Genomic DNA, 137,996 nt, shown 5'->3' with positions numbered 1-137,996 from the left:
TACCATAAATCTGATTTCTTGTTTCTGTCCTTCTGTCCCTCAGTGTGAATGACATTCCTCTCTTCTATGCGGCTAAAAACAACAGTGCTGGTTGCATCAAGAAACTGCTAGGTTGTGCATCCACGAATATCTTTGAGAGAGGTACGACTGAACAAGGAGTTTAAACCTTACATTGCTGCCTTTTTGGTGTGTTTTCCGTGATTTTAGAAGGTGTATCTTCTTGTTCAGGCTCCCTGGGAGAGACGGCCCTTCACGTTGCTGTTATGAACGATAACCTGGATGCTGCTGTGGCTCTGATGGATGGAGCTCCTGACCTCATTAACGAGCCCATGACCTCTGAACTTTTCCAAGGTTGACATGCAGAAATTCATAACTGCAAAACACCAATGCACATCATGCAGACTGAGTGCTGTGTGTAACTATATAGATGTCAAGTTGGCAGCTTTTTGGTCTGCAATTCAAATAATTCAGCTTATTAGCAAAATCTGTGAGATTTTTGATACAGTGGATACAAGGGCATGTAAAAGCCTAACACAACAATTTAAGCAGGTTTTTAAAAAATCTAAGGACCTTAGAAAGTAAGCGAACTGAAGAAACTTAAAGAAACTTAAAGAAGTCTTAGTCACTTTCTTTCTAAGCTCCCTAATATTTTAAAAAATATTTTAATTAGTCAAATCATATCGCTGAGGTTTTGTTTTTTTTTACTTCATTATTTTATTCATCTAACAATAAATCAATAAAGGGCAACAAATTCCAATTATGAGGCCTCATCTGCTGCTTTTGGAGAGCAAACCCTGTCAGGGTTACAGTGGTGGATAAAGCAAAAGCATTAAGTGTAGGTTTTACCAAAGCTGGTGAAACGAAAACCAGTGTGTTGGCAGTGAACTGATGTACACTTTCTCTCTGTGCTCCGCCTCAGGGATTACTCCTCTCCACATTGCTGTGGTGAATCAGAACATCGACCTGGTTCGTCATCTGATTAGTCGCGGTGGTGACGTGTCCACACCTAGAGTCACTGGTCTGTATTTCAGGAAGAGGATAGGAGGACTTATGTACTGTGGTAAGCCAGCATGAGTGAACTTACGTAAAGAAATGTTTCAACCATTAATTACAAGGCCGGTGGCAGGACAATAAAACCCCAAACTGGTCCCAACATATGTGATAAAAACAAGGCAGAGAGAGATTTTGTGCAAAATAACAAAACGCGTGGCTTTTCATCAGGCGAGCACATCCTGTCTTTTGCTGCTTGTGCTGGGAATATGGATATCATCTCCATGGTAATCGATGCAGGCGCCAGCACCAGGATCCAGGATTACAAAGGTATGAGCCCTTGAGTGAGAGAAGATCAAGTATTATTTTACACTGCTAGGAAATTTGACTGTGTGACTGCTTAAGCCACAAAATATTCTGCATCCCATGTGTTATTAGGGTCTTATTTTTAATTTGATTTATCACAGCATTGTCTAAAATTCTCACCACTAAAGGACAAAATCAACCCTGATGGGTTTGCCACTAATTGCAGCTTTCTGGCACTGGTCTTGTAATTTAAACTCAAAGAACCTCAAGAATTACTGTCAGGCTCAAACTAGCAATTTTCTTATCTAACCAACAGCTGAAAATGCAAAAAGAAAAATTGACATCAGCCTGAAAAGGTAAAAGTTTCAGGCTTCTTTTTTGTCAAAGCTAAATTATATTGAGGAGACTGTTCATATCAAAGACACTACTGAGGCATTATACAATACAATACAATACAATAAAACGTTATTTGTATAGCACATTTAAAACCAGAGGTTGCCAAAGTGCTTCACTTAATCCAATAAAACAGTAGTAAAGTACAAAGGCGGATAAGCTAGCAGGTGGGCGGCATTGTTTAAACAAGCATACAAGTACACAAGTACGCAGATAAGGAAGCAAGACTTAACGATAAAAACAATAAAACAATGTAAGTAAAAGAGTAAAAGAGAGGAAAGGGCAGGGCAAGAAAGTACAATTAAAAGGCATGCTCTAGGAGGCCGGGAAGGCTAAGCTAAAAAGGTTTGTTTTCAATCGAGACTTGAAGGTCTGGATCGAGTGAGACGCGTGAATAGTATGAGGGAGGTTATTCCAGAGGTTAGGTGCGGTCACCTCTGGTTTGCAGCCGTGACCTAGGTTGCACCAAAAGTAAGACGATCTCAGTGTTCTACTGGGAGTATTCACGCTAAGGAGATCAATAAGGTAGCTAGGTGCAATATTATTTATGATTTTACAAGTAAGCAGTAGGACTTTGAAATCAATGTGATGTTTAATTGGAAGCCAGTGGAGGCCAGTGAGAATTGGGGTGATAGACTCAAGCCTACGAGTACCAGTTAGAAGGCGAGCCGCGGCGTTATGGACGACTTGCAATCTATGAAGAAGGGCAGAATGAATCCCAGTGTATAGGGAGTCTAACCTGGATGTGACAAAGGCATGGATAAGCTTTTCTAGATCCTCACATGGTAAATATGGCTTGGCCTTAGAAATTAAACGAAGTTGATAGAAACAAGATTTAATAACAGAGGACACATGCTTGTCAAGTTTAAAGGAGCCGTCCTGGTAAACACCCAAATTACTTGCAGAATCGGAAAGATAATCAGCGAAGGGCCCGAGGACACCAGTTAGATGGGCTCTAGGGGTGTGACTGTCAAAGATTACAATTTCTGTTTTCTTGTCATTAAGGGAATTGCTCAGCAGCCAGTCTTTACCCACATAGCAAAATTGGTATGACCCGGATCTGGCCCACACAATGTGCTTACACATGGCCCACATACCGCAAAGAACGACGGCCCTTTGGTGGCCCAGATCAGGTTTGCCAGATGTGGCCCACACATGGGCCAGCACAAGGCCAGTTGCAGACACACTGGTGGTCCTGTGCTGGTCCATGTGTGGACTGCGTCTAGCAAACCTGATCTGGGCCACCGAAGAGCCGTCATTCTTTGCGGTATGTGAGCCATGTGTAAGTTGTGTGCAACCACGGGCCAGTTGTAGACACAGTGCTGGCCCTGTGCTGCCCCAGAACAGTTTTAGCTCTGGCCCCAGATGTCAGCCTAATGTGTACCTTTATCAAGGCATGTAATAACAACATGTGCCGGAACATAATAGTAAATAACATGGGCCCGGTGGCGCCTGTGTCCGGCAGCCTCGCCTCTGTCAGTGCGCCCCAGGGCAGCTGTGGCTACAATGTAGCTTGCTATCGCCAGTGTGTGAATGTGTGTGTGAATGGGTGGATGACTGAATGTAGTGTAAAGCGCTTTGGGGTCCTATGGACTAGAAAAGCGCTATACAAATGCAGGCCATTTACCATTTACCATAACATGAGAAAACTCTGTTCAGACAGTGAATGGACTGATTCTTATATGGCGCTTTTCTAGTCTCCCGGATTACTCAAAGTGCTCTATACAACATGCCACATTCACCCAATCACACATACTTTCTCTTAACTGAGTGCTACCTAACTGCATTCATACACATTCACATTCTTAACATGCAGACTAGATAAGCCAGGGCTGGAACCACTAACCTTCCGATCAGTAGGTAAATTGCTCTACCGCCTGAGCTACAGCCACCCACTGGTGAAGATGAGTAAACCGTCACTAGGTTTTGGATAAAGTGTACACTCACAAACCTGTCAAACCTGCATTTGAAATCTTGGCTACCATAGCAGTATCGTATTGCAACATGGCATTTGGGTCTTCTAACTAAAATAGGAAAATAGGAACATAAATAGTGCCACCATTGCCAGACCTGGCCCACATCTGGTTGACATACACCCTGCCATGACACCGGTCAGTCAGATGTGCCACCTTGATGCCAGATCTGGGCCAGACCTGTTTTCTATGGGCCCGTGCCACATAAACCAAACCACAATTGAGCCAGATATGGCATGCCATCGCATAGACAGTGCCATCTATGCCAGGCCTGGCCCATATCTGGATGACATATGTTTTTACATGCCAGAAGTCAGCCAGCAGTGCCGGCTTGATACCAGATCCGGGCCAGAACTGCTTGCTATGTGGGTAACTTCACTTATACAATCGAAGAAGCGAAGCATTGATGAAGTATCACCCTCAGTCAATTCAAAATAAATTTGAGTGTCATCCGTGTAGCAATGATAAGAGAGTTTGTACTTTTCAATAATATGACCAAGGGGTGACATATATAGAGAAAACAGCATAGGACCCAGCACAGACCCCTGAGGGACACCACAGGTAACAGGGGCAATGGAAGAGGAGTAGGTACCCATGGTGACAGAGAAGGACCTCTCCGATAAGTAGGAATTAAACCAACCAAGGACCATACCTGTAATGCAACCAGATGTTCAAGCCTTATTAAGAGAATGTTATGGTCCAACAGCTCAAAAGCAGAGGACAGGTCCAACAAAACTAAGGCCGCGGGGCACCCAGAGTCAGTAATTAAAAGAAGATCATTGAAGTACCTCGAGAGTATAGGTTAAAAATTAAAAAAACATTTTTAAATGCTAAACTAATTGTTGCCAGTTTTTGCTCACATAGCTAAATGTTTCAGAGTAATGACTGATTTCTGGTTTATGGGGACCTTCAGGAGGTTAACCCAGCTGTGCATATCTGAATATGAGCGTCTTATTAACAATTAATAGCTTTCTCCTGTCTTCTTGTGCCTCCTGCGTACACACTCTCCATACAGGCAACACAGTGCTTCACATTTTGGTCTTGCAGCCCAACAAGAACATTGCCTGCCAGGTCATTGACTTGATTATGGCACGCGATGCAGAGCTGGACCAGCAAGTGCCCCTTGATATGGTTCCCAACTCCCGAGGCCTTACACCTTTTAAGCTGGCTGCAAAAGAGGGAAACACAGTGGTGAGTAGTACCATGGAAGATTCACATGGTGACCCAAACATGAAAGGTGGAACAGATTGTTCCTAATCTCATCCTAACCCCCTGTCTCTTAAAGATATTCCAGCACCTAGTTAACAAAAGGCGTGTAGTCCAGTGGAGTCTGGGCCCTTTGACCTCTCACCTGTATGACCTGTCCGAGATCGACTCGTGGGCCGATAGCATGTCAGTGCTGGAGGTCATTGTGGCCAGCCAGCAGAAAGAGGTACAGAAGAATATGTAGGTAGCATTCAGGAGAAAATGCTAATTGTTATCAGGACGTTAGTTCTGACTCTGAGATTTTTTATATCTCTTCTATTTTTGCTCTCCAGGCAAGGAAGATCCTGGAGGTCACTCCTGTGAGGCAGCTGGTTAGTCTGAAGTGGAACCTGTATGGGAAACATTACTTCAGGTAAGATTTTGTTAGTTTTGTTAAATCTGAACTAAAATACTTGAATTGTACACATGTCTATTGCTGTTTAACACACTGGGTTTCTTCCTCCCTTTTTGTTGTTAGGTTTCTGCTGTTTCTGTATCTCTTGTACATCGGGACTTTCACAATGTGCTGTATGTTTCGCCCCCTAAAGAACGCTCCAGAGAACTACACAACGTCAGATGCAGACAAAACTGTCTGGGTTCAGAAGACGCTCAAGGTGGGCCAGAACTATGAATTATCATAGACATTAGAAAACCTTAAACAGATCTCAACATTTTACTCACTATACTGTTTGAATGAGACACCTAAAGTGAAATTTTTATGTTCAATGTGCTGACTGTTTTTGAACTATCCCAAAAATATAATTAGATTTTTATTACAGCACATTTATTTTAAAGAGTCATATTTCAGATTAACCTTTTGGAAATAAAATATGAACATTTATAAAACTGACTGCCTAGAAGTAACATTAAACCAGCTCTCACGTGTTAGTACTAATTATTATGATCCAAATAGTCGACCGAATCTGCATAATGAGTACTTTGATTTAGTTTTCTACCCTCTTATCTTTGTTTAATTTTTTCAGTTTGTACTTCTATTACATGAGTTTTATGGAGTTGACGTTTTGGGTGTAGATGTTTAGGTCAGTCCCCACTAAAAATTCAGATTCCTCTAATTGAATCCATTATTACCCCCTATTTTCCCAGTCCCCACCTGCACTGGGGCCTGCTACACATTTTAGGAAGGCAACACTTTCATAGCGTGTCACTTCTACTTTGGCAGTTAGTACTTCCTGAACTACAGCACCACCAGAGGTTTTTTTGCCCCAAATTACTTCAGCCATAACTTACGTAAAAATTCAAATACATAAGATCCACTAAATGCATGTGTAAATGCCAAACTTTACACCTACATAAGTTACACTGTCAGACAATAATGAGATTTTAATATTTATAACAGCATCATTTCCTCTTTGTCCACCTCAGGAGAGTTATACAACACATGGGGATAATGTGCGGCTCGCAGGAGAGATTATCAGCGTCATTGGAGCTTTTGTCATCCTTGTGCTGGAGGTGGACATTTAAAATATGCTTTTTGTTTAAAAATATTCAACAGTACATTACTGTGAACTGTTCTGACCTCATGCATCCCCTGTGCTCCTAACAGATCCCAGATATTCTGAGAGTTGGAGCAAAGCGCTACTTTGGCCAGACGGCACTGGGAGGCCCTTTCCATGTTATCCTGTAAGCAAGCACACACACCCTCTGAGAACCCAAGCAAAGCATAATGTTTGGGAACACTGCCTAACCTTGCTGCCGCTCTTGTTTTTGACCAGTATCAGCTATGCCTGCTTGGTGGTGCTGCTGTGCGTGTTCAGAGCCTGTGAGGTGCAGAGGGAGGCCGAGGTGATGGCAGTGTGTTTGGTCCTCGGCTGGTGTAATGTCATGTTCTTCGCCCGTGGCTTCGAAATGCTTGGCCCTTACGTCATCACGATACAGAAGGTGCGGATGGGTTTCTACACGAGCTCCATGAGTAACAAAAACATGAGTTTGCTCTGCTCACACACCTGCTCACACATGTTTTCATTTGTTGTTTTGGTTTTTGAGGTTTTACATTTTCAGACTGAGCTCGCTTGTGTCTCGTTTCCCCCTAGATTATATTTGGAGACCTGACAAAGTTTATGTGGCTGATTTCCATTGTGCTCTTTGCCTTTTCCACCTGTGAGTATATTGTTAGCAATAAAAATAAACACAAATTTTACAAAACATTCTTTAAAGGAGACCTTCCTGCTCTCTTACAAACATTTTTTTCTTCTCAGCCCTCTGGATAGTCTACATGACTCAGGAGGTAGATTCCCTTCCTGCGTATCGCTCATATCCCATCAGCCTCTTCTCCCAATTTGAGCTCAGCGTTGGCCTCATCGATCTGCCTGTGGACCACACCATCCCTATACCTGCGATTGTCCATGTGTTGCACTGCACCTCCTCTCTGGTTTCCCACATCCTTCTGCTAAATCTGCTCACCGCCATGATGAGTGACACACAATGGAGGGTGGGCCAGGAGAGAGATGAGCTCTGGAGGACTCAGGTAACAGGGTTATTACACACACATGTGTAATCACCTCTTCAGCGTGCGTTAAGCATTGCTGTGTCATGTTTACAGCTGTAATGTTGTTATTCAGGTGGTGGCCACGACGCTCATGCTGGAGAGGAGGCTTCCTCGCTGTCTCTGGCCTCGACTTGGGGTCTGTGGGCTGAACTATGGCCTGAAAGAGTGCTGGTATCTCAGGTAAGATGCAACCTTGTGTCAGGAACAGACGAAAACCCACAGAAATCACCTAACACAGCAGAAAGGGATGTTATCTTTAAAAATAAAGTCAAACAGGAAGTTTGTACAGAAACGACAGCCACAGCTCATGTCACGCTATAAAATGCTCAATTCTTTTTTTTTATTGTAGTTTTTATATTACTTTCACACCTCCTAAGGCTACACTGCATGTTTTTCTTAGTCGATTCTTTTCATTTTTGCGTCCGTCTCATCAAGGTTAAAGAGGAAAAACATTCAGCCTGGCTAACAAAAGCTGCCTTTCAGTACAAATCAATTCAGTCTATTTCTCAACACATCAAATATTCCTTTGGTTGTGTTTTTTCTTATTTTATCTCAACTGGTGAATGCTCATATGAAAGAAAACATGAAACAAAAGCCAAAAGCTTGAAATTCGAAGTGCTGTAACTCAGTTTTATAAGTTCTTTCTACTCTTGACATACAACTTTGAATGCAAGCCCTTGTTTGAGCACAAGCTCCTGTTTGTGAGGGCCAACCAATCAGAAGACAGGTAGTTTAAAGTGAATTGGACAAATATGAGTTGCTCCAAGCCAGTATAAGACTAATAAGGATCATTTTGAACTGCAAGTTATGGAAAGCTAGTGTAGACAGGGAAAATGTGCATAATACACCCTTTTAAGTGTAATAGTAGGTTATATATGTATAAGTAGGGGGAAAAATATAGTATTAGTAATACGATAAGAATGGTGCTTCTCACTGCAGGCACAGCATTACTCATGGGTGAAGTCCATCAAAGGCTTTCATTTAGTGTCAGTGGGCAAAACTGTTTTCCTTCTGTAAGTGAATAAGCTTTTTGTTTTGTAGGTGGGGCCCCCAAAAAAAAACGGAAACTAAAAAGAAGAGTGTAACATAATTAATTTTGAAACATGCGTGACTTTTTCTTTATTCGTCTTCTTTGCAGGGTTGAGGAAAGAAATGACTCCATGATGCAAAAGATGCGGCGTTACGTAAACGTCTTCTCCAAAGAGGATGAAAAGGAAACGGAGGGAGATGAAAATTCTGACTTCAAGGGAACCTTGAAGCTGAGACTTAAAAACAAAGGAGGATGGTGGGAGCTGGTTCGACACAGCGCTTTAGGTTTGGAGATGGAACAGGATGAGCCAGAGGAGGAACAGAGCATTAAATATGTTTAGAGAGAGATGCCATCTAACCCAGAAGTTCCTTCCTATCATCAACTTTGAGTCATATACATATTAAGTAGATGTAAAGAATTGCTGAATTTCAGTGACCTTGGGGTGAAAGAACCACACTATCTTGATTTTTCAACATAGTAAACAGTGCAATTATTTCCGCAGTATTATGCCATAGAACAGACTGTGATTTTTATAGAAATATGAAAGATGTCTAGCAGGAATATATGCTAAAAAAAAACAACATAGAGATTCATCTTATCATGTAGGTAATGAGTAATTTTATATGAGAATAAAACTTTCTTAAAACAGTTTCACTGTCACTTCATTTGTAAAGCAGACAGCAGATAATAAAATCATACAAAACAAAGGAGCAAGGCACTTACAAAGCTTTACAATCAAATATTAGAGCAGAAATTATTCCACACTAAGCTGCAAGAAAATCTACTGTAAATAAACTGCTAAGTGTCAGACTTAGCAACTGTTATCTAAAAAGCTTGTTTATATTTCTTTGCTGGATACTGGAAAGAGATGTCTTGGCATGTTATTGTTGAATTTGATGCTTGCTGGCGGAACAGATTTGCTCGCGGTTCTTTTACAAGAGCTGCAGCTGACAGATGAAGTAAGTGGCGACGTTGCAGGGAGCTCTAATCCAGTTTCTGGCAGATGGGCCTGTGCTCTCTAGGATCCCACAATTCCCAGTTCTTGGATCTTCTGCCCAATAGCTGCAAAACAAAAGAAAGAGTCATTAACTATTATTCTGCAATCTATATCTGGATTTTTTCTTTGTTTGAACAAAGTGTCCACTTTATTAGGTACACTTGTAATTCAATTTGCCAGCTGTGCAATAAATGTTTTATTTTATAAGCTTATTAACACATGTACAAACACCAATATGCACAGTGCAATAGTGGCAACCCTGATCTAAACCACAAACAACTATGTCTAAACTAGTCAATTGTCTGTTTTAATAACTATTTATAGAATCATTTATAGAATAAAGACCTCTCTTGCAGCTTTGTGCTGTCAACCCAGGTCCATTCAGTGCCTTTTTTAATGGTGCCGATCCAGTATTGGAGATTCCCTTTCTGTGTCAGAAAGTCCTAAAAGAAAAAACACCATTGATGCGTAACTATTAGCAATTATTACCACTTCATAAACTGCTTGCTTGTAATATATAAGCATATAGTTAATAACTCAAGGAAGGAAGAGAGCGGCATAAAAGTTATCAGATTCACCTGAACTTCTTTGCTTGTAATAACAGCCAGAGATCCCCCTCTGGAGGTGCAGTTCTGCTCGCTCTGGTGCCACTTCAGTCTAAAAGTCGACAGGAAAAAGCACGATCGGCCAAAGGTCATCCACCCATCACCACACAGCCGGCAGCCATGATCTGGAAGCAGAGAGAACAGGAAAAGCTTATTTAAAAAACAGGTTAATGAAAAAGTAAAAAGCTGTTAATCAGACCTGAAGCTTCCCACACTCTTTTTTTCCTTTGCATATTCAAGGGTTTTGCTTGTGATTTAATTTTCATCATATTTTCATCTTTATGCATGTATTTTTTCAGTTGCACAGAAATCTAAAAGAGTCTCAATTTTTCCTGTTCTATAAACAAAAAAAGAAGCCAAAGAAGAACACGAATTTGAGTCGAGACTTGTTTAAAAACTAATTTGAATCATTATGAAAGCAGAACTATAGCTAAAAACAAGGTGATTGAGAAAGAATCCCCCCCCACTTTTTGTGCCTGCTCACGTTTAATGTGAATAGCTGGGAACTGGGCCTGGCAGTTCTCGAAGGAGCATCCTGGAGCAAACGCAGGTACTGCTTCTTTAGCTGTTGCACTTTCCTCTACCACCGGGCAGACTGTGGGTCCAGTTTGCACTAGAAATCAGAGCACAATGGGAGGAGATTTGAGAGAAGGAATAATGCCCTGAGGCTGCAGCAAAGCAATAAGCAATAGTTTTACTCCTTTGTTATGCACTGCTATGAGAAATAGAATTTTAAAAATCCATAGCTGAAAACAACTGTGCACCATTTTGATCCTGCTCTGCCAGGACCTTCAGTCTTACGTAATCTGCTTTGGTGTTATAAACATGGTGGTGCCAGGAAGGGTTTGTTATCACAGCGCTGACATGAATTCAGATCCATGGCTGCAGCTACTCACGTTTCAGGCTGAGGATAATGACAACCACCAGAAGGACGATGCACATTAAGGTGAGGAATAAGCACACTCCACGGTACAGACGCACATTTCCTCCAGTCGGTTCTTTGCCTGAGGAAGACGACATCAGATAAATGTTAATGAGCACAACAAAGACCGCCATGAAGCCTGCAAAAGCTGCAGCTTCCTACCTTTCTTCCCCTCCAGTTCAACCGATAATTTGGGTTGCAAGTTTTCATCAGCCTCATCTTTCTTATCCTCACCGTAACTGCGGCAGAATTTAATATACATGGAGAAAAACGTCCTGGTATTTGAGAGAAAGCTTGTTTGCTCTGTTGTGCTCCGTCTTCTCTGCTGACTCAAGACTGGCTGCAACAGTGCAGTTATAGGACGCCCCCTTTGTCTCATCACCATAGCAACTTGACCTTCATAGATTCCTAAGTTATTCATGGAGCACAGTGCCTGGCTTGTCCTTGAATGACCCAAACTTTAAACTCTCTTCCTGTCTCTCTCATTTTAAACATTAGTCTGTGTGTGTGACAAAGTTCTGAGAAAAACACAGACACAGCAGACTTTCTCCTTCAAAACAGCAGATAACTAATTTCAGATCAGTATTTATGTCTAATGCTTTGGAGATACGGAGGATGCACACGTCACTGATGCAGATTTAAAACATTAGTCTGTAAATATCATGTTATAGTACAAGGTTTTGCAAAGAAAGAGGACGTGGGTGACGACTTAATGAAGCACAAGAGAGCAAGACTTGTTTGTTTGTACCTCAGCAATGTAATAAAAATATCTTCCATTAATCTAATTAACAACATATTCTTGTAAACAAAACCATTATTTGATTTCACCAAATTGCAAAAAAGAACATGACTCGTGCTGTGATAGCTTTAATTGGCTTTGTTGCCTTTTTGCGGGTTAGTGATCATAAAAAAGTTAGACACATTGCTGTGCCATGTTGTCATGCCGTCTTATGTACTTATTTATTTATTTATTTATGCAGCTGTTGTTGTTGTCTTAACGACTAAACTGACTCACTACAACAATAAAGAACGATGGAAGTTCAACACAAAGGCCAAACTACAACAGGTTGTGAGTAATGTGGTTAGAGGGAAGTTTAGTTAAAATTGTTCTTTGTAAAGACACACAACAGACAGACTTCCTGTCAGACCGTTTTGCCTTCAGGCTGTGGGCGAATTTTTATTCGCACTGGATTACATTAACAGCACAGCAACCTCAAACTACATGTGGTCTTATCATAATGGTTGCACGCAAATTGGATTAAAATGATGTAACAGATGAAGGAAAAACTCATGAACTAAGCTTAATTAACCAACATAAATTATAGCAGTAGCATTTCATAACAAAGCCCAGATCTTACAGAGTAATTTTACACAATTATGTAAGTAATTCTTCTGGACTTAGGATGTAATTTGATTAACTAAACATACTTACTTTTAGTGATACTTAGCATTTACAGTTGACATACGTGAAATTTAATTACTATAGGTATTCTGGACAGTTTCCAGTATATACCTACAAAGAGAAGAGTAAAGAGAAACTATTATTTTATTTTATTTAATATAATATAGTAATATAATATATATTTATAATGTAGTAAGGGAGGTTCAGACCCTTGACGATACAGCCAGTACCTTTGATACTAACGTGTAGATAGAAGGTAATTATTAGTAAAATATTCTATATCACATTTTACTCTATAAGAGACATGAAAATTAATGCTAAACAAATGATTAATAAAGAAAATATTTTTGTAATTAATTGATTATATGATAACATAAATGATTATACAATTAAAAAACTAAACAAGAAGAGGGCACAATAAGTTTTTCTCTAAAGTATCCCAAAGTACACACTAAATGAAAAACATTTTTTTCACCCTTCTTCTCTTCTCTCCATTAAAACAGAAAATCCTGAATCCCATGTTCTGCTGAGCCTGCTTAAAAGCATTTTTAGATACTAAAAATTGCACAATTTCCATGTGATTTAGACGAATTAAACCGAAAGCGCATGACAATAACACCATAAGTTGCGAAATCATGAAACGCCACCAATATATCTAGTTCTATTTTCCTGTATATTACTCTTTAATGGTAAGATTATTGATTATGTTAAGTAACAGTTTTATTAGCAGTGGCAGCTGTATTAATACTGCTTCTAATTATAAGACAGCAATATTTCAGAGTACCTTATATTTCAGGTAAACTTACATTGTTACTCCGCAGTGATTTTCATTTTTCTACTTTTTAACACAAATTATTTTTTATATATATTGCAATATCTCCAGACATTAGTAAAAACACATTTTCTTGATGCATATCATTAGCATTATAAATGCATGGGAAAAACTGAGGGAGCTTTTTATGCCGAAACAATTTACTTAGGACAAAATGGTCAATAAATTCATTTGTTTTGAAAAGCAACAAATAATGTATCACGTCAAAGATCATTGTCTTAATAAAGACAAGAAATCTGCCTCTACATTGTAAGTTTTAGTGTAAAACAAGAAAACATCAACAATAAATCACTAAAAATAAAAAGACGGTCACAGCCCTAAATACTACAAACTGAAACATTTAATACCATATATCAAATATTCAGTACTATATTTATTTGATAATCCTACAAAAACATTAAAAAATAGTATTATACAGACTCTACAGTAAATTCTACAAAGATTTAAACATGCGCAATTTCACTGCAATGGTTACTATTATACACATTTTACTGTAACTGGTGATGCGGTTTGAAGATTACCAAAAAAAACCCACTTCTGCTTTTTTTTTTCTTTTCTCTTTGGCTGAATCGTTTTTTGTGAGAAACCAAAATATTTACTGCTTTAATTTATCTCCCAGATGGTAGATTATAAAGACAAAAAACACATTTATTATTATTCTGTATAATAATGATACTAAATCCTGTGTTTTACCTAAAGCACGTACTGAAAAAAGAAAGAACGAGCCGAAACTGGGCAACCAACCAGCTGAAGACACAAATATTTTGTGTAAAACTGTACCCAGTATTTGTTTTCGTGAACCAGCCGCAGAGAAAGCTTCTGAATAGACATCCTCAGATGAAATTTGCAGTTTGGCGTAGTGGTCTTGTTCTGCTTCCTCTAAAGATAAAAATACAGATGGACACATTTTAGCAAGAGAAATGAACCAACTGTGGTCGGCTTTCAAATAATCTGGATTTTCTAAAGTAAACTTTTTTAAAAATCTCAAAACTTTAAGGATTTTCTTTTTATTAAACAAGTTTTGAATCTTTTGCACAGTTTACTTACTTTACATAACATTTGCATGACTTGTATACATAATTTTAATTTAGACTTTGGTACAATGTAAACAGCTTCTTTTTTTTTACCTTCTTTTTTCACCTCCAGCATCGGTTCGCTCGGTCCTTCATCCCCTTCTTTGGCTTTTTCCGTCTCTTTGGGGATCTCTTGCATCTCCATGGCTCCCCTCTTCTTGTTTTCTCACAGTTTCGATTTTGCTGGAGCTTTTCAGACCTGCCTAGTCAACTGACAATGAGCTTATGTAACTTGTCATGCAGTTGCACAGACACTAAGTGACTTAGACTTGAACTTGGACTTAGACCTTTTATTGTCATTGTACAGTTGCTTGCACAATGGAATTACGTAACAAGACCACAAGGTTTAAAAGTAAAAGACAATATAGAAGAAGAAAAAAATATATAGGAACACTATGTACACTAGAATATAACAAATAATAAAAAAGGGTGGATGGAAACTGCACATCTGCCAAAATATTGCACAAAAAAGACATTTTACATTAAATGGAGAGACATCTAGAGCTGGTAATGGAGTCCAGAATGGAGAGTGGACACCTTCTCTGCAGTTTTGATGACCAATAAGGAGAGAGGGTCTGGATGACCCTCTCTCCTTATTGGCTGTTGTGCAACCAACGTACCACACAGGGATGGCGTGCACCAGCACACTCTCGATTGTGGCACGATAGAAGGACACTAGGAGGTCAGTCTGCAGCCTGTTGCATCTCAGAACCCTCAATAAATGGAGGAGCTGCTGAGCTTTCTTCATTCAGGCTGATGTATTTGTAGTCCAGGACAGGTCCTCAGAAATGTGGGTACCGAGGAACTTGAAGGAGGACAACCTCTCCATGTAGTCACCTTTTATGGAGAGGGGACAGGTGGTTTCCCTGTGTTTAGGGTTATTGTGGTCACACCATTCTGTCAGACCCTGGACCTCTGTCTGTGTTGTCAACGTTGGTGATGATTCTCATCAGGGTGGTGTCATCTGCAAATTTGATGATGATGTTGCGGGGTTGCGGGGGGTGCAGTCACTGGTGTAGATGGTGTATGGGAGAGGACTCAGCACACATCTCTATGGTGAGCCAGTGCTGAGTGACAGGGAGGACGATCTGATGACAGATTGTGATAAAGTTTTTGATCCATGCACATGTAGCGGGGGGAGGAGTCTAAGTTTACCAGCTTGGCTATAAGGATGTCTGGGATGATGGTATTGAAAACCGAGCTGAAATCAATGAAGAGACTTCCTTACTGAAGTCCCAAGATTCTAAGCAGAGTTTAGGGCAGTGGAAACAGCATCCTCTGTGGACCTGCGAGGGCCAAAGCTGAGTGGGCGGCAGTCCTTTATGTGCTTTAGGACCAGCTTCTCAAAACACTTTGCAACCACTGGTGTCAGTGTGATGGGTCTGTAGTCATTGAGGCCACTGATGATGGTGGACTTGGGGACTGGTACTATTGTCGCTGATTTCAGGCAGTGAGGGACAGTGGCATGTAACAGGGAGAGGCTGAATAGTCTGGTGAACACAGGAGCCAGCTGGTCAGCTCAGACTTTGAAGACACTCCCAGGTATTCCGTCAGGGCCAGCGGCTTTTCTCTGATCAACTGCTTTGAACACATTGTAAACCTGGTGTTCTTGGGGAGTAAATGTGTGTGGGCTGTGCTCAAAGGCGGCTATGGGCAGGGTGGTGTGAATGGTAGGGGTGTTTACAGTTCTCTCAAAGCAGGCTAAGAAGTGGTTAAGTTCCTCTGCTAATGAGATGTCTATTTTATCTGTATTTGCCCTATTGCCTTTGTAGTTTGTGGTGTGTTTCAGGCACTCCCATACCTTCTTAGAGTTGTTATCTGAGAAGCGATCCGATAGTTTATTTAAATAGTCAAGTTTTGCTGCTCTGATGCTTTTTTTAAGGTCTGCTCTTTCTCTGCTCTACATATCCTGGTCCCCAGATTGGTATGCAGAGTTGCGTGCCTTTAATAATGCCTGAACCTTACTTGTCATCCAGGGTTTATGGCTGTGGTCTACCCGTACCCGCTTTTACATGGTGACAGTGTCCATGCAGTGCTTGATGTAACCTAGCACTGCAGCAGTGCGAGTCTCTAGGTCGACATGTTCGAAGACACTCCACTCTGTGAAGGCAAAACAGTCCTGCAGCTGAGCCAGAGCTTCCTAAAAAAGGTGTTGATAGTTTGGTTGGTGCCCTTTGTCCTTTTCCTGAGTGGTGTGTATGCCAGGACAATGAGCAGAGAGAGGTGGTCAGACATGCTCAGGTGGGGGAGGGGAACAGATCTGTAGGCTTGGTTAATAATTGAGTAAACATGGTCCAAAGTTTTGTTCCCTCTCGTAGGGCATTTCACATGTTGAACAAATTTAGGCAGCACAGTTCTTAAGCATGCTTTGTTGATGTCCCCGCAACAATGTGTACTCCTCTGGACACGCCCGTTGCTGTTCGGAGATTGACTCATGCAGGATGCAGGTAGACAAGCGCTGATCTAACATTAGCGTCTGGTGGTATGTAGACTGCTGTTTTTTTTATATATATATATATATATATATATATATATATATATATATACATACACACACACACACACATATTATTATTATTATAAATACTAATAATATTCACTTTATTGATCCCCGTGGGGATTACTCTCTCTGCATTTAACCCATTCACTTAGTGAAGCAGTGGGCAGCCACCAATCAGGCGCCTGGGGAGCAATGTGTAGGGACGGTACCTTGCTCAGGGGTACTTCACGTTAGCCGTTCAGTGGCAAACAAATAAGGAAAGAACGCACACAATGGATGGCTTTTTTTTTTTCCACAAAAGTTTATGATAATTTACAAAAACAAAAGTACTATTTGCATTAAATACAGGTAAGTGAGGAAAAAAAGAGCTCTCTCAACATAATTGCAATAAGTTCCACTTCTTACAAAGAATTCGTGCTTTCAAACCTTCCTGTGTTTTTGTTTACTGAGTAAGGAAATCAACATGACTTACCCATCCTTCTCCCCTTAAAATACTGTCGAAAGTTAAAACCATGCCAGCACCACATTGTTTTATACAAAGCTTTTCTTCCACCATGCACAGTAGTTACTTATCAAAGCTACTATTATAGAGAATAAAAGGTGGATGTGAAGCATTTCGAAACAGCCCCAATTCTTTCTTCAGCCCATATCACTCTTCTCATTTGCTCTCTTGCTTGCTTGAGTCTTTCGTTCGTCCTCATGCACCGTACACGCTCTCATTACTGTAGGTCATGTAGAGAAACAGGTCCTCTTCATGGTGCTCCTGAACACATTAAAATAGCAGGGAATAATCCACAAATGAGCATGAAAAGTTTGTGAACTTGGAGACACACAACAACAATGAAAAACAGAAGTTTATTTTGGATGTGAAATAAAACAAGTCAGCAATTTATCTAACTTCCTTCTCTGACGAAGTGTAAAAAGAATGGGAAAAAAATGTGTCTTCATTTACACGTTACCTTTAGAGCTAATCAAACCCTCAACTGTATCAAGATGTTCACTTCTCTTTTCTATATATTCTGATTTTGGCATCACTTTTCGGATGATAAAATATCACTTAGCTCATCCTTACTTCTGTTTACTTTCTGTTAGGCGCGTATTAATAGGATTAGAAAAAGCGAAGTAACACTGCTGCCTAAGCAGATCTGCCAAAAGAGTTTCAGAATGTGAAGACAAATTCAGTATGTTATGCCCAGAGCAGCAACTTTTTAAAGCTTTTTCCTACTTTTTAAGCCACTTAACATGGACCTTCAAATTATTCAAGCATTAAAAAGGCACCGAACTCAAGGGATGAACCAGTGTTGTGTCTATACATACCAGACAAATTAGCAGAGAACCAATTTTAATTTCTTTAGTTGGATCTATTAAAAACATTCCCGGTTTGTGCCTGTTTCAATACATTTCTGCACCTATTTTCCATTTTCCTAGAAAAATATAAAGAAATGAGGGGCTACTCAAGACTATTCCACAGTGTAGTGTTTTTTGCATTTTTTGTTTTGGAAAAGGAAAGCAATCTCTAAATGTGGATAACTGTTGTTGTGAGTCTGTGCGTGCGTGCACTGAAATGTTTACCTCATATACTGCAGAAAGAGGGGAGCTGGATGGGGGAAGAGAGTTGTTGACAAAGAAGAAGAGCGCCTCCTCTGGTCTCAAAGACACACGCTGACGGATTAGGAAGCACAACTGGCCGACTAAAAAAAGGGGAAGGAGATAAAGGAGTGGATGGTCAGTGTATAGCAGACACAGGAGTTTCACTTCATGTAAGATGAGAAAGGAGGAAAAAACTGATCATGACAAGTCACAGATCAGTCTGTGACTCAACCAGTTACCGTAAAACAAAACTTCTGTAAAGTTAAGAGAACTACCAATAGATTAAAGAGACCAATAAAGGAGAACTGGAGAGCTCTCTGTAATTTTACCGAGTTATTATCAAACAAACCTATGATTCCCAAAGTGTGGCTGGTGCCCCCTGGTTGACAGGGAAGGTACTGCGAGAGGGTTGCAGTAATAGCAGAATTTCGTTTGAAATTATGAGTATGTACAGTTACATATATATGTAAATAGTACTTTTTATTCACTTTTGATTTACATAAAAATGCATTAAAACTGGTAATGGGAGGTGGTTAGTTTTGTTTTAATCAAAGTGAATGGCCTCCTGCTGTGCTGCTCCTCCACTGACACTTGAAAATCTCTAAATATGTTTAAAAAGATGCCCGCAAAAGCTTTTAACTTATTAGGGACATCCTGTCTGGTCCAAAAGCTTTGGAAAGTACATCATAGGAGATACGGTTGGCTTGTGTGGATAGAGCAGATATTTGCTGTTTAGTCCTGTGTTGGCTGATCACCAAAACCAGAAGAGCAAAGTTGACACTGGCTTAAAGTAATTTGAAAACAGCTTTGACATTGCATAGTTTGTCAGGCCCTGTTAAAATATAACACGTCCTGCTTACAAATACTCTTCAATCATTCACTTTTTAATTTTTCCTTTGGTTTCAAAATATCTGTAATGTCGTTTCACCTGTTAAATCGGAGGGTACTAAGTATTTCTTCTTGTCCAGTTCAGGAGCTCGTGACCTCGGGGACCTCTCAACAATGATCTGCAAAAACACACCCCGAAACAAAAAGCAATCATTAACAAACAAAGGCACAGAGAACAAGTACCTGAATATAAACAAGAAAAAAATCATTTATCATTTATATATATATATATATAAAACAGCAGTCTACATACCACCAATTAAAATGAGTCTTAAAGAATAATAATGTTGTTGTCATTTTTTTTTTATTACAAACCTATGAAGTAGATCTATTACACTTTTATTTGCTTTCTGTCACATATATACTGTTACAATGGTGGGTGCTCACATTAAACATGGCCAAAGTTCCAAATATTGAGGTCAGCAGATGTCCAAATAATCCCTGAGAGGCAAAAGTGCCACTTTAAAGTGCCAGCCAATCAGATGAAAGTTGTCTTAAAGGGAGAGTGGCTACAACAGTTGCTTTAGAGAGATGATGAACTGAGGTCCAGTAGAAGACAAACAAAGATCTTTTTTTAACCGAAGATACTCTAATAGAGCCCAAGAATTTAAAAAAAAAAAAATGCTTAAAATGACCATAGAAAGTCCACCTTAAATTAGCTGTGCATAATTTTCAAGAGTAAATTGCTAAACTTGTTAAGGCACTTTGTTGTCCGTGTATAAATTTATAAAAATTAATCAAGTCTACTGGGAAAAAGTCACTGTTGTTGTACTCACCGGTATCTTGTCGGGATGCTTGGCCCGAACTCTCTCTCCCTCTGCTCTCCTCACTTCTAGTGGTACTGAGCGCTGGTACTGACTGCCCATCTGAAACCATACACAGGGAAACATGAAGTTTCTCACAATAGCTATATTTATGCAGTAGACAAAGGAGAAAGCACACTGGTGGACTGACTTCAGTGCCCAGTGCATTCAGTTAACAAGTGATGATGACAGCTGGAAGAGTGCATCATTGTTTAATATCAATCCATCTTTAGGTCAAGAGTTTTGCAAAGGTCGTATTAGGAATTGTGGACATTATGGACATTGTGTACATTGCATATTTTTGTAAGCAGGGTTAGAGTTTTCCATTAAAATAAAAACAACACAAAATTGTACCTTAAATCTATCTGTCAACAGCACAATACCCATTGCCGTTTTTGGAACGGGAAATGTATTTTTATTTTTGTCAAACTTTGCAGACCTCACAGTCAGCTCTGCAAAGTTATGATGGGCTAATTTTTTATTTTATTTTGATTAGATTTATTTTTAGGAAACAAAACAATATTTACATGTTCATTAACTCTACTAAAACAGGGCACGACCATGACAATTAGACTTAAAACGCATTTTAGGTTCAGTCAGGTTGCTCCTGATGGACAAAAATAATGTATGACATTTCCTTGACTGATTTTTATCAGTGTAGAGATTGTGCAGATTGTACAGATGTACCGTTGTGATCATGGTTACACCCGTTTGTGGGTTCACGTAGGTTGGGGTCATTATGAAGTTAGGCCACGTCATTTCTCACAACAGCACCGGACTAAGCTCGCTTCCCGTATGTTAAGCAACCATAAAACAACCAAACCCTTAAAATCATTCAAGTCCAAGTGCCTCCAAGTCTAGCATGTAAAGGCCGATCGTAATTACAGTGAGAGAAATCCGATACGATGCTATGTAATGCTAGTAACGGCAGCTAACGTATCAAGACTGACTGCTCACATACCTTTAAAACAAGTTTTAGTCAAAACAGGTCAGAAAAAAAGATATACTCCAGTGATGCTCTGGGCTTTCAAATTTCCCCCCCAAAAATAACCAGAATTCTTTTTAAATGCTAATAAAAAAACGCACGATCACGCACGAGACGGCTATCGCTGTCAAAGATGTCGACCGCTCTACTTATTCTGTTCAACGAAAACAACAACAAACACTTTAAACCCCGCCCACTGTAAACTTAGCCAATCGGGGACGAGCAAGTAGATTGACAGCGGAAAGCACGGAATCTATTGGGTGGATTTCTCGATCCGTGACCAGTTGTCACCGCCTCATATTCCTTGAGTGACGGCAGACATAACCAATATGTGGCTGTATGTGAGATTGCACTTGAGCCATGCCCCACACCCATGATCGCACACAGTCTGGCTACGTGCACAGCGTGATTTTTTTTCTTTATCTGAACTGTTCATTTTGTTCTAGAAACAGCTCCTGCAGACGCATGCCAGCAGTTTAATGCAAGTGAACTCTTACTGTGTACGTGCAAAATTACGTTTTTGTTTACAAAAAACAACATTGATTGAAAGAACTCCAAGCGTGTTGTACAATGTTCAAATACGTGTTGTACATTGTTTTGTTATGTTTTATGCTGCTGTATGTACATCTTGGATATGTCCTGTAGATTTTGCATTATATGAGTCCACTCTCCTGCATGCAGGGCCCAATTTCAAAAACATACAATGCACAAAAAATACACCACATAAAGATTAAGATTGCAAGATCGATTACTTAATGCAGTGTATCAGGTATGGAAACTTTGTTTGCTGGATTGTGGATTTTTTTATAATAGCTCTAGACAGTTGCATTTCCCAATACGAATCCACAGAAGTTTAGTTTAGGCATGTTTATAAACCATGCAATTATTCTCATAATTATAACTAGGGAGGTGAGGTTAACATTTTCTGCTGCTCGCCTTCTCTATTTATGTTTTCCGTGTGGCACATTCTGCCTTTTTAAGTGTATTAAAGTTGAAACGTTAACATTTTTGTTTTGTTAAAACTCACGCAACTCAATGTCTGGCTTTAGCTAGTTGTGTAAATTGCTATCATAAGTTATACATTGTTACTGATAATGCAAACTAAAGAAGTTTTAAATGTTTATTGACTGCTGTGAAGGGAATGAATGGCTGTACTCACGTTTAACCATAAAGTAAACACAATTCAACATTAACCCAGCATGAAAACTTTACCTTGGGCGACATATATATTTTAAGAAGCTTATCACTCCTGGGAAAATAAAAGAAAGCTGCATTTTATGCAAGCTTTTATAATAAGGTGACAGACACAACTGCTCTTGTCTAAGTCTCTTATGGTGAATCAGCCCATAAAAGCAAGGAGTTTTGTGTCATTCAACTGGAACATCATCATCTGTAGGCAGCTCTCATACCAGACACGTAACCAGTTGCTGTAAATCTCCACTGTCTGCAAAAAGCAAAAATACAAGATAAATGAGATAACGGAAGGAAAACTGTGATAAGACTGAAAAGATGACGACACAAAACTGTCTAACAGGATGAAACAACTGGTAATGAGAGATTTCCTTGTGATGCAGATCCAGTGCTTCTGATATTCTGTGGGAGGCATTCTGCAGAGATTTGGGCCACCCTTGCATCTAATCTGCATTCAAAGTCCACCCTTAAACGAGACCAGAGACTCAATACTTTAGCAGATGATTTCATTACTCGAGTAATTCAGAAGAGAAGAAAATGAAAGAAAAAGAGATTTATCAACAAGACGTCGAAGATATTCAGACTACTTTCTATTTAACTTTTATCTTGGTATTTTTTGTGAAAAGAGAGCATTGCTGTACCCAGGGGTGCCTCCAAGTGGGGGACCGCGGGGAGGGGGGGGCCCAATTTGCTTTTCTTTCTCTCTTTTTTGTCGTATTTTTCAAGTAACCTATATTTGACAACAGCATAATAAAACTTGTAATTCCGCTTTTAGCGTGCCACCCGAATCCTTTTAGTGGCCCCCATATGGCCACACCTTTGGAAAAATCTGAAGGAGCCCCTTTCTTTACCTTCTCAAGAAGTTTTAGTTTTAATTGTTGCCTCTGCAATACTGCGTGTTGTTTTCTTGACAATATTCTGGTCCGAAACAGCATGCACATGTTCAGGTCAGATAACAGAAAACAGGAAAGATGAAATATGCAAAGGTTAATCGTGATAACAGTGTATGAAATAAGAATCAGCACAATTTTAAAATATACATTCCTCTACCAATTTTTTTTCTTAATTTTCTTCTTTTAGCAGCAAACAATTTTACATCAATTTTCTATATTGTTCTATAAGCATTAATATACAATCCTAAAATATGAGACCTACTACCTACCACCAAGACATTTTCCTGTGAAGTCATATGACCCGTGACATGTCCCTCTTAGATTGACCAGATGCTGCCAAAACCACTCCTTGTCCATGAATGGACCGGGGAAACCCTGGGATGACTTAGCATGCTGATGTGTGGCTGTTTATCCCAATTTAGGTGAAGTGAATCAGAGAATGGAAAGATATCTTAGATAGTTTGAACTTGTTTCGTAGTATAGGGCCCAGTTTAACTGGGGATCCTCTTTTGTGTTTACATACTTCCTGAGTTCCAGTTATTTCTGTACACAGATTCATCATTTCCCACTAACAGCAACAAATTACGTCATAAAATTTATGAGATTAAAGACATTGCAGGAAAAAACAAATTCCATGAAAAGTTTGTGCCAAATCCATGTCAACATCACCTTCAGACAATAATGTGAGACAGGATGACAGGGGCGTACCACTGTGCCTCTGTGCCAACAATCACAGGTGGATGTTAACCCTGTGACACCATTGATTCCTTGATTGATAATTGAGTTTGCCTGCTGTTCACTCTGTGAGCTGTATAACACTTATGACCTATTTTAATAAGTGAGCATCACAGCTTGACACATACAGTCATTATTCTGTTCACAATAAGCAACTTTCCTTCATTTTTTATCAGCTCAGACAATTGTTAGATTTGTCGAGTTTTGTTGAGCTTTGTAATTCAGGAAATAACAAAGATCTAATCAGTAGCCGATTTCCTTACTCTGTGGGTGCGTCACCATAAAATGTGCAGTGGAAAGTTTAGCCCTGCACTAAAGGACACTACCTGAAGGTTAAAAATCCAGAATTCATTGGATGTGTTCTGATCTACACTTGTAGCACACCCATTTGGCACGTGACTGCACGGATAAAAAGCGCTCATTAATAAGGAAGCTTTTTTGTTTTTTGCTTTTTTAACTATCCAAAAGCCATAAAACTTTATTTACTAGAGAGATATGTCGAAATTTTGAGATACTGCCTCGAAAAATGTCTACTTAGTGCTAGCTGGTTATTTATTTGTTTAGTAAGGGGGGAGCAAGCTTCGTTGGTGCTCCTGATACTCCTGTGAATGCATATCTTGGGCATGATTTTGTTTTTTTAACACTAACCCTCCTGTTGTTTGTGAGATATTTCAGATATTTCTGTAATGATTTACAGTAAGGAGAATGTAAGTCTGATCAGGTTCCCTGAGTTTCAAGCTAATATTAAATGTCTAATAGCAAACATGCATCTACAGTATTATTAAGTTATAGTGCATTTATTTTCCCCAATGAATTCGACGTATGAGATAAAATATATCTTACCTGTGTTTCCCGCCCTCCTTGTATATGTGGATTTTAATTTAATGTCGCACCCTGCCCTTTATTTTTATCTGTACAGATACAGTACATGTACATGTATCGCTACATTTATATTAAATACTGTAATTAGTATTCCCTTTGGCAACTTTGAAAATTTAAATTTAAATAAAAAAGAAAATGAAAAGCAGTGGATCTCAGAGCCAGCTTACATAGATAGTCCACAGAGAGCATGCGCGATCTTCCCACCGACTGACTACTTGCTCACATCGCAGACACCCAGGGATGCTGTAGTCTGTACCCTGAGACCCTGAGTGGAAGCTGAAGGTGTGGGACTCTGTAAGCTGAGCTGTGAGCGTACTGGAAGAGGTGAAAATGGACTTTGGAGAAAACAGGAGATGATGAGGAAGTGAAATACAGTGTGAGAAAACAAGAGACATAGGATCTGTGTTTTTGTTGTTGTTGTTTTGTGTGTGTGCCTGTGTGCTTTGTATCGTTGGGTTTAGACATAGATTAGATTTTTTTAAAATTTAATTTATTGTTGTTTTTTTTCCATAGGTCAGTTGGCTTAATGAATTTCATTTGTCACAGTGATTTAAATTATAAGCTGAGATCAGTTTGTTTAAATGCCAAAATAAAAGTTGGCTTAAAACAATCAACAAATTAATGACACATCGTTTAACTGGGATCGGAGACAAATAATAAATAAGCGATCTTCTCTAAGCACAATTTCTTTACCAAAGTTTTAAATCTACCAACAAATAAGTGTTGTGGAGTTTACACCATGTCGTAACAAAAAGACAACTGTCTGCAATATCAAGGACAATGGACAACATGCTGCTGACATGAGGACTCAGAGGAGACCAGCTGCATGTCTCTGCTCACTGTACTTTCTCATTGCAAATTCATAGTTTTATAATTAAACTGCAGGTGAACTCAACATCATCTAGACGATTTAATTTCCTCTATTACTGCGTCACTTGTAATAACACAAACATATTTCTATATTTTTAAAAAGGCTGTTTTTATGGAAATGTGGGACTCTAGGAGTCTATTCCTGGGAGCACAGCACACACAATTGCGTAATATTTGTTGTCAGAGGACAAATATTCAGATTCCTAGTATTCCTATTGGAGTCCTAATTTTAGTTTACAATTTCCTGTCGTGGAGAGAAAGAGAGGTGCAGCCACTTGCTATGTCTCCAAAACATCATCAACAGTTAACATGTTAAAACTGGTCAGCAATTTAAGCACATAAAGTGAAGTAATTCAAGGCTCCACCATTATGCCTGCACTGGTGCAGGGCAAACGTTTACAGGCAAGTCTAGATAGAGTAGATTTTTGTTGAAACTTGTCTGCAGTTTAAAAAAAATATGTGGTTCAACTGGAAATTGGGCTATACTCTTGTTTATGCTTGAGCTGTTGGCTTTAACCTCTCTATAGAGAAGACTGAATCTTTAGTGGACATAACGGTGTCTCAATAGCTTCCCTGTCGGCCACATTCCCAAAATTGTCTTTGTTTAGGTGCAGCACCATAAACTAGTCTTAACCCACAAATAACAGCAGCATTATCTTGAGTTTTCTCCCATTATTGGGAACCAACAAGAACACTGCAGCACCATCCTCCAAAACACGACATGAGACAAGCTTTAAATGACCAAGTCAGAGAATGTGAACTCTGACTGTTCAGTGTTGTTGTAAATGTAATAGTGACCTATATGTCATGAGAAGGTTTACTGAATTTAGATTTTTATGACTATGTAGTTGAATTGTGAGACAGTGCCACTTCATCAAAGTTGACTTGTTTCAAAATCAAACATATTTAAGCAGCAACTGTTGCATTAAAGTTTGTTTGAAGACATTAACATGTTCGTAGTCTTTGCTGGTAGTGCTTTGACCCTCACTCCAAATTTGTGGACCTCTACGTGTCACACAAACACACTTGGGTTTGTGTCTTTCCTCAAAAAAGCTATTTTTTTCCCCTGATGTTTTGTGTTCGAGAGGAATAATAAATTGGAATCAGCTGACAAAGGCTTACATTGAGTCTAAACACTACATTATACTTTACACGAACATGGTGAAAAATGTTAGAATATTAAGTTTTTAACTATGAAAAAAAGAGAACCACTTCCTTTGTGTTTTATTCAATGTCAGCTGTGCTTTTGATCACAGATCACCTCTGACTAACTGATATGTTTTTTTCTTGCATTTTTATTCAGGCCTTCACATTTTTTGCAGTAGGAAAATTCTTTCAGTTTGTGGCTGCAACGAATGGTAACTGGTAAAGCACATAAGCATAATTCAGGTGTTAACTGGATTTGTGTTAGAGTAAGGATGAAGTCACTCAATGTAGCAACTACATTTTCTATTAAAAGTAGGACAACATTTAGAACGTGCAGTTTCTATTGACATTCATTTATGAATCTGTGGTATGTTGAGCTCTCTCTCCACTGTGATATTGCTCAATGTAGCTCACCCAGTCTATCAGCTATAATCATTTGAATGTGACAGAATTATTGCAATACGGATCTCAGAGTTTAAGTCAACAGGAAAATTATTGGTCTACAACAAAGACATGAGTGATAGATTGAGTATTGTTTCCTTAATTTGTAAACCCGGGTGTGCCTGCTTGTAATAATTTATGAATGTAGTATTAAAACCATTTACTTATGTAATTACAAGGCCCAACCTGAAGTACTGTGGCCCACCTAAAAATCAGAATCCTGGCATTGTGTCCGTCTGCTGATGTAGTTCAGCTTAAAATTTAAAAGTTCAGCTTGAAATCAGCCTCAATTCATTGTCAAGTCACACACAATGTTCAAATATGTTTTTATTTTTTTTTTTTTATTTATTTAAAAAAAAAAAAAAAAAAAAAAAGTCGAATTTCCCAGAGGAACCCACCCGAGGGATTAATAAAGTTCTATCTTATCTTATTTCATAAGTCTGCGTTTACTGAAATGTGTCCCATGTAACCTATGAACCTCGTTGTACGTCTTGGAATTGTCTGGCAGATCTCTTATGATACATCTCATGATTTCTCTCCTGCACGCAGGGGCCCATTTTTCAAAAACCGTATATTACAACAAAAAAAATAATACAGATTCCAAGAATAATATTTCTTGGGAAAAAGTCATTTCCATAAGAAAATATTTTTTTAAAACAAATCTACTGATGTACACACAATATTTGTAATGTACTGTGCATAGCAGATAAAAACCATAATACCCACACCCCCTTTCTGGCAGTCTTCAGCAGTTCACTTTGCTGCTTCATGCAGTAAAGTGAATACATTGTTTCAACACATGAAACAAATGAGAGCCACTGCTACACTGAGATGCAATCTTATAGCATTTTGAGCTGCTGCATTGTCCTCTAGAAATGTCACTGAATGTCCATCATCTTTAATCCAGCAGTTCCTGAATCAGATAACTGAGTGTGATCCTTTATAGTGTCCACTCTCGGGTCAGGCTGTGGCTGTGGCCGCTGTCAGTTTGAGAGCATCTGACAGGTTATGACTCTTGACTCTGGAGCTGGCTATGGTTTCCAGATGGGATTTGGGCACCCATCCACGTTGCCGATCAGAGAGCTTCGTCCCTTCTACCCAGTCTGGAAAAAAGGATAGAATCCAACATAAGTGATTTCTTCAAATACTTGTAGGCATTTCTAGTTGGGAATGACAATGAAAGTAATGAGATGATCTTACTATCACTGCTTTCCTGGTGCACCAGAATGACATCAGCTTTTTCTAAGGACAACTCATCTGGCTGTTGAGCAAAAAAAGCTCGGATACATTGCATCTGTTCGAAATCTGCAAGAGGAAAAATGGAAAGGATAAAAGTTAAAGGAAGTTAACACACTATTGTCTTAAAGTTTCCCACTGTTTACATATTTAGGTTATTTGCAGGAGACTGTGGGATGCTGTCTCCAGTACTGAATGGACTGATGTGTGTTTAGACAAATCATCATGCTACAGTTGTATGAATCAAAATCTTGGGCCAAATTTAATGTTTTCCTTTGCAGTAGTCCATCCAACTATGCATCGGCTGACATTGGGCAATAGGTAGTTACATTAGTTACATTAGCATTAGTTAGTCACCAATTAACCCAACAATCGTGCTTTTGGATTATGGGAGGAAAGCAGAGCACCCAGAAAAAATGCATTAGGTGCAGGAACGTCACATTACAGACAACAGACAAGAGTCTTTTCTCCCTTTAAGACTGAGGTCACTTGCCCATACAAGATTGTCTACAATGTTGCATCTAAAGGCCTCTGTTTTGAATGCTAGACTCTCCAAATCTCAGCACTGCTGTGAAAGAAAAATCTGATTTAAAAAAAAATTTCTGTTCCTATTTTTGGTAAACATCAAATGCTTTGCTTTAGCCGGATGTTTAATTTACTGTCATGTACAAATTCATATTGTTATTGATGATATAAACCGGAGAAGAATCTTTAACACACTGTTGGGTTTATTGACTGCTATAAAGGGAATTCAAGGGTTTCACTCACATTTAACCATGAACTAAACAAATTGCAACATCTAACCCAAGGTGAAAACTTTACCTTGTGCACTAGAAAAATCTACTTCAGTATGGGGCCTGGAGAGGGCGGATATCCAACGAAGCTTATCACTCCTGGAAAAATACAAATAAGATGCATCTTATACAAATTTTTATTATGCGGTAAACACTGCAGACACTACTGCTACTATCCAATCTCTTACGGTGCATCAGTCCTGAGGAGCAGGGATTTTTGTGCCATATACAACAGGAACAGATTCTTCTGTAGGGAGTGAAGTTTGACACGACAGTTCTCAACACGCAGCTCTGATACTGGACAGTGATCAATTACCGTAAATCTTCCCCCTCTGCAAACAGCAAGAGAAAAAAAAAAATCACAGAAGAAATGAGACAGCGGAAGGAAATACTGATTACTGAAGAGGTGACGACATAAGACAGTAGATATGAGGGTAACAGGATGAACCAAATGATAATGAGAGAGATGCTTAATGCCTTGTGATGGATTACTGTGCATTCACAAAACAGCGTGATTGTTCTTACTCCTTTGGTAGTGAAAGCAGCAAGTAGTCATTGAAGAGGTGCAAATAAGCATTTTTCTCTGTCTCCTTAAGAGAGAAATCCATCAGCTGAGTGACAGGACCTTCTCGAACCATCCTCCGAGACTGGCTAATCAAAGGAAGAGTCTGCAATAGAAAAAATGCACAAAGAAAAAAAGGAAGATAAAGCAGATATTAACTGTTAATGCCAAACTATTTAAATGGGGAAAAATTAACTCCAGAGATTTGGTAGTTTTGATTGTTGAGAAGCATACTGGACACATTTGGAAGGTCGTTAATTACCCACCTTGCACTCAAAGTCCACCTTAGCACTGAGAGAAACCAGAGACTCGATGCTTTTCATTTGAGAGATGCTGTCATTACCTTGTTGAATAATCTAGAAGAGCGACAAATAAAACACTGATTTCACAACAAGTAGTCTTGAGATATTCCGCTTATTTTTAGTAACTGTAATTTTGCTATTATTTGTAAATATTCAGTGAATTTAAAAAAAAAAAAAAAAAAAAAAAAAGTGTGTCGCTGTACCTTCTCCAGTTGTTTTAGAGCTTTGATGGCCTGCGTTGCCTCCGCCGTGCCGCGTGTTGTTCTCTTGACAATATTCTGGACAGAAACAGCATGAATGTGTTCAAGTGACAAAATAGCAAAAAGGACCAAACGTCAACTAAAACTGCTGCAGAGAGCTTTCATACACACCTGGACCAGCAACTTAAGTCTTGTAATCCTTTGGAAGGGAAGCACAAGGAAGGAGCGAAGAGGAAGTCTCTGACAAACAGCATTCTTCTCTATTTTCTCCACGATCATTTTAAACCTTGGATTCTCATTCCTGGAAGGAAAAGAGAAATTTTAACCATAACTAGACAGCGAAAATTTCAGAAGAAATTTTAAGTGTGCCTATGCCGGACTTTATGTCCGACTTTAACCCGGAGAGGCGCGATTGCAGATGCTGCTCAGGTGGGTCCACCTCCCCTGCAGCGACACTGCAGACCACACCCCGCCACACACATCAAACACGTAAAATAAATATTTATCCAGATATTTTGCAAATATTTATTTTTCATTTTTTGCAGCATAGTGCTTTTTCCCCAAATATTTTTAAAATTCAGGTCAAGGCGCAAATCAAAGTAAACTGTATTTTGATATCTCCTATATGCAGCGCAGCATACAGAGAGACAAGAGGACGAGGCTGCAAGTACATCACAATTTTGCATTCACTATTCTGTTTTTTGTTATTTTTACACAGCGTTCTGATTGATTGACAATGGTCTACAGCCAATCTTTTGCATTATTATACAAACTTTGGTTGTGAGATTCAGATAATTATTTAATAAAAGCTAGATATTAAATGAGAATAAGAAAGAAAAGTATTTCTTTGTGCCCCCCTTTCCTTTTTAATGCCCTATCTGGCCCCCCTAGCAAAAACTTTGCCAGATCCGCTCCTGCACAGTTACCTGCTGTCAGCTGTAGAAAAGGATCCTGGTGTTATTTGTCTTTCAGAAACCGTTCATAACTTCCCTTCAACTCATTCATGTCACCTAAAAGGTAAACCTGTTTCTCCATCACCTGTTCAGCTCTGATGATTCAGTAAGGACATCTCCTGGTTTCATCTTCATGTTTCCCCTCTCACTAGGATATCCAAACCGACATAATGACCAGCAGCTTTTACAGCTGTGGCTCCAGCAAACATCAGCTGATACTAGAAATTAATATCAAATAAATTCTAACAAAAGCTGATAAAGCTTAAACGCGCTGCTGTTGTTTAGCATGATATCCGTTGGTTTCCTCTTTCTGGCGCAAAGTGGGCGATAAACAAACACGAGAGAAAAGCCGAGTTAGCGGTCAGGCGGCACCAACGACATCTGAACACTGTTGCTAATATGGGATGTATTGATAAAACGAGCAGATATTTGAAGTTTACACAGCAACATTCTTGCCTGAAAATGTCTTAAAAGTTTATTTTGTGACCTAGAAACAGTAATAAGAGCAATATAAAAACAAAGTAGTGGCCGCCATTGTTTGACTCGGCAGAGGCGTGCTATGAATTGTGGGATATGGAGTTTGCCACCAAGCATCCACCCTTTCCATTACCTTAACTAATGAATAGTTCACGCAATCTAAAGAATTCCAATGGTTCCTGAAAGCAGCGGCGGCATACCGTCAGTACGGTAATCCAAATAAGGGTAGACAGGCGTACCACTCTAGGCATACCACTAGAGAGAGCCAACACACCACAAATGAATAAATAAAAATAAAATAAAATAAATAGATACAAGATTTTAGAACCAAACAGAGGCAACACAGCATGATTCAGTGGCTTACATGAGTCTCTGATAAGTTGCATCCTGATAGGACTGGTTGGTGAGGTAAGGCACATAGGCTTTTCTGAAGAGCGGACACTGCCGATAAATGATGTCGCAGACGGTGAAGTGCATTACATCTGATTCCACCCGCTCCTCCAGTTTTGACAGAAAACTAAAAATCACAAAGCAGCATTTTTTTTTAAAAACCAACGACTTCAAACTTTGTGCCTGCAAAGCACAATGGGCACAAGAATATCGATGCATGCCAAAACTATTACTATATATTAGTACACCTTTATTATGATGAGTAACTACAATCATGTAACTGATAAGAAGAGGTTTTTGAGCAAATGCATATTTTAATAATGAATTTGATCCAGACAGCTTTAATCTTAAATTTAACAAAAAGCAGTAAATGACAGGCTTTAGTCTCATAGCTGTATCTAAATGTAAAGACAACTATTTCAAGTAAATGCAAATGTATAGCAGAGTTATAGTTCTGACCTGTGGCTAATGGCACGAACATCAACCAGCCTTGAAAAGAGCCAGTTCTTGTCCTGAGTGGTCAGCTGCGCCCCCAGCTGTTTAGACTTGACAAAGTGGTCAACGACAATTTCCAAACTCCGGCAGTAGGAAGCTTCTGAGGTAATAACTTCAAACCTCACCTTGAAACCAAAATCAAAAGTGCGAACGTTAAGCATGTGTCAACTGCCCAAAAACTGCAGCTAATAACCACACTGCTGTCAGTCTGCTAGAGGCTGGGAAATTTCCAAGGAGCACAATTTCACAACAAGTCTTTGGGAGTTTACAAGGAAAAATGCACATGTTTATGCAACTGAATATTCTCGCAAGAGATGCACATCTGCCAGTAAAACGTAGAAAACCCGGAGGGTTAGTGTGGAATAATACAAGGAATAATTTAGACAATTTGAGTGGGCATAAGTGTGATGCAATGATAATGAAAAGCTGATTCACGTAAGTCACGTGACTTCCTATAAACAGTTTTTAAAAAGCTGACAACGTAAAATGCAATCTGAGCACTTGTATGAAACATTGAGCAAAAGGAGCCGAATCACTACAATCTTAAGAAAAACTCAAAAGAAACAATGAGTAAGTCTAGAAATGTTAAAAACGGCATTTAAGTATCTGGAGGAGTCTGAATTTCCACTACGCAAAAATGTTTTGCCAGTTTTTTCCCCAGAAATGCAAATACAGACTGTTACACTGATCCTTAACATTTACACATAAATATCAAATTTACAATTAAATCAAGCTCAGAAGCTTAAGAGGAAGTCTGTAAGGAAAGTCACAGATAACTGTGATGCAAACAGCTGCTATTAAGACAGCCCATCTATGAAAAAATGACTAATAATATTACTGCTATTGATCATCTGATGGAAAGTTACTTGCATAATATTCCTGCTCCAGTGAAGTCTAAAGGAAAATGCATGATTTGTGATGATTTTTATGCAATCAAATGCCGACCCTTTCATATGTGGATTAAGTCAAAGTTACCTCTTGTAGCCGCCTCTGGTCCTCTGTGAGCTCATCTAGCTCAGCACTGTTCCTGACCCCCGGCAGATCTCGCCACAGCGAGGACGACTGTGAGATTGACAGACGTGGGGAAGAAGCTCTACGTTCACCCCTGGGGCATTCAGGGAGATGCAAGCTTTGGATAGGGAAAGAGCCTGTGTGGGAGAAGGACTTGGGATGTGGTTGTGGGGGAATGGGAGGAAGAGCTCTGCGGGCAGGAGGAGGTGAGGGAAGAGGAGACGAAGTTTGGTCCTCACTCACAGAGAGGAATTCAGAACGAGCCTGACGCAGGATCTCAGAGTTCTGGGCTGCCTCACTGTATTGCTGATAGAGTTGTGCAGCATCTGGGTGAGAGGCAGGAAGAGAGACGAATAAATAAAGAGTGCACGAGAGAAAAATAAGGTAGACATTTTTTTTTTTAAATTAAAAGGAGCAAAGGAAAACAGGCCAGACAGGAACAGCACTACCCATAAGGAGCTGTTTGCATTTGTCTTTGCATTCCAACAAGTAGGTGTGTGGAGGCAAAGTTGTAGAAGCAGCTGTGTTTCCTCTCAACATGTTAGAAAATATGAACGCTTGCAGAAACACGCCTGTGACTTTCAAATACACCGGTATATACAGTGCAGCCAAAGACACATTACTGCCCCATTTCTCCCAATATCCATTTCATAATATCATTAGGCAAAAGGACCACTGCCATTTTAGATCTTTTAAGTCATCATTTATAAACGTGACAAGGCACTAGTATACAGCACTCGAAGTTTATGGCCTTTATAGTTATAAGCCAATGAATCACACACATTCGAGGGAAATACTCAAGTTGCATCACACTTTTCCCGACTGTAATTAGAGCAGAGTACAACCTGTCACTTTGTTACCGACATATTGTTGCCTTCTTCCAATGAATCATCGTAAGAACTGAGTTGATGTGCTCGGCTTGTATGTAAAGTATATATAATGGGCTACTTTAAAAAGGTAAAGAAGCAAAAAAGACAGGTAGAGCAGAGATACTCACTGTAGAACCTTGAATTACTTTTCTGTCTTTCGATTGTGCCCAAAAGATTCCTACAGCGACAGGAAGGAAATTAAATATAAGAAATGTGACATGACCTATTTGCATTAATGAGTAAATTATAGGCATTTCTCTTTTATTAATTTACATTACGAGTGACCTTTCACTGAAATATGTACAGTACTTAACAAATTTATTAGACCACCACAGCCGCCCTAACAGCATTTGCCCAAATCCTTTTTTAATGCTTCTGTAATATCCAAACCTTTTAATCAAAATTATATTTTTAATACTAAAACGAATTATTGTGGCTTTCCACCAATGTTCAAATTTACTGTTTTACACAAAAGCAGAAAAAAAACAGCACAGTAAAGCATATTATTATTCTTTGAGATGCCAAATTAGTAATTTAATTACATTCATTAACAGAAAAATGATTATATATGCTTGATTACTTAATTGATATGAATTAATTGATAGCTATTCTGAATTTTCAGAGAACTGCAGAGTGCCAGTTCAAATTTGTTATTTGCCCTAATAAATAACAATATACCCTTTTTAGTTTTAAACACAAGCTGTCTAATAAATTTGTTAAGCACTCCCAAACTCAAACAACACAGTTAAGACAAGTTAAGACAAGACTGTTCTTAATATCAGGTACATCAAATGTTTAAAAAAAAAGAAAAAAAAAAAAAAAAGAGCATATATATGTGCATCTGTACACACACACACACACACACACACACACACACACACACACACACACACACACACAGTATATGTGACAGTTATTCTCACCTCAGCCCCATTTCGCTCAAGCTTTTGCTCCGATCATCCTCATCATCTGCAATATAAAAGTATCCATTTGTTGACACATTGTACAGCAACATAGTTGCATTTAAATAGGCAATAATTTAAATAAATGAGCTGGTTAATTTAGTAAGCTTGATAAATAACTGAAGAGATTAGTGTGTCCAAAGCTTATTTCTTGTGTCTTTCTTGTGGCTCAACTGTGACTTTTTAACTCCTGCTCTGGGTTTTCCCGGGGCAGGAGTTTGTCCATCTCCACCTACTCTTATCTCCTCCCACTACCTGTATACTCAACATTGACGTAGTTTCCAATGAAGGTAGCGTTTTGTGCTCAGATCGGGGTAATGATAATGAAGTCTGCCTATGATCTGAGGTCCCCGTGACTGATTCAAAATAAATTTAATTAAATTTAAAAAAAATTATTTAAAAAAAAAAAAAAAAAGGAGCAAAAATAAAAGTAAAGGCTTCAAGTAAGTGGAAATGACAAGATGACTATTAAGTAAAATTCATTTTAAAAAAATAAATAAACCAACACAGTCGTGAAGCATCATTTGGTGCATGAGTAAATCCTGAGACGTTTAAATCTAGTTTCCTCTGAGGTCAGTCTATCTTGAAATGTCATTGATTAAATGATTAAAATTTCATGCGTTGCCATTTGATTTGAAAGAGGAAAGACGTTTTTTTTGTTTTAAAAAAAATGAGTAAAAAGGAGGGAGGTGAGGTAACTATGCAGCTTTCCTGGAAACATTAGGACTGAACTGAGAAGACAGCCACAATGTTTCCATCCTCAACCTTCTTTCTTTACCTGTTGCATAAAATACTCTGGTTCTGCGATCCCTTCCAACACCTTCATCTTCTTCCACGTCTACATTTCTTCTTTGAGTTGTTTTATGGACTCCCTTTCTTCGAGACGGCTCTTTGGAACCCAGTTTCTGAGAACTGTAGGAGCTCTCCAGATTCCCTACTTGCCCTTCTGCCTCTACGCAATTCACCTCAGTCAGTTCTGGTACTATCACGTCCACTGCATTAACCCTATCTTCAGGCTCCCTTCCTTGTCTTTCTTCTTCACTTTCATCCCTTCCATAGTCCACCCCCTGGCTCTCACCCTCACTAGAGGGGCACAGGAGCTCAGACTCGCAGTCATGATAAAGAATAGGGCAGCTGTTAGGCTTGTAAAGGGTGTTGTTCGCACTTAAATACATCTCCGCTTCCTTCTCTCTGAGTTTTTCTTTTTCGCTTTCTTTCAAATTAACCTCATCGTCTTCAGTTTCACTGACTGTCACCTTTATGTCTGACTTTCCTAACTGAACTTCACCAGAAGGCTCTAAAGTTGTTTTGTCCATGCTGCAATCTTCCTTCCTTTCTGATTCTAGCGCCGTGTCAGCATGAGTGTGTGTATGCGTTACAACATGCATAGCCGTGAACTGGTCAGCATGCATGTGGGCTTGGCTCTGCCCCATACCTCTCGCATCGAACAGCTCTTCCAGCTCTGGCTCTAAGTCATCTTCTTCCATACTCAGCTTAATCGCAGGTACCTCCCTTGTTTCTTCTGCAACTTCCTCTTGTGGCTTGGCGTTGCTGGTCTCAGTCTGGTTGGCAGCTGGTTGATCTTCCTGGGCCTCTGTGCTTGGTTCTTCCTCTGAATGTCCCAGGATCTCACGGACCACATTTTTAGCCCATTTAAGGTGGGGGGCTTGGGAATGCCGCTTGGGCTCCTCAGACACGCTCCATGTCCCACTCAGTCTGATCCGAATAGCTTCCACCTCCTCTGGACTCATTCCTGTAGTGTTTATCTGATCCAAGATGGGCTGCAGTTGATCTATCGCTGATTGAGAAATTGGAGTTTGCATCTCTTTTTTGTCTGTTGGCTCTTTAGTTTTCTCTCTCCATTCCTGGAGAAGTCTCTCAGTTTTTGAGTCCTTTCTTCCCATTTCAGAATATGACTGTTTCACTTTACGTCTCATTTCCTTTCTATATTTTAAATTATGAACCGCTGAAGGCGCTCTGGAGTGGATTTCGCTTTCAGTTGCTTCTTCTGTGGAGAGCCTCTCCTCCCTCTGAACTTTATGCTCACTTCCTGTGTCCCAGTTGTTTATCATTGGGTGCTCATCATTTCTACATGATCTCTGAAGCAAGTCTTTCTGAGGCTGCTGAGTGATGTCATCAACCAACTCATGGTGAGTTTCTAAATTCGTGTCGCTTCTTTCCACTCCTCCAATCTGATCAACCTGCAATGGTAAAATATTGCTGGGTTTTGATCGGGGAAGAGTTTGCCCAACCACACAGAAGACGTACTTTGGCTGCTTCTCCTCCCCCTGATCCTCCCCGTCAGCTGTTTCCACCTCCCCCACTGTCCGTCCTTCCTCCCTCTTCTGATCTCCCACAAACCCCTGGAAGCCAGCAGGTGTCTGGGTTCCACCTTCCTGGAATTCCTGACAGTCCCTAAACCCTTCTTCACTGTCCTCTCCTCCACTTGACACGGTCACGAAGCCATCCTCTGTGGATGGCATTTCATTTCTCTCTTTCTTCCACCCTGCCTCACTTCCTCCTTCACTCTCAGAGGGTGGCCAGTTATTGCTCCCATTCTCATCCTCTCTGTCGTCTACGACGTTGTCTCCTTGTTCATCCTTTTGCCAGCTTTCCTCAACCCCTGCATCGTTGTCAGACCTATGTTCCTTCCCTCTCCTGATTTCCCCCACACTCTCCTGATCTGCACCGACTCCCTCCTGTTCCCTCTGTGCGTCTTCCCTGTACTCACTTCTCCCCCCCTGCCTTCTTTCACAATCTGGTTCCTCTTTTACTGGTCGCCCATCTCTTCCTCTCTCCGTCTGGGAGTACATACTCATCTCTCCTTCTCCCCGTAGCTCTTTCCGCTCTGTGTGCCTGTTGCTGTCTACAAATTTGTCTGTGCTATTCTTGCCCCTCTGTGGCTCTAACCACATCCTTCTCTGCTCTGGCATATTGCCAGTCTTTTCTCCTTTATCGCTCTCTTGTCTCTCATTTCTTATTTGCCTTTGACTTTTATCAGCAGTTCTGTCTTGATCCCTCCATGTTTCTCTCTCTCTTTTCTTTTCAAAACTGCTGTCTCTCCTTGATTCCCGTTCTTCATACCTGTCCCTGTATATTCTGTGTCTCTTCTCATTGTCAGGATCACTGCTCCACTCTCCACTGCTGTGAGCTCGTGCTGGCGGACCGGGAGCCCACTCCTTCGGTGATCGACTGCTCCTGCCTGTTGCATCAACTATTCTAGTACCAGCTTCTTTTCCCCTCTTTTTCCTGTCTCTCTCAGGCTCGTACTCTCTTCTGTCTCTTCTATCTTCCTTTAAGTCTCTCCCACCTTCCTTGTCCTGCCTGTCAGTTTCTTTCCTTCTTTCTTTGTCTCTGTTTCTGTCTCTATATCGCTGCATTTCTCGATCTCTGTCATTTGCCATTTTGCCCATGTAGTCCCCCTCACTTCTGCTGTATTGAAGTATCAGCTCCTCCCTCTCTCTGTCCCTCCCTCTTTCCCTCCTCGGCCTTCTCTCATCATCATCACCTTCACTCCTGATGTCTCTCCTTTTCTCTCTTCTTCTTGCATTCTCATTCTCCTTTCTGTCTGCATAGTTCTCTCTCTCCTTTCTTCTGTGCGGGGAACCCATTCTTACCATTCTTCTATCCCAAGATTCATCCACCTCTCTTCTGCCGTCTTGAAACCTAATATCAGACAACTCCTGATATCGTCCCCTCTGGCGTAACTTCTCATCTTCTATGTATCCTCTTCCAGTGGGTTTCCCCTCATCCTTTTCTCTGCGTCTACCCTCATATCTTTCCTTCTCAACCTGGAATGTCCTCTCTCTTTCTTGGCCCCAGACATCAGTCTCTGCTTTTTTGGGGGGCCTGTCATTCCACCTCCTTTCCCCTCTTTCTTCATCCATCTCAGTGCACAATCTTCTATCAGGACTTGTAAGACCTTTTTTCATTCTGGGAAATGTGTCACCTTTCTTTGTCGTGCGTTCTAGCTCTCGCTTAAACCAACCAGTCATTGCTGGTCTGGGACTTGAATCCAGGGGGATTTTTCCACCTGGCTGAAGCTTGTGGTCAGACCTGCTTGTTTTTGTTAAAGTGTCAAAGAGGGTCCAACTGGGCCTTTTGGTCCCCATAGTACCATTGTTATTGGAGAACCTAGAAAAGAGCAGTCAGTGTCAGTCTCGAAATTGCATTGCATTAAGATTCAAACCAATATGTCAGATAAATGACTACGATATTGACCAAATTAAGTAAAGTATAAAGCTTAATAAAAATTTGAATGAATATTAGTGACATATCAATCATCTGGAGAGCCACAGCCTCTAAAATGTTATAACTTGGACAATAATCTGTGCGTTTTCTGTCTGCATTTTTAACAAGTTTTGCACTTTAAACAAAAATCAATGACAAGATCTTTTTTTAACAACAGGAAATCAAGAAGCAAGTCAGTGGAAGAAAGGGACACCCTTTTACAGTATTTAAGAATGCATTAGAGACCTGCAAAGAACAGCATACCAAAAGCAGCCTTCGAGAAAGCAAGGCCCAGTGACACATAGGCACGGCATGTAGCATGCAAACCACATCTCGCAGCTTAACCAGATCTAAATCTGTCTTCAAAGCAGAAGCAATTTACAGCGTGGTGTTTTTAATCCATCTAAAATAATAATAATAATAATAATAATAAACAACTCACCTGAATGTTGTATCCGGTGAAGATCTGGTCTCCTCCTCCTCCTCCTCCCCAGCTCAGCTCAAAAACATGGGATTGCACAACACAGAAAATTCCCTCCTTGCGTTCACATTATCAGATTGACCCAAGAAAAAGTTCTCCTTTTTTAAAGAATACATACATTCAGCTTTAAATCTCCTCTGGCTTTTCCTCTGGTGAGAAGTTAATGTTTACGCCTAAAATGTCTTTGCTGCCTCTCCCCCACCTCCCGTCTTCGCTCAAATTCCCAAACAAGTCTCAACAGATTGACACTTATCTTTGCCCTCCTTTTTCTCCCAGTCTTGTCCTCGCAGTCGCTGAACAGGGAGACCTCTCATAAATCAAGCAAAACTCGAACCGAGTGCGTCCACGGCTTCACTCCTTCACTCCCGTGTTCCGCCGATGAGATCGCCTCTGTGGACCCCCCGAAAAAAAAAAAAAAAAAAAACCCAAAACAAATCACACAATACACAACTCTCTACGCACTCCTGCACCATTCCTGTCTCACACGAAGTACAGGAAGCACACCTCCTTGGAGCGCCTCTCTTGGATCAGTGATTGGTTGATATGCGGTAGTCGGGTGTGTCTGCGCTACACACACACACGGACACACACAGCCAGGTAAGGGCGCTGAAGGAGAGTGGGGGAGGGGAGGAAGAAAGTAGGTTTGAAAATACTAACTTCTTTGGAGCAAAGCAAACAGAGGCCTAGTAAAACTTGCCTGCGTTCCCTGGAGAGGTTGTACAGAGGGAGGCAGCAGGGAGGGAGAAACACCAACTGTTCCTTATGATTTAAAAAGAGAGAGAGATGAAGCAATCACAGAGGGGGAAACTAAGGGAGGGGTAATATGTGAGTGATTTGTATAACAATGACAACTTTACTATGGTTATTAACTACTGAGAAAGCCTGACATGAAAGCTCTGAAATGCTGTGACTCACTCTCATTAGCATTGTTAAATAGAAACCCACATGATTACTGTCACACTGCCCTGTTTCACAACTTTGTTGCACTTTCAGCTGCGCTCAGATTTTATGCACTTGCTAACCGAATTTGCACAACACCACGTTTTTTAAAAACAAAAATACTGTCTGCTACACACACACACACACACACACACACCTGGCTAACTGCAATAGATCCAACTTCCAAGAAGTAACTACACCCCATGAGTCAACTTTACTGCATTTTACTTAAAGCTGAAAGGTGTTTCTTACACTTTGCCTTTCCCATTTACTTTATAACAAGGAAATCCGTTTACTTTAAAATCTGTCAGATGATTTTATATACATGGCCACACCTTGTTTAAATGACTTGTTCAGCACTCTGTCGTTTGAGAAGATTTTATCACTGTCAGATTTATGTCCAAAAGTAGATTCTGTTCATCTGGACGTAGCATTTTCAGTGGGAGAAACGTTTTGTCACTTATCCAAGTGACTTCTTCAGTCTCAGCTGATTGCAGCTTTCCCCAATCTTATAAACAGATTTGTGCACTACCTATTATATTAGGCATGCCTACTCAGCGTCTCACCAGTGAACTACAGGATTTCATTGCATTTAGGCATGTAGAAATGCTGACAACCTGAAGTTCAAACTGAGCATCAGAATGAGGAAGATGGGTGATTTAAATGACTTTGAATGTTGGATGGTTGTTAGGACCAGACAAGCTGGTCTGAATATTTCAGAAGCTGCTGGTCTACTGGGATTTTCGCACACCAACATCTTTAGAGTTTACAGAGAATGGTCTCAGAAAGAGAAAAAATCCACAGAGCGACACTTCTCTGGGTGAAAATATTGGTGTCAGAGGAGAATGGTCAGACAGCTAGGGACGACAGTAACTCAAATAACCACTTATAATGATAAAGAGATGGACTAAAATAGCTGAAGACCACACCGAGTGCCACTCCTGTCAGCTAAGAACGGGTAAATTCCCGTTGGGACAACATAAGCTTGGAGAAATGTTTCCTAGTCTGACGACTCTCAATTTCTACTGTGACATTCAACATGCTGTAAACAACATGAAGGCATGGATTCATCCTGCCTTCTATCAGTAGTTCAGGGTGGCTGATACAACAGAGAATGAACAAACCAAATAGTAAGACAGAGTTCTTTAAAGCAAAAAACCTGAATGGAAAGACTAGTCCATCCAGCTCATGGTCCATCACTATTCAAAGGTTGCTATAATGTGAGAAGTACAGAAAGCAAATTATAGGATTCCTTGTCGGGGATTGGCTGCATTGCACAAGCTAATGAGGATTAAAATCCACTGAAAACTCAAAGACCCTCAAAAACAGTCATATCCGAGATGCATTAATCTCATGTCACTAAAATCTGACCAATAATCTAAGAGAAGTAGTGATTTTTATGAAAGTGGAAACGTATTCATAAAACAATTGATACGCTCTTGACCTTAATTTAGATGCAAGTCCATTAGGTGATATATTGTGTGAAAGGTTAACTAAAATCTTACCAATACTGCAGGAAGAGTAGCAACTGTGAAGGGCCGCCTCGCGAACATCTCAACAAGTGTTTCAACCAGATGAGCTAAAAATGACATTTTAAAAAAGGATCTCGATAAATGCTCAATCATTCAGGCAAGGAAATCCCAGAAAGTTGATTCTGTTGATCTGAAAATGCTACATCCAGATGAACAGAGTCAACTTTCTGATATTTCTGAAAATGGTATAAAAAAGACGGTACGTACAATGTAAATGAAGTCAAAGAGCCTGATGTAGCTGAGCTAATCAGAGCATGCAGGAATGAAAGAGCTCTTATAGCACACTTACTGGTCTCAAGCATAGCGAGTGCAGCTTATTACCTTTTAGTGAAATCCAGCAGAATGCAACAGACACTGAGGGCCATAGATTCTCAAACACACAGTCAGAGATCAATCTAAAAATACTGAGGGAAGTGAAACAGTGATCAAGGTGTGTGTGTGTGTGTGTGTGTGTGTGTGTGTGTGTGTGTGTGTGTGTGTGTGTGTGTGTGTGTGTGTGTGTGTGTGTGTGTGTGTGTGTGTGTATATATATATACATTGTACGAAAGCTGAGCAAGTCCATACTTGACCACTGTTACTAAATGAATTTCAAGTTCATGGTAATTTTAGAGGCTATTGTTTAGTTTACGCTAGAGTAGTGTGGGGGTTAATCTGCCTTTCAAAACACTGAGTAATGATTATATTTCAGTAACCTCAGTTATGCCATCTTGAAATGGAAATCTGTGTTGTTGGTCTACCAGTCATCCACAAGTAAACATTCTGACATGTGAAAGTGAAAGTACACTCTCTTTCAGCTCTAAGGTTTTACTTATCACAACATATTAAAAATTACCTGTTCGTTAGCATGTTCTCAAATTCTCTAAATACAACCTGACATTAACAGCAACATATGACATATTCCCCCATCCTTATTTAACAAAATGCAAAAGCAGCTTGTGAGAAACTACACCCCATGATTCAGTCGCTTGTAGAAGCACCTTTGGTGTCAATAACTTAAAATAATTCTTTTCTGTATGACTTTATGAGTCTATCATTTAGTTGCACAGAAATTTTGCCACAACTTTACAATGGTGCTTCGGTTCATTGAGGTTTGCAGGCATTTCTTGCACAGCTCTATTAAGGTCAGACAGATCTATTGACTGGACCATTGCAACACCTTGATTCATTTCCTTTTCAGAACTGGGATCATTGCCCTGTTGTATGACGCAGTTCTGGCCAAGATTAAGCTTTTGAACAGCTGCCCTTGTACTTGGCTCAAGAATGCTTTGGTATACAAAGGAGTTCCTCGTCGACTCAGTGACTGCAAGGTGCTCAGGTTCTATGGCTGCAAAATAAACCCAAATCATCATCGCTCAACCACTGAGGTTGACAGGTGGTGTGAGGTTTTATGATTGTTTTTTTTACCAGAGTGGCCTCAAACTTCTAGTACACTGTTGCATAGGTTTTTGGGTTTGTTCAGTGTTACAATGCAGCCATGTTCATTACTGGGAAATCGACAGGAGGAACGTGCCGAACAGGCCAATGACAACATCTGTAGACTGTGCTAATCTGACATGTAGTTACTTTTCTTGGGAGGTGCACCTATAGTCACAATCCCTGGGTAATTAAAACAATGAGATACCAGATACAAGTTTTCTGATGAATTTTCTTGATGTTCAATCCTTTTATTGATCTCTTTTTCAAACAGAGCTGAAAGAATGTCTAAAACATCAGAATCAAGGCATCTGGGATAAATGTCTTGAGCTAGGTCCTTAAAAACTTTTGGGGTAAATATCTGACATATTCATGTCTCTGAATATGAATTCTCAGGAATGTAGCTCAGGCTAACACAGAATGATGGCTTGCTTGAACTATAAATATTTGGATGTCTGATTTCCAGCAGCAGATGTCTATAGTAACCAAAATTTTGCAGGCGAGGAACTGATATTTTCATCCAACTTCATTGCAATATTCATCAGGTATGATACCATGTGCCAAGCCCATAACACCCTTTTTAGATAGACAAAGTTGTTTTAATTCCATTTATGCATGCTCACTCCCCAGAAAGTAGTTTTGTTTTCCAATCAAGAAGGTGAATTATTTTTATTGTTCGGAAATGTTTTCTTAATTTTGATTCATTTCAGTGTTTTAGTCTTTTTAATGATCATGATAGGGAAGTAATACCATACAAATTAAAATACTTATTGTCGGCAGCTGACTGGCAATCATGTAGAGTCTGAGTCACAGTGAAAACCTTCACCACCTGACTAAATACTGAAACTGAAATTATTTTTTATACTTAGTCAAAAAATTTTTTTAGCTCATTTTAAATTAAAGCAATGTTGATTTTAATGTAATTTTTACTACATTTAGCAAATTTGAAAAACATGTATTTACATAAATTCATCTTATTAGATTGTCAGGTAAATGAAGCACAAGACAGTATTGTGTATTATGACATATTATTATTAAAATTAAGTAATTTTCTTTAATTATGATTTCTTTACCAAAATATGTTTTTTGGATCTAAATCATAGAAATAACTCCAAACAATGTCACATGTGACATTGTTTGAACAAACAAGAATTTCCACTATGTAGTTATAAAGATAATATTTGCTATTTATATCAGTGATCAATTAAATTTACAGGTTTTAGTTAGATACATTTGTTTGAATAATAGTTGTTTAATTCTGTTTAGCAGCGCACACAAAACTCCACATTATACCATCAAGCGCATTTATTCATTTGCTTACTTTATTTTATTTATTTTAGTTTTATTTTATGTATTAGTTATGCATTTATTTTATTGTATTTATATGTATTATGTATTTATTATTCATTTTTTTGTTTATCTTGTTTATTTACTTACGTATTTATTTTATTTATTATTGTATGTATTAATTTTTTTTGCCTGACATAGAAATACCATGAATGGTGACGCTGTGACTTAGTAAACCTTTCTGTGACGCTTGCTCCCCTGTCAGCTGACGCGGGTGTGCGTGGCCTCAGCCGCCTTTCATTGGCTGAGTTTCATTTGGACTGTCACATGCGCGTGTTGCTCTGTTTGGTTTCACTTCCGCACTCCTTCACCGCTATCTCTAGCCTGTTAGCCTCTTGGGCACAGTTGAATGGAAAGCGTGTTATCTCTTCAGGGCAGAATTAAAAGGGCGGAAAACGTTGATTAAAAATAATAATATAAAACAGACTCCGCGCAGATGAAGTTTGTTTTATGCGCATATCTAAAGAGTCGACTAGTTGCTAATTGAGTCAACCAGGAAGCGACGTTAGCGTGAGGAAGCTCAGAGCAACTGTTTAAACTGTCAGCTTGTATGATAAACTGTTAGATTTCTCACAAAGAAGATTTCCCCGCTGATTCGCCGTGACGGAAATCATGAAGGTAGGTGTGCAATCCAGGCCAAAGCAGCATCTTTGTCAGAGAAATTATAAACGGACTGTTTTCTCATCAGTAAAACTTATTGCCTCGTGCAAATAGAAGCAGACATTTTGGATGCATACTTTCTTTTCAGGAAAGACTTGCAAACATCGCCTTTCACAACTGAATTTCCTATATCGTTATTGTCTTTTAGTTTAGTGCTATGTTTTATGTCTTTAAATTTTTAAATGAATAGGAAAGTGGGCGTCTCTTTACTCCCCTCTCTTTGTTCAGGAAGCATGTGAAAGGTGCTTCATATTCAAAGTTTAACCACTGAAGCTTTGAGTATTCCCTTGTTTTACCTATTTTTATGAACTGTGGTGTTAAAAAACGCAAACGGTTTGTGGAATAATGCATTAAATGTAAGTACCTGATAACTGAGGTACTTTGTGTTAATGCAAAAACCTGCAACCTGTAACAAGGTGTCAAAAGCATGAGAACTGCCACAGATTCATTTTAATGTACACATTAAACTAACATAACAGGTTCATTGTGTTTTGAAGTGTCAGACGATTATCAAAAAAAGTGCTGCTAAATATTTAGATTTTTTTCTAGATAGCAGTCTTAAAACCCAAAAGAATTCAGCTGAATATAACAGATGATGAATATTCAAATTAAATGAGTAAATATTTGTTTTTAAATTTTTTAAATATATTTCTTTTTCTAGTTTTCTGTCATATGACTATGACTTTACCCAATAACTGTTTCAGCTCTTAAAGGGATAGCTACCACACTGCAGTTGTTTCTGCTTCTTATTTGGTTGCTCCCTTTAGAGGTCGCCACAGCACATCTGCTTTCAGCTTAAGCTACCTTTATCTTCTGTCACATGCATGTCCTCCTTCACGACATGCATGAATCTACCCTGTGATTTTCCTCTTTTCTCCTGGCTGGCAGCTCCATATGAATCTAAAATCCCTCCTCTGCACATCACAACCTTGTCTCTCAAACTATCTTTCTAGACCGCTCTACGTCCGCCGTCCCTCGGATGTACTCATTTCTAATCCTGTCCCTTCTGATCACTCTGACTGAAGATCTTAGCATCTTCAGCTCTGCTACCTCCTGTGTGCCTGCTATTTTAGACCCACTGTCTCCTTTACCATCTCACTATAATCATGTAAGCCTTCCCGTTCAATCTTGCTGCTATCCTTCAGTTACAAATTACCCCTGATGCTCATCTCCACTGCCTTTGTATGGTTGACCGCAAGTATTTCAATAATGCCACCGTTTATATTACTGTAATGTAAATGGTATGAAACAGTCTTGCATTAGACAGTTTGTATGGTCTCACAATAAACGTAATCCTACTAACATGAAACAAATAGCAAGCAATCACAATTGAGAATTGCCCATTTTGATTGTTTTTTCTTTATCATCTAACATCTGTTCCAGGTGTTCAGTAGCTGCAGAGGAATCTCGTTCCTCATGTGGATCATGGCATTTCATCTGGTCCTCTCTGTGAGTGGGGTGTATAGTGTGAAGAGCACCAAAGACTGCAAACTGTTATCTCACAGTCCATTACAGCAGAAAGTTCTGGAGCGACTAGAGCCGCTTGTAGGAAAGAAGTAAGGAATGAGTCACTTGTGTACCAGCGTATTCAGTGCTTGTTAGGAGATGAGATGTTTTTGGAATCCCTGTTGTGTTTAATAATATAATTTTATGTTAAAGGAAGAATCTATATGGGCCATGTTTATTTAAATTTTCTCTGGGATTTGTTCTTTTTTGACAGCTTTACAGCTGAGGACAAGGCTTCGAACGAGAGCTACACATATGTGTTCCAGTTATGTGGGGATGCAGGGGGTGCTCCCAATGCTGGGGTTATTCAAGTGGACAAGAAATTACAGAAGACAACAGTGATTGGCAAATACACGCATACACAGGCCATTGGAGGAAGTAAGACTATGCAAAATCCGAAAAACATTCTCTTATTAGTTCAGACATGACCGTAAGGGCATGTGCGTGAATCTTAACTGTATTGGAAACTGATAAATAATTCATAATCGCATCATAGCCTGAGGCCAACTCTGAGGAGTAGAAATCTAAATCTTATCAAACGTGTCCTTTCAGGTGACTGGGTGATGCTGATCTACACAAATGGTGAAAAATACGATGCACACTGCAATAAGGAAGAAAGGAAAGCCATCATTATGATCTCTTGCGACAGGAATGTAAAAGTGGTAAATGAAATGTGCAAAGCTTCTAGCCGAGCAGATTTGAGTTTGAGGAAAAAAACAGAAACAAAAAGCAGTCAGCTGCAGCCGTGGCGGCATGTTGCATCAGGTCTGTGAAAATGAAATTTGATCCATGAGGACGCTCTGAATAATGTTTCCGTGAAGCTCAAGGCTTTCCAGACACCTGAAACCAAGCAAGGATATTTACAGTAGAGTGACGAAGACGTTTAATACAGTGGAACACAGAATGAGCCTATTTGTATTAAACAGTAGAGTTATTGAAATAAAAACATGTTATACACATGTTGCATGTTTAGAAAGTTGCACAAAGACACTTTGTATACACCTGTGTTTCACTCTCTCTCCCAGAGTAAGCTGGAGGTGGGTCTGGAGGAGAGGGAAAAGGAGGAAAACTGTTTCTATCTGTTTGAGTTGGACACCAGTTCAGTGTGTCCTGTAATTGAGTCCAAGCTCAGCACTGGCTCCATTATCAGCACTGGCTCCATTATTCTCATCATGTATGTAAAGTCATCTGTTAATTTAATGAATGTGAGAGCTTGTGATATTACAGATGATCAATAATCATAACCTCTCACATTTCAGTGGTTTCTCTCTTCTGGCTGTTTACCTTGTTGGAGGTTTCCTCTACCAGCGGGTGATCGTTGGAGCTAAAGGGGTGGAGCAATTCCCCAATTATGCTTTTTGGGTGGAGTTTGGAAACCTGGCAGCGGTAAGCTAAATCTAATTGATGAACACCGTCAGTGAAAGGTCAGAGTCTGATGAAATAAAAATAAATAAATAAATAAATAAGGACAATTGTTTTTGTTTTTTTCTTCGCTGTGCTTACAGGATGGATGTGACTTTGTGTGCCGGTCGCGCAAGCGAGAGGAATCGCCAGCTTACAGGGGAGAGGCTACAGACAATTTACAGGAAGAGCCAGAGGAGAGAGATGACCAGTTGCTGCCTATGTGACCTTAGTATGTTGGGACTAAAATCTTCACCGTGTGATGCAGTTTAATCGGTTACAGCTTATCAGGCTGCTTGTAGACACAAGTCTGTTTTCTTGTGGGGGGGTTGTGAGTGAATTACGTCAGTACTTGCTAATTCTGTGTTTATTCCAGACTTGTGCCTAGGGCAAAAAAATCTTTCATCTCCCTGTCACACAGGAGGGCATGTTACTCATAGGGCTGATGATCATGTCCACACTTTTTACACCGTACGTTTCAAACAGTTGTTTGATGTCAGGCAAATGAGTGATTCCTTCAAGAAAGCTATTTCACAATAAAGACTCTTCTGTGAAAATCTGGCAGAAAAGGGAGAATTTGAAGAATCATATTTCTATCTTGTGTCAGCTAAATGCCACATTGTGTACAGTTCTTTTCTGCTAAACGAATGCTTTATTTTTTTTCTCAGATGTTGTTGGTTTGTCACGAGCAGAGGGGTGTACTGAAAAGCAAATTCAATATAATTGGTGGGGTTGTGTTAGCTGGCTTGATAAAAGCCTAGAAGCCCCGATAAGAGATAAGGGTTACAATGGTGGTTATCAGTTTTCTTCATTAACTCAGGCTTTCTGCTTCATGCTCTGTGCAGTTTTAGATGCGTCATTTAACTCTTTGACTTTACAAAATCGATCATTTGAGCTCCGTCTAATCAGGTGATACAGATCTATAAATAACATGCAACACTGCAGCTGCAAAGGAAACGAGAGTAATGCTGCCGAAAATCTTTAATCTTGTGAAGTCACGATCATTACACGCACACTTATCAGTAAATGAAATAGTTTACCTCATAATATATTTATTTCACCTCTGCTGTTGATTTCTAATGTGACAAATTACAGCTCTTAAACTTTAACACACTCCCACAGCCTAAAGAAAGCATCACTTCAGTTTGTCGTCACTTGTAAGATAAATTACTTTTATTCATTCAGAATTCTTGGTGTAACAGTTCTAAACTTTGTTCCAGTAGGTGGAATTCTAGCAGATTAGGACCAAAAATAAAGACATTTATAAAAGAAAAATTGAATATTCCAGTTAGAATCTGCAGTGCTGTTTTAGAAGTGTCTCAACAGGTTTTATATTCTGGATAAATGACATTCCTACAGCAGAGAATCTGTATTGCAGCTAAAGCTTACTGTAAATAAGAGAATCAGTGAAAATGTGGCTCTTCAGTTCAATTACAAACCGAAAGGCTGCGCAGGACCAGGCTACGTGTATGACAGTAGTTAAGATGCTAAAAAGAGAGTGAATGAAAGCCCAACATACCTCGCTAACCCATTAATCTGGCTTCATAGTACACCCCTCTGTGTTTATTTGGGTTGAGCTTGCTTAATGTTCACAGGCATACAAATAAATGTGTGTGCAGTTTAAACAGTTATTGTTTAGGTTAAAAAGTCAGGTTTGTAACATGTGAATGTAAATGTTTAAGTACAGGGACTGTACTTACAGCCTTACCACACATTTAGAAATCAGTGCAAACAAACCAAAGTTGAACTGAATTTGATTTTTAGCTGGGCGTCGTCCTTTCTCACATGTTGCAGAGAAGCTTAGCGCTAAGATCCCAGTCAGAAGGTCGGCTGCTTGACTGAAATCTGAGCTCCACGGTTTAATTTTTGTCAGAGGTCAGTGGTGCTGACGCAATACCAACGAAATTTGTGGTGAGGAGCAAAGCATCCAACTAAAATTCAAAATTAAATTCACTTAATGTATCTTTTGTCATTTAAATGTGATGAGAATTTGAAGGCAATTATATCTGAATTCTGCTATTTATACTTATTCAGAAATTGTCTTCTGTGCTTTTTCATGAAATAATCAAATATAAAGGAATATTTACATTTTAATAATCACAAAACAGTTTAATAATGAACATTATAGTGCTTAAACGCTGACCTGCTTCTTGATGTGGTGAAATTGACCCAAAGCGCAGAAACAGTGCTACATGTACCCACCTTACTACTATAGACTCATGTTCAGGCTGCAGTAGGAGATACATACGGCAGCAATGAGGGTACTTCATTTTCAGTACTCTAGTTGTAAAAATGTTACACTTTTAAACTTGGGATTTATAATATTTTTACATAAACCTAAACATCAGTGCTGCTAAGGACTGAACCAGGCTTTTTTTTTTTGAACAGGACATGAGTGTTATTTTTCTATTAATTATCATTGAGTTACTACTTGTATTCACTGTGAGCACTGATATTTGGTCTTTTTCGCTTTTGTGTTAACACTGAATTTTCTTTGCTTAGTTCACTGGTCTGAGGTTTCATATGATTAATGTTATGTTTGGCTAAAAGTTGACACAAGTCACAAATCTTTGTTTTTTTTTTTCTGATTCTATTAAAAAGAAATGATAAAACTAGTTTATGCTGTGATAACTCCATAAACCTATGTGCACTCATCTTTTAGGATTTGATGGAATAAATTAGGTTATATTAGAAATAATGGATTATATAAACAAATGCATTCATAAACTAGAATAGTCATAAACCTTGTATTAAATTAGGTGCAATTAAGCGCTTATAGTGATAAACTGTTGTTAACTAACATGGAGAAAGAGGCTCAGACATGACCAATGTTTATTCTTGAGCACACATCTTTTAGCAGCTTTCTTGTAATTTTTAAGTAGCCTTCAGGAATAGTCCTCCAGGCTTCTTGAAGACATTCAAAACTCTTCTTTAGGTGTTGGGTAATTTTTGCTCCGTTGTCAAAATAATCCCGCACTCCTTCAGTAAAATTGAGGTCCAGGCTATGGGGAGGTATGTTTTCACTGTACTGACAGTGTTTCTGGGAACACTGTGAAGATTTAGGCTAGGCGTCTTTTTATGCTTGAATCACTAAAAGGTTAGTGTATGACTCCTAGAAAATATAAAGAAATGAAGAGTGTCTTTTGCAGAATACTGTAGTTATCAAAAGTACTTCTATTCATTACAAAGGTTAGCTCGCTGTAAGTTTTTAAAAAACATATAAAAACTAATTGCATAAATCCCAGTTTGTTTGCCAAAGTACACAAATAGATTTCGATGCAGTTTACACACTGAAACAGTAGGTGGCTCCGTCCGTCTGTTAACAATGGTTTACAGTCTTCCAGAATATCCAAAAAAGAAGAAGAAGGAGGGGAAAAGAACTGCTTTGTGAGGGGCGGGGTTTTGTTGGAGGCAAAAAACCTAGAAATCCCTGTCGTTGTTGGCAGCTACAACCAATATCCGAAAAAGAACTCAATTTAACTGTGAAAAGGACGGAAAGCCAAGAAGAGGTAGACACAAACGGACACCGAAAGGCATTAAGCTCTGACATGTAGCAGCAGTAATAGTCAGCTAGCTGCTTGGTTTCTCTCTGCAGAAAACAGATAGCATTGCTAATTAGTTAGCCTCTGTTTATGTTTTTTAGTTAGGTGTTTGCGTCAAACAAACGACTCATCTACTTTCATTTTTCTATATATGCATTCGGAGTTTTGCTGCACACGGGAATGCATTTTTTAAACTATGGTATACTGTACTAGTGTCGAGAGATCGTTAAACCTGTGTAATCCTTTGTAGTTAGCCATCGCTGGATAGCTAGCTTCCTTTGCTATTTTCAACTTTTCCTCCATGTTGGTCTTTCTTTTCTACCCATCTATCATCTTGACAACAGGCCTGCTGTAGAAAATACCACAATGCTCCTGCTTGCCACGATAGTAAAAACTCGTGATATGCCCACAAGAGCGAATAATCTGCTGCACTTTAAAAACATAAACAATCAATTGGAAACTTTGAGGGTGCAGTCCAACAAAGGACGTTTAATAATCCGCCTTTGTTTATATTTAGTGACTAATCATTTCATTTGTCGTCTATTAATTATTTTTTTCTTTATTTTTCTCTGTACCCACAGTGAGAAATAGCAAATACACCATATAGATCGTTTATAGTTAAAACTGTTGACACAGCTACTTCTGATGATTGGCCTTTTCGTTTTGAGCAGTAAACATGGATGCAGGTGAAGACCAAAATACAGGCACCAACAATGGAAATTCTCAGACAAGTGGCAATTCTCATGCACCACAGATAGCCCGCATGTCTCTGTATGAGAGACAGGCTGTACAGGTGAGTGATTGTGTCCAAATGTTAACAAAACGAATGCTTTACATGTTACAATAACAGTACCATTTAAATTAAAAAATGAAAAACAAACTTTTGAATTGGTATTAGCCAAATAAGTATGTATGTGTTTTTTTTAGGCTCTGCAAGCTCTGCAAAGACAGCCTAATGCTGCTCAGTACTTCCAGCAGCTCATGCTGCAGCAGCAGATCGCAAATAGTGCTCAGTTCCACAACTTAGCTGCTGTGCAACAGGTATGACAAGAATATACATGCACAACAACAAGAAAAAGACTAAAATAAAAACAAACAGACATGTCCCAATCAAACCTTTTCATGTCTCTTTAAAACAGGCCACACTTGCTGCTAGTCGCCAGTCCAATACTCCAAGTAACAGCATCTCCCAAGTGCCCACCACTGTAAGTTTTTGTAAATTATTATTTAATTATATCTTACAGATAATTAGAAAGATTTGAATCTTCTTTCAGCTGCACCCTTTAGGGGTTGCCACAACGGATCATTTATGTTCATCACAGTTTATCCCTTGCTTCCTCTTTTGTAACACCAACAATCTGCATGTCCTCCTTCACTACATCCACGAACCTTCTCTCTGATTTTCCTCTATTCGTCTTACTTACCAGCTCTATATTCAGTATTCTTTGTCCAATATATCCACTATCAATCCTCTGTACATGTTCAAAACACCTCAGCCTTGGCTCTCTTAAAGTTTGAGTTAAAATATAAATATGTGTGTGCCTTCCAGGTCAATCTAAGCACCACCTCTGCGGGAGGGACTATGTCCAGTCCTCGTCCTCATGGTCCAGCCACCTCTGCAACCAAAACTGCTATCAACCAGTCAGTGCTGCTGGGTGGAAACTCAGCAGGACCGGGACAGATGTATCTTAGAGTGGGTTAAAACTGATTATCCACAAAATCTATTAAATGCATATACTTTGAATTAATTTATGTAACATATTGTTATGATATAGTAAGAACGGTTGGAAACCTTTGTGTAAAATTCACACTGACAATCCAGAGAAAATGCAGGGAAATCATTAAATCTTTCTTGCAGTCATTAAGAGAAATAAAGGTTGACCATCTCTGCTGTTTCCCACATAGGTCAACCGTTCTCAGCTCATCTTCATGCCTGGTGGCCCAGCAACTGCTACTGTTGCAGCAGTTGCTCAAACTCAGCCCCAGCAGCAGCAGCAACAGCACGAAGTTGCTTCTACCGGTGCTAGCACCCAGTCTGACAATGATCAGGTTTGTGTGCTTTTACCAAATGCTCTAGCCATGTAATCTTGAAGAAATGGTTGTGAAGGAAGAACTATTTAAATTTGATCACACGCTGCTCCTTTCTTCATCTCTCAGGTGCAGAACCTTGCCTTACACTGTGCTTCCACAACCAAAGCAGTTGCTGTTAAATCTGAGCTTCCAGAAAGGAAAGATGCTTCTGGCTTTCCTCTTGGTCAGCAGCAGCAACAGCAACAGAGTTTCCCACAGACAGTTCAGCAGCAACAAGTGCAACCACAACAGCAACAACAAATTGCCAAGAGCAGCTTTACACAACAGTCTGCCACAAATCCACTGACTGTAAAGACTGGAAATCAGGCTGCCATGACTGTAACTCCTACTTCTTCTGTAGCTTCTTCATCCACTTCCTCTCCAGGACTCCCTCTCTCCCAACTCCTCCTGACCCCCTCTGCTGCACCGGTGATCCTAGTACCCACGTCAAATGTTCCTACCTCCACCCAGGGCTACCCTATTGGCTCAGTAGCACCAAAGGCAAATGTTAACACTCAAACTCTGGTGGTGCAACCCCTGCAACAGTCCAGCACTAATGTAGACAAAGGTCCTGTTCCAATACAGCCCAAGACAGTTCAGGGACACCGTTTACCGTTGCAGCTGCCCCCTCGACACCCACCGCCCATTCTCCCAGCTCCACCTAGCAATAATCAGTCCACTGCTGCAGGTCACATCCCTGTCCAGCTTGTGGGAGCCAGGCAGGGCGTAGCAGGAAATATGCAAGCTGTGGCCCTGGCACAGGCACGAAATAGCACAGCCCAGGAAAGTCCATCTGGTGGGAATGTTGGCACGGTCTCCAGCAACAGTACTATGGTAAGATCAAAGGATTTACTGCTTGGGTTAGGTGTAGGGAGAGACGTCTTTGTACAAGGGATTGTAACAAGGCTTTTTCCCCCCCCACATGCTGTTAGACAAAAGCTCCTCTTGGCTCTCTCAAGAGGAAATATGACTGTGATGGCCTGAATGAGATGACAGAATCTTCAGACTCAGCACCCATGAAAGACTTGGCTCCTCCTTTATCTCCTGCACCTACAAAGGACTCAGGTACGTCAGCTTGTCTTCTCCAATTCATGCATAAAACGTTTGCAGAACGTCTTCAAAATTCTCACTGTAAGCTCATTATTTTTTCTTTTTCATGATTCACCAGCTCCTCCTTCAGAAGCTGCCTTCTCATCTCCTCCCACGCTTTCTTTGCCTCTCCCATTGTCAAGAGTAGGGCACGGGGACAAAGACAGAGCACCTGTTCCCCAGGCTGTCGTCAAACCACAAGTTCTCACTCATGTTATCGAGGGCTTTGTGATTCAGGAGGGAGCTGAGCCCTTCCCTGTAAGTGTGATAATACATGCACAGTCAGATAATGAATGTTAAGGTTACCATGAGAAAAAAAAAAGTGTCTTACTACCTTTATGTGACAGGTTGCTCGGCTTCCCAAAGACGGAGATTTTGCCCTGGTTGGCTGCACAGAAAATGGACCTCCATGTAAGTGGTGGTTTATTATTCATTAAGTATGGTAGCTTTAAGCTGTGTTTATGGTCAGTAGTGTAAAGTCTTTCTTTCCCTACTCAGTGTTGAAGTGTGAATACTGTGGGAACCTTGCTCCAGCCAGCCAGTTCAGAGGATCAAAGAGGTTCTGTACTAATACTTGCGCCAAAAGGTACAGTTTTGTTTCTGTTTCAGCTTACATACACATTATGTGTTGTTTTGTTCCTTCTTAATTAGCCATAAAAGCTCAGAGGTTCAAAGGAAATTCATATCTTATTAGGAAAACAGCTAAAGCCTTTGCAGTTTAAGCCACTGACTGCAGTATTTGGTTAGAACAGAGGTTCCCAAAGTGTGGGCCGTGCCCCCCCCGGGGGGGGGGGGGCGCACAGAGCCATTGCAGGGGGCGGCACGATATGAGAAAAAAAAGACTGCTTGCACACTGGTAGCATAATGGAGAGGTTTTTGACGGGGCTCCCACACAAACGCAAAGCAGGAGATGAAGCTTCGCCAAATTTGGCTTCACCTGCACAAGTTCCAAGGTAGGTCTCCCCTGCAGAATTGGTTTTCCCTGCGTCGGGAGCACGCGCTGGGCTCTCCAAATCACGGACAAACAGTATCCCACATTCTTGATTTTAAGTTCACAAACACTTCTTATAATAACTAACTACTCCTGACATTTTGGAGATGTTAGCTCTTCATACAGTAAAGTTACAGTGGGATACAAATAATATCAGGCTGATCCTGCCATAATTTGTTCCCCCCGTCCAAATCATGGACAAACAGTATCCCACAGTTGTTTATGTTTTTAAACTCATTTTGCACAGACGGGCATTTTTTGAAAAATGTATCGAAGATGTTTCTTGTAAAACAAAGGGGGGTCTAGCACTGGGTTAGAACATGCAAGCTCTGAAGAGTGAAATTCAAAGCAAAGAAACAATGTGCTTACAGTGAGTTTGAATTATTTGGAGGGTATTTTTGCATTTATTTGCTTTAAAAATGCTTTAAAAAGAGAGCAAGTTTCTTACTATGTTCTGGCCTATCTAGTTGAAGCTGCCATCTGCAGGTCTTGTCTAAGGGCTAAAATAAGCAAATTTACCCACTTACACTGAAGTTTGAAGCTAGCACACTAGCTAACAGGGTGGCACGACCGATTAAAGCAAATGATGAAAGTAGACAGATTCAAAGGAGGTGGAAGTACTTCTTTATCTAGGGCTCACGTAGCCCTTTGTCAGAGACAGTCTCTGCCATTTTAAAAATCCTGTAATTAGCATTGTAATTTTGAATATACACAGCTGCAGAGCCACAGAGCCAGAGAACAAAAGCTTGAGAAAGTTAGTGTAGTAGAAAGTGATGTACATCTTTGAAATATTTTTTCAGCTAAATCTCAAATTGATGGGGCTTTGAATGCAGTTTCCAATTTGCCACTATGGCACAGATAAAGCTGTTTCATGTTCGGGCTTGTGAGAAATGCTGTGCAAGAACAAAAATATTCTGCTTTAACATCAGGAAGCTTTTTTCTTTTTTAATTCAGGCAGTAGCTTTTATACTCAGGCTGTTGTGAGTTGGCGCCATGGTGGCCTACTCTTATCTGAAAACATTTTTCTTGACAGAAAGATGGCTAAAAAATATGTTCATCGATTTGCTGTTAATTGGCTTTATTTGAGAAGATTAAGCAAGATATGTGTGCTGAAGACATCTGATCCTTAATGTGATTTTTATTTTACCCGTTTCGTTAAATGTGAAACTAAGTTTGACCCCCTTTTTAGACAATAGTAACACTGGAAATTTACTCAGGGGAGGCAAACAAACAAGAATGTCTCTCTCAGTGCTGACTTTGCTTTTCATTTGCAGGTATAATGTAAGCTGCAGCCAGCACTACAAATCCAGCAGAGGGAGAACAGCTGCAGGGCTGGCACCAAATCCAGCACCCACAGAGAGCACTGCTAGGCGTAGGGGCTCCACTCGCAGGAGCAGTTCTAATATCACCTCTAATAAAATATCAACCAAGCATCTACCTGTCAAGGTAACACCTGTAGGTTTTAAAGGATGTCTCGTGTGTTTTCTGTTGTTAACAGTCTTAAAAACAAAACAAAAATCAAGGCCATTATGTTTGGAAACTAACATTCACAGCTGTTTTTGGAAATCCTTTTTTCTTTTTTGTCCTGCAACATAATAATAGTATAAAAATGCTGCTGATTGTAGTTCAATGTCTGCTGTTTTGGGTGCAGTTTAACTCAGAGTCCAGTCGTTCAGATGAAGTATCCAGCGATGGCGAAGAAGACGATTCTCCTTCACTGTCTCCGAGTTCTTCCCGCTCCTGCTCAAGAGCCGAGCACAGCGCTCTTCAGTCTGACAGCTCAGCTCCTGGAAGTCTTCCACTAGAGGGGGCTAGCTTCCTGTCTTCGACTCCTTCCCAGTGGAGCGTGGACGAAGTCTACAGGTTTATCTCCTCACTTCAAGGTTGGTGGTCCATCTGATTACAGTTCACTCGTCACATGTTGTTTCTCTTTATTGTCTCCTGCATTAACTGAGTCTCTTGGTCGATCAGGTTGTGAGGAGCTGGCTGCCCAGTTTCAGTCTCAGGAAATAGATGGGCAGGCGCTGCTGCTTTTGCGTGAGGACCATCTCATCTCCACCATGAACATCAAGCTGGGTCCCGCTCTCAAGATCTGTGCCTCCATCAACAGCCTGCGTGAGTAATGCTGCCAGAAGGACTCCAGGATTGTGTTCTCATAGCCAACTTCTCACTGAAATCAACACTTGGACTCTTAAAAAAAAAAAAAAAAAAAAAGACTGAGAACTTTGGGATTAATGAAGATGCTCCATCGGTCTTGTAGAGACAAGAAGATGGCGAGTTTACTTTCAGGACACTGAATGTGCAGAAGACATGAATGCATATGTGTGAGTGGTTTGTGAGAAGTCCAGTATACATGTCAGTAGTGTTTTTCTTTTGGTTTTTTTCTGTCACTGTGAGTAGAGGCGTTTTTACGCGTGGAAGGAGAAACTGCAAATCAGACAGCATAGCGACATCGGTGCTAGGACAGTTCACCACTTGGGTGCAAAAAAAAAAAAAAAGAACCTTGCCTTCTTGTTGTATTTCAATCGGTGCTTTAACTTTAGCGACGTGATTAGCAACAGTCCATTACGTTGATATTTCCGTTCTTTTTGTAGTTAAGCTTATAGTTTGCCATAGATGTTCCATCCAGGCTCCAATCATATCACGGAAAAGACACAGAAAGCCTGGGCTTTTTAAATTAGGTTATTAAAACAGTTATTGAAAGTTTAGTTTTGTATCTTTTCCATTTTATACTACAAACAAAATTATTTTTTCATGGATACTGTAGTTTTAGTGGCTTTAATCAACCTAACTACCTGAAAATAGGTTTTCCTCATGGTTTGCTCTTTCAACAACTGGAAGCGCTCTCTGTGCGTGTATGCAGTACTACCAATAAAAAGTACCTGTTACTGGAGCTTTGTGTGTTTTTGTTTTTATCTCCTCCACTTAATGAAAGCCGCATGGAAAAATAAGGTCATCTTTATTTTATTCACATTTGAGTTCATGTAAACAGATTTTCATGTTCACATAAACTGAACTTGATCAGTAAACATAATTTACAATGGAAATAATAGCAAAATTACATTGATGGGTCCTTCATTTCCACACTTATGTCTGATACGAAATCATGAAAAAATGTGGCAAATATATATATTGGAACATACATTGGCATCTTCAAACAAAATTAGCAAACCATCATGTATGGACAGTATTTAGCACAGGTTCAGGTTGAAGCTGTACGTCGGTCAGGTTTACGGGTCCAAATGTCGAGTCGGAGGTTTTATTTCTCCAACTGAACATTAGAGACATTGGGAAAGGCAAGACACATGAATGAAATTTGGGGAAAAAAAAAAAAAAAAACAACCTAATGTTTCCCAAAGTTAACTGTTGAAAGAAGGAAAAAGGAGCAATTTCAATTCCCAGAGTGATCATACCCAGAGTTTTGAGCTATTGTATTGCATCTGAACGTCATTTTTTTGTTTCGTAAAAGTGCTTTTGCTGAGGATAACTGCAATCAGAAAACAGTGTAGCTGTTGGCTTCGCCGTATCCAGCTTCTTGAAGGTATTGCTCAATGTTAACTGTCCCAGATGCCTTGATGACCTTGTCAGAGGCCGCCTTCTCTCCTGAAGCCAGCTTCTTGCGCACTTCTGCCAGAGTGGGTCTTTCTTGATCCTTCCACTGGCAGCAACCTTTAATGATCGTGTACCTGTGCGAAGAAGAGATGAAGAAATTTATCTGACTTTTGCGGTGATTAACGAGAGGAAGTGTAGCGCTTCATGTTTGGCGTTTCTGGAGTATTGCAGTGGACACTCACAGTGTGTTGGAGCAGTTTGATGGTTTTTTAAGATTTTTTCCTCGCTGATGAAACTGCAGAAGCTCATTAGCCGGGATCTCTGCAAACGGAGCTTCACCTGGACAAACGCAAGAGAAATTAGTAGATACATTATAGCGTAAATGTGAAAACTCTTTGATGCAATCCTGTGAAAAAAACCAAGTCCACCCTTACTCTTTCCATAGGAATTAAGATGGTAAGTAGCAGTCTGGGAAAAGATACCAGTAATGATCTAAAAGAAGAAACTGGTGCTGTCCATCAATCTTGGAGGAATTGAAAGGCTATTTTCAAACAATTTGAAGTCCGTGATTCACATGGAAAACATTCAAGACAGCTGCCAGGAGTCAGTGAGGCCGGACTGTGCAAAGCTCAGAGAAGCTTGTGAAGTTAATGACAGTACAATTAGAAAAAGACTGCACAAGTACGACTTGTTTGGAAGGCTTGCCAGGAGAGAACCTCTTCTCTCTGAAAAGAACACGGCAGCATGACTTGGATTTGCAAAGCTGCATTTGAAGAAACCACAAGACTTCTGGAGCAAAGAGACTAAAGTGGAGATGTTTGGTCAAATCAAACACTGAGTTAACTGTGAAGTCCTCTGTATACCAAAGTATTCTAGAGTCAAATATGAGGCCATCAATCTGATAGCTAAAACAACAGAATTGCTCAAATGACCTCAATCTGACTGAAATGCTGTGGTAAGACTTTAGAAGAGCAGTGGATAAATTAATCTGAACTGAGCAAAGTTTCATGTGACTGCATAGAAATAAGTACACAAGTGTTACTTTGCAATGTTAAAATACAGTAAATTCTAACGGTTTGCATGACTTTCTTAGGTAACTCTATCGAATTAAATAATTTACAGATTAAGGATCAACACCGGCACAAAAATCCTTTTAAAATCCAAAATTACTGTCACACAAATGTATTGTTTTTAAAACACTGAGTCCATCTGCACACAGGAACCCAGAGTAAAAAGTACAGAGACATGTCTAACAGCTAATTCAAATTGTTCTATTATTCAACTCTTGAAAGATGTATTCATTAATAATTTTTAAAGTTACGAGTATATTCTAAAAAGTAAGAATTGAACTTACCCAAAGTTGTCATTTCATACAATAAGATACCAAAGGACCAGCTAAAAAGGGACAGACAAAAGCAACTGATGTTACAGTCTTTCTTCCAGGAGTTTAATAACAAGCTTGTAGACTACACATTTCATGTAGCAACATCTCTATCAGAGGATATTAAGGTAAACAGCACCAAGACATCTTTTATAGACGTGACACATAAAATTAGGCTCAAATGAGATCTAACAAGAACTCACACGTCGCTTTTCTCACTGGCAGGCCTCTTGGCTAGCACCTCTGGTGCCTGCCATTTCTTCATGCTCGGATCCTCCCTCTGCGTGGCTCCTTGGTTCTTTCGTGTATAGACTCCATGCAGGCCCCAAAGCTTGGCTGTGAACATCTTACTGATCAGTACACTACGGGCACGGATGTTTCCATGGAGAAGATCTTTGCTGTGAAGGAACGCCTGATCGGGCAACATGACAGCGAAGTCAAGATTAACCAGATGAGCATGTGCAGTTCCTATAAATATTAAAAGACTGCCCTCAAGCATTAAAAAAGAGCCAATGAAAATACAGTATATTTGTATACTAACCAGTGCACTGGCCACCTGGTTTGCCATGGTAAATATTCGTCTCTCTGTCATTTCACATGGCGGATCCCCATTGTCCTGGAAAGGCAGTCACAAAAATGTCTAAATAATTCTTCTTTTACATCTCGATTTGGAGATTTACATTTAGATTTTATCATACTTGAAGGAGAATCAATGTAGCACACGCTGCATCTTTGAAGCTCATTAAAAATGTATCTCCCTACCTCTCTGCATCTCCACAAGAAGCTGAGCAGGTCTCTGTTTTCCAGTTCTTCCACAACTGTAACCAGGGGAGCTCGCAGTGACACCACACCTAGGAGCTCAGGCAGGAAGGGATGTGGTCCGAGCTGGGCCAGGAAGGAAGCAAAGCCCAGGAAGTTGTGCCTTTCTGTGGCATTAGCCGAGTCTGCCAACGAGAGAAAAAGAAAATGCTGAATCTTGCACTGAAAACCAAATGAGATCTGCAAAACTCACAGACAAACCTCGGTGAAAATCTCACCATTTAGCACTCGCAGTACCACATTCCTGTTTTCCATACGGGCCCTGTAGATGGACACGGAGGAGTCTGTGCGCAGGGAGAAGGTGCCAGAGAGAGGCGTGACCAGGTTGAAGGACTCGGGGAGCCTCTGGCGGGGCAGCTCTCTGGGCTGCGGCGGGAGAGTGAAAGTGGGCTTGAAAATCTCCTGTGGCGGTGGGCTGGGATGTTGAGGGAGTGTCTCCACAGAATTGGAAAATGCTTTATTGAGGTAGGTGTGCGGGGACTGGAAGGTAGAGTAGGAATTGGGCATGTCCAAAGCAATGCTTTCATGCTCCAGAACATTGATACCTGATGGAGCTGCAGAGAGAATAGAGGCTCGTATGAAAACACAGGGAGTAAATGAGACCATAACCTAGACACTATTTCAAGTCATGTTATTTAACATTTATAAAAAGTTGAGAAGCAGAAACATGCATGTGGTTTTGAACACATAAAATTGTAGTAGTTGCTTATATAAGGATTTTTTCAGTACTTATTAATGCACAGTATTTGTAAACTCCTTCACCTGAAGTTACATCTGCCTAACACAACATTACAGTGTGTTACAAACCATTTATTAAATGTTCGTGTTTGCTTATATGAGTTAAATAAATTAAACAGTTCCAGAAAAACAATTAAAATTTGCACGTCTCACAGAAGTGAACAAAATTAAAAGGACACAAAAGCTTAAAATATTATTATTGTATTATTTTTGTTCATTTAGATTAAATTTTATATAATGTTGTTTCATGAACAAGCAAATACAGGCCACAAATTTGACTTAAACTACCAATATCACAAAAAACATTCAATCAATTCAATTTTATTTATGCAGCCCCAAATCACAACAAGAGTCAACTTCATTCTTTTTTGTGTTCTTACCATCAATGCCATGCAGTATCCTCCTGGTAGTGACCTTTGACTTTGGACGGATACGATCGACCTTCTCTGGACAGAAGCGCAGCAGTAAAATGAAGACCAGAGTTATCAGAAAGCTGGCCAACAGGAAGACGGGCACGACGATCACCTCCTGTTCGTACACTCGGATCTCTGCAAACAGGGAATGTACACAAGGAAACGTCCGTCTTTAGATTCAAAGTACTTAAAGAGGCAGATGTGGTTATGCAGTCTATGCTAATATTTTTGCTCAGCTGACGTGCAGAGTTTATCTTCTATCTTCAGGCGAAGACAGAAGACGTCTCTCTAACAAGGGTTAGGCTCGTCAAGCCCCATAAATGGTCAGACCTGTTTAGTGAGCAGAAGTAGCCACAAAACTTACCACAGATAGCGTCTCCAGTTTTGCACTGAGAGTCTGCAGCTGATACTGAAGACATCCTGTCACATATTTAAAAGAAAATAAAAAGCGATGAAGAGATGCAAGAAGCTCACACAACCAGACTTCATACTGAGGAGGTTTTTAGTGCTTTCATACACTTAAAAGTTGTCCAGATATTTTCTCAGTAGGAAAACCATTGATTTCTTTGTTATGGATGAAGTAGTCAAATTAGAATGTATTGCCTGACAGGCCTGTTGTTCCTGCAACAGAATCTGTTAATAGTAATGTGACTCTTACAGGTAATCAGTACGAGGAGGCATCTGAGCAAACAGGTAACTGAGACCAGAAACGTCAAATGTCGTATTGCTATCTGTGAGGTATACGGAGCATTTCCCTCCTGCTACAAACTAGTCATAAACATAAACAGCCCGTCAGAGTTAAAGTCTAGCACCTTTATTTTTGTCACGGAGGCTTTTGGACTACTTTAATCAAAGATGTATATCAAAGAAAGCCTAACAAAGCAGTCCTAATGATTTATGTCTAAATTCATAGAAGCTCATCTTCATGAGCACGCTTTTACGTCACAGCCAAGAGCTCCAAACCTGTTTACCTGCATTTTTTCATCACATTAGTTCCAGTGATGCACTACACGCCCAAAGGCCAAACATGATTGGCAAAACAGCACCGGCTCATTCACCCAGACTAAAAATAATACATTATGTCATAAAAATCACTAAAAGGCTCCAACCACACTACAGCCGCTTTCATAAAGTTAACATAGCGTGCATTAATCAGCTCACTCTTCCTACATGCTGCCACAAGGACAGGTCATGTGTTACAAACAGACAGAAGAAAAATAGGGGTCAAAGCCTTACCTCACCACCTGCAGTTTACTCTTAACAGCCAAACGAGAAATAATCAAAAGTGAAATCCTGTTATTGCGGTCAGGCACTTTTCATACATCTTCCCTGCTGAAGAGTCCGGGCTCAGCTGGGCTGTTCAGAGCTTCATTGTCTTGTTGTTCTCAGGTGATTTGTCAGGCTCAGGGGATCAATGCGCTCTCTGCTACTCTTCGTTCAGCCTTCTGTGTTTTCTTAACTCCACCCTCACCTGCTTCACCATATCCTTCTCCTATTTACTCCTTCCTTCTTCCTCCTTTCCACCTCCCTCCTCCTCAGAGTGTGCTGATGTGCTCTACCACATTCTGTAATGTGCTTTTCCCTGAAGTACAGCAGTGACTCGTGACCCTTGCCTTCCTCGTCTTTGTGTAAGGAAACTGGTACTGCTGCTCCTTGTAATTTTGTTTCAGTCGCTGGCCCTTTGTTAAACGTGTTTGGTAGTCTTTTGCTCAGAACTGGTATAACAAGCTCTGCCATCTCTAGTGAAAAGATTATCTTGGTCCAAAGAATTCACAGCAACCACATAACAGATTCTTTTTTTTGTGTTTAGTGCAAAATATTTACACCTAAAATTTTAATGTAGGGGGTAGAAGGAGAGTCTGTAACCTTCACTGTACAAAGACACGGTTACTTACAGTATATTTACAAGTAATTATTCATATGACAGCAATACTTGATGTTTGCAATATTACAGTTATTGTCAAGAAAACACGTAGTTCAAGCTAAACATTAGAAATGCTGAACACACACAGACTTGTGTTACTTTACGATACACTATGTGCTCACACACCACACATTAATCGCTGGCTCTCCACTCAGTGTGTCTTTTGTCCCGTCTTCAGCACTTAAACTCCCAACTGATCACAGCAGATGGCTGCCTGCTTCTGCTGGAGGTTTCTTCCTGTTAAAGGGGAGTTTTTCCTTCCAACTGTTGCCAAGTGCTCATCTGTAGGGGAGTCGCTTGATTGTTGGGGGTTTTCTCTGCGTTATTATAGGGTCTCTACCTTACGATATAAAGCACTTTGAAGCGACTGTTGTTGTGATTTGGTGTTATATAATTAAAAATGAATTGAACTGAACTTTATGCATGAATCATTTGATTTTATTCAGGAGTTTAACAGCCGAGCTGCCCTGCCGTTTGAGGCGAGGCATACAATCAAAGGGGCACGGCACTGTAGACACTGCGCCAGTGCTGTCGAAGTGATTTCAGCTATTTGCACAACAGCAAGTGCAGTATTTCAGTATACTGTAGCGTCTTTCTTTCCACTTTATGTTGTGGCATCATACATTTGTGACATAACAAACATTTAATGCATTTATCCATTTCCACATCCCGTTCTTACCCAGACCAGGAAAAGAGAGGATATTTACGCCCACAACAGGTCAGTAATCTCACACAAATCTAAAACAAACAAAAAGCCACATCCTCTCCAACATTAATACCTGAATGCAGTTCAACTGAGGGAGGATATGAAGGCCTCTGCTTGCCTACCTGTGAAAGGGTTGAAATTCAAAACCTGCTTGCTGTGAATGATGGGTTACAAAGGGATCGATGGATTAATTAATAATGATGTAGTAGTTCTCAGCGAGGTGACAAAAATCTCATCTCGTCTTTCTAAGAACGTCTGAACTTTCCGTCAGGACAGGTGTTTCAAACCTGTGGCACAAGGGCCAGAAACGGTCCATCAGATATTCCAGTTCAAATTACTGTAAAGTCATTAGCTGTTAATAATTTAAATGAAAAGCCTTTTTATGGTGTTGTAATTTGATGCCAGGACTACTAAACAGGAAAGAAAATATATGAGAAGTATTTTTATATTTAGACGAGATCATAAAGGCAGAAAACACTTTTGCTCTGTTACAAAAACTTTACATATGAAGGTTTTGGTGCCTTGAATGATTCACTCTTAAATGTAAATTGTAATGTACATTTAATGAATAATGACTCATTATTATTGTTTTTTTTTAAATATGTTAACTATGAACATTTTAGAGGGATGTTTTTTAGGTTATCATTACCATAGTTTTACTGCTTCAGCCCACTTGAGATTAAACTAAGATGTACAGCCTCATAAACTATGACTCCTCCTGGTTTAACCAAATTAGCACTTAACAATATATTAACACTCAGGATGATATATATGTTAGATATCATCCTGAGGATGATATATTGGTCCAGGGTGTACCGGCCCCACTGCAACTCTGAATTGGTAAAGTGGAAGAAAACGGGTCAATATTTCAGTCATGAATGGAAATAATGGGCCAACTGACCAGCTGGCAGTTAGAAGACATTTAAAAAAAAAAAAAAAAAAAAAAAAAAAAAAATCACAAATGTCAGCACTGGCAGAGAAAAAAAAAGTATCAGCTGGGACCATGAATATTACTGTAACAATAACAATAATAATAATAATGATAATAATAATAATAAGAATAATACTAAGGTTTAGTACAAGCTGCCAAAAATACTTTTCTTGTATTTCAAAGGCTTTTATTAGGCACATAATTAGCAGCACAATTGTATGATGCATTAATCACAATACTAGCAGTAGATTACATGATATGTCAAAATATGAGCACTGAGGTCTGTGAACACTGGTTGATCCTGGTAGACACACATCATGTGACCAAATCTACACCCACATTCGTCGTTGTTGTTGTTATTAGGGTTTTTTATGACTAACATTAAAAAAAAAGTCATATGTATACGCATATCTCAACAGTACCAGTTTGGAAACTTGTTACTGCCACTGACAGAGCCTTTCACAACTTGGAAAACTGGGATTTTAATTCCAGAAAAATGAAAGATGGAACTTAATGACAAATCAAAACTGTGAGCAAATCGTCTTTAGATGAAAACAGGTTTCATTTTACAGCTTGGCAGCTGATTTGCTGGGTTGAGGTCCCAGCCATTTCTCTCCTGAAACAGAGAACAAAATGTGACTGAATAAGAAACTGCCAACAATAAGAAGGAAAAGTAGTGCCACTGCCAGAGTGCCAAACACCTTTTTGTTTGTTTTTGTAATTTTGAAATCATAGGTGATTTACAATAAAAACAAAACTAGAATAACTTTAATTGTTAGAGAGCAACAAGTTCAAAAAATAAGTGACAATTGATTCCTTAATATCGATTCAATATTCAGCTATAAAGAATTACTAAAAGAGCCAAAAGTATGCAAAGTCTTTCACTGACTACAAGTTAAGGTGTCATTTTATTCCATTTACTTGAGCCAGTTTGATAGTAAATTTGTAGAGATGGTAGAATCGTATTCTCACCGATGCAGTGGGCCATGAGCTCAAATCTGTCAGATCCAAAGAACATCTCTGGCTTTCCATCAACATGACACACAATCATGGGGAAACCAAAAGCCTGACAAGGATTTAGGAGGAGAGATTTGGGTTATAGCTGATGGTTTGTTTGTTTTTCACTTTGCTAGATCTACAAGAGGAGCTGAAGGACAACTGACCCCATAATCAAGAGCTGCCTGTGTTGTGCTTTTAAGCTTCTCTTTGACCTGCGTTGAGGTGGACATGGCCAACAGTTCTTTTATCTCACTTTCAGACAATCCAGCTTTCACTGCTGCCTGCAAAAACACAAAAAGTCTCAAAATTAAATTGTGCTTCTTAATTTTGTTTTAAATGCAGCCAGGATGTTAAAGAGTCTGCACCTCAGACAGCGACGCAGGTTCAGTGATGTCTTTGTCTTCACTCCAGATTCTTCTCCACAGCTCACGGGACACATTCACCACCTTCTCTCCATCCTTTTCTTTTTCTTGCACTGCTGCCACAAATCGCATTGCAGCCAAGCTGCCTAGAAGAAGAAAAAAAAAAAAAAAAGGGCACTAACATGCATCTGTTACCTGAACCACTATTGACAAAATCATGAGATGTCACATCTCAAGCCTAATATTTCAGTAAATCTCTTAATCTGCAGTTCTTTATTCGATCTTTGGTGAAAATCATTAAAAATTTTGAAGGAGGGTTTCTTATGAACCATACAACAGTATTTGGAATTGTTGGCTCTCTATAAAAAGGGAAGTAAACTTTCTTAGGTACACACATTCATTGCAAATATTGATTCAGCCAATCACATGGCAGAAATTCAATGCATTTAGACACGTGGACATGATTAAGACAACTTGCTGAAGTTCACACTGAGCATTTGAATAGGGAAATAAGGTGATTTAAGTGACTTAAAATGTGGCATGGTTTTTGGTCCCAGACTGGTCTGAGTATTTCACAAACTGCTGATCTTCTGGGATTTACAGAGAATGGTCTAAAAAAAAAGAAAATATGACAGCGGTAGTTCTCTGGGGGAAAATATCTTCTTGTTACCAGAGCTGGTTTTGTCTGGTTTCTTGAAATGTCATCAGACGTCATCCAATAGAGCACCTTTAAGATGTTGCGTAACTGGAGACTCACGTCATGGATGTGCAGCAGCTGTGTGATCAACATGGACCAAAATCTTTGAGGAATTCTTATGAATTAAGGCAGTTCTCAAAGCACACGCGGGTCCTATCTGGTACTGGTGAGATGTACCTAATAAAGTGTCAAGTGTATATTGTGTTGTGCTTACAGCTTGTTTTGCCACAGCCAAGTGTTTTAAAGTATTAAATTAAATTTGCTTTGTGTTGCTTTAACACCATGTCACAAGTCATGACTACGACATTATCACTTACCCAAACTTTTGGGAGTTAAGAATAGTAGAGTTCAGTTTCCCATATCTGAAGATAATCTGTTTTAGTTGCATGTTTCCCCCCCTTAAAAAAACAACAAAAAGTAGTAGACACTTATGTTTTTCTTTAAATGTGGAACTTCTGTCAAAATCAAGCGTCATTGCTTCAGTTAAAATGTCTTTAGGGGTCAAATAAGGTCTAATAGGGTCAAATAGCTTGGGTCTAATAGTCCAATCAATAGACATTATAGAGCTGATTCTGCTTGTACCTTTCTGGACCATGACCTCAAAGGGGTCAGCAGGCAACTGCAAGGGGACACTGAAGTATTCTGCCAAGCGGTTGAGATCTTTTGTCATGTACCCGAACTTGTTAGGAACCAAACCAGGAGGCTTGTTGCCTGTCAAGAAAGAGAAATGTGAGAGCAAACAGAGTCAGTGCGCACCCGGATTTGACCGTGCAGCGTGTCCTGCAGCAGGTTTACAGGTGCCTGTCTTGATCTTTACTGACCCGCTCCGTGCATGATGCCACCCAGAAACGCAGGGCGCAGTTTGAGGTCGATGTTCCAAACGTTTCTGTAGCGGCACATGACCTGCAAACACATGAGATATTTGCGCATCTCCTAAACAAACCGATCTGATGCTGTGGTGCACATCAAGACGGCACAAACCTCGAAACCAAGCCATGAATACGGAGAAACTACATCGTAGAACAACTCCACAACTTTTCTGGAGGTCATCCTGGGGTCAGCAGCCGCTCTTTGAGTTGTTAGCAAGAGCTTTAAATGAAGAGCAACAAAAACCTTAACTGCAGCGTGCGAATAAATCTCAAGGAGTGTTTAGTTTTTGGAGGGGGCGTTTCCGCGAAGCGCGTATCGAGGCTTGCTTCATTTATGGGAGGAGCTGAAAATGATGACGTCCGAAGCCTCGCTGCCCGGCTGTACCACGTGACTGGTTCATGAAGTGGTTCGGACGATCTGATTTCCTCGTGTCAGCATTGTTCCCACATCATCATAATTAATGTTGTTCCAGGTTCAATATTGCAAGTGACCAATCACCTTCTTGTGACGTCATTCCTTTGCGACTTCGAAATACCCGCCTTCGAGTATTTCGAAATACAAGTGAAGAAGCGAAAAACCGCCGCCTGTCCGCCGAATTTGAAGTCAATTTAGGATACTTTCCTTTAATAAACGGTAAGCATTATACATATGTTCCTCACTTGGCTTGCTGTTTGTTTGCTAGCGATAGGCTACTTGACAACAGCATTAGCTAACCAGTGTTCTCTAGACCAGCGTTCCCCAACTTTTTGGGTGTTTCGTGGCCCGGGGGTTGGGTCAGGCAAAATTGCAGTAGCTTCCCTGATCATTTTACAAACATAAGTGAAGAGAATCTGGACTAAAAGGCCTAGACTTATGGTTGTGTGCTGAATCTATGAATCAAACTATCACCTGGAAACATTAACTGGTCCATAGCTGTGAAACTGGACATGAGTTCTTGATTCTATGGAGATTAACAGTAATCCAGAAATTTACAAATTTGTCCTGGGACATCGCGTAAATGTTGTCCCTGGGACATCGCGTAAATGTTGTCCCTGGGACATCATGTAGAAGTTGCCCTGGGACATCGTGTAGATGTTGTCCCTGGGACATCATGTTAAAGTTGCCAGAGACATACCATATGAAAGTTTAGCTTCTTTTAGCCCCTGTTTGTTTTATATTATTATATATATATATATATATATATATATATATATATATATATATATATATATATATATATTATATTTAATATTTACATTGTATTGCAAAAAACCCCAAAACAAGTTAAAATGAATTAATGAATATTGACTAATTAAACCTTCGTTATTTTTCCACCAGAAATGGACGACATAATTAGAAGAAGTGTTCTGAATGACGAAAAAAAAAAGAACTGGAAAAGACACACAACTTTGTGTGCATGTGTCACAATGCCAGGAGGACCCATTCAGTGTTGTGTTAGAAAAATTGAACTCATTAACCCTTCATGGACATTATAAATGTTTAAATGTTGCCTCAGGTAAAGACAGGAAAAGAGACTATTACAAATTCAACTGCATCAGAGCTGGGGAAAAAAGTCGAAACAGCTACAGAGCAGTGGGCTGTAAGGCCTATGTTTCATTTAAAGTACTCAAATGTTGGAAAGACCACACAGTCATCGTGCAGCGTACATATGATAAGCATGATGGGCATGATCCTTCGGACCCAAAAGACGCACATTTCAACAATATTTCCAGTGATTTGAGGAGGAAGATTGAGGAACTGCTTTCCCTTGGAACTAAGCCAGCCATCGTACTAACCAAATGTCATAAATGGGCCAAAGAACATGGACACAGAGATCTTCACAACAGAGAGCATTTTGTCACACCACGTGACATTGACAGTGTTAGAACCTGCATGATGAGGAAGAAGCACTTTAACTGTGGAGACAGTCAATGTGTACATACCTTACTTAATGGAAAACATCAAGAACATGTTCTCTTCTATCAACCATACACATCTGACCAAGAACTAATGATTGTTTTGCAGACACCTGTAATGAAATCAAACATGGAGAACTATGCAAAACAGTTAGTATTTGTTGACACCACGCACTGCGTTAACCAGTATTCATTTCCCTTATTCACACTTGTTGTAAGAGATGATCATGGGCATGGAGTCCCTGTGGCCTATGCTATTGTCAGCAACGAAAGTCAGAAAACCCTGGAAACTGTTCTTGGAATAGTTTGTGAGCATTTCCCAACTTCCCCGAGGTAAATAATACATTGACAGCTATTAATTTTGAAATAATTCCTTTTCAAAAAAGTTATAACATGCCAGAATCTAATGCTATAGCTGCAGCATGGGCTGCAAAAAACTTTCCTTTCCAGTTGTTAAAGTTATTCCTATAGGCTGTATGCAGTATTTTATATATCTACTTGTGAGTTGAAATGTTTAATTTGGCATTGAAGTGGTGCTTTGAGATAGCAAAAACATTTTCATACTGTTTAATCTCATTTAGTGTTTTCTTTTTTTCTGTAGAGCATTTATGGTTGACAAAGACTTTGCGGAAATAAATGCTTTGCAGAAGGTTTTTCCAGAGTCAGCTATCCTTCTATGCTGGTACCATGTCTTGCAGGTAAACCACATTGTTTTCTTTTCACGTTGTCTAAGATGCACCTGAAACACATTTTTACAACAGGGTCCTGTTGTTATGATTTGCCTCATTGTGATATTCACCTACTCAGGTTAATGAATATAAAGGGATAAAATGTTGAGTGACTATGTCCATCCATTTAAGACCACAGTGCACTCATCTTCTGGTGGCTGCTTCCCAAAGCTCTTTTTGACATTTAAAAATATGTTTGCCTGGTTGATTTCTGTAATGCACAGGTCCTCTTGTCCAGTGAGTGACAAAGTTATTTTTGGACGTCAGCTTTCTTTTATGCTTTTTGTACAGCTGCTCCTCTGTCTCTCTCTCCAGATTAACTTTTTTCTCTTACATTCACAGGCTGTTAATCGATGGCTTTCAAAATCAGAGTCCGGGGTCCATGGGCTTTCTAACACCCAAAAGAGAAATGAAATCATTTCTTTCTTTTGTAAGCTGAAAGCTTGCACATCTGTAAGTGTAATTTGTCTATTTCACATTTTGATTTCTTGATTACACTAAGAGCATAATAACTTTCAGTTGCTAAAAAAAGTTACAGAGAGATACAAAATAGATTTTTGAAACAATTTCTAAAACTGGCTTCTTATCTTGCTTATCAAAACAAGTACTTAAGCTGTGCAGAACATCATTGTGTCACCCACTGTGCAGTAGAACTTGTGAGTGGGATTCTTTCACAGACAGATGCTGAAACCAAATATGCTTATAGGTTTAGTGTTCCTTCTTAGCCATTGTAAGGGAAGAAATAATTGCTTCTTAATACAAAAACACGACATATTATTAATAACTTAAAATTCTTAATGTTATTCAATAAAAGGAAAAGGGCTTCAATACATAATATTAAAGATTTCAATAGGTCTGTTAAATGGATTGAAATATATTCTGTTGCATCCAATTTTCTTAGGAGGACGACTTTAAAGCCACATCAGCAGAGTTCTGCCAGACATTTAAGCAATACCCTTTGGTGTGCCAGTATTTTCAGAAGCACTGGGAAGGCATTGGCCACATGTGGTGTGACTACGGCCGTCGCTTCAGTCACGCTCGTTCTGAAACAAACAATGTGATTGAAAGGTATGATTTATTATTTTGACCTCATTCAATTGTATTGCTGAAAAAAAGATATTATGCTTTAATCCAAGAGGCTAAACTGAGTAGGTTCGTCATGTCATTGCCAGAACAGGTTTTAGGCAAATCCTTTAAATTCTAGCAGCGTTTTTTATGTTATCACAACAAAAAACAGAGTAGGTGGATTTGCCTAAATCAGCTAAACCGGCACAGAGCATTCCTTTATAAAAGACATGTGCAATAGGTATTCCAATTTTTAAAAAAATAATACAGTCTTGATTAAAACTTTAAATTCCTTCAATTACAGTTACTAATCATTTCAAATAACTGTTTTTCAGATTTTTCCACCGCCTGAAATGCCAGTTTTTATCTGGCTACAAGAATAGGCGTCTGGATGATCTGATTGAAGTGCTCCTAGGGAAGGCCGACGACTACTTCTCAGTCATAAAAACCCTGCAAGATGTGGGCCGCATGAAAAACAGGTTTGCTGACACCTTGTCTCAAGTTTCAGACTCTGCTTCAAGACTGATGGAAAGTGGTTGGGCTCTTAAAATTACAGTCAAGAACAGCCATGGAGTTAATGCATATCAAGTCCCATCTGAGTCAAGAGAAGACATAGTGTATGATGTCTGCCCTGTTGAGTCCTACTGCAACTGTACATATGGCTTACGAGGACTTCTTTGCAAGCATCTAGTGTTACTTGCAAAATTAGCAGAGGCTGACAATGACATCTATCCAAACATGGAAACAGACCTTGGCAAGAATTGCAGTGAAAGAAAGGCATTACTTTGTACACTGTGAGGACTTGAAAGTGATAAAAATGCCAAGTTTGTTTGGAAATCTGTGTTTTTTTGCATCGGCTGAAACACTTCAGTGCACTTGTTGTACGTTCTCTCACTATAACACATGTGCTTGCCTGAAGGTGGCTTGTAGCCATTTTAAACAAATGAAAAACTCTCTGAAAAGTCCTCTATCAACTTTGAATGACACTCCTGTAGTTGAAAGCACAGACAAAAAATGCACAGAAGATGCAGTTGGAAAACTAAATGCTGTTTTAGACACAGTTAAACAGTGGGCATTCATTCCAGAGGGTATTACTGCAATGATAGATGAACTGCATACAAATGTCTTAAAAACAAAACAAGTAGGCAAAAGTATATGCCAGTACGAAATAAAGACGACAGATAATGCACGCAAAATTAGGCCATTGTATTCTAGCAAGAAACGTTCGGCCAGCATCGACATTCCAACAGTCTGTGAAAATGAATGTGAACAGTCGATAACCACTGAAAGAGAGACATCCTCTGGAGAAAATGAAAACCTTTTGGAATACAAAACAAAAAAGAGAAGAGTTAAAGCTAAGTATATGCACAAGTAGACTTTTGTGTGACATTTCAAAGGGACTGCATCCATTACTTCTGTTTATTGAAACCTAAAGCTGAATAGCTGTCTTAACTTTCTGCCAAGGAACAGATGAAAAGAAATTGTTTGGTCTCTCAAGCAGTTGTTATTTATGTGTGTTATTCATTACTTTGGCTTGGTTGCTGTTTTTGATACAAATTCATCTGTGCCCATTGTAATATTTTCATATGTTACTATTTTTATATTGCTATGCATTATAAATAAAGGATTACTTATTACTATTAAAGGTCTGCATTTGTAATTGTTGGTATTATTTATAAAATATGCGCTCTTAAGTTTTTTGCTCCATAAAACGATACCTGTCACTATCAGCTGTTGAGAATCCTGGCTCATACAAAATAGAAGTAAAAGGTTTCAACATCCAGCCTTTTTATGATTAAATACAAAGTGTAATAACAGAGTTATTGGGGTGTGATTTTGTTAATAGTTAGTCTTAAGTATAAGTTTAATAGTAATGAGTAAGAAAATATAGCCAGAATAATGGAATGAGACTAACACCTGACCTCACACTGAGATTTGGTATGAAGTGGCATGTTTGTGCTAATGCTGACATTGGGGCTCAGAGTTCCTCTGTGTGTATATATTTGTGAACGTTAACTTGGCTAATGTCCAAGGGTTTGACTGCTTTCCTGTTGGATTGTATCACAAAGAACAGGGATAAGAGCACCAGTGGCCGTGCACACCCTCATCTCTCTCCTTCACCCGATCATTAGTGTTGGAAACCGGCATTAGCTCAGAGTAGATTAGACTTCAGTATAGTGCAAGTGATTTGATTTTATGATTATTTGATTCAGTTTTTTCTGTGTTCAAGCTCAATTACTTTAATAAAATATGTTGAATTCAAACAAATAAATAAACAAATAAACTGTGGACATTACCCTTTTAAACCTTTCTGAAACAAGACAGGTAAAAACCAGTGTCTAAAAGTTTACATAGGTATAAATAGCTCTAACACTTTACTCCAGCCTGGCGTCCACACATGTGGACATCACATTTCGGGTTATTTAGACCAAAATACTAAATCTTGATCAACAAGTGCCTGATATACAGTTATGAGGACATTATATTGCAACTGTTCTATCGAAATTTCAAATTAATGTCCTCATATGTGGCTCTCATTTTTCTCAGAAACAAAAATTAGGTAAAAAAAACAAAACCTGGTAATTCTTTCTTTTTACATTCATCGGGTTCCAATCGGCCCAAATATCAAAGAGAAATTAAAAATGCATGCCATGGAAGATTTCGGGTCTTAGGGGGTTAAAATGACCAGACCCCTCCGGCCTGTTTTCCAGGCCACTAAATTAAACCCAGTCAATTACCAATTGAACAGAATAAAAACCTACGAGGTCCACTAATAGTCCAAAAGTCCAAATCTTTAATAGAAAAGACAGGCAGAACTCAAACAAACAATAATCCAAACGAGGAGCATATATACACACTGGAAAGTAAATAATTATAAGTTATTAAATCAGACTAATTAAATACAGTAAAACTAATAAGGGAAGACGAACACACGGGAAATAAAAATAACAGTGTAAACATACCAAAACTCAAAATAAAACAGGAAAGCTACTACAAACCGAGTGTGACACAATTACATTCATATTGAAACATATGTGATAATTTTCTTTCTTTGTAGCATTTTTAAGATATGTGTTAGAACAGTCATTATGCTGTTTGGATTAGGAACCAATCATTTTTGCCAAATAGTTAACACAAACTTAGAACAACAATGAACAATTTTCAAGATTCTGATTTACAGAACAAACAAAAGTCACAAAAGGTTTCATTATTTAAGAGACAAGATCAAGTTTTTCACACAGGAATGAAATGACAGAATCCAGTGCAGCGGGGCCAAAGGTGTGTGTCAGCAAACTGAAGGTTGAGGAATCAGTCAGCTCATGTTTAAGATTGTGTTGGATTTTGAGAAGAGTCTGTCTGTTATTAGAAAGTAAGATTAACAATGTTACACCAATAACCCAAATACGGGGAAATGACAAATAATACCAAAAAAGATACAACTTTCATATTGTTTTACTAACTTACTTTGTCATATCAGCACTTGAATGGTCGATGCCTTTACAGACCATGTCTGTTGTGACATCGCAGGCCAATCTTCCGGCAAACCCGAGGGCTAGCTCCCCAGCCTCCTCTTCACTCAGAACACTAAACACTGTTACTTTAGTTTTGGCCTTCTTAGGCCTGTCAAGAATCATTGCGGGCAGTTTGGCTTTACGGCCCTAAAAAAGAAAAAGTGCAAACACCAAAAGAGCAGAGAGAGACACACACACGCGCACAAAGTTAAATGCTTTTGTTTACATGGTGTAATTGTGTATATGTTGCAGCAAATGCACAATTTCCAGCCACATTGTCACTTCATTGATACGAGTAACCCGGATTTATTTCAGGTGACATCAAAATCACGAAATGTATACCTACCCCAATCAAACCTCTGAAAACATGAACTGACATGTTCTCTGCGTTGATTCTGCGCTTGATCTCGTCTTCTGTTATTGTGTAGGTTTTCTTTTTTGAGCTTGGTACAGATAAGCGACCATGCACTCTGTAAACTGTACTAGTTCCTTCTGAATCAGTTTGGAATTCTGTATCTGCATCGATCCTGTCAACATCATCAGCAGCAGCATTATCTGTACTCAGACTTGTGCCGTATACTTCTGCTTCTTTTTCGTTGTCTTCAGTCTGTGTACCTTCATCTCTTTCAGTCTGTGTACCTTCATCTCTGACTGTCAGTCTTCCTATCTCACTGTTACTTGTCGATTTGCTGCAGATGTTCTCTCCCTTAGGAACTTTTCCTTTGTCATTCGCTGCCTGATGCTTTCCCTGATGACATTCTTCACTGGCTACTTCTATTGCTCCTCCTGTATAGCCACCCACTATGCTGCACAACTCCTTTCCCTCTGCTGTGCTGCACTGTGCTGTTACATAAAGAAGAATGATATAAACAGCACTATATCAATTTAATTGTGAAGAGAAATCCCCACAATACGACACAGTTATGTCTAAAATAGTTTTGTGTAAAAACTGGATCTTGAAACGTCCACTTTAATTACACAGTCCGGGTGTGCAAAGGCAAAATTACGAAATTTTTTTCACTTTAAACATTTTTGGACATTGTTTAGTTATATTGTGACTTACTCTCACAGAAGATACAGATGCCACAAACAGACTTTGAACAACGCATGTGCTTGTATGCACCACATTTCTGGCACTGCACCTGTGAATTTAAAAAAAAAGAAGAAGAAGAAATAAACAAACAAAAAGCAAATGAACAAAGTCCATTAAATAAACAATCTATATGGCTAAGGACATGTCATAGTGTACCCGGTCTTTGGCTGCAATCACACACCAGCACTGACTGCACTTCCTAGTTCGATCTGCAAAATATAATTTGTTTAAGTACAAGTTACATTTTCCAATGTTAGAGAAAAAGAAGGCAGCTAATTTTATCTTTACCTATTGAGGAAAATAAGTAGTGGCAAAGTCGGGACCTGAGCTTTGTGATTTCAGTGTTGTACTCCTCCACTTGTGTTTTACCGTCAATGAGAGATTGGGCAAACTAATAATTGACGAAGAAGAAAAAAAAAAAAAAGAAAGAACAAAAAGAATTAGATTAACAAAGAAATGTTTGTTTGTTTTTAACCCCCCCCCCCCCCCCCCCCCCCCCGAGAAAAAAACAAAACAAAACAGAGCAACCAAAGCAAAGCATTACTGCTGAAATGGTTCAATCTACAAAAAAAATTGAGATTTTACCATCCTGCCTCTAAGGCTTTAAAAACTGAATAGGCAAAAATGTAAACATTACTTATATAGGTTAAAGCTATAGTTTTCAGTACCATTATGACATGCACTCCACATGAGTTCCCATCCTGTTGATGTGGGTGGCTCACATGTGACAAGGTCCACTCTCCAGCGCAGCCTCTTGCTGAAGCAAATGAGCTGAGAGATTGCAGTTATTACAAATAAAAAGCATATAGAGAAATCAATAACCACGTTCGGTAATGATTTCAATTAAATTAAATATGTTATGTTAAATATGTTAATTAATTACCTCCAGTTTTTCAACACCGCACTTTTTCTGACCTCTGACTCGCCAAATGAATTCATATAGACTATGGTCCTCTTGGGTATGTCACAAAACTGTTTTGTAAAAAGATGGATATGGTAGGCTTGGGCCTTGAGCTTTCCTAATGAGGGACACTGAAAAGTATCATGCACTAGAGAGAGTGCAAAATCTGTGCAACTTACAAACAAGGTCCAGTGGCTGCCGTTTTCCAGACAGGCTCCAATCAATTTCTCATACATCTGAAAGATGTTTTTCTGGAAATAAAAATAATGTGACAAGTATGTTTTTCTGTCAAGAATGACACTGCAAAACTGCAAAAGCTTGTCAGGTGAGACTTGTAATTAATTCTGCAGATACACAAACATATAGAAAGTGTCATTTTTGGTTTACATTAATTAATTTCTATAGTGTGTACAAAACAAATCAAGACCACAGACTCAACACGCACCACTCAATTTTTGGTGTTCTTTATCAGTTGGCCAAGACAGAAATGTTTTAATCTGTGTGCATTGCTTTTGAACAAGTCTTTACACAGAAAAGGTTTCAGAAAGGTATTTTTCAGGTTCTTCAGACAAGACTTCAATTTTGGAAAATGCTGTTTGTTTATAGTGGCAACTTATAAACCCTTTGTGATAAGAACATAGTTACCACAGTCCAAGTCATACCTTCAAAAAGTATGCACTTTGTGCTCTTGTGGACCCATCCAAAATTTTTCCAGTGATTTGGCTTGGTATTGGATAAATGTGAGGGAAATTCTATAAAAATAACATAAATACATGTTTTCAAATACATTACAAAAAACGTAAACATGCTATGTCATTATGATCAAACAAGCTTTTCAACATACCTCACACTGCAAATAGATTAGGCCATCTATTACCTTATAAAACAAATAAATAAATACATATAAATAAAAACAGAACTAAGGAATACGATTCATTAAGTAAATTGTACAATAAAGTGTATTTAAAGCAGAATTTAACATTAGTTTTATGACAACATAAAAGGATTTTTATGTCAAGAGGTACCTCATCTGAAATGTTAGTCTGGTCAAACAGGGATTTCAAACTTGAAATACCAATAGAGTTTGGTCCAGCTACTCCCACAAGGTAATCTGTGAGAAAGCATATGCTGTAGTCAACAGATATCATTTTCTTTTTGCATGCTGCAACCATCATCCATTTCAGTCTTCTAGGAGCTTTGTCTGGTTGTAGTTCTTTTTTCTCCTCCTCTCCCCTCATCTATTAATTAAATTGTTTTCTGACCTTCCTAACTGTTTCCGACCTGTCTTCCCAATGTGATGTTTAAGCAATATATGTATGGTCAGAAGGGGGTGAAATTTTCATTGCAGTTGTACGTGTAACATTGCATGTGATAATAAAAGGCTTGATTGGTTGATTATTCAACATGAGTTGACATTTACCTGACATTGTGAAGGAGTCACAGTTTCTGTAAGGGTGTAAGAACATAACATGTGGATTTGTTACACTTCTTTTTCACAAGTTAATAACAATCAATAATTTTCATTCCATTATTTACAAGCTATCACACGATGTCCCAGGGACAACATTTACACGATGTCCCAGGGACAACATCTACACGATGTCCCTGGGTCAACATTTACACGATGTCCCAGGGACAACAATTACACGATGTCCCAGGGACAACATTTACACGATGTCCCAGGGACAACATTTACGCGATGTCCCAGGGACAACATTTACGCGATGTCCCAGGGACAACATTTACGCGATGTCCCAGGGACCACATTTACGCGATGTCCCTGGGACAACATTTACGCGATGTCCCAGGGACAACATTTACGCGATGTACCAGGACAAATTTGTAAATTTCTGGATTACTGTTAATCTCCATAGAATCAAGAACTCATGTCCAGTTTCACAGCTATGGACCAGTTAATTATGTTTCCAGGTGATAGTTTGAGTCATAGATTCAGCACACAACCATAAGTCTAGGCCTTTTAGTCCAGATTCTCTTCACTTATGTTTGTAAAATGATCAGGGAAGCTACTGCAATTTTGCCTGACCCAACCCCCGGGCCACGAAACACCCAAAAAGTTGGGGAACGCTGGTCTAGAGAACACTGGTTAGCTAATGCTGTTGTCAAGTAGCCTATCGCTAGCAAACAAACAGCAAGCCAAGTGAGGAACATATGTATAATGCTTACCGTTTATTAAAGGAAAGTATCCTAAATTGACTTCAAATTCGGCGGACAGGCGGCGGTTTTTCGCTTCTTCACTTGTATTTCGAAATAATCGAAGGCGGGTATTTCGAAGTCGCAAAGGAATGACGTCACAAGAAGGTGATTGGTCACTTGCAATGTTGAACCTGGAACAACATTAACTATGATGATGTGGGAACAATGCTGACACGAGGAAATCAGATCGTCCAAGTGGTTCGAACTTTGCCGCGAGATATGACAGCGATATAAACCCCTCAGACTTCATTCAAAAATGTGGGTGTTTGATGGAGAGTTGCGGTTAGTGAGAGTTTGGAGACCGTATGGAGGTTTATGAGAGGGAGGAAAGTCAGGAGAGAATGGAGCCAGCTAAGAAGAGGAGGATGTCCTCCCCTGTGTGGGAACATTTTGATCTTATTCCTCCCAACAAGGTATGTAAATTTCTACAGAAGATGTATTTTCATGATACTGATGGTGCAATACAATTTATATGTTGAGCTGTCTTGACTTTTGTACAAGGTGAAGTGTTTGCTATGTGCCAGGGAGCTGGGATATAACAGCAACACCTCATCCATGCTTAGGCACTACAGAGCTTTGCATGAGAATAAGGGGGACACCGATCGTGGAGCAAGACCAGGTGAGCCATCAAATGCAATGATAATATAGGATGCAGTAATGTTACTAAATGATATAACAATATTATACAACTGTTATAAGTTACGTGTGTGATATTTATATTTGTGCTTTATCTTTATTGTCTTTCCTCAGGAGAACAATCTCAAATAGATGAAGACCTGGTCAGCATGGTGATTGAGGACTCCCAGCCATTTAGCATTGTGGAGGACAAAGGATTCAAAAGATTTGTTAAATCATTAAATCCTAGCTATGTTCTCCCCACTAAAAAGGTCATAAAAGCAGTGAAAATTTAGTTTTTACAGAATAAAATGTGAACAGGCAGTGTGTAGCTGTCCATACCTCAACGTTACAAAAGCACAACCACTGTCCACACCCCAACCACACCTCACCTCACAGTAAATGATCATTTCCATTTCAAGCATTTCCAAATAATCATTTCCCATACTGCCACTATAAATATACACAGTATACTGCCATCACTACAATATACATGTTTTACACACTCCTTTTGTTGTTGACATTTACAGGCTGTGTGCAAAATGCCACACTCTTCAAATTCATGCCAGCTATTATTTTTACGTCCAGTAGGTGTCCTGCTAGAGCAAATGAAGCTTCATGAAGCTTCGCGTTGGGGTGAACCAATTGGATGAAAAGCTTCAGTGCTTCATGGGGCTTCATCTGCCCATCACTACTGCTCGGGCTTAGCAGAAATAAAACTAATCGCAGCAAAGACCGCGAGCAGAAACCACTCGTTGTTTTTAACAGTTAGCTACAACCGATGCTATATTAAATGGTGTTAAAGACGGAGTTAAAAAACGATAGCAGGAGTTAGCCTGAGCTAGATAAATAACGAAAAAGCTCAGTAGCAGTATCTGACCACAAGGGGGACCGAAATGATTTCGCCTACCTGCTCTAAAAGCTACAAATCAGGTGGTACAGAACAGCCAAAAGCCTTCCGCACGGGCTTCTTCTTCTTGAATGCTTAGCAGGCAAGACAGCCTACATGTGCATTACTGCCACCTACCGACTTCGAGCAGTAGTTCACTCTCTGGTAACCCTAAAGACAACCATGACGATTACAAACTTACGCGCCAAAGCACGGGTGTGAAACATAAGGCTCGGGGGCCTGGCAAATACTCCAAACCGGCCCATTGTACTGCTTTAGAAAATCTGAAGAAGGACATACATTTTTGACTTTTTATTGTATTTTCACAAGTTTTACACCTTTTCCTACTGATAAACACCTCTTCCATAGCTATTCATGCGACAACAAAGGAATAAAGTAATAGATATTTAATAAATGACAGAAAAGTGCCAGTTTTCCACTATCTAATATATATCTACTATAAAAATGTCCGGGTTTTTTTTTTTTTTTTTTTTTTGCTATGAATAAACTTTGTCTTTTATAATTAAAAAAACATCTAATTACAGAACTTTACAGACTGGCAGTTTAAGCCAGAAAAGTCATGATGACAGTTCATTTACTGCAGCAGCATTTCTTTACTATTTAGAAGAAGTGAGGTTTAGTGTTGAAAACGCACTTTTTACTTATATGCTGATTTATAATGGATTGAATATATAGTTAAACTTCTTTACACTGACAGCAAGGGGAATTTCACAGGTCCAGCTCACTCAAGATCAAAGTGGGCTGTATGTGGCCCAGAATATAAAATGAGTTTGACATCACTGAATTAAAGCATAAGCATGTAATAGTTATGCCATATAGTGCACTATAGCTGAAATACTTTTTTTTTTTAACTTATGCATAAAAATGAGTATTTTCTGCATATGTAAGAGATCTGAATACTTCCTGTACTGCCAATCTTGCTTCTCATCACATATTCTTCTTTCTGGCTGAGTGCATACACTAAGTGATGACCTATTTAGTGCAGTTTTATTTGACGGACTCTTGCATATCTTATTCGAATCAAACAATCTTATATATTATGCAGTAACAGTTCACCTCCTTCTGCCTCCTTACCTGCATCATCACTCCAGGACAGAACAGCACGTCCCTTTATTTTGTTGCTTCATTTCATTGTTATTCCAGTGTTCTTGCCACACTTTGTTAAAATCAGTTTAGAAACAGTTTTTATTGTGCATGTGTTGCTTTTATCCACAACCACCACACTCAAGTGACGATTTGGTGTGAGCGGTCAATTTATCAATTTATCAATTTTTTACAATATTTAAAAGGTTGGTTCTATCCAGATGCTGTATTTGTGCTTTATGTTGGTTGATTTGTATATTTAAGACATCAAAAATAACCAAGGATTTTTCCCAGTTTAGGTTTTGTATGGTTTTTCTGTTGAGCAATAAAGCTGTTTTTGAGTTCACGTTTTGTCTCCGGAGTCTGCACTGTGGGTCCTCCAGACCTGCACACAGCCAACACCTGACAATAGTAACTGATTTTTCAAATTACCGGTACATTTTATTGGTCTTTAAAACAAACCATTTATTTTCTACATTTTATGTTCAGTTTTAATTTAATTCATTATATGGTGTTGCCTTCCTGCAAATTCAGTCTCTGGCATAAACCTGATATTGTCTTATCATTTAAACTCTTGTCATCTGTTTTAAGTCAAAACATTTAAATTTAACGATTCTCATGAATCTAGAATATCACTCCTATAACAGTCATATAATTATATTTTATGCATTCAGAACTATTTACTTTTACAGTCTATTTACATACAGGTCATCCACCAGGATTTTAAAGTCTAACCATACAGGCCAGCAATGTCTATATTCATGTCTAAAATCTACAAGTACATTTTTGCTTTTATATCTCCTCTTGAGGACTTGTTTGATCTTTGAGTTCAGCTGCCCCCAAACTGTCAGTGGGAGCAGGCAGAGGTCCTGAAGATTTGTCACTAAAAAGAACAAAAAGTGATTTGTTTTACTTCCTCAGCTCATACACAACTGAACATTTTAATTTTTTAGAATATTTTTATGAGTCTCACCTATCTCCATCTTTCTCTGTCTGTCAAGGAAGGTAGAGGAGAACATCAGTGCATTTAGTATGAATAATCTTATGACTTTATTCAAACAGTTTCCATTGCACAGCAAGCTTTTTCTTTCTTTTTCTTTTTTTTACCTTAGCCTTCTGCGATGTGCTGCTAGCATTCTTCCTGGGGACCCCCAGATTCTCAAAAGAATGGCTCCGCACTCTGATGGCTCTCTGGTACAGGAGACAGAGGTAAGAACGCTTAGTTAAAATTGTAAATTCAAACATGCAAGTATTTCAGAGAAATACAAACATTCACCTTAAAGTTTTCAATAAATCCCCCACTTCCTTCAGATGGCCCCCGCAGGCCCTCTGAAGTGGGGACAGCAATCAGTGATTGATCCCCCATCATGCACTGGGAACGGGTGAAGAGTTCAGCCTGCAAGTTCTCCAGGAGTGATGAACGAGTGCGGAGCTTTGTATGAGTGAAGGAGGGGAAAATGCAAAGGGCAGAGGTCAAAGTCAGAAGAATAAAAAACACAGATATTCAATAATGAAGTGCATTAGGGAAAAGTGTTCCTCCATCTACCTCCAGTCTGCTGAACTGCTCAGCCTTATAGCAGGATATCTCAGCGTTAATGAGTTTAGCCAGCAGAAACTCTCTGAACTTTGAATGCTAAAGGAAGGACAAAGGAAGACAAACCTTGTGAGATATTTCACACACTGATTATACTGGTAAATACTGAGCTCCCTTAAATAAAGGACTGACACAGAGAGCAGGTGGAGCAGAAGCAACCTTTCACTAATTAAATCAAGGTGTGTTCGCATTCAAGCAGTCTGAATGGTCAATGACGTCCAAAGGAGCAAAGCAAGGCAAGACAAAGGTTAGACTGACATGTTAAGCTGTGTCTTTTTAGAGCACATATTTAGACCTGTAAGGAAGGTGCAGGAGCTACTAGTAACACAAGCTCTGTTTTAGTGTCTCAATAAGCCATGACAGTGTGGCAATGAACCACAAAATACCAGAATTCTGAAACCACTTTCAGCCATCATATTACTATTTACACCTGTGCTCACTGTGACGAGTCGAACTGACATGTCTCCACTGAAGAAGGTTTGTCCACTAGAGCCCTAGTCTGGACAGCAAGTATACACTTTAGGGCCACTTTGCCACTGCCAGGTTGGACCTCCATGTTTTGAACTAGTGGTTATTTGAGTTACTGCTGCCTTCCTATCAGCTCAATCAGCCTGAATTGTTGACACAAGGATGAACTCTTCTTACCTTTTTCATGCGTCACAAATTGTTGTAGATCTTTTGGCCACTTACTCTCAACTTACGTAGCATGACTCCTATTTCTAAATATCTTGTGAGACCTCAAATTATTATGTAAATCTTTTCATAGCATGCAATGGGCCCCTCAGTACCAAGCAAGTAGGAAAAAAATTAGGAAGATTTCATTTCTGTAGCAAGCTCTGCCATCCAGAGATGAAGCAACAAAAGCTATTAAACATTTGACGTCCACTGACATTTCTGGGAGAAAATCGCAGTGGACATCAAATGAATATTACTGACAAAGCAAATAAAGTACAATATACCTAAAAAAATATGAATTGGCTGTAGCTGTTGCATTAAAGAATAAATAAACACATAAACAAAGTATACTGAGACAGATGAAGCTCTGTTTTTTCTTACATCTGTAAAGACAGGGGGATCTGGAAGCACTGGACCAAAGGGAGGAACATCTTCTCTTGCCGTGACAGACACCTGCAGAAGACAAAAATGGCAGAGATTAGCAGAGATTGTTGCATGATGTCAGTTTATCACAGATATATTTGAATCAACAGCTAGTCTCATCAGCTGGTTTTCAAACTGCCAGGGCATTCGCCCCTGACTGCCACCCAGCAGTCATTAAACCTGTACTCTACAGTGCCTCCTGCAGGTGGTCAGCCAGCCCGTGTTGCCTGTTCAGGCTGTGTCTGAGTGTCAGAGTGGGCCCCGTGGGATAAAGCCTGGTCATCAGGCTAGCTCCTTTGAGCTTCCTCCCAAGGTACATAGTATTCTGGTACCTGATGATTTTTTCTTCATCGGGGTTGTGTAAAATGCTCTTTGTCTGGTTCCCCAACAAGAAGAAATTTCCCTAGAAAGACCCAGTCAGGTTCAAAAGTTCCTAACAAATATAGCCCAGTCGTTCAGTCGTTCAGGACGGATTGAAAGCAGCGCTGCCGTTCTTCCGCACTGAGGTGGTCCAGGCATCTAATTTGGATACCTCCCTTCAGTGTACCTCTGGATGAGAGGGAGGTCTGGAATTCTCTGGTTAGGGTGGATGGATGAATGGATATTTGTATCTATATGCCAGCATATAAGTAACAACAATGGCTTTGCAAAAATGTCAGTGTTAATGCTGTAAGACACCAGCACTACCACACAACCACTACATCACCGGGCCACCCAGCTGCTATATTCCTTTACAAATATGGTGAATTTATTCAATTTGCATTGATGGGGATGTATTTTGCCCACTTACTTGATATGCTGCTCCACCTGTTTCCTCTTGCCTCTGAATCCTCCGGACGACAATAAAACAGTGAAGGAAGTGAGACTTGATAACATCAGACAGAAAGGGGGTTTGGCCCTCCTGGCAGACCAAAGCTACGATGTCATTACCGATGTGCCTTTTTCTTTGTAGCTGTGCAGGGTGATGAGAAAAATGTTGGTTAGTGTCTAAAAATAAGTTGATTCGTCCCTCCCCACATAAACTTAACTACACATAATATCCTCAGAGAGACTCTCCTGTGAATCATCAGCACAAACAGACTGAGGATGATGTGATTAATGACCTGCTGTGGGTCACCCTCTGTGTAAGGCAGTTTAGTTGCGACATGAAACATGATTTCTCTCCCATGAAAGGAAGTGTAGACTGCTTCACTTCCTGTCTGACCATGACACACATCCAGTCCTCCTCTAAAGCTGAGAAAAAGAGCGAGGAGAGAAGAAACCATGTGATTTTCCACATTTCTTGTGTCACTTCTTCACATTGTCAGCATACTTTACCCCGTGAATCCTTGCAGCTGAACCGTCTCTCCCAGAATAGACAGGAACTCTTTAAACTCCTCACTTTCCTCATTGTTACCCAGTATGTCTTCCTCAGTGAGCTACAGAGAAATGGATTTCTCTGAGAGGGATTGGTTATGATATGCTGCCATATTTTAGCCATTTTTTATAAAAATGCATGGCATTTTGAAGTAAAGCATCAGTTCTTACCTGCCTGTCCTTTTGGCACAAAACACCAAACTTGAAATTAGGAGAAACTCTGTGTTCATCAAATGTGGTTATAAGTTCTGGAGCCTGAGAGAGGAAGAAGAGAGAGTTGAAGAGCGAAGAGCTTCATAGAAAACATGCTGACATGTCACAGTAGGAAAGGCACAGGGAGAAAAACCACATCAGGTTCTTTGTATTACCTTTCTGCTCACTGTCACACTGTTTGGGACACCCGTTTGTGTTTAACTGAGCCATTCTTATTGTTTTTGGTGACACCTGTGGCATTCCTCCTGTGACGTATGTGAAATATGTGTCAATTTTTCAAGTCATTTCAGAGCATATTACCTTCAGGTAGCAGACCACGTCAAACTTTGAGGCAGTCACTCGGTCACAAAGCATCTAGAAAGAATGTGAGGAATAATTATAAGTGCTTGTCACGTATTCGGTGCTTGAAAGTGAGAACATTTATTCATGTACTGAGGTTTGATTTTGGGGTATCTTGAGCATTTCTTTTGGTTTATTTCTCCGTTTTCTGCTGCCTCTCAGAGTGAAACAATACTTTTTACTATGCTGCATTTTTTTTTTTACATATATATTACTCTTTTAGAAAAACTGCAAGATTAAAAAGTGCTACAGTCACCATCTGCAGTACTGCAAAAAGTGCTGTCTGCTCAGTAGCTCGTAGAACCACACTAGCAGCAGCAACTTGATGTGATTTGAAGATTTGAAGTTTCTGTATGACTTTATCAGACTCTCACTTCATTGCTTCAGTTCTTGGATGCTTGGAGACATTCCTTTACGCACAGCTCTCTTTAACTCCCACCACAGCATTCCATAGTTTAAAATCTAGACTTTGGACTGGGCCACTGAAACACCTTTATTCTTTTTTTTATGTCGCAGGTTTGCTGCTGAGTTTGAAATGATTGTCTTGTTGCATGGCCCTGCAGTAGCTTTAACTGGCCAACCAGACAGATGGCCGCCTGTTTGATTCTCCTTTACATACAGAGGGGTTCATTGTCAACTTAATCACTGCATGAAGCTGCAAAACAAGCAAAACTATTGCCCCACCGCCACTGTGCTTAACAGTGTGCATGAGGTGTTTTAGGTAATATGTTGTGTTTGGATTTTGCCAAACACTGGACTGTGCACTGTGATCAAATACCTTCATTTTAGTCTCATCGGTCCAGAAGATATTGTTCCACAAATCTTGTGATTTACACAGCCGTAGCTTTGCAAACCTAAGTCATGCTGTCATGTTCATTTTAGAGAGAAGAGGCTTTCTCCTGGCAATGCTTCAAATGAACCATACTTGTTCAGTCATTATCTAATTGTGCTGTCATGAACTTTAACAGTTGATGTGCTAGCTGAGGGCTGCAGAGTTTGAGATATAACTCTTGGGTTTTTTTTCTACGAGCATATGCACAATCTGACCTTGGGGTGAATTTGCTGGCATGTCCATTACTGGAACAGTGTGTCATTGTGTTAACACACACACCTAAAAACTGCCAGAAGTTATGGTTTTATGGAGGAAGTCAGACTTGCGGATGATTGTTTTAGCATCTTACTGTCTTAATTCCTATGGAAGCATTAAGGGTGTGCTTAATTTTTCACAGAACAACATAGAGTCCAGTAAAAACTTTATTTTTCAGTGTAGAATGTAAGGCAATAAACAGTCTATAAAGTAGTTAGCCTTAGCCGCTCATCGTTTAGCTATTATGATGTCAGTGCATCCATAAAAATAATAAAACACATATGTAAGCTTTTAAGTACTTTAAATACACAGAATGTGCACAATTAATGCTTTTACTTGAAATAATAGTTTATCATTTGTGGTTACTATTTTGCCAAATAGAAATATAGGTATGATACAGTAAGAAGTTTGATACCTTTGCTAATTCAACTGCAGATGGCAGGGTGGGGAAAAGAGACACAGAGAAGACTCCATGCAGAGAACACTCCTTCATCCTGTGAGACATAAAGCACAATCATTATGCCTCCTTTTCTGTGATGCAGTTTCTTGTAATAATTGATCAACCACGCTCTACATTAAACATATAAACTATAACAAAGAAACCTTAAAGATTCCTTTCAGAGATACTTTAAGATCTTTTGTGATGCACAGCATGCACACGGGAAGTTTTAAATGACCTTGTTATGCTTGTAAAAGTTGCATATTAAACCAGGATTGACTTCTAAAATGAAATTCTGCTTGTCCCATGACACCTTCACATCAGATTTAAGTCAGATAAACATTCCTCTTTCAGCATATGAATCTGAAAGTTTACACAATAACCCTAGGAGAAAGACATTTTGGAGCTGAGGGGGCATTTAAGGAGAAGCACAATTTTCTGTTAAACATTTTTGGCTGCATTGTAGCTTAGAATAAAAAATGTCTCACAGTAAGCCAAAATAGCCAAAGATCACCTTAGAATCACCCTGAGCCTATTCTCCTCTTCCTCCAAACACACAGAGAGAACCAGCGAGCCCAAAGTTGGATCCACTGCTGTGAAAGAGTGATGGTACTGCGTGGCAAAAGGGTTAAAACATTAATATCAATGCAGAAAGAATATTCCTATAGATTTTACAGTTAAAGTCTACTTACTCGTGAGCGGAAGAACTCGTGATAGATTTTGGCCTCACCGTCTCTCTCCATGATGTCATAGCTCTCTGGGTCAACGGCATAATGGGAAGAGGTGGGACTCACATCTACCAGTCTGTCCAGAGGGGGGTCTATCCAATAGCCTCCCAGTTTCGAAGGAAGGATAAGCGGCAGCTCTCTCCCAGTTGTAGAAAGTGGAGACTGACAGACACAAAAAAGAAGAATCTGATTGGGCTGATGTTTGTTTGGGGAAACACCTGTTATCATCAGTACAGAGCCTGTGTCACTTTTTTATTATTACTATCAAGTAGAGAAACCTTGAGAGGAAGGGGGAATTCACATCGTTGCTCATCGATCCTGCTGCCCTGATGGACAAGAGCTTTAGTGATTACAAACATCTGCTGCTCAGGCATTGATGGATGCACACACTGCACAAAATGATGGACACTGTAACTCACCTGCAGCTTCTCAATGATTTCAAACAGCTCTGATTCCTAATATATATATAAAAAAGTGAAATTCAAGTTGAGAGAAAGGAAAGCAGAAGCACGGGTGAGGAAGAGGAACATGACTCATATTTCAGTCTTTCTCTAAACGGACTTCTAGAAATGTAGAACATGGATATTCATCCCTTAGAGTGAATTAAAATTAAAGCGAGAAAGTGCACCTTCTGGTTGCTGCTGGAAGAACGGAAAGGCTTGCGCTCACTGGTAGGAGAATCCAGGGTGTCCAGACTTTTGTCCTGCACGAATTCAGGTCTGCAGCAACAGGTTGGTTTACACAGCAAGACAGCACAGTTAGTAACTCCTTACATTATACAGGAAAGGTTAACATGTTAACTCGAAAAAGCTGCAGTAGAGAGGAAAATAAAGCCTCACCCCGTCTCATCCCCACATGTGAATCTATCCACACTGTAAACAAGGAAGTAAGAGCTTTTCAGAAACTTCTGCATAAACAGACAAGATGACTTGAATCTAAAAAAAGTGCCGTTTGTTCAGGTTGTGCCGCTGCTCCAAGGACAATGCCAGTCCTAATTTAAGACTAACAGTGTCTTTACTTACCTGCCATATGCCCCAAAAGTGAAACTTCTCTTTCTAGAGTAGGACATATCATTCCTCTTTTCTCTCTCCATGCCTTTGGTGTCACTGTGAATGTTTGTACATGCCAGTTTGGTGCTGAGTCAATCAGGGCTGGCTAAGGTTGAATTAATTCACTTTATCATTCTGTCACTCCTCTTCCTCCTCCTCTGCCCCCTGCCATTCACTCATTTAAGCTTCCCTTTCCTGCCTCTGTCCTGCTGTCAGCCAGACAGGCAGCATTAACCCGCTCGTGGTCACAGGTGCAGCCGCCGCCGCTAACTGTAAGATGGACACGGTCAGGTGCTCCACGCTGCTTCGCGCTATCGATCCCGAGTGACGCTTGTGGTAGTTTCACAGACCGGCTGAGCTTAAAGATAGGCGTGTAAATAAATAAAGAAATGAGTGAGACATTTTCTCCCGGACCTGCTACCCTTTGAGTCAGTGAGAATCATCAATTATTGACAGGTCACACAGTGAGGGTGAGGAGATAGACAGCAGGGGAGGGTGAAGGAGGGAGTGACAGAGAGAGAGGGATGGAAAAGGAAGTAAGAAAGCGAGAAAAACAGAAAGGCAGGAATACATGCAATGCAAAGCACTCACCTGTTGGTTCTAATGCATTAATGGTTGCTGTCTGTCTCTGTGTTTGTCATAATGTGTGTGTAACTCTGATGCCTTATTGTAAAATACGCCCAGTAAGAATAAATTGTACCAGAAATGTTCCTCCATTAGTTTTATGTGATTCGTCATATTTTATTCATTAAAATGATTTATTTAGTATGGTTTTATTGCACTAATTATTATTTTAGTTCATGGTTCTCAACGTTGGAGCTTGTAATATTATTACTGAACTGGGAAAGAAGAAAAGAAACCTCTGGTACAACAATTTGGATTCAAAATTGTAAACTTTATTCTGAGTATTGCTTTTTCATGAGCAGATGGACTAACTTTCTAAATTTCAATCACCAGCTCAAATAAAGCTATGACATTTAAGTGAAATATCTCTTTGAGGGAACTGCAATGGCAAACATTAAAGAATAATTTAAAAAGGAAAACAGGTGGCTTCCTTTCACACACAAACTTTGCAATGTATACAAGAATGCTCTGTTTAAAATGTCAATTTTATATATTTAAACAGCTAAACAGATAGGTTTAGCTATCAAGTAATCATGGTTGAGTGAAAAGCATAGAGTACTCAAGTATAAGGGATATGACTGACAGAAAAAGATGCACCTCCACTGAACTGGACACTTCTGAAGCTGTGGTGGAAGTCACTGAGCAAACTGTTATCAATCATGACCACCTTCTGCACCACTTCCTGGACAGGCAGCAAATCACCTCCTCTTACGGACTGATAATTTCATACCACATTTTGTCACCCTGTATGATTAAAGTCCACTCTACCTTTTATCATTAGTGTGTCCCACACTTATTTTGTTCCCCCTCACTGCAAACGTGTGTCTCAATTTCCTTATCATATTTCAAAATTTCCTGTTCCTCTTGTTGTGGCTAGAAGCAAGTTTTGTATTTTTGTTTGTTTGTTTGAAAAAGTACAGAACTGTAATAACAGAACTGTTATAACAAAATAATTTCCCAAATCTGGGATAAATTCATTATTTCTTAGTTCTTATTATTTGGTATTTTAACATTTGTTAAATATCAATGGAGCTTGTTTTTCCCCTTTATACTAAAAAACTGACATCAGGTTGTTTTGAATATCAGATTGTAACTGGAGGCAGGACCTTACATTACAACTTATCCTGCCATTGCTCATTTACAAACTCAAATTTTAAACCCAAGTTTCAAGTTTTATTGTCATGTACAGATAAACAGTGTAGCCACATTTATCCATAATGAAATTCTTTGGCTCGTGCTCCTCAGCTTTAAATGAGCATATAGAGAGTGTGCAGCAACCCTGCTGCAAATATGTGACCTTTAAGTGTCTTTACACTCCTCCTTTTTAAATAGCTCTCTATTCGAGAGGCCTTTGTGCCTGCCTTCTTATCAATTGGTTACTTATTAACTGAAATGAGATTCAAATTCAAAATACCCTTATTTCTGTTGTTCACACAGCAGTTTACTGTACGGTTAAGATGCCATTAAGAAGAAAAGAAGAAACGATTGGTTCACTGAAACGCCACTCAAACTGTACAGCGCTCTCATTGGTCAGAATCAAACTCGAAGAGTCTGATGGTCTGTTTACCCCGCGGAAGTTCGTCTGTGGCTTGTAGACGGGATGTTGTTAGTTTGCGTTTAGTAAAGGGACTTACGGAGACATTTTGCTCATTTTTAGGGTGTGTTGATAGTCTGTTGCAGGAACAGAAGAGAGGTAAGTAGTGGGGATGCGGGGAGTCATATTAAACCCACTTCAGTGCAGAGAAAGTCGAAGTTAGCTAGCTAGTTAGCTAGCGTTTATCACCATCACCCAACACCATTTAGATTAGCGTAACTTCTCTTTTATTGTAACTCAGCATAGTAAACTTACATTGCTAATATTATACTTCCATTATTTTTCCTCTTTATCTTATTATTTGGTAGATACTTTACTGAGTTTACCATTGTATTGTTCAGCTTCTGTTGTTACTGGTTTATTATTGCTGGCTCAAAGAGTGCCTCATGGTAACGTTATCGCTTGTGTTGTATTTTGTTATAAGGGTGTAACTGAGGAGCCAAGCTAATAAAGTGACTGTTCCCAGTGTTGGACAAAAACATCCATATGCTTGTATTGTTCACAATGTTCGTGTATCTTGTTACCTGCTCTGGATACAGTTTTTGAGGGGAAAAATGTTGGAGTGTGGCATGATGGAGCGGGACAGGCAGGCTCTCCGAAGAAACTCAGCTATCCTGTGCAGACAGCTGGTGGTGGATGAGCTGCTCATACAGTCACTGCAGGCAGAAGACATCCTCACGGAGAGCATGGCAGAGAGCATTATGGTATGTGGATAATAACTACTATATTAACAGTGAGACAGCTGATTCTTAACAGTTATGTGACTTTGAGTTACCTTCAGTTTGCTTAAATTGAAGTTAACTTGGCTGTCAGCAACTTTGCTGAAGGTTATGGTCAGTTTTTAGCTTGTGGTTTAAATGTATGTGGGAGTCAGAACCTCTAACCCTCCCATGAAATAGCTGTTAAGTAAAAGGTGACTACAGAAATGTTTCCTGCAGTTTTACAGGAACTACCACCATTTCTGCACTCTGGCAGCTAGTATAGGCTCCAGTGGCAGAGAAAACATGAGTTAGATAGGTAGTTAATAAAGTAGATGATTAATTCTACAATTAAAAAGATCTCTCACAGTCAAATCCATAAAGTTCGACAGTGATATAGTTTATAGTATAGTATAATATTTTTCTTTCAGCATGCTAACGCTTTTGATTAGAAATAAAGCAGTCATGATGTGATTGATGGATCCTTCTACATCTATTATCACAGCAAATTATCAACACTGCCTATTCAGTGATGAGTAGTTGTGCTTTGAATGAGGCCTTTATCTTCTGTGCTGTGATTTAGGTACACTTTAATTAGGTTTATCTGTCCCAGAGAAGTTTTGGGTTTTCTAGTTAAGTATAATCGAACTGTATACTCTTATTCTTCTTTAAAGTCCGTCACCTCAGGTATTTACATAGTTGGTTCACTGTAATGTAAATTCTCCTCAGATGATTCGGCATAGTCACAAAATGCAGGCGGGCACGTGGCTGTCCACGTGGCCACTCACGCTCCCCATCTGATGACAAAATTTACTTCATTCAGACCTGAGCGGACTCACAGAAATGGAAAATATAATTATGAAAATTGAACACATTTTAATTCTGTCATTCTGCAAGCTTTTTTAATAGCTATGTAATGTTTTTACAGCCTAATAAAACCCTTCATATTTATTTATCATTGGATGCATATATAGACTAACTGCAAAGTCAGCACTTAAAATCTCTACATGCTTTTTATTATTTTGATTTGGTAATTGAAATAATTAGGGAACATGCCACACCTGTTCTAAATACTTCAAGCATGTGAAAGATGTGTAACAATGCAAGAAATGTCTGCTTTCCTAAATTATTAACAAAATACTTTTGCTAAACCTTATGCATTTAAACTGAAAGTCTAGACTGGAGAGTCTAGTGTCTCACTATCCAAAGACTTAGGGATCTTACTATTTTAGAGGTTTACCAGAGAAAACCAGCTGGGAACCACAGGGCAACGTCCTTCAGAGACATTAATATCCCTTTTCCACCGACACAATGCTGGTTACCAATCTAGAACTAATGCCAGAAAGCTGGCACTGGCACAGCACCACAAATTGCCAGGCTAATGTCAGAGGAGATGCCATAATAAATAGTTTGTGTCTGCCATGATTTTACTGCAACTTCTAATAATTACAGCATAGTAACCTTTCAAATTGTCGGCTGTTTCTCAAAAGGCATCAACATAGAACAGGCTTATATTTGGTGGAAAAGGCATTTGTGAAAGTTTTGATTTAATCCCTCAAGGTTGAAATCTTTACTTCCGACTGTCCTGTCTGAGGACCACCTTTAAACATCTAAAGTTTAAGGTGTCTGGATGAATTCACAATCAAATGTTATAATGTTGAGAAGGTGAAAAAAAAGTAAAACCAAATGTATTTTTTAATTAATTCATTGTTAGTAAATTTTATGTTTCCGATGTGATCTCTTCTACTCCAGGCAGAGCAAACGTCTCAGAAACGCAGCTGGCGTTTGCTTCTACTCTTACCAAAACGTGGACCCAGAGCCTTCAGCAGTTTCTGCTCAGCTCTTCAAGATACTGAACAGAAACACCTCTACGACCTGCTCATAAAATCACCAGAGAAAGATGGCAGAGAGACACACACAGATGTGAGTGTGTACTTGACATCAACCATACACATGTCGCACAGCAGCAGTATAAACAGCAGATTTAGTGCAGTTCTTAGACTGCTTTCTGCTCACAGAGTTTTCAGCCTGAGGAGGAGCCACAGGAGAAGGCAGGGCAGCTGGTTATGGAAAGAACAAAAAAGAAGAGAGAGGTGAGCTTGCCTAAGATTATCGAAGGCAATGTCACTCTTGGCATTTTTGAAGTAGAAGACATCATTGCATCATTGAACGCCTTTCATGCCTCTTTAATAGATTTTTCTTTAATTATAAATGCTAAGATTATATAGAGTAATATTTTGGGAATTGTAAGCTTCAGTAACATGACGTTTGGCAGGCATCTTCAGAAGACAGAGAGGAAATGTATGAGGTGAGCAGCACCTCATCATTCCCAGTCCAGGCATCAGATAGCTGGCCTGGCTCAGAGTCATCAGTCAGAGACTTACCCACAGTCAGGGCTGAGGACAGGAACAAACAGAGACTGAGGACAAAGAAACGAGGAGCAGATATGCAGACAGATGTGAGAATCACAAAATGCATCCATCTCATTATATATATCCAGATGGCCCACCTGAAGTAGAAAGGCAGGCAGGAGTTTCCCAAATATTTAATCTAGGACTGCAGATGTCATATTCCTACAAAAACAACAGCTGCTTCCACTGTATAGAACAAAATCCTTCATTATCTTTTTTGTACGGTCTGTCTTTAATAATTTGTGTATCATTTTAAATTTCAGAGGTCTACGGACTCTTCTCTTCCACTTCCAACTCAGGAGGAAATTGCAGCCAAGAGAGCAAGGACACATGGTGAGCGGTGCTGCAGAGCGTCTATGCGTTCATTTCAAAATGGGTTTCAGTGTGTGTAATGTTGTTGTCAGTCTTGTTTCCCTGGAGACATGAAGTTGTTTCTCAACAAAAGGCTTTATGTGTTGTTCATTGTTAAGACAATTTAATATATATGTCACAAAAAAAACCATTCTGTAGCCACTGACCACTTTAGGCCTTTAGTCTCCTGTTATTCTGTTGATTATTTGAACTGTTATAAACACACATCATAGAAAAAAGTGTAGAAATGTTGTTTTTCTAGCAGGTACCTACTGTCTCTACCTGCAGGCACCACACCCCAAGAATGACTCATTGACAACATGATACTCTGCTGTTAGACAACTCCATTCAGTGATGAGGACTAAGAATAGTTCAGTTTGTATTAGTTTGTGATTGTTTGTGTGTATGTGCTGCAGAATCCATGGAGTTTAGTCTGGATGCTGACAGTCCCATCAACAGTCCGGTCCTACCCTGCACACCTGACTTTTACCTCTCCCGCTGCCAGCAGGTACGATTTTGTTTTCCCATCAGCGGGTCAGTTGAGCCCATGCAAAGGTGCTCAGTTTTGTTTGGATTTACTGCGACCGCCTAAAAATGCATGTCTTCAGCATTTAGCTATGTTTATGTAACAAGCATAAAAATTGCAAATTTAATCTTTGGGTTTTGTCACTTTGTTAAGGTTTTTTGTTTTAAACAGATTAAAACAAAAAACCTTATTGTGTATGAATTTTCTTATATAGGTCATTCCATTCTTATTCAGTCTTACAGGTTGAGTTCATCGCCTCGTGGTTTTGGCTTGGTGATCAGTAATGTGACCTTTGACCCTTGTGCTGCCCCTGACCTTGACCCTAGAAAAGGTGGCGAGGTGGATGATGAGGTCCTCCGGAAGGTTTTTACAGAGCTGGATTACATTGTTGCTGTGCACAGAGACCTCACTGCTCAGGTAAAATGATGGATTTTGCAGGATGTTGGAAATGTGACACTTTTATCTTATTTATTGATAAACCTAAAGAAAGGACGTTTGGGCCAAACAAAAGAAGATGTTAGATCCTCAGCAACCTCTTCACCTGACACAGTTTGGAGAAAGTCACTTGTTGAAATGTTTAAGTTAAGAAAGACTGGGGATATGGTGTAGACAGGTTTTTTTAATGTAGGATTTGTTCTGGTTAGCCCACTTTCACTGCTGTCTGAGGAAGGTGGGAGGTTTGTCACAAAGTAAACACACTTCACGTTTAATTAATTTAAGTCCAGATGCACATATCCTGCCTTGAACCTGATTGTTTACTGCACATCATGGTCTAATGAATCCATTGCTAGTGAGGGGGTGTCATCCTGCACACTTTAAGTCAGACCCTAAGTTGAGTGTTTCCATTAGTGAGAATGAAAATGTTTGAATACAGCTTCTATGAAATTTGGACTGAAAGATTGTTGCGTTTGTGTTAACGCTGACTTTGACCACATATGCTGATGCTTGTTCTTGTTCGTATTCTTGTGTAGGGTATGAGGACCTGCATTGAGAACTTTTCCAGACGGCCAGAGCACCGGACAGTGGACAGCTGTGTGGTGTGTCTGCTCTCCCACGGAGTGGAAGGGGCAGTGTACGGTACAGATGGCAAACTCCTCCAGGTCAGTTTGTCTGACACTTTACTGTGTAGATGTATGGTATGTCATTCAATAACAAAGATTCAACTGCTTTTTTCTGACATTTAATGCTAATTGTGTTTAACTTGGTCAATTTCAGTTGGACTGGGTGTTTGAGGCCTTTGACAATGCACACTGTCCACTTCTACAAAACAAACCAAAGATGTTTTTCATCCAGGCCTGCAGAGGAGGTAAGATGAATGAGATTGTGCAGCACAGCAATAAAAAAGAATTATACGGTAAACATGTTCTGGGGACTGCACTGTCCACAGTTCTGAGAAACTACCTGGGTAAAATCTCTCAGAGCCGTGCAGCATTATGAAATAGTGGTACCAATCTTCCCCTTCACATGGCCAGATGTTGTCTGCTGTCATTGTCATGCCCACTGAGAGAATCACAGTGGGTGGCAGTTTCAGAATCGCCCATTTACTCTACAGTTCCAGCTGTGGATTGTGCCAAAATCTCAGTTTTGTGTCAGTTTTCATCTTCTTTATAATATTTTGATGAAACTTCAAACAAATTCAGCACAATAAAAATAAAATGAATCTGTGGCTTAACAAGCTCCAAGTCAGTTGTTCTGTCTCTGTGACGGAGGTTATGGCCTGACTGCACACCCAGTGATGCTCATGACAGATCCTTAGACCCCTCAGGAGCAAACCTAATTACTTCCCACACTCCCTCGCTGCACACAGAGCCCAACACAGGTGTGCTGCTGAAAGGCTATTAGATGTGCTTAGCAGCTCTGGAAATAGCTTCAGTGAAATTCAGATATTGCTTATTTAGAGTGTTCATGGATACATTGGTATACTGCCAGTTTTTCTTAATAAGTAAGAAAAATAAGTAAGTGTTGTTTGCAACACAGTGGTTAACACTCTGAGGTCACCGCAAGAGGGTCCTTGTTTTGTGGAATATACATGTTCTCTGTGTGCCTGCATGGTTTTCCCTCCAAGTAACCCAGGATCCTCCACCAGTCTAGGGCATGCACGTTAGTGGAATTTGTGATTCCCAGTTGGCCGCCGGTGTGAATGTCTCTGTGATAGCCTGGAGACCTGTCCAGGGTGTATGCCACTCCTCACTCAATGTTAGCCGGGATAGGATTTAGCTCTCCTGTGACCCTGAGTCCTTTAAACGGTTAAAGAAATGGATGGATGGATAGCTAAAGGCTTCAAAGTGCCTGCGGCGTAGTGCTGTGTGAATGTGGCTTGTGGTGTAGAGTGCTTTGGGGGCAGTCAGGAGGACTAGAAAAGTGCTATGTAAATTTCAGTGCAAGATTTCTTCGTTTTCTGCCGTTCAGAAGTTTAGAAAAACATTTCAACCAGGGCTCATGCTAAATGCCAGTGATAGCTTCGCTTTCAGACTTTTTCCAGAATTCATTTGGAATAATACTTGAGTTTATCAAAGAGCTGCAGGAAACCCATTGAGTTCAAGCTGTTTAGCTTTTTTAAGACTGGGGCAACAGCTTGAGAAGCATGCTAACTGAGCAGGCACAGCTTCATTGCTCCATCTATGTCTGCTCAGGTGGTGTTACAGTGCAGCGTTGAATCACACATGCATTTTTTAATCTTTCAGTTTTAATCTCTTCTGCTTTGGTTTGTTTTCACTGGCCTATAGTGTCAATAAAATGCTTTGCCCCTTTGGTGGACAGTTGCATTCATTATTAAAGAATATTTGAGACAAATGACTAAAAACTGCAGTAATCCAACCCAGTTATTGCAATAATATTGCTGCTAGATCTTTTTGGGCCTAATTGAAACTTACTTGTCTTCCAGAGGAGATGGACTGTGGCGTGGAGCAGATAGACGGGCCAAAGAGGACGTGCTCACCAAGCTGTGAACAGCGGGATGCTGGCAGGGAGGGACAGGGGGATGCAGACTCCAGACAGAGGGGGGACACAGGAAGACCCAGGATTAAACTTCCCCAGCGGTCGGACATGATCTGTGGCTTTGCGTCTCTCAAAGGTCAGAGAATTTGTAAGTTTATCTAATTTGTTATTCTGGGGTGGGTTTATATATGATATTTTATTCATTAACTGAAACACTGGTGTAAGAGGAAAACTAATGAGGCCATCGGGATCAGCAGTAATGGTTTTGTAATTCTTCTTTTTTAAATTATCTTTGGCCCTAATCATTATTTCTGCTTTTTGTGCAGTGCAATTAAAATTTCTGCTTGAGAGGGTTTTTTTTGTGCACAAGCGAATCAAAAGTGGATCTGAAATTGATTCTTATTATGTAAAGCTTTATTATGTAAAGCTCTACCAGACAACACCTTCGCTCTGTCTTTCTGTGTCTCATCTTGATGTATTACACTTCTGCTGTTTGATCTTTTCCTCCTCAAGGCACAGCAGCCATGCGAAACACTAAGAGAGGATCCTGGTTTATCCAGGAACTCAACTCAGCACTCCGCCTCCACGCCAGAGACACCCACCTTGCGGACATATTGGTGCAGGTAAACATGTTTTTTCAGACTGCAGTTGCAGATTACAAACTGCTATTTTGATATATAATACATTTTTGAAACCAACATGTCTTTTTTTTTTCTTTTTCTCCCAGGTGAACAGTCGTATTAAGGAGAGGGAGGGCTACGCCCCAGGTACTGCCCACCACCGCTGCAAAGAAATGTCAGAGTTCACCAGCTCATTGTGCAAAGACCTCTACTTTTTCCCCAAACACCAGCCCCAGTATTAATATGCACATTAACACACACAGATCATTCCTTGTATTGAAGCCTGGAGTAAGGGCATCACAGCTGTTTATTGCACACCACACACTCACACATTCCCCCCTGTTACAACTTGACATCCAAATGTCTAGTGGTTTTAATTTGTCCATTCAAACCACTAGACATTCACAAGCACACACACATATACACAAATCCTGGAAAGAAAAAAGGAGCGAGCTTCTGTTAATCTACATGTACATGGAAATGGGCAACCTATTGGCATACAATGTGCTCATGTATATATTTGTGTGTCTGTGTCTATGCCAGTTAGAGGGTTTAGATGTTAATCCTTTGCAGTCAAACTGCACAGCTACTTTGAGCTTTCACAAGCCTCTTTTTAAAATGTATTTTGTACACAGATCTATTTTTGTGGCTTTATTTTGTATGGAATTCTTTTTATAAGGATTGTAAGGCCCATTCTTATATTTGTACATAATGTATGTTAAATGTTATGAACATTTCTTGTTATTAACGAAGTGACAGGCAGGGGGCAGCGCAGCAAAATGCATTTCAGCATCTTGATTTCATCAATATTAACATCTCCTTCAGTTGAAGAAGAGCTTTATTGTCATGGCAGCCATGGTTACAGACAGCTATGTTTAAAATTAAACAATAGAGTTTTTGAACTATTAAATTAAAATATATGATTTTTTTTCCTCACATAGTTTGCCTTACGAAAAGAACAACACCTACAGGGCAGCTTCAGTATGAAGTTTATCTTCTCACTTTAAATTGACATTTACTGATATTTAGTAAATTTCTCTGTCAGGGTGGTGGAGTGCAGTCTGGTGCTACATGTAGGGTCACTTACAGACAGTATGAACTCTGACCTTTACACATTTTACTTGTAGTGTTTGTTCCTGCATAGGAGCTGCATAGTTAGTCAGTCTCGCCATTGTATTTTACTATAATCGATGCACAACACATAAAAAAGTGTCTTCCATTTAAAAAAAGCCTGTGCCAGCTGAGGATGATGTGTTGGATAAGTTTATGACCATGGTGCTGCTTTCATAGCATATTATAAGTCTCTGGCACACCTCCAAACAAAGTATTTCTGAAAGCTGCTCCAGAATTTATGGTTCCCAGAAAGAAAAGAAAACTGACCAGGCAAAGTATGTTTTAGTTACAGCAGTGTTGCAGTGAGGGGCACAGTGGTTGAAACAGTATTGATTGTTAACTATCAGTAAAGGGATGATTTTAAAGATCCTGTGTATGAGGCGGTCTTAGCAGAGTTTACCCTGGTCTGAAGCGTGCTCACTCCACTTAGGTTTTAGTTTTAATAATTAAGAAACATAACTTAAGAGAGGAAAAGATTGGACTGTTATAAGAGGATAGTTTTCCTGTAGAATGAGACGTTTTGCTGCCAAACTCTGCTGAAGTGCTTTGTAGGGTGATGTGATATAGGGTGGGGAGGGGGCAGGAGAGACTTCAATATTAATTACTGCCAAATGTTGAGTATAATAAAAGGCTGTGGGTTTTAAACAATAAAAAATGTCTGTGTTTGTTCTTAAAGCTGTGTTTGTAATTGCATTTTCTGCAACGACAGCTTTTATGCACAGGTTTAGATCACGTTGCATCCGTAAAGTCAAGGCCCTCTGCTCAAATGTACACTGTTGCCGCTCCTGTGCATGCTCCGCTCCATTTGATCCTCCTTGTTGCTGTGTTTGTGTGTGTTGTTCCCGGCGTTCAGCCTGTCCCCCTCCGTTCTCAGGTATAGTATAACTGGCTCCCCACTATTCCGCTGTGCTCAGGTCGTGCTGCGACCGGGACAACGTACACATCTCTCACACTGCCCGCCACCCACTGATAATGTTCTTAGTGTATCAGATAGAGCCCCCCGGGCCAGCTGTCCACAATCATTCTCGTTTGACATACACGCACACGCCGGTGGTCTGTGTAACACATTTCTCCCTGGCCTCCGGTATAGCTGTGAGATCAGGCTGTTATGCATTAGCGTGTGGGCCACAAAGCAGGGCTGGGTTAGGGGGGGATCTGCCTGTGCCTTTGTGGTTGTCATAATAGCTGCCGGTGTCAACGGGTTAGGAGGAGGAACCAGAGGAGAAACCCGCCAGTGAACTAGAGATGTTTAATTTAAAGTTGCTTGAATGGGATGTTGGCTGAGCACACCAAAGGCCCGATGTAAAGCACAAATTCACCTCCTCGCTTATCCTCTTGGTACCTGGAGCCTGTGCAGAGCTGATCAGTATGAGCTGAGCTCTTGCTATTGGGGGTGTGTCTAGGGGTGATTTTTTTTTCTTTCCCCCTCCTTCTAAGAGAGGGCTGCCATAGCATGTGAGTGTTACGGGGATTGCCTTGCGGCATTGGCTGAATAGGTGCGGGCTGTCATAGGGGTGTCATGTGCACCTTCCTGCTCACGTTGCAGGGGCAGCCCTATGTTGGGGCGGGGGGGGGGGATCCTTCCAACTACCACCCCTCTCAACACTCCTGTCCAAACAAGAACAGGCCATCCAAACACACACACCTAATGGCCGTCTGGCAGGGAGGGTGCTGCTTAGGGCAACAAGTTGTGTGTGTGTGTGTGTGTGTTATTAGGTGTCTGCAGTTCTAATAAAGGAAAGCAGTGTGTCCTTCACTGCCTCATCAGATGGCTTTGCTCTGCTTTGTCTGCCTTTCTGATTTCTGTCTGTGTCTGTCGGTGTTGCGGTGGAGCTGGATGGCTCTTAGACTGTGGGTCATCTGGAGAAAGGCGCTTTCGGGATGGACCTCACCTGTGCTTACGGACTATCTCTATGCAATGAGTGTGTTTGAGACTGAGAAACTTTAGATGTTTTTGTGGTGTTTTTGACCTGGTGTGAAGTGGGTATACAATAAGGCAGCGTGTGTGTGTGTTTGTGTATGTGTGTGTGGCATTGCTGTTGCCCACGCCATTAGAAATGCTGGGGTGTCCAGCGAGATTATTTTTGGATCAGTGACAGCGTGTCAATGGCTGCAGATGCATCGCAAAGGAAGGCTCTGAGATACCAACAGACCCTGGTAGGTCTTTCCCAATCTTCCTTTACTTGCCTGCCTGTATGCTGTCCTATCTTTAACTTCCAAAGGTTTTCCCTCGTTTCTCTTGTTCTGCCATCACACCTGCTTCTCTCTCATCTTTCCATCAATTCACCTGTCACTTCCTCTCTTCAAACCCTTTTTTTTAACCGTTCTTCATTCTTAATGATTTTATTTTTTTTTGGTCTAGCCTTCATTACTTCTCTCCTACGCCTACTTTTTCTACCCATCATGCTTCTCTGCTCCATCATACAAAGTCCTCCTCGTGCTCTCCTACTAAATCAATAATCTTCATCTCCGCTCTCATCCTCCCCCCACCCACCCCAACTCTGTCTTTTCTTCTCGAACAAGATTTATGCAACTTCATGTCAACTTTATTTCTGCAGCTCGGATAGACACGAACAGTCTGTACAATTTCTCACCGCCCACGCCTCAACCAGCTGAGTGAAGGCGATAAATGGAAAGTCATCCCTGGGAAAATGGAAAAAACCCTCGATCGTTTACATTTCTTTTGCGACTCATGTGCATCTTCTTTCTGATGCCTTGTAAAGTCATTGCTGTTTACATGTGGCGGTGGATATAAATACCTATATACAGGAAACCGGAGCAGACAGGTTAGATGTACGTGGTGAGATGAAGTCATGTCACTTTATCCTCCAGTTCATCTGTTTAAATGCTTATCCAGAATGATAGTCATTCCTCCCAGGAGCATCTCAAGATGTCTGGTGACATTTAGCCACTATTGACTCTTTTTTTTTTTTAGCATTTTTATTCTCTTCTCTGCTGTGGTCATAGATTACTAACAGCTTCAGCATGCTCTTTTCTGCAGAGCTGATTGTGAGTTTGAGACAAGACAATGAGCAATTGAGGCTGGAGCAGCTGGGCTGTGTATATTCATGTAACTGATCAAGTGCGGAGGAGCAACAGCAGTGTGTCAGTCCGTCCTTCTGCTCGTCTTCCTCTTCGCCTTTGAGAAGATGGACGATTGTCCAGAGCAAATCCCAAATCCCTGGTCCTCCTTCAGTCCCTTGGTGCTGCACAAGTCAGATATAAATAAGACAATTAATTAAATCACGCTGTTTACAAGCTTAATGTCTCTGTGAAGTCACACATCTCTCAGGTGTGAAAGCTGTGTCTGCGTGAGAGGAAATTCGAGCCTTGAAGGATCAGAGGATTTTATGTGCAGAGCTGTTAATAGATCGTCCTGATATAATTTGTTTATTGATCAGGAGAACTCTCCTGTGGTTAGTTTGGCTGGTTCACAGATTCACACCGGTGCCTTAAACTGAAGATGACTGTCTGTTTTTAGTGCTTGTTTTTAGGTGCAGTAAGTGTTGATGTTACGCCTGAGATTTGCTTTTAGATCACATATAACTGTTATTTCAACTTAATTCACAACAAGCCTTTCAATGATGTTCAAACAGCACTCGAGGGTCAGTTTTTGCTTTAGAGGATTGTGTGATGAATGAAGCCGTATTACAAAAAAAAGTAACTTTGCCCTCAGAAGGTTAATGTTTAGTTTTCATTCACTTACATGATTTGGTTCTTCACAAATTACACAAACTAGGTGACGAAAGATTTTAGTGGCACCAGTCGACTGATTTATACATTTTCATAACAAGCAAAAGTGTGACCTCTTTTTTTTTTCTTTTTTTTTCTCATGTGACCTCATGCGCAGATTACTCTCGAGCTATGGACCAAACACTGGTTGCCCTGGAAAAATGTGTTTTCCCCAACTGGTTGGCAGTGGTTTCTGGAGGTTCCTGGCACAAAAGTGTGCGGACTGACCAGAGCTTTTAGGAATAAAAGCAATTTTAAGCTGCTTCCTTATTCGCAATGATTCGCCAATACAGTTAGCACCAAATTTTTAATTTGGCAGATTTTTACGCCAAATGCATTTCCTTAAACCAAAAGGATTTGGGACTGAACCAGGGACCCTTCTGTGAATGTGGAAACCACTAACCTATGGGTTTTCTGTTAAATTGCTTAATAATCTCAGCTAAAAAATCTTTTTTAAAAAGGCAGTGAAGAGATCATGAGGATGTCTGGAAAGAAATGCTGTCCACCCTTCAATTTGGCCTCGGGCATGTCTTTATCCACACCTCATCAGGTGTAGTCAACAGTTTAGCCCAGGCAACACCAAAAGACTTGCACTGTCAGTCCAATGAGGGTAGAGAATATGGAGAAGTTTAAAAATACCAATATAATAATTAGAAAAGTTCAACTTTAGACAAAAGCTAATAAAAGATTTGAATTAATTTAGTTTCTTTTTTGTTTATCTGGTTTTCTGTGATATTTAATGACATTTAAGTGATGGATCTTTAAATTATCCACCCACAAAAATTAATGCTCACTGGCCTTGCAGAGTAGTGTTTATTAATTTAAAATCACACAACTGTTGGTGACTCTTCACTTTCCCAAAGAGGAAGCTCCCTCTGTGGACTCTTGTCACACTGACAGACGTTTCCACAGTGACAAGAGCAAATCGCTGCTTGTGAAGATGTACACACACACACACACACACACACACACACACACACACACACACACACACACACACACACACACACACACACAGTGTATATTTGTGCCTGCTTTTTACATCTGGTTGTGTGTAACAGTTGATGTGATGGATGAGGTTAAAAGCGAGGTTGTGTGAGGAGACGAGTCTCAATCTGTGAGAATGTCAACAGCAGTGAAATAGATCCCATAAGTCTCAAATGTTACAGGCTACTAAAAGGGATAACGTTCACCTGCCAAATGTCCCGTGGGCTGGAATGACTGCAATGTAGACGATTAAGCCATTAAATTTCATACGATAATGCGGACACGTTTTTTCAATTACAGGGGTAGTTCTAATGTAATAATTAAACAGTTGGATGTTACTTCCATAGCATAAAGGTGAAATGTCACATTGCTAAATAGTGTCAATAGCTTGTTATTGTTTTGTGTAAAGGTTAAAGCCTTCCATCTGTCTGTTCAACAAGCCTCCTGGGAGAGATGGCCCGAAAGAGAGGCAAACAGCGTCAGAGAGAGAGGCAGAGGGAGAACTGGGGAGAAGTGTGTCAGTGAACGTTGGATCACACTGCTGCTAAATTTATCGACGAGTAAGGTTTCACCTCAGGGGTGGGGGGGTTGGATGGACATGGACAAGGGTTGGTGAACGGGAAAGTTTGAGGGTGAAGAGTGAGGCAGAAAGGTGAAAGGTCTCCAAAGAGTCCAGATGCAAGAGAGACCGCTTGGAAAAATAGACAAAAAAGTAACTTTTTGTGTTTCTGAAATTCATAAACGCAGATTTCTGATCTGTAACGGTACCTTTATGGGTGTGTGAAAGTGGAAAATCATAAAACATTGTGTTGCTTATGGAGAGTGGAGCCAAAATCACAAGAAATAGAACATTTAATACTGCTGGTGACTGAAAATATGAAAGCTTGTTGCCACCACTGGATTGTTTAAATTTCTTTTTTTTAATGTTGAAATTTTACTACAACTTTGAGTTAATTACTCTGAATTTCAAGATGCATAACTTGAGCTTTTCAGATAAACCCAAAAACAAACTTCCATAAAATGGACTCGTGGGAATTTGGTACTTAAACGCTTTCTGTCTAATAAATGAATACATTTCTATTAATATATCAGTTTTAAAAGAAACCCATTGTACTTTTTTCCAACTTTGTATTTTTAATTTCAGATTCAGGGTAGCTTTGCATAATTCAGTCACAATAAGCCTTGATTAACTCATACCGGACTTTGATGTCGCTCCAGTGTTCAACTATTGTCTGAAATAAGCTGTTTTAGCCCCTTTTACTCCTTTGTTTAAGGGATTTTATGGAAATCCACTCTACTTCATAGCCAAGAGTTGTTAGGATGCCTGGGTCGTTGACCCAGGGTATTTGAGTTTATTATATTATTTATACTTTTTAGTCTTTGGTTTCTTTGAGTTCTGTCTTATGGTTTATGTCTCTGTCTTCTTTAGTTGCTCTGTCTCCCCTATCACCTGTATCCCCTTGTCTAGTTCGCGTCTCTGTGTATCCTTAGTTCCTATATCCCCGTGTTCAGTCAGTGTTTGTGTCTGCCCTGGTCCCACGTCTCTGTTCCCTCTGTAGTGCCTGCATGTGAGTCTGTGTTATGTGTTTCCTGTTTTACTTTGAAGGTCTCTGTCTTATCTCAGTGTGTTCAGTTTACGCTTCCTTTTGTCTCGTCAGTTCTGATTTGCCCCAGCTGTGTTTCCCTCCTGTTATTCATTCCCTGATTGCTCCTTCTGTGTATTTAAGCCCTGTGTTTCTCTGTGTCCGTGTCGTGATCTACCGTTTACCAAGCTGTGTGTTCTGTCAGTCATCTGGTGTTAGTTTATTTTGATTGTTTCCAGTTATGTTATATTTGAGTTTAACATTAAAGCGGTTTTGAGTTCACATCTGTCTCTGGAGTCTGCACCTTGGGTCCTATCCCTGTCCGCACACAGCCCTCACCTAACAAGAGTAGAAAATAACCCCTGAAACCAAGCTTTTTGAATATTTTGAACTCTGACCCTTTGGTTCACAGTGATTGCTTGGACATATGTTGATCTGACAACAGGAAACTTCAGCCATATATGAACATCTGCAAAAAAAAACTCATTACAGGTCCCCTTTAAAAATCACAAATGTAGAGTTGTTAGACTGCCCAGAAGAGAACAAATGTAAACAAATAATAAATGTTAAACAATGAATCAAACTGATATCAAAGGGGGCGGGATTAAGGATTTAAGTCACAGTCAGACTATGTCAAAGTGTCAGTCCACCACGTCTCTTCTTTCCACTAATTTCCTCTCTAATAAGGAATAAAATACCCAAAATACTGAGTGATACCTGAAATATTTACATCAGGAAAAAGAAGGCCATCCATTACACTCACAGCGGCTTAATATTTTTTCAGACTGATGTGCATTAGTTCTCTATTAAAAATCTGCTTTCATCTGTCTTTTTTTGGGACATGCTTGTGCAAAGAAGAGTGGTTGGATTCTGTCTTCTACTACACATATGAAGTGAAATATTTCTTACAAACAGGTAAAATAATAACTACTAATAAAAGTGCAGGGCTAACTGTAGTTGCTGGTGATGATAGGGGATCCTATACTACCACAGTTCAAGTTAAATACAACCCGACAGCCCTCCAAACTGACTGACGTTTCTTGTTTTTGCCAGATCTCAAGAACATTACAAACTGCTTCCTGCTGGGATCATAAATCATCAGCTCCCCAAAATAGAAGCCGACTGATATCCACGGCTTATCGCGGCTATACTGGCATCACAGTTCATATCTGTGCAATATGTGTACAAAAACGCGTATGCTTCTCCAAACAGAAGAGAAAAGAAAACCATAACTTGGGGTAATTTAGTGTGTTTCCAAAGGCATTGTTTACGATACTATCAGCAGCAAGAGGTGTCTTCACAGTAAGCTATTAACTAATCTGTGAAGTGCATTGCTGGAGTAAACACATAAACACAAACTAATCCAGAATAACAATTATAGAGTTTATAAATCCATAAAATCGCCACGTCAAACTCAACATTCCCAAATCAGACTGCCTCTTCCCCAAATGGCACATAAACCACGTGAGAATTGCTGGGTCAGAACAGAACACCAGACTGACCCATTTTAAGTACCACAGTTGGGAAAACAGAAGCTGAGGTCATCAACTTAAACCAAAGAAATCGCTTTGAGTTTGTAATGAACATTTTATAGAAGATTAAACTGTTTTATAGGCTGTATTTTATAATTAAAGGAAGCTAATTTGTGCTTTTACAGTAAGGTTTACTGTGTGTATGTAACTTAAGCATTAATTAATGGCACCAAAAAAGGCTTCTGTGTACAGAAACAGAGGAATAAAAACATGATATGGCACATTGTACCGGGGCTCAGCCAGGCTTTAGTGAAGCATGCCATTCATGCTGAAGGCACTTGAAGAGCAGTGCAGCATTATCCATACACAATGTTAATATATTTATGGTCCTCTCTCAGTCAGCAGGTATTATTTTCATGCCTTGAGCTTGCATCCTGCCTGCTGGGTATCATTTATGATCTTGCTGCTGGAATCTGCCAGATTGGCTGCATGGCTGGGAATCTACCCTGCTGAATTAAGAGCTGCTGACAATTTATTGTCAAGCTTCAAGTGTCTGTATTAACCTCTGCTGCTTTCCCTTTTTAGTGTGTGTGTGTGCGCGCACACTCACCTAAGAGTCACTACACTCTTTCACTGTATGGAAGCAGGTAGCAGGTACGTGTCCCTCACACTGGCAAAGACAGGGAAGGACAGTTGTAAGACAGATATTCAGAGAAGGCATTACTGAGTGTTGGACACATGCAAGACAGTGAGCAGGAGGAAGAGCTGAGAAGATGAGGGAGCGCATCAATACTTTTCAGACAGGTCTGAATATCGATCAGTTTCTGGTAAGGCTCACTATTTCCTCCCTAAATAGTGAACTGCTTTTGCAAGATGAAATGCATGTATGCAAAAGTAATTGAATTCTAGCTTCCGTTTTCTTTTCGCCGACTTTAAATTTCATGTTGTGCCTTTATTTATTGAACATGAACCAGGTTTAGATAGGATTTAATGGCCTCACTGGTTTGATTTTTCTGAATTTCTTGGTGGTAACATGAAGTGTGGTCTCGCATGTAAGACACAGTTTGTTTTTTTGTTTTTTGGCTGCCTCGATTTGCCTTAATTAGAAAATGACAGCTTGAACAGTGTTTGGATGAGGCATGGAATTGTTATTGTGCTGGCTAATTAGTGTATGCATATGGAGACACTCGTGGAAGTGTGTGTGATAGCTGGGATGTGTGTGTGTGTGTGTGTGTGTGTGTGTGTGTGTGTGTGTGTGTGTGTGTGTGTGCGTGTGTGTGTGTGTGTAAGGGGGGTAATCTGCTGATCTGTCCATCAGTGAGCAGGTCAGGTTTTATCATTAACCTTGTGCTACAGGACAGGGCTATATTGTTGTAAGGCCTCACCACACACACACACACACACACACACACACACACACACACACACACACACACACACTTAACAAACACACGTAATGTTCATTTAAGACACAAACACAGACTCTGTGCGCTGAGAAACCTGCACAAACACACACAGATATTTATGAATATGCAGTGCTCCCTCACAAGGGACACAGGAATATGCTTGTATTTTTTAATTAACTCTCAATGTCACACTGCCCTTCAACCTCTGCATCTATCAGCAGCTCTCACTGTGACTGAACCTCTCTCTCTCCATGTCTCTCTCTCTCTCTTTCTCTCTGCAAACCTGTTTGTTTTGTTTACACTTGAAGCTTCTTTTATTTTACAATATTTAATATCTTGTTCGAGCCAACTCGTACAGAACAGATCCATGAACAAATTAAAAGCTCGCGACTGCTCACCGGCGTAATTTGAATACAGGCTTTTAGTCTTAACAAACCCGAGGGAGTGATGTTTTACATTTTTCCGATTTCCTTCATCCCGTGAGACTTGCAGTAAGAACAACAGTAGAAGCTCGGGTTCTTGCGAGAAATTAATAACGAGATGTGTCAGGACCGTACAGTAACGCCTGGCTACGTCCGTGTGTCCGCGGAGATTAACGAGAAAAAAGCAAGGAGAGCTACGCAGGAATCTCATGGAGAGTAAACAAGTGTGGGAAAAGGAGGAAGAGGAGTTTGGAGAGGCAGGGATATGTCCTTGTGTTCTTGACTTGGAGTGGGAAGGTCATTCCACATTTGGGAGCCAAACAATGGCAACAGAAAATGTGCAAAAAGTATGTGAAAGTTGGACAAACTGTGGTTACTGATGATGATTGATTGTGAGATTCGGTGTGTAATGAACATGCAAGGTTATGCGAAACAGTGTAAACATAAGGCTGAGGGATGAAAACAGCAAAGTCACCTGACATTAATAAATCGCGGCTTTCAGTGTCTTTCTCACGCTGTCAGTCTGCATTGTTGTCTTGCTGAGACGTGCTTGCTCTCACCTTTTATTTGTCTTTATGTCTCACCATTTCACAGTCAGGTGACTTTCTGACAATGCAGGAGCTGCGGCTCAGTTTGTGACAGAAATATTAAAAGCCCAAAGTGACATCGTGAATTTCTCTTTATTAATAGTCCAAAAATGCCCAAATATGACATTTTTGAATAAACTTTTCACACTTGTTGAATTTGTTTTTGATTGTGACATGAAGACAAATGCAAAAACCCCAAACTAACATAAAACACAAAGATAAAGAGATTGAAACAACAAAGATTTTAGACTTTTTGAGATTTTGAGCAAGCAAACAAATAAAACTCAGCAGAAGAAGGAGGTGCATCCACTGCACTATGTAGATGATATAAAACTTAATTAATTAATTAAATAATTAATAGCAGCAATCACTGATTTATCCCTTTGATCGATCTGTTGATCTTGAATGAGAGGTCAGAGGTCAAATGTGGCATGATATTTTAAATCCTTACACAGTACTTTCTATATGTTGACAGTAAACACCACACTTTTAAGAATTTTGACCAATAAATCCTCAAGTTGACCTTGAAGACTTTGGTGAATGTAAGCCAAATGTTAATGGATCCCCTCTGCACCCCTACAAAGTTTTATCAGAATTCATTAAACTCTTTTCGAGCTCTCGTGTTTACAGGCAGAATGACACACACACACATACAAACGTTGCCAGAAACACAACCTCTTTAGTGAAAGTGATAAGACCAGTAAAATTATACTTAAGTGGGATTTGGCTGAGTAATAATTCCAGTTAATTAAAAATAATTACTTTAAAACAAGAGGAATATGTTAAGATATTTACTTTTAAAGATTATATTTACACAACATGAGATTTGTAATTCGTTTGAGGTTCACAGTGTGGTAGTGAAAAAAAAATCTTATCAGACATCTGAAGGTCACTCGGCTCATTTTGAGGCTCCATCAGCAGCTTCAAGGCAACCTGGATCTCATTTGAACTGAGGGAAAGTGTAGAATAAAAAATGTCTAACTATGTTAAATGGGTCCCAGGCTCAATCTGGGAGTGGGTTGGGTATTATCTTTTAAACAATGGTCATGATCTGTCAGCCGTGTTCATACGCAACACACCTATTCAACAAGGATAGACACTAGGAAGAAGAAGCTTGAAAGACATCATCAACTGTGCTGCAGTTATTTTTCTCTTTTCCTTGAGGCAGGGCATGAGAGGTCACATTTTTTCCTCTCTCTCTATGAACAGTGCACAGGTTCCTGTTGTTTCTGTCCCTGGTTTTGATGCTGTCTGGTGCCAGCGGCTGTTTGATGATGTTGATGGATTAGGGCTTTGGTGCTAATGTGTAGTGCAGTGGTGAATTTGCGTGCAGTGCAGGACACGGAGACAGAACAGAGACAGAGCTGCTGCAGCATCATGCAACAGACAGGTGATGAGAACCAGGTAAAGACATGAGGACCGAAGGCTGTAGCTCGTCAGAGGTTGATTCTTTTTTTCTGTTTTCTCTGCCATGACTTAATTACACAGCCCTCTGCTGTCTTTCTCTAATCTTCAAAATTCACTTTGGATCATATGCATGCACTGAATTTGAATCTCTATTTCTTTTCGTAGCTCTCTTTTCCAACATTTTACCGATTGATCATTTTACTGATTTGTGTACTTTGACATATAAAATCAAGAAACCTGTATTGTAAAACCATATTGTTAAATATTTGCTGTTTTTTTAATAAACGTATGAAAATACGGCTTGTTTACCTGCCCTGTTCTTCCATACAGCGGAAGATGACAGAGGTCACTGTTATTTGTGTGATACATTTGCAGGCGGTGAAATTAGAAAGTAATCAGCAGTGACCTCTGTGATCTTTTGCTAGACTGAAGAACTGTAAAAGTATGTGAGTTCTTGTTGCCTTTAAAGCAGCAAAATGTGAAGGTAAACTGGTTTGCCCCGAAATAAAAACATGTTTTTTCACATTAGAACATTTTTATTCGTTTGTAGTGCAGACAATAAACAATCACAAACAGCTCACTGACGGATTCATTCCTCATTTTTAAGGTTGTAGACAAAGAAAGGAAAATAAGATATGTCAGTGTCATGAGTGGAGACCGTTTTATCTTTACTTGCAGCAGAAAATTCTTCAGTACGATATCTTTTTAGCACAGCTCTATTTTCTTGTCATATGTTTTATTTCTTTTACTTAATCCCCTTACCTAGGTTGTTTCCATCGTCAGAACAACAGAACAAAACTCTAACAACAAACATGGAGGGTTTTTTTCTTTGTTAATTATTTATTCAGTAAATTTGAACAAATTTATAAACAATAATCTAACATTTCATAATATATTATCTTAGTGCCTAACCATCTGAGTCCTCTTCAGTCCTGCATTTCTCCCACACTTTCATGTAAAAAGGTGCCTCCTTTAGATTTCAGCGACAAAATCATCCTCTCTGTTATAAAGATCTCCCTCACTATGTTCTTCCATTGTTCACAACTTGGACAGACATTTGTGTGAAATTAAATTAAATTCTGTATTTAAAAAAGTGATAGGAAAAGATCCTCCTATGTGCTTATAGACTCGCTGGCCACTTCATTAGATACACCTTGCTAGTACTGGTTGGACACCTTTTTGAAGCCGTTTCACCTCTCATCCAAGAAGCTTCTTCAGTTCTAAGGTCAAATGGTGGAGAGTCCCAGATTTAAACCTAGCGGGAGTTTCCCCCCACAGAGGGACAAAAGGACCCCCTGATGATCCTCTAATTGCCTGAGCCAAGGTGTGAAATTGGGTTTGGGTCCCAATCAGCCAGAACTGAAGAAGCTTCTCGGATGAGAGGTGAAACGTCTTCAAGCAACTTAAAGAAGTCCAGACGCTTTTCTTTGAAAGCTCCTTTGACTACGATGACCTGGATGACTGAGAACCTTCACAGACTTTAAAATTTACATTCTCCCAGTTGGTACTGTCATAACGAATCATAATATATCCTACCACTCTTATGCAGATGATATACAGTTGTACCTATCAGTTTCCTCTGAAGATCTGACCTCTGTTTATTAGCTAATGAGCTGCATTAATGACATCAACTGCTGGTTGTCTCGAAACTTTTTAGAACTGAACAGAGACAAGACAGAAATATTGTTGTTGGTCCAAAAAGTCAGAGACTGACAGTCTGTTTGATCTTAGATGGTAATCTCACATGTTCACAAAGCTCCTCCGCACACTCCACCTCTCTGTTTTGCTTCTTTAGCTGAGAGTGCTTTCAGTTCCTGTAGTCCTGTTCCAAGCTTTCTGCTGACCTGAGATCAGTAACATCTGTGCCAACATTCAAAAAACAGACTCAAGACTCTTTTGTTCACACAGGTCTACACCTGCGTTTTTTAATGTTTTATTTCGCTGTTTTCATTGTCTTGAGGCACTGTAAACCTAAATGGAGTTTTGTATTTTTATCTTTTGTGCTACTCAGTTTACATATAATGAATTAAATGTATTATATAAATAAAATCCCCATTGCCTGTGCCACTGAACAGGTGTGTCTAATAAAGTGTCCAGTGGGTGTATGCAGATAGAAACAAGACGGTACCTTCAGTTGCTGTCAAAAAACATAACCTTTGGAAGAAATAATCGCAGCAGAACTCAGGAGAGGTTTTCTGTTGCAAAAACTTTCATCAGTTTCCATCTTCACATCACACAGAAAAACTTGTATGTAACTTACTTTAAATATAAGTTTTCCCGCGTGATGCAAACTCTTGCAACCCGTTTTGAGGAGGTAATATTCAACCAGCTCTTTGCATATTAACAAATAACTGACAATACTTTGTTTCTCCTGCTGTTAGCTCAGGTTTTACGGGGCTGAAGGACAGGAGTATTAAGCTGTTAGTGGTGCAGCATTGTTCTGAATAACAGTTTGTGGTTTGTGGTGTTTAGTGAGATTTAAAATAACCTCCTCGACGATTTAGAGGCATCAAAGGTTTTCAAAAGCCTCCAGCAGTAACTGCTTGGCCACCTGCTATGTGGTATATTCATGTATTAATTATAAACTTCTATATCAGTCACGTTGTCATGTGGTTGTAGTGAGTCATGTATTGCAGTGGACTGGTTATGTGAGGCTGTTTTTTGTGTGCACTTGAACTGGAGAAAAATGAACTTGCGCTCTGTAGACGTAAAGACTTTTAGAGAAGATGTGGATTTTTGTCTCACCTTTCTTTCATTTCACCAGCACATAATTATGTTCAGTTAGCCGAGCTTTTGTCCTAGTTGGGCCTCATGGTTGGATGTGGCCGCTCTCCTTTCCTGTGTGAACATGAGACAGAAATGTGTGGCAGCCAGCTCTCTGTATGATTCAGTTTCTTGCTTTGCTGTGTGGTGGGATGCATGTGATCTGTAGGTTTCAGTTGCACACACCATAGCTGCATCCGGATCTGCAGTATTTTACAGCTTCTACAGTTTTAACGAGTCCGGTGCAAGCTGACCGAATGTATGTGTGTGTGTTTGACAGCATGTGTGTAGGTGTCTGTGTAGTCATAGGTGTAAAATGCACACGCAGTCAGAAGTGGAACGTGTGGAATGTCCTCTCTTTCCGAATATCTTCCTCTGGCTTTTTTCCAGACCGTTCCTTTGCTCAGGGCGGGGATTTTCCAATCTCTATGCCCATTTTGTCTATTTCTGTCTGTCAGGCTATTCAGGTTGGTGTGTATCCCTTACATACACGCCACACATTCCCCATCTCTTTCTCGTTATCTCAAGACTCTTCACACTAGATCCAGTTTTATCCTTCTTCCAAGTCTCAGTTGTCAGAGGTATTTCGCCTGTTTTTCGTTCTCTCCCTCCTCTCCATTCTAGCGTGTTGTTTCTCTTCTGTGCAGCCCAAGAAACACATGATTTCTCGACTGGGTGCTTTTCGTTTCATAGTGATTGCCAGTGTGTCCCCTTGGTTACAGCTCTACGGAGAGTACAGGGAGCAGCTGGGAAACTTCGCCCGACGGGAGGCTGCCCGTTTACTGACAGAGAGACAATGGAGAAGACAGGCAGGGGACAATACCGCAGCCACAGGCCGCAAAGGCCACGGCCGGCGGCATCATCATCAGCACCCTGTGACCCTGGAGTCGCATCACAGCCATGCCTCCTCCACCAAGAAGCCTCGTCCCTACTCCAAATGCCAAGGTGACCAGCATGTGGTTATGAAAATGTATATGGAAACATTTGGCTGCTTTGCCACTTCCACACACTTTGTTGTTTTATTACATGACTTTTCAAAGAGTGAAGCTTTGCATTTGTCTAATGGTTTCAATTTCTGGTTACTTTGCACATTATGATTTTACATGCAACATGATGAGCTCATAAAATATGAGGCAGCACGGTAGTTTAATCAGGCTACACGAGGCACTTAATACCACTTGAACTTAAGGGCTACTGCGATGGGGTATCTAAATGTAACCTACCCAGAGTTATAAAAAGAAAATCTCTAAAGGTGCAAGACTCAAAACATTTACCCAAATCTTAAGGTATAGAAGGTATTTTGTAGCTATATTTTGGAGGCTATAAATGCAGATGATTATGACATAAGAGGGACTTTAGAGTAAGCACTTGAAGGAGTTGTGCTCAGTATTGTGAACATGTGCACAGAGTTGAACTGTTGGTGTGTATTTATGTTGACATGGTGTCAGGGAGGTTGAGTCTCCTCTCTGACCTTCTTGCTGCTGTTTTAGGTTTTGCTGTAATGTCTATTTTGACTTTAATACATTTTGAGTGACTGCAGCTTTGTCTGAGTTTTTTTAAACTGACCTAGAGGGACCCTCAAATCAGGATCCTCATCGTCATTGTTTCAGCCAATTCCAATGATTTTGAGAAGGAAAATAAATATGCAGTTTGTATCAAGTGGGAGTTAGTGCAGGGAATATTGAGATTCTTATATTATAGGAGTGTCACCTCTATCTGTGTAAATAATTACACTGCTTTGACTTTGTGATCTTTCATGTTGCATTTGTTGACTATTTGACTGAGTTAATCTGTACTTATCAGTCTACATTTACTTTATTTACTGCATCTGTTTCATCCATGATCTCACTAAGTGACTCCCTGACTCTTTGATTTTATCTCTCTGTTCCAGATTGTTTGGCTCGTGTGCGGCGCCACATAGTGACAAAAATGGGAGAGGACTGGATTTTCCTGGTTCTTCTGGGACTGACTATGGCTCTAGTTAGCTGGAGTATGGACTATGCTAGTGCCAAGAGCCTGCAAGGTAGAGCTGTCATGGAGATTATTGCCATTTCAAATCTCCAGTTTTTCTCTGCACTGCTCCTTTGTGTAATGTGCTTTTTTTCCTGTTCTTGTTTTTTTCTGTTTCTACTGTTATTCTGTCTTGCAGCCTATAAATGGGTGCATGGGGAGCTTAAGGGCAATGTACTGCTCCAGTACCTCGCCTGGGTTACGTATCCCATGATCCTTGTCATGTTCGCCTCGCTCTTCTGTCACCTGGTTTCCCCGCAGGCCATCGGTAAGCCCTCCATCACCTGTCAGCCTCTGTTATCCTCTCTCATTATATTTCCTCCTGTATTTGCTTCTTTTTTCTCATTTTGTCTATTGTAAAGTACTGACATGATAACTTCTCTCTCTGTTTTTTAAATACAGGTTCTGGTATCCCTGAGCTGAAAACCATCCTGAGAGGTGTAGTCTTAAAAGAATATCTGACCCTTAAAGCCTTCATAGCTAAAGTCATCGGCCTAACCGCTGGCCTGGGCAGTGGGATGCCTGTGGGCAAAGAGGTAAACCCCCGTGTTAGGCAACATTACTTTAAAAACTATCGTGTTACATTACAAGATCAGTTGTGTTACAGTGTTTCCGACTGAGGAAACTCTTTAGAGTAGATCAGCCTCTACCGCTCTACTTCTGACTATGTTAACTTTACCTCATTTCAAAGCAAGTTGGTACTGGCAGCATTTCCTCCACCATAAAACAGGAACAAGCTTATTCATTTCCCTCAGAGTGACAGGTTTAGCACCAGCATCATTCATCTGCTCAGTTTGCTTCACTACCAGTGTTTTAGCTTACAGATGTTTTTTAAAAATATGACATAGAGCTCCTTGGCAGCTCAAATACACTCAATGATAATAATTCAAATACCTCAGCAATGTAACATCCACCCTGTCTGTCGTCACAAAAGCTGATCTTAATATTTGCACTCACCATAGGTTCTGCTGGATAATAGTGTGTAAGGCATAAACCTGATTTATCTACTAATAGGCGTCATGGGTGTTTACTGAGGTTAAGGAGCAAAAAGGGCCGTTTATCACAGACTTTTATACAACAGGGAACTTTTAAGAAACTTGTGCACTGGCTTCATCTTGCAGACCCAGGAGCTGCATCAGTCTACAGCACTAACACAACTGTAGGATTAGATACATTCCACTATGCATGCCAAGGATTCACAGGGATGTAGAAAAATATTATTCTTTCCTCACTGCAAAAGAGAAGGAAAATGTGGTAATATGTTAATAATAACACATATTTAAAAAACAGCTTAATAAGCGATTGTTTGCAAAGCTAACAGGTTGTATTACTACAGACTCTAGCCCATTGCTTTGCATTGCATTAAATCCAGCACTGAAGCAAACACGTATTTTCACCTCCTTACTACTTGTGTGCTTCTGTGTCTATCCCCACTCATTCAGCATCTTGTTCCACATCTTCAGTCCTTTTTCTGTCTCACTCTCCAACTGGGAGGGGGTAATAAATCATCTTCTGTCATGTTGTTCCTCTCGCCCTTTTCTCACGGGACTGAGGCAAATTACTCCAGTCCTCAGCAAAGAACCACATTTGTTTTCCTTATTACAGTAGCATGGAAAGTGTCACATCCAGTAATTACACAGTGATTTATCAGTTCTGATAAAATATGTCCCAGTTTAGACTCTCTGTTTTTACAGACAGCACTCTGTGTCTCTGTAGATAACATTACACGTCACTCATATCTGTGTCAGTAATGTCCTCCCATCACCCCCAGGGTCCCTTTGTCCACATTGCCAGCATCTGCGCCGCAGTGTTGAGTCGATTCATGTCCATCTTCTCTGGAGTCTATGAGGTAAGCTGAGCCCCTGACCAAAGCCGACTACATTACCCACAACCCCCCCATCTCTTTACTGACCACAGTCAACATGCTGATTTAAATGAAGAATGCAGTGTTTTTGTAATAACTTATGGTGTTGCTGACATCTTTGTTGTAATTACAGGGTTCCCACTATTTTTCTCATTATTTTTTAAAATCTGAAAAACAGAAAAAGTTCAGGTATTTCTAGATATGTACAATTATCTCATTTTAAATTTAGTGCCATTTATCTCAACATCCCTGAGAACCTTGCTTTGTTTCTTAAATGTTATCATAGCACCATGATAGACGATGATTGGGAGAGCAGAACGCTGTAACTGTAATATCAACAGGTCAGTGTTGAGCATTCATATCAGGGTCCTTGAACTTGAACCCTTAATTATAGAATTTTAAATGAAGCTACTTTTGAGTCCCTGAAATTTTTGAAAGAACTTTAACACTAATGAAAAAGTGGGAACCCCGTGGCTGTGTTTTGTCTCTGTCATCCAGCTCACGCCAGCCCTTCCCCGTTTCTCCCGTGTCTTTGTTTTGGTTCGCCCCCTCACGCCTCGTCTGTGTTTGTCTCACTGTATTAATAGTGTGACCGTTATGTCTGGCATGTGTATTAACAGTGACCTCCCTGTCTCCCTCTTTCCCTCCCCCCCCCTTCCCTCCCCTTGGCTTTCTCATTCATCTCTGCATTCACCCTTGACCTTTAACCCAGAATGGCTCCCATAACCAGGACCTGCTGGTGTGTGCGTGTGCTGTAGGAGTAGCCACTTGTTTCGGTGCCCCGATCGGAGGCAAGTCCCGCTCTGCTCGCTCGGCCTCAGGTCTACGGTCGGCTTTGACCTCATCAAGAAACATCAGTTACAATTAATTTGGAGGTTAAAACTGGCCTCACATCAGTGTGCTGCACTACTTGAAAGTGAACCAAACCACTATTCAAACATTTATATTTAGAATCAGTATCAATGCTACACCTGCAATGGATATTTTAAAGGTGCTGGCTCTTCATTTGCATACATTTTGTGCTACTGAAACATAGTGTGTTTTCACAAGGTTATAGTCTGACACAATCCACATTTAAACTCTAGGAAATATGAAAGCAAAATCACGGAAGAGCTGCTTTTCTTTTCTTTCTGACTGGACGTGATGCAAAGGTCAGGATAAGAAATACAAATTAGCAGTCAGGGCCGAGGATGTAGAATAAAACAAATATGGAGCGCAGATCCACTTTGTTTTTGCTGACAACTGTGCAGATAATCAAATTGCCCTGTATGGATGTTTTGTATGGATGCCTCCTTAAATCATGAGGTGGCTTTTAAAGGGGGCACTTACTGTTCTGTCTTGTCTGTCATGAAAATATGACAGTATGATGTTCCTCAAACCTTTTGTTTGTACATGGTAGCAAATCAGAAAAATAGCTGCTTTAAAGGGAGGGGGATTGGAGCTAATGAGGCTTGTTTAGGAGCTGAGGGGCCAGCTAAATAAGATAAATAAGGATTAGTTTGCTCTCTCAGTCATGAAGATCTGCTCTAGTAGACTTCATTCATCCATCCATTTTTTTTCCCACTTATCCAATTAAGGGTTGCAGGGAAGCTGGAGCCCATCCCAGTTGTTGCTGGTTGCAGCTGCTTCGAACCTGTAGTCTTTCTGTTTGCTGTGAGGTGACAGTGCTACAAAACTGTGGCACCCCTCTGGCAGAGTACAATAATAAAAATATGGAGCGATAATAGGCTCCATTAAACACCACAAAAGTGACCAATGTCAGGTGAATATTGGATTTTGTAAATGTAGTTGGGATAACTGAATTTGAATCCCCGATGTTGATGTTGTTACGCATTTATCTGTGTATTATTGGAGAATCTTTACCTCATAATATAAAGTGCCCTGAGGCCCCATTTGTTGTGATTTGGCGCTAAATAAATAAAACCGAATTGAATTGAATTACTGCACAATAGCCCACAGTCAGTCGTTTATATGGTTCAGACAAATTTAATGAGAACTTGTGAATTAGCTGTATTTGCTAGAAGGTACATTAAGACTGAATTAGGCTAATTCAACTGCCTGCTGGCTTAAGCTTTATGTTTAGCATACATATATAAATATGGCATAAATTTTTCCATCTACAGTGCTGCGAAAAAGTATTTATCTTTCTTTTATATTTTTGTCATGCATAGACGTTTCAGATCATGCAAATGAAACAAACTTGAATATGAAGATAACTTGAGTACATACAAAATGCAGTTTTTAAATGATGATATCATTCTGAACTCAGCTTTTAAAACATAAATGTGGGTAATCACAGTTAATTCATTATTTAACCAAGGGGACAATTGCTAGGCGTGCTTGGATAGCTTTTTTCCCCTTGAAATATGAAATCATCATTTAAAAACAGGATTTTTTATTTACCTGGGTTATCTTTGTATAATATTAAAATTAGTTTGATGAGCTAAAATACATAAGGGTGACAAATGGGCAAAAAAAAGGGTAAGAAATCAGGAAGGGGGCTAATACTTTTCACTGCACGTTAACTCTCAGCAGAAAGACAAGAATTGCAGATTATTCCTTTAAAACTATCCTAAAAAGTTAAACAGCAGCTCATCATTCAAGGTCATGAATAATCAGTGGAAGTATTTCATGTGTGCTACCTTCAATTTTCAGTCTGCAATCAGTTGCAGGGATCTGTCTCCAAGGACAATGTGACCACTTGGTTTGCTTCCTGATTGCTTAATTGCTTCCTCAAAGTCTGTATACTCACACTGGCATGCGCCTCCTCTGCTTCATATCCTCGTGGTGTAATTTCCCCTCCTTTATAACTTTTCTAATCACACTCTAGTGAACATTATTTATTCACTTTATTCCAATTTGCTTTTCTGTCATTTCTCCCTCTGTGTCCCCCTCTTGTCCTCACCACCTTGATCTTTTTTTCTCTCCCCCTCTTTCCGACTCACTCTGCTGTCTTTCTGTCAACACTCATGTTTCTTGTTATTGTCCTCCCCCCCCCCCCCCAACACCACCACCACCCCTCATCATCTCTTGCCTTTCATCCCTCACTCTGTGACTCACCCCTCCACCTTCCCGCCCCCCCCCCCCCCCCCTCCCTCTCTGTTTTCTGTGTCAGTAGAACCCTTATGGTTACACAGATATACTGACTGTTGGCTGTGCCGTGGGGGTGGGATGCTGTTTTGGCACTCCACTAGGAGGTACTGTACATCTTCCACACTGCCTCTCAGCCACAACCTCTGCACCAACCGTCCTCCTGTACTGGATCAGATTCTTAGACCTGTTTGTTTCCCAAAGGGGACACATTATGCTTGTCTTTATTTCTTTACATATATAATATGTCTGATTTGTGAATTATTGAACGTGAGCATTACTATTACAGTTACTGAAGACCAGTGACAAATATGCACTTAGTTGCCATTTTAAGAGATACACATGTGAGCAATCAAATAGCTCAAACAGGTCAGCCACACCTTCAGTGGAAGCAATATGTACTCTTACAAGGTACTCTCCTCCAAACCAGTGACTGTGACCACAATGATAAACGTTCTGCGTAATTTCATGGTAATATTTCCCCATCTCACATTGTAAATACACTTTTTAGGCCAAATTATGGAGCGGATTGATCTTGCCTAGCAAGACTAAACTTAGTACTTAGTGCTTCAATTTACTTACAGTAAAATTATCTCTGTTTCCTGTAAAAACCTGACTTTTTACCCCCTTATTGCAGTGTACATGCCCTTAAGTATTTGTAGTATTACACTGTAAATTCAAATAAAATATATTGAATTTCCATTTTTTATAAAGTGTTACTTGAAAGTTATAAAGAGTGTGAGTAATTCAAAGACTCAATACTGGTTCATATTAAAAATCAATAAATCCCCCTCAGTAACAGAGGTTAAACAGTTCAACGGTCCAATCAGCTGAAGTTAGTAAGCCAATAATTAAACTCTTCTAATGAAAAGCTTTGTAAAGATCCCAGTTTTTCGATAGATCATTTATTGAATAGGTTAATAATCTGTTTATTAATTATCAGTGCGAACAATCATGAGCTGAAGTACCAACCAAAGTACAAAAGTCAACAAAACATCGAATGCTGTGCAAACGTTTTAGGCATTAAAAAAAAAAAATGGAAAGTTTGAAAGATAATGCCGTGAATAGTATTTAGTTAACTTTGACCACTTCTCAGCTTTTCAAGGTGCTTGTTGGGTAATTAGTCTGTCTCAGTGTCTCTTGTCTCTTCCTGTAATGCTGAGCTGAGGGGATTAAGGACAGACCGTCTTCTGCAAGGCTCGCTCTTACTGTCGAATGTGGCTCTTTTAATGACAGCGGCTTATTGTTTGGCCCTGTTGTCACGCTGCAGAATAATTTTGGGACGATTAAACTCTCCCCGAGGGCGGATGGGTGTGTGACAGATAAGAATCTAAACTTCTGAAATGCCTACAATTTTTGCACAGCACTATATTTAAGTCACTAGATGTATACAAAACAAACTAGAATGTATTTACTGCTGACATAATGTTGGTCCCAAAATATGTTTTTTAAATCTTTTTTTAGAAGCTTCACACAGCTTTGATTATTGTTTTATAGCTTCACATGCTGATTATGTCTCTGTTTGTGTGTCAGAGAGCGAGACTACATGTAAGTGTGTGTTTAGCTGCGTTTGAATGTGTGTTAACTCCCCGTGGTTCTCCTGGTGTGCATAATTACACCCTCAGCTTCAAGTGTTTTTGAATTCATTTTGTTGCTTTAACTCATAATACCGTCCTCTCTCTCTCTCGCTCCCTTCTCTTCCTCTCCTCTTCCTCCCCCTCATTTTCTCTCACTGCCCATCCTCATTGCTCTTCCTCTCTGTAATCCCTCCTCTCCCTCTGTCCTTCCTCCCCTTTTTTTCTGTCGATCCACCGTCACCAGGGGTGCTGTTTAGTATTGAGGTCACGTCTACCTACTTTGCGGTGAGGAATTACTGGCGGGGATACTTTGCCGCCACATTCAGTGCCTTCATATTCCGGGTGCTGTCTGTTTGGAACAAGGATGCTGGTGAGAAGCAGAGGAAATGCATATTCAACAGATACACACAAACTACTGGAAAAAAGACAGCTGAGCTTGCTGTTTATTAAAAGTAGCTGAATATGACAGCTGAGTAATACTTGCTTCTTTACATAAACCTGAAATGTTTCAATACATCATCGCAGTCTTAAAGCAGCCCAGCAGCCCTGTAGCCTAAAATCCCTACAAGCTGCATTCAGGTGACCCTGTCTCTTTATTACAATACTAGATATTTTCACATTTCCAGTGTAATTTTATAAATAATATATAACTCAGAAAGGGGTGATCATTACATAGCCACTCTTACCCAAACAGATTTTGGGAAATCTTCATCTTTTAAAGTCTGAAACCTCAGTTTCATGGAATTTATGTTAAAATATTACAGAAATGTGCCAGGGTGATTTTTTTTCTCTATTGCAAACATAACCAGTTAGATTAGGTTCGATTTTTCAGAATACACTGTTCATGAATCTTCTTCACTGAAGCTCCGTTAATCAGTATTTACATTATTTAAGTATAATACTTCAAAGTATTTAAGTACCTCAAAGTATTTAAGTATCTGTAAGCTCTGTTTTCATTGTTTTGGTTTTCAGGCCTGCAACTTTACTGTTTACTGCTCTTTTAATATACAACTAATGGACATTTTATTAGGCACACCTTGGTAGGGTTGGGCTGTTTTTACCTTCAGAAAGTATTCATTCATTTTTTTTCATTTTTCATGGCATAGATTCACCAATTTTGGCCTGTATTATTATGATAGCGTCACACAGCTGCTGCAGATTCATGATGTGAATCTCCCGTTCCACCAAATACCAAAAGTGCTGGATTGGATTGAGTAATGTTGACTGTGGAGGCATATTCGAGAAACAAGTTTGAGAGGATCTGAGCTTTGTAACATAGCACATTACTTACCTGGAAGCTGCCATTAGAAGATGGGTACAGTGTGGTCATGAATGGATAGACATGGCATGTAACAATACTCACGTAAGTTGCGGTGATTAAATGATGCTCAGTTGTTACTCTTGTGCCAAGAAAATATCCCCCACACATTAAAACACCAGCACCATTAGCCTAAACGATGATACAAGGCAGGACTGATCCATGCAATCGTGTTGGTTGCACTAAATTCTGACCCTAATGTTTGAATGTTATTGTGCCAGACAAGGTTTTTTCAATCTTCCATTGTTCAATGTTGGTGAGGCCTCAGGTCCCTGTTTTTATTTGACAGGAGTGAAACGCAGTGTGGCCTTGTACTGCTGTAGCCCATCTACATAAAGTGCATTCAGAGATTCTCTTCTGCTCAAATAATCACTGGTTATTTGAGTTCCTGCTGCCTTCCAATCAGCTCAAAGCAGTGTGATCTTTCTCCTCTGATCTCTGGTATCAAGCAGCCAATCTCTGCAAACCCTGCAGGTGGTTGGATGGGAAAATTCCAGATCTCAGGCCAGCTTGTACAGCACCAACAACCATACCATGTTCAAATTACTTAAATCACTTTTCTTCCTCATTCTTACGCTCAGTTTGAACTTCAGTAGACTGTCTTGTCCGTGTCTATATGCCCAAATGCACTGAGTTGCTGCCACGTGATTGGATGAGCCAATATTTGCATTAACAAGCAGTTGAACAGGTGTACCTAATAAACTGTCAGAGAGAGAGAGTTGTTTTTAAAAGTTAGGGAACCCATTGCATATTACATAGCAGCACATTGTGGACTGAAACGAGCCACATAAAGAATCATTTGTTTCCTTCAGGAGTTGATGGAGACATAAAAACAGCTAAGGGAGCTTAAATATGGGCTCAGACTCATCAGGTGGACTGGAGTATTTGTTTTTTATTGTTATGCTTTGTTTAATTTATCTTGTTGTCCCTGTTGTCAAAGTATTAGCATAGGAATGACAGACTGAGACCACATGTTCACTTGGTGGGAAACAGTTATTTCTCTCTTCCTCTCAGTCACAATCACAGCCCTCTTCAAAACAAACTTTCGGATGGATTTTCCCTTTGACCTTCAAGAGCTGCCTGCATTTGCAATAATAGGGTGAGGAGACTTTGTGAGCACTTGCATGCCTGCATGTGTTTGTGTTGAAATAATATGAGTCAGCAAGGTTCCTTTAATCTGAGATAGTCACGTAAAAGCTGCATCCTTGCTCCTTAACCCAGCTTTCTTTCGTCTTTCAGGATCTCGTGCGGCTTTTTGGGAGCGTTCTTCGTTTACCTGAACAGACAGGTGGTTCTCTTCATGAGAAGGCCTACGGCTCTTACACGCTTTCTAACCAAACAGTAAGATCCCCATACAGACGCAGAAACATAACAGAGACCTCCCCGCTGCTGTGGATTCATGTGGCGCTCAGCCCTTAAACTGCTGTGACTCTGGTAGCAGAAACTGTTTCTTGGAACTGAAACCATTTGTGCATTTAAATCCAATTCCTCTTAATGTTTCTCAGCTCCACTCTCCAAACTCATCAGTCTCACAACACTGGTCAGGACAGCAGCAAAGCCTTAACAACCTTTCAGCCAGTTATTCACTCAATGGGGAGATTCACTTACCCTCTGAGACTCAACAGTCAGGGAACATTAGTCTTCACCATTAGAGAAAAGAGAGTAGCAGCATCAAGAGAGCTCTACAATCAGCGCTGGTTCACACACACTGGTTATTTCTATGACAAGACAACTGTAGTCCTCTGGGGATACACTGCTGCTTTTAATGAACTCGTGTGTGTCTCCGTCTGTGTGTTGTCCCAGTCGTTTGATCTATCCAGGTGCAGTGACATTGATCATTGCCACCATCACGTTTCCTCCTGGATTTGGACAGTTTATGGCTGGAGAGGTCAGAATTCATCAATCTTGTTAATTCTCTGACTTTTTTCATGTTCATTTCTGGTGGTATTTTTTAAAACCGGATATGAATCAGGTGACTTTTCACTAAGTCCACAAACACTAAAACCTTACCTGTGAAAGTGTGGCTGTCTGTCGCATGATTGTAAATTAATAGGATTGTTCTTTTAATGTAAATGGCCTGGAACATATATAATTTCTATTCTTCCTGAATATTTTTTATACTACATGTCACATTTTAGGTTTTTTTATTATGAACATGTAGCGTCATCAGGATGTGATGATTTTGTGTTTATGTAAACCTTGTTTAGGACAATTTTTTTCTGTGTGTTTGTGTTTCCTCTTGCAGCTGATGCCTAGAGAGTGTATCAACTCACTCTTTGATAATTTCACCTGGACCAAAATCTCAGAATACCCTGCTCCCCCCGGCCTGGGTCGCTCTGCCGCGTGGCTTCATCCTCGTGTCAGTGTCTTTATCATCCTTCTCCTCTTCTTCATCATGAAGGTATCTCTTCCTTCTTGCCTCCTCCTCACATTGTGTATGGAGTGGGTTTTGCCTTGAAAAGCACTGTGTGCGATAGCGTGAAAAACCTCTGGGATCGGTCTCGATCCTACTTTGATCCTGTTTTTGTGTTGCAGTTCTGGATGTCAGCAGTTTCCACCACTATGCCCATCCCCTCAGGTGCCTTTATGCCGGTGTTCATATTAGGTAAGAGGATTTTGTAATGCGAGTCTCCTGCTGATCTTCAGTTCAATTTGTCTTTACCAGAGTGCCTTATCTCTCTCCTCAAGGAGCTGCTTTCGGTCGCCTTGTCGGGGAGATCATGGCCACTCTGTTCCCAAATGGAATCCTGTTTGATGGGATAGTCTACCGCATCCTGCCAGGAGGTTACGCTGTCATTGGTCAGTCTGTTAACCTTCCCCCAGGTCCCCAAAGGCTATTTGAAGAGTTGTAGATTTAAGAAAAGTTTAAGAAAAGTTCTTTCCTTTTTTGGTGTTTTATATTCTCTTGTTCAAGCTGCAGATTTAGCAGCAGAAATCACCCCCAACATGCCAAATGATCAGTTTGTGTGCTAAAATAAACAAATTATAATTTAAAAAGTCATTACAAAATATTACATTTGATAACAACTGAGTGTTTTTTAAAACTAGATGTACTTTATCTGCCTCTCAAGACCGCTAAACTCTTGACGCTCCTAAAGGTTTCTGATTTACTGTGTCATAAATAGTATAATGCTTTCAAAGCTAATTGATGGTTTGTTTTATTTAGCTGAAATAGGTGTAGTGATTTACTAAAACATTCAACCACACTGAAATACACAGAAAACAGAGTTTGTACAATTCTAACGAGCTTAAAAGTAAAAGTTTCAACAGTCTGAACTCTTTCAAACTTTCTTATAATTTCTTTAAGTAATCTTCAGGATGGTTCCCCTGCCTTTTGTCCCATTCTCTGTTAAGATGATCTCACACTGGTTCAATAATGATGAGGTCCAGGCTCTTCTATTTTTTATCCAGATATGCTGTTACTGCATTGGTGGTGCATTTGGGATCACTTTCATGCTGAAAAATGAAGTTAGTGCCAATCAGACACTTTCCAGATGGTGTTACATGGTGGATCAAAATCTCACTGTACTTTTCACTGTAAAATCCCCAACACCAGTGACTGAAACACAGCCCTGAACTATGACAGAGCCTTGTCAGTGTTTTACAGACGGCTGTAGACACTCGCTGTTGTACCTCTCTCCTGACCTTTTCTGTATATACAGTCAAGCCCATAATTATTCATACCCCTGGTAAATTTTGAGTTAAAGTTACTTTTATTCAACAGGCAAGTTTTTGGTTTTTTTGACCAGAAATGACACAGGCGTCTCCCAAAAGATGATAAGACGATGAAGAGGCATCGTTCTGGGAAAAAAATAAAATAAAAAAACAAAATAAAAAACTTGCTGGTTGAATAAAAGTACATTTAAGTTGACTGTACAGATGATGATTTGACCCAAAAATTTCAATTTGGATTCATCAGTTTCATATATCTCAGCCTTTTCTACCCGTTTCCCTTCCTTAATAATGGCTTCTTGATAGCCATCCTTCCTCTGTGTCCATTTTTGCTTCGGTGAACAGAAGATGATCAGCTGAAGGGCATGAAGGACATTTATCAGGTCCTGTGTCAGATCGTTACTGAATATTTTTCTCTTTATTAAAGGCATGACTTTGAGATAGACTTCATGCCTGCATTTTTTTGCAGATTGAACTCAAGGTTGCTAGTAACAAAGTGTCTAAAGATACAATTCAAAATGGACTCTTTGCTAAGTTGTAGATAGAAACAGGTTTATTTGGTGTCTTTTTTATGCTTGACTCATGGGTCAGTTTTAAGTGGACTAACAAACAAAACCATTCCTCTGAAAATGACGATGTACAATAATCAGGAGGAATTATATCACACCCCCATCACAGGTGCAGCAGCGATGACGGGGGCCGTCACACATACAGTTTCCACAGCAGTAATTTGCTTTGAGCTCACTGGTCAAATCTCCCACATCCTACCCATGATGGTGGCCGTCATCTTAGCTAATATGGTGGCGCAGGGTCTACAGCCGTCTCTCTACGACTCCATCATCCAGGTGAAGAAGCTACCCTACCTGCCTGAGCTGGCCCTTGGGCACATAAGGTAAAGTTAAAATACCTAAAAGTCCTTATTTTGTTTTCATATCGCTGTCATGAAAGACAACCTGTGCTTATTGTTGTATCCCGTCATTCCCAGCAAGTATAACATCTTTGTGGAGGACATTATGGTGCGCAAAGTGAGATTTCTGTCTTCTCAAGCCACCTTTCGGGAATTAAACCATCTGCTTGACACCACGACCCTGAAAACCATCCCCATCGTCGACTCCAAAGGTAGGATGACCAACATCTTTGCCGTCTCTGTGAGCCATAATTGTCACGGCTGCGGGGGCAGACGTGTGATGAGTGTGAGACAGGATCCAGACGCAGGCACTGGCTTGGAAGTGAGCGAGCTTTATTTAACACAGGTGGCACAAACAGAGCGAGTAAAGCAAAACCTCAAGGTGACTTAAACTGGGAATGACTAACAAAACGAACCTGAATGGACGACTGGGAGAAACACGAAGGGGGGAAACCGAGACGGACTAGCAACTAACATGAGTGAACACGCACACTATAAATACACAGAAGGGAACGAGGAAACGACACACAGGAGGGAGGCACAGCTGATTATGATCAACAAGACGAGACAGGGGAAACACAAACGAACACACTGGCATAAGACACAGACTTTCACAATAAAACAGGAAACTCAAAACACGCGCGAAGGCACAGACTCAGAGACGCGGGCTTTACACAGAGACTACACTAGAGGGAATACACAGGTAGGGATGACACAGAACAGAGGGAGCACGGAATTAACACTGGGAGGTCAAAGAACGAAACCTAAAAATCAGAACCACAAAACTAGGGAGCTAGAAACACTAGGATAGAAACCCAAAACACAAACAGTCACAAACCATGATGAAATCAAAAGTAAAAGTACAAAAACCAAAAACACTGGGTCACCGACCCAGGACCATAACAATAATACTTTATTTTGCTTTTAAAAGGCTTAGTACTAATGGGATAGACCAGGTCTATAAGTAGCTTTCCATGATTAACAGTTCAAAATAATTCCTCTTAGCCTTGGTGCAGATCTTCAGTTGACTATCCGTCTGAAACAAGCTTCTGATTGGCCGCCCTCGTAAACAGAAGGGTTTAATCACATGTGGGTGGAGCTTCTGTGCGCAGAGGCAAAGCTGTGTCCATGAGATGATCATATTGGGGAGATATCAGCTCCTAATGATATCATATGGAGCCAAGAGTAGAGAAAATTTTAAGAAAACAGCTTTTACTGTCTGAAGCCTGAGCTTTTGTCTAACAGGGATTACTCTCACCTCTTTTTTGGAACCTTGGCCACTGTCAACATTATCCATTGTAACAATATATATATATATATTTATGACAGAAAATAAGGACCATTAAATTCGTTTTTTACCTTAAACTTATTTTTTCTGACTTGGTGCTAAGCTGATCTCATGTAAGTATCAACAGTTTCCCCCTGAATGCCAAACTTTTTCTCTGTGAAACTTCCTTTTTTGCAGAATCTATGATTCTGCTAGGTTCAATTGAGAGGACAGAGCTTCAAGCCCTCTTGGACTGGTGGCTTTCACCTCAAAGACGAGTCTTTGAAAGAGGTCAAAGTTCACCGGGTCAAGCCTCCAAAATCAGCTGGGAGTCATTCACCTTTGTAGATGAGGAGGGAGGCGAGGAAAGCCCCGACAAGGTGGAAAAATGTGACCTATTCCTGACCATCAGGTGTTGTTTGTTTGTGTCTGCAACCCCCTTACTGACAGCGTTGTGTCCATCAGACCACCACTCCTGTGCAGGAAGAATGTAATGGACCCGTTCCTGCCCCCAAACCTCAGGAGCCCTCCGCCAACCACACAGACTCAGGTAACACGTTATTTCCACTACATACAAGGACAGGTTCGCTCATCCATGTCACTTGTCTCTACTCTGACATGCGTTGCCATACCACATCCCCAGACAAGCGCAAGCTGCCATCTGTCAGGAGGACCCTTCAAAGACTCTTCTCCTCCACGTCTTTGTCAGGCCAGACAGATACTCAGGTACTGGGATCAACCTTATGTATCCATTGCTTTGAGGCTAAACACTCAAAGAAGCAGTGCATCAGTGATCTGCTACTGAGTTGGCAGTGACAGCTAAGACAGGGATATCAGTCCAGCATGGCAGTCTAAGCCAGCCTCAATAATGTGATGAGGGGGGTGGGGGCATAACCTGAAGCTGACCTAGTGATAACTTTTGCAGTAGGTAATACTTTAAAACCAACAGGGGGCATCTATCTTTCTTTTCATCATTTGGTCTATCATCTCTTTCTTCCTCCACCTTTCTCAGGAGACCACAACCCCTCAGCTGACTGACACCATGTCTCCAGAGGAGGTACTTTACACTATTGATTGCGCAGCCTCATACTCAACGATGGACCAACAAACCACTCTAATTGATAATTACAACCTAGTTTGCGCCTTCGTCTCTCTGCTTTGTGATTGGCTGCAGATCAAAGCCTGGGAAGAGGCAGAGCTGAACAAACCAATTGATATGGAGCAGATACGCATAGACCCCTCTCCATTTCAGCTGGTGGAAAGAACGTCTCTGCATAAGGTGATCATCAAAACTCATATACACATACTGGTTCTGTACACTTACAACTATGACTTATTTTCATGTCATGATCTCTGCTCACAGACTGGAAACGGGGGGGAAAAAACTCTTCATAACTAAACTATACTGAAACTATATCCAAGTTCATCTTCTGCCTGAAACAAACTGTTTAGCCTCTCTCCCATAAATGCTATGCTCCCTTTGAACCAGCTTTGTTGTGTGTGACTTTGTGAGTTTTTGATTCATCTGTCCCAGCTTCAGTTTTCAGTTTTTTAAGTGTATACCAAGTCCACCTGTCTGCCAACTGTAGCTCTAAAGGAGCTTTCTGAAAGCTGTGATGAAACATTAGACTCATTTCAGCTTGGCCTAAGAGTCTGAACAAACAGAACGCCCTGTTTGTTCTTTGTCCATATGATAAAACTTTGAAACTTGAATTTTTTTTATTATGCATCTATGTAGCAAAGCCATGCATTTCCTCTTTTGTTGCAGAAAAATTGCTTATGAGAAACAGTGCAGTCATGCAAGCAGAACACTGTCACAGTACAGCACATCTAACACTGACTGGATCGTGTCCTCTCTCTCCTCTCTCATTACTCAGACCCACACTCTGTTCTCCTTGCTGGGTCTCAGTCACGCCTATGTCACCAGCATTGGTAAGCTGGTGGGTGTTGTGGCACTGAAAGAGGTAAAGTCACTTTTTGCTTTTCATTTTGTTTTAATTTATCGGCTTGTTTTTTGTCACCTCTCTGGATTTGATCCGGTAATGTGGCATGACCAGCTGTGAGCTGTTCTGTCACCGCGTGCATCATTCTTTACGCTCTGATTCATGCAGTTATTCCACTAACCGCCCTCACAACTCATCTCGCTGGATGTTCACTTTAATGATCTTATGTTGTTGCTCTGCTTTGTGGTATGTTTGGGTTTTGTTTTTTTTGCTTCTGTGGATGTTTAAACCTCGTTCACTCTTGTAACAGTTGCAGAAAGCCATAGAGGGCTCAACTCGGAGCGGGGTGAGGCTTCGTCCTCCTCTGGCCAGTTTCAGAGACACCAGTAGGAAAGCCAAGAAGCACCAGCCTCCCTCATCCACCACTTCCTCGCCAACACAGGACAGAGACCTGTGGGGGGAGGGTAGCAGAAGGGAAGGGGAGCTGGTGAGGAGGGAGTCCAAAGACGATTCCCGAGGGAAGCCTTCAAGAGGAGCTCCTGGGTGTGACGTTGCTTCCTCTTCCCCCAGCACCATGGAGAGCAATAGTAGCTCCACCTCCACAAGAGGGGCCGAAGGCCCTGCTCAGGAGGCAGCATCCCCCTCCACCTCCTCCTCTACCTCGCCGTCAGCCCCTGCCTCTCCCATGTCAGCCACAAGCCCTGTCCTCACACTGTCCTCCCTGCAGGAGGAGAGGGAGAGCGAGGACTCTGATGAGCCCATTTAGGAGAAGTGGCTTTCAAGAAGAAAAACTTTTACCTTCTTTTAATGTCACTCCTTTTCCGAAAAGACAAAGCTGCAGTTTAGATGGAGGAGTCAAAGCCACCTGCGGCTGTCACAGACATTCAGCTCTCGGTGGGCAGGAGGAACTGGTGCACACAAAGCTCAAGAAACTTTTAGTACAGGATATTTTTTTCTATTCTGATGATAGTTTCACTTTTCCACTCTTTAAAATCTCAGGTGCTTTCCCGTGTCTTCTGAACTGCTGACAACCGTTTCACTGAAGTTCAATCTTCCAAGCGTATCTCTGAAATGCCGAAAACAGCTGATTTTCACATGTATTAAGATCTGTTAATGTCATTAAAGGTATAATATGCAGCAATGGTCAGTTATTGTAAACTTGGCCTTGAGAATGAGGATGGAGGGAACAGCTTTAGCAAGAAAAAAGCAATGAAGCATAATTTTCTAATTGTTTTACAATGATTGAGTTCTGAAGCAGAAATCACACAAGTCAGCAGGGAAGGTGCTGCATTTCTTAATTTAGTGTGAATTAGGTGTGGCTCTAGGCTATAAACTGGTGTTGACAATGACTATAACACGTATGATAACATTACCAGATAACATTGCATTAATACTTTCTGTAGTTTTTAAGTAGCTACTGCCCAGTGTGTGACACTGGAAACCATAAAAACATGAGTGCCAGTCAGTAGTAGTTATTCCAGTCTAATTATTAAAATTTCTTTCTTATTTTGGATATTGGTGTAATGAAAACATGCAATGAAAACTAACATCACAACAGCTCTTTTATAATATTTATGAGGAAAGAAATAGAGGCAGTGATGTAATCCCGCCCTCCTGTTGTTATTAGCTGGGGGCTACACAATCATTGCCCAATGCTTGCAACCCAGGAATGTACAGAAAACAGGAAAAACAGAATATATTAAATCAGTCTGTGCAGATAAATACAACAGTAAAGGAAAACTGAGAGATTTTACTGTTTTAGGAAAATCCTGCATATTATACCTTTAAGTACCTGTAGGGTAGCTGACAGTAAAGAATTGTATTATAATGAAATAATATAGTGATTAAGACTTAATTAATTTGACTGATGGGTCAAAGAGATCACACATTTAAAGTTTACTGATTGAGGTTAATTTAAAATTATAACTTGTTATAACATGTTTATTATGTATTTTCTGTATTGTGAATCTAAATCATTATTACTGGTTTGTAATTTTTAAAAAAATAATAAATACTATATTTGTCCACTAACTTATTTGAGTTCTTTACTGCTGTTAAATATCTTTCTCAGTGAGGCTGGATGCAGCAGTGCTTCCAGCTAAATGCTAAAATAAATATATTTTCATTTGTTTCTGGATTGAGACGCAATGCTGAAAATGTGGGTTTTGTCACTGAAGAAATATTTAACACATTAAAAAGGAAATGTTTTTATAGAAGGTTGAGATTAGCAGATGGAAAACAAAAGTTTGGAGAATGATTGATTTGACTTTATGGTCTGAAACAGCAATTTTGCAGCACCCCCAGTTTACCTGTATCAGCGTTACCCAGGAGAAGATAAAACAACTAATAAAACAAATAAAACTTTATCCAGCTAACTGCAAATCCATTTTTAATTATAAAGAGAAATCTTCTATATTTATCAGGTTTATTTGAAGACACTGTACTCAGATGGTTTTAGTAACATTATCACCTTCAAGTTTAGCCTGAGCTGGCTTTAGTTTAGTCTGTTAGCATGCAAACATTAGGAAAATGTCAGCAGCAGAGAGCAACAGTGTGCTGTTACTGAAGTAGTGTTCTTTAGCACGGTTGTACTCACCTTTAGTACTCTATTTCTATATTATGTCATAGCACTGATCTGTTGTTTGACACAGTTATTGTAAAGCAATGCAATTTTTTTGTCACAAAAAAGCCAAAGAGGGATAGTATTAATAATTATCATAATTATAAGGTAAATAGACAGAAACTTCAGAGCTGGAGTGGACAAATTTAGTGTGCGTGGGGGAGCATTTCTCTCTAACCTGCTGCTGAACCCACTATTTTTTTTAAACGCACAATTTTATCACCACTGACATTTTTCTAAAATTTGACAGACTTTTTAATCTGCAGGATCTGAGAAAAGGTTGGCCATCTTCTTGACATTTTGGCAATTTTTGGAAAAAATCTGTAACTTGCTGCTGCATATCTTGGCCAGGTCTCCCTTGAAAAAGAGGTTTTTAATCTCAGTGGGATTTTCCTGGTTAAATAAAGGTTAAATTTAAATTAAAAACTGTCTTGTTGTATGTCACTCCCATGACTTCATGTTTAGCATTGGTAACATTAGCACCTGCAAAGCAACTTCTTAAGGCGCTCACAGTTTTTAGTGTTGAGCTTTGGT

General features: G+C 39.9%; 14 protein-coding genes across 26 annotated transcripts in view; 7 read left to right on the top strand and 7 right to left on the bottom strand.

Moving 5' to 3' along the window:
- Positions 1–9,150, top strand: part of trpv6 (transient receptor potential cation channel, subfamily V, member 6) — a 9,612-nt gene extending 462 nt beyond the window's left edge. The window contains exons 3-17 of the mRNA XM_085291826.1: positions 44–141; positions 229–351; positions 920–1,060; positions 1,222–1,320; positions 4,678–4,853; positions 4,948–5,094; positions 5,201–5,280; positions 5,386–5,521; positions 6,291–6,377; positions 6,472–6,548; positions 6,641–6,806; positions 6,959–7,025; positions 7,124–7,392; positions 7,487–7,593; positions 8,552–9,150. Of these exons, the coding sequence (XP_085147952.1) occupies positions 44–141; positions 229–351; positions 920–1,060; positions 1,222–1,320; positions 4,678–4,853; positions 4,948–5,094; positions 5,201–5,280; positions 5,386–5,521; positions 6,291–6,377; positions 6,472–6,548; positions 6,641–6,806; positions 6,959–7,025; positions 7,124–7,392; positions 7,487–7,593; positions 8,552–8,783 (2,005 nt within the window). The 3' untranslated portion in view covers positions 8,784–9,150. The remainder of the gene's footprint in view (positions 1–43; positions 142–228; positions 352–919; positions 1,061–1,221; positions 1,321–4,677; positions 4,854–4,947; positions 5,095–5,200; positions 5,281–5,385; positions 5,522–6,290; positions 6,378–6,471; positions 6,549–6,640; positions 6,807–6,958; positions 7,026–7,123; positions 7,393–7,486; positions 7,594–8,551) is intronic.
- LOC146564216 (C-type lectin domain family 6 member A) lies at positions 9,039–14,509 on the bottom strand. 2 transcript variants are annotated; one of them, XM_085291825.1, is made up of 7 exons: positions 14,329–14,509; positions 13,982–14,080; positions 10,942–11,049; positions 10,530–10,658; positions 10,019–10,170; positions 9,786–9,883; positions 9,039–9,505 (listed from the first exon to the last, which is right to left on the bottom strand). In XM_085291825.1, the coding sequence occupies exons 1-7, from the start codon at positions 14,417–14,419 to the stop codon at positions 9,376–9,378; spliced, it is 807 nt and encodes a 268-aa protein (XP_085147951.1). In that variant the 5' UTR covers positions 14,420–14,509; the 3' UTR covers positions 9,039–9,375. The 2 variants fall into 2 exon arrangements, with proteins under 2 accessions (XP_085147951.1, XP_085147950.1); XM_085291824.1 differs by lacking the exons at positions 13,982–14,080; positions 14,329–14,509 and adding an exon at positions 11,130–11,324.
- Positions 14,510–17,149: 2,640 nt separating this feature from the next.
- On the bottom strand, positions 17,150–21,212 carry LOC146564215 (gamma-aminobutyric acid receptor-associated protein-like 1). Its single transcript, XM_085291822.1, has 5 exons — positions 21,017–21,212; positions 20,029–20,118; positions 19,293–19,371; positions 18,347–18,465; positions 17,150–17,537 (listed from the first exon to the last, which is right to left on the bottom strand). Exons 2-5 carry the CDS (start codon positions 20,116–20,118, stop codon positions 17,472–17,474), a joined length of 354 nt encoding a protein of 117 aa, XP_085147948.1. The 5' UTR covers positions 21,017–21,212; the 3' UTR covers positions 17,150–17,471.
- Positions 21,213–27,507: 6,295 nt separating this feature from the next.
- On the bottom strand, positions 27,508–40,798 carry arhgef5 (Rho guanine nucleotide exchange factor (GEF) 5). 2 transcript variants are annotated; one of them, XM_085291820.1, is made up of 15 exons: positions 40,122–40,798; positions 36,228–39,583; positions 35,411–35,456; positions 34,616–34,665; positions 33,583–33,944; positions 32,572–32,732; positions 32,087–32,239; positions 30,464–30,593; positions 30,296–30,370; positions 30,057–30,146; positions 29,754–29,896; positions 29,417–29,560; positions 29,257–29,327; positions 28,399–28,503; positions 27,508–28,301 (listed from the first exon to the last, which is right to left on the bottom strand). In XM_085291820.1, exons 2-15 carry the CDS (start codon positions 39,559–39,561, stop codon positions 28,159–28,161), a joined length of 5,007 nt encoding a protein of 1,668 aa, XP_085147946.1. In that variant the 5' UTR covers positions 39,562–39,583; positions 40,122–40,798; the 3' UTR covers positions 27,508–28,158. The 2 variants fall into 2 exon arrangements, with proteins under 2 accessions (XP_085147946.1, XP_085147947.1); XM_085291821.1 differs by having other exon boundaries at positions 36,885–39,583; positions 40,122–40,720.
- Positions 40,799–45,638: 4,840 nt separating this feature from the next.
- Positions 45,639–51,573, top strand: m6pr (mannose-6-phosphate receptor (cation dependent)). Its single transcript, XM_085291819.1, has 7 exons — positions 45,639–46,009; positions 47,435–47,607; positions 47,772–47,935; positions 48,110–48,219; positions 48,583–48,731; positions 48,817–48,943; positions 49,063–51,573. The coding sequence occupies exons 1-7, from the start codon at positions 46,004–46,006 to the stop codon at positions 49,183–49,185; spliced, it is 852 nt and encodes a 283-aa protein (XP_085147945.1). The 5' UTR covers positions 45,639–46,003; the 3' UTR covers positions 49,186–51,573.
- A 732-nt stretch (positions 51,574–52,305) lies between these two features.
- phc1 (polyhomeotic homolog 1) lies at positions 52,306–59,541 on the top strand. Its single transcript, XM_085291817.1, has 14 exons — positions 52,306–52,467; positions 53,172–53,293; positions 53,428–53,541; positions 53,640–53,705; positions 54,050–54,193; positions 54,406–54,549; positions 54,658–55,404; positions 55,503–55,635; positions 55,739–55,917; positions 56,007–56,070; positions 56,158–56,245; positions 57,925–58,096; positions 58,302–58,533; positions 58,622–59,541. Exons 2-14 carry the CDS (start codon positions 53,177–53,179, stop codon positions 58,771–58,773), a joined length of 2,352 nt encoding a protein of 783 aa, XP_085147943.1. The 5' UTR covers positions 52,306–52,467; positions 53,172–53,176; the 3' UTR covers positions 58,774–59,541.
- Positions 59,542–59,580: 39 nt separating this feature from the next.
- styk1b (STY kinase 1b) lies at positions 59,581–65,144 on the bottom strand. The gene is made up of 10 exons (XM_085291818.1): positions 64,790–65,144; positions 63,918–63,973; positions 63,521–63,688; positions 62,621–62,956; positions 62,346–62,527; positions 62,125–62,199; positions 61,787–61,995; positions 61,557–61,597; positions 60,445–60,541; positions 59,581–60,336 (listed from the first exon to the last, which is right to left on the bottom strand). Exons 2-10 carry the CDS (start codon positions 63,970–63,972, stop codon positions 60,144–60,146), a joined length of 1,356 nt encoding a protein of 451 aa, XP_085147944.1. The 5' UTR covers position 63,973; positions 64,790–65,144; the 3' UTR covers positions 59,581–60,143.
- A 2,135-nt stretch (positions 65,145–67,279) lies between these two features.
- LOC146564210 (glutathione S-transferase kappa 1-like) lies at positions 67,280–70,334 on the bottom strand. The gene is made up of 7 exons (XM_085291815.1): positions 70,154–70,334; positions 69,994–70,075; positions 69,755–69,883; positions 68,479–68,621; positions 68,278–68,394; positions 68,087–68,180; positions 67,280–67,730 (listed from the first exon to the last, which is right to left on the bottom strand). The coding sequence occupies exons 1-7, from the start codon at positions 70,220–70,222 to the stop codon at positions 67,681–67,683; spliced, it is 684 nt and encodes a 227-aa protein (XP_085147941.1). The 5' UTR covers positions 70,223–70,334; the 3' UTR covers positions 67,280–67,680.
- Positions 70,335–70,448: 114 nt separating this feature from the next.
- Positions 70,449–75,379, top strand: LOC146564209 (uncharacterized). Of its 3 annotated transcripts, XM_085291803.1 has the most exons (6): positions 70,449–70,675; positions 71,360–72,270; positions 72,539–72,635; positions 73,008–73,118; positions 73,567–73,733; positions 74,066–75,379. In XM_085291803.1, exons 2-6 carry the CDS (start codon positions 71,393–71,395, stop codon positions 74,526–74,528), a joined length of 1,716 nt encoding a protein of 571 aa, XP_085147929.1. In that variant the 5' UTR covers positions 70,449–70,675; positions 71,360–71,392; the 3' UTR covers positions 74,529–75,379. The 3 variants fall into 3 exon arrangements, with proteins under 3 accessions (XP_085147929.1, XP_085147931.1, XP_085147930.1); XM_085291805.1 differs by lacking the exon at positions 71,360–72,270 and having other exon boundaries at positions 70,474–70,675; XM_085291804.1 differs by lacking the exon at positions 70,449–70,675 and having other exon boundaries at positions 72,128–72,437.
- A 1,122-nt stretch (positions 75,380–76,501) lies between these two features.
- Positions 76,502–80,824, bottom strand: LOC146564208 (uncharacterized). 3 transcript variants are annotated; one of them, XM_085291807.1, is made up of 13 exons: positions 80,657–80,783; positions 80,262–80,347; positions 80,081–80,113; positions 79,899–79,988; positions 79,416–79,487; positions 79,219–79,307; positions 79,004–79,106; positions 78,624–78,726; positions 78,492–78,544; positions 78,306–78,384; positions 77,589–78,085; positions 77,196–77,389; positions 76,502–77,087 (listed from the first exon to the last, which is right to left on the bottom strand). In XM_085291807.1, the coding sequence occupies exons 1-13, from the start codon at positions 80,700–80,702 to the stop codon at positions 76,943–76,945; spliced, it is 1,590 nt and encodes a 529-aa protein (XP_085147933.1). In that variant the 5' UTR covers positions 80,703–80,783; the 3' UTR covers positions 76,502–76,942. The 3 variants fall into 3 exon arrangements, with proteins under 3 accessions (XP_085147933.1, XP_085147934.1, XP_085147932.1); XM_085291808.1 differs by lacking the exon at positions 80,262–80,347 and having other exon boundaries at positions 80,657–80,824; XM_085291806.1 differs by having other exon boundaries at positions 80,262–80,660.
- rap1gapl (RAP1 GTPase activating protein-like) lies at positions 80,478–94,542 on the bottom strand. The gene is made up of 21 exons (XM_085291801.1): positions 94,506–94,542; positions 91,935–92,319; positions 91,752–91,784; positions 91,541–91,631; positions 91,332–91,367; positions 91,191–91,238; positions 90,877–91,074; positions 90,699–90,796; positions 90,161–90,239; positions 88,620–88,673; positions 88,278–88,361; positions 88,068–88,168; positions 87,854–87,983; positions 87,541–87,702; positions 86,709–86,780; positions 85,605–85,691; positions 85,335–85,490; positions 85,166–85,249; positions 85,032–85,051; positions 81,421–84,941; positions 80,478–80,682 (listed from the first exon to the last, which is right to left on the bottom strand). Exons 2-20 carry the CDS (start codon positions 92,003–92,005, stop codon positions 84,851–84,853), a joined length of 1,695 nt encoding a protein of 564 aa, XP_085147927.1. The 5' UTR covers positions 92,006–92,319; positions 94,506–94,542; the 3' UTR covers positions 80,478–80,682; positions 81,421–84,850.
- LOC146564207 (uncharacterized) lies at positions 81,539–82,859 on the top strand. Its single transcript, XM_085291816.1, has 3 exons — positions 81,539–81,863; positions 81,952–82,069; positions 82,201–82,859. Exons 1-3 carry the CDS (start codon positions 81,756–81,758, stop codon positions 82,359–82,361), a joined length of 387 nt encoding a protein of 128 aa, XP_085147942.1. The 5' UTR covers positions 81,539–81,755; the 3' UTR covers positions 82,362–82,859.
- casp2 (caspase 2, apoptosis-related cysteine peptidase) lies at positions 94,030–103,490 on the top strand. 6 transcript variants are annotated; one of them, XM_085291809.1, is made up of 13 exons: positions 94,030–94,278; positions 94,719–94,883; positions 96,630–96,800; positions 96,896–96,970; positions 97,153–97,335; positions 97,552–97,621; positions 98,056–98,147; positions 98,400–98,582; positions 99,137–99,265; positions 99,381–99,471; positions 101,050–101,250; positions 101,616–101,725; positions 101,830–103,490. In XM_085291809.1, the coding sequence occupies exons 2-13, from the start codon at positions 94,734–94,736 to the stop codon at positions 101,962–101,964; spliced, it is 1,590 nt and encodes a 529-aa protein (XP_085147935.1). In that variant the 5' UTR covers positions 94,030–94,278; positions 94,719–94,733; the 3' UTR covers positions 101,965–103,490. The 6 variants fall into 6 exon arrangements, with proteins under 6 accessions (XP_085147935.1, XP_085147936.1, XP_085147937.1 ...); XM_085291810.1 differs by having other exon boundaries at positions 94,035–94,278; positions 101,050–101,238; XM_085291811.1 differs by lacking the exon at positions 97,153–97,335 and having other exon boundaries at positions 94,038–94,278.
- A 984-nt stretch (positions 103,491–104,474) lies between these two features.
- Positions 104,475–136,998, top strand: clcn1b (chloride channel, voltage-sensitive 1b). 2 transcript variants are annotated; one of them, XM_085291800.1, is made up of 23 exons: positions 104,475–104,992; positions 117,917–118,139; positions 119,086–119,217; positions 119,344–119,472; positions 119,607–119,740; positions 120,976–121,053; positions 124,187–124,265; positions 125,980–126,105; positions 128,068–128,152; positions 128,293–128,394; positions 128,857–128,941; positions 129,299–129,454; positions 129,589–129,658; positions 129,742–129,852; positions 131,404–131,617; positions 131,711–131,844; positions 133,098–133,279; positions 133,365–133,449; positions 133,543–133,625; positions 133,912–133,956; positions 134,074–134,178; positions 134,777–134,863; positions 135,153–136,998. In XM_085291800.1, exons 1-23 carry the CDS (start codon positions 104,942–104,944, stop codon positions 135,606–135,608), a joined length of 2,952 nt encoding a protein of 983 aa, XP_085147926.1. In that variant the 5' UTR covers positions 104,475–104,941; the 3' UTR covers positions 135,609–136,998. The 2 variants fall into 2 exon arrangements, with proteins under 2 accessions (XP_085147926.1, XP_085147925.1); XM_085291799.1 differs by lacking the exon at positions 104,475–104,992 and adding an exon at positions 111,371–111,436.
- The last annotated feature ends 998 nt before the right edge of the window (positions 136,999–137,996 follow it).

The sequence above is a fragment of the Mchenga conophoros genome, linkage group LG11 (genome assembly GCF_057382185.1).
Source record: "Mchenga conophoros isolate Kocher_MC1m ecotype Shallow Benthic linkage group LG11, M_conophoros_male_GT1.1, whole genome shotgun sequence".
Classification (NCBI taxonomy): domain Eukaryota; kingdom Metazoa; phylum Chordata; class Actinopteri; order Cichliformes; family Cichlidae; genus Mchenga; species Mchenga conophoros.
Note: the sequence above shows the minus strand (reverse complement) of the source record. Positions and strands in the feature narration are given on the sequence as shown.

Excerpts from the sequence above, each read along its gene's own strand:
- LOC146564216 (XM_085291825.1), bottom strand. The coding sequence starts at position 14,419 with ATGGAGATGCAAGAGATCCCCAAAGAGACGGAAAAAGCCAAAGAAGGG. Across the intron at positions 11,050-13,981 it reads TTCACGAAAACAAATACTGG|GCAAAGAACCGACTGGAGGA; the intron begins GTACAGTTTTAC and ends CGTCTTCCTCAG. Across the intron at positions 9,884-10,018 it reads TTACAAGCAAAGAAGTTCAG|GACTTTCTGACACAGAAAGG; the intron begins GTGAATCTGATA and ends TTTTTCTTTTAG.
- LOC146564215 (XM_085291822.1), bottom strand. The coding sequence starts at position 20,118 with ATGGGCAGTCAGTACCAGCGCTCAGTACCACTAGAAGTGAGGAGAGCA. Across the intron at positions 19,372-20,028 it reads AGCATCCCGACAAGATACCG|ATCATTGTTGAGAGGTCCCC; the intron begins GTGAGTACAACA and ends GTGTTTTTGCAG. Across the intron at positions 18,466-19,292 it reads AGTACCCTCCGATTTAACAG|TCGGCCAGTTGTGCTTCCTA; the intron begins GTGAAACGACAT and ends CCCTTTTTTTAG.
- arhgef5 (XM_085291820.1), bottom strand. The coding sequence starts at position 39,561 with ATGGGGACCAAAAGGCCCAGTTGGACCCTCTTTGACACTTTAACAAAA. Across the intron at positions 33,945-34,615 it reads AAGTAATTCAAGGTTCTACA|ATGCTGCACAACTCTATCAG; the intron begins GTGAGTATCTCT and ends CCTCTCACCCAG. Across the intron at positions 29,897-30,056 it reads AGGTGGACTTTGAGTGCAAG|ACTCTTCCTTTGATTAGCCA; the intron begins GTGGGTAATTAA and ends TTTCTATTGCAG.
- m6pr (XM_085291819.1), top strand. Across the intron at positions 47,608-47,771 it reads GAGCCGCTTGTAGGAAAGAA|CTTTACAGCTGAGGACAAGG; the intron begins GTAAGGAATGAG and ends CTTTTTTGACAG. Across the intron at positions 47,936-48,109 it reads TACACAGGCCATTGGAGGAA|GTGACTGGGTGATGCTGATC; the intron begins GTAAGACTATGC and ends GTGTCCTTTCAG.
- phc1 (XM_085291817.1), top strand. The coding sequence starts at position 53,177 with ATGGATGCAGGTGAAGACCAAAATACAGGCACCAACAATGGAAATTCT. Across the intron at positions 53,542-53,639 it reads ACTTAGCTGCTGTGCAACAG|GCCACACTTGCTGCTAGTCG; the intron begins GTATGACAAGAA and ends TCTTTAAAACAG. Across the intron at positions 55,405-55,502 it reads TCTCCAGCAACAGTACTATG|ACAAAAGCTCCTCTTGGCTC; the intron begins GTAAGATCAAAG and ends ACATGCTGTTAG.
- styk1b (XM_085291818.1), bottom strand. The coding sequence starts at position 63,972 with ATGTCTTCAGTATCAGCTGCAGACTCTCAGTGCAAAACTGGAGACGCT. Across the intron at positions 62,957-63,520 it reads GATACTGCATGGCATTGATG|CTCCATCAGGTATCAATGTT; the intron begins GTAAGAACACAA and ends TTCTCTCTGCAG. Across the intron at positions 60,337-60,444 it reads TCAAACTGCTCCAACACACT|GTACACGATCATTAAAGGTT; the intron begins GTGAGTGTCCAC and ends TTCTTCGCACAG.
- LOC146564210 (XM_085291815.1), bottom strand. The coding sequence starts at position 70,222 with ATGACCTCCAGAAAAGTTGTGGAGTTGTTCTACGATGTAGTTTCTCCG. Across the intron at positions 70,076-70,153 it reads ATTCATGGCTTGGTTTCGAG|GTCATGTGCCGCTACAGAAA; the intron begins GTTTGTGCCGTC and ends ATGTGTTTGCAG. Across the intron at positions 67,731-68,086 it reads GCTCATGGCCCACTGCATCG|GAGAGAAATGGCTGGGACCT; the intron begins GTGAGAATACGA and ends TCTCTGTTTCAG.
- LOC146564209 (XM_085291803.1), top strand. The coding sequence starts at position 71,393 with ATGACGAAAAAAAAAAGAACTGGAAAAGACACACAACTTTGTGTGCAT. Across the intron at positions 72,636-73,007 it reads GCTGGTACCATGTCTTGCAG|GCTGTTAATCGATGGCTTTC; the intron begins GTAAACCACATT and ends TTACATTCACAG. Across the intron at positions 73,734-74,065 it reads ACAAACAATGTGATTGAAAG|ATTTTTCCACCGCCTGAAAT; the intron begins GTATGATTTATT and ends ACTGTTTTTCAG.
- LOC146564208 (XM_085291806.1), bottom strand. The coding sequence starts at position 80,474 with ATGAGGGGAGAGGAGGAGAAAAAAGAACTACAACCAGACAAAGCTCCT. Across the intron at positions 79,989-80,080 it reads TAATCTATTTGCAGTGTGAG|AATTTCCCTCACATTTATCC; the intron begins GTATGTTGAAAA and ends TTATTTTTATAG. Across the intron at positions 78,545-78,623 it reads CTACTTATTTTCCTCAATAG|ATCGAACTAGGAAGTGCAGT; the intron begins GTAAAGATAAAA and ends TATATTTTGCAG.
- LOC146564207 (XM_085291816.1), top strand. The coding sequence starts at position 81,756 with ATGGAGGTTTATGAGAGGGAGGAAAGTCAGGAGAGAATGGAGCCAGCT. Across the intron at positions 81,864-81,951 it reads ATCTTATTCCTCCCAACAAG|GTGAAGTGTTTGCTATGTGC; the intron begins GTATGTAAATTT and ends CTTTTGTACAAG. Across the intron at positions 82,070-82,200 it reads CGATCGTGGAGCAAGACCAG|GAGAACAATCTCAAATAGAT; the intron begins GTGAGCCATCAA and ends GTCTTTCCTCAG.
- rap1gapl (XM_085291801.1), bottom strand. The coding sequence starts at position 92,005 with ATGGAGAGAGAAAAGAGGAATGATATGTCCTACTCTAGAAAGAGAAGT. Across the intron at positions 85,250-85,334 it reads GATTTATTGAAAACTTTAAG|AGAGCCATCAGAGTGCGGAG; the intron begins GTGAATGTTTGT and ends CTCCTGTACCAG. Across the intron at positions 85,052-85,165 it reads GCACATCGCAGAAGGCTAAG|ACAGAGAAAGATGGAGATAG; the intron begins GTAAAAAAAAGA and ends CTTCCTTGACAG.
- casp2 (XM_085291809.1), top strand. The coding sequence starts at position 94,734 with ATGTTGGAGTGTGGCATGATGGAGCGGGACAGGCAGGCTCTCCGAAGA. Across the intron at positions 94,884-96,629 it reads GCATGGCAGAGAGCATTATG|GCAGAGCAAACGTCTCAGAA; the intron begins GTATGTGGATAA and ends CTTCTACTCCAG. Across the intron at positions 97,622-98,055 it reads CAAGAGAGCAAGGACACATG|AATCCATGGAGTTTAGTCTG; the intron begins GTGAGCGGTGCT and ends TATGTGCTGCAG.
- clcn1b (XM_085291799.1), top strand. The coding sequence starts at position 111,383 with ATGAGGGAGCGCATCAATACTTTTCAGACAGGTCTGAATATCGATCAG. Across the intron at positions 126,106-128,067 it reads TGTTTGGAACAAGGATGCTG|TCACAATCACAGCCCTCTTC; the intron begins GTGAGAAGCAGA and ends TCTTCCTCTCAG. Across the intron at positions 133,626-133,911 it reads CAGGCCAGACAGATACTCAG|GAGACCACAACCCCTCAGCT; the intron begins GTACTGGGATCA and ends CACCTTTCTCAG.